Below are 144,179 nucleotides of genomic sequence, written 5' to 3'. Positions count from 1 at the left end.
GTTTCAGTTCAGTCAGCATTTAGGGAACCCTGGCTCCGTGCCAGTACAGTGGTTACCCTGGGGAGGTGCCAAGAGGAACAGGAGCATGATGCTGCTAGGATGCAATGGTTCCCTGGATCTCCAGTGTGCCACCTGTCAGCTGGGGGCTGAGGGCACAGGGAGGTTCTGGGGGCCAAGGCTTCCACGGGCTTGGGAGGGAATGGGGGAGAGTACAGAGGGTGGGGCAGGCAGGGCTGCAGCTCAGAGGGCGCAGGGCAGGGGTCTGAGCATTATGTACAAAGGGAGTCTCTCAGAAACATGCACCCCTATGTTCACTGCAACAGTGTTTACAATAGCCAGCACATGGAAGCAAGGAGCTGAAGGTGGGACTGCCTACTAGGGGGATTCACATGGCCCTTCTGAGTGGTGGAGTCAGTGTGGAGTCAGTGTGGAGTTGCATGAAGAGATCCAGGAAGGACAGTCAGCTTATAGAGAGGTAGGAATGCAGTCCCAGGCTTTCACGCTTGCTGGGTGAGGAATATAGCTGACACTCTAGAATGTGCTGCAGGGTAAACAGCCCAGGGGTCTTTGTGCTTAGGCCAGGTTTTCCAGAGCAAGAGAAATTCTGCAAAAAAGTCTGCTTGATTTGGGTCTTTTGCAAACAATCAATTCTATCTGGCTTTACACACAAAAGAGAGGAATTCAGAACAGGAAAGCAGCACTGGAGTTCTTAAGAGCCCGAGGACAGGGTGTGGTGGGCTCTGGACTGGGGTCTGGAGCATTATGTGGTACAGGGTCCCCTCACCCCTTCTGGGATCTCTTTGCAACGGTGTGGCCTGCCCACATCCTACCATGGAAAATGACCACCTTCATGTCTATATTTCTGCAGATCTTGCTGTGATCCCCCAAGGCCGGCTCTGTCCTCCCAAGGAGGGGGCTTTGGTGGTCCTGGCTTGGGTCCGGTGCCTGTCCCCAGGCCAATCAGCATGGCTGGTGTGGGGACAAAGGCACCCTGGGGACATTACTATATATTTTTTTTTTGTTCTAACTTTTTATTTTGTATTGGGGTATAGCCGATTAACAATGCTGTGATAGTTTCAGGTGGACAGCAAAGGGACTCAGCCATACATACACATGTATCCATTCTCCCCCCAACTTCCCTCCCATTCAGGCTACCACATAACATTGAGCATAGTTCCCTGTGCTATACAGTAAGGATGTTACTGTCTTCACCGCAGAACTATTTACATCCCTGAAACAAAATCCTAACCTGAAACTCTAAATATGCCAGGGGCATGCTTGGAAACAGCAGGCAGATGGCCTCTTGGAGTCCAGGCTCCACCATGCTCACCTCCTTCCCTCCATGAATCTTGAATAAACCTTCAGAGCCCGTTTGAGAAATAAACAGGTCTTCCTGTTCCCGTGAGAGCTTTTCCTCCCTCCTGTCCCAGCTGCCACCACCTCTTTTTCAACAACACATGTCTCCTGGGTCCCAGGAGGCACCCCAGCCTCCCTGGGGTCTGCAAGGATCTTAAGTATCAGGAGCAGGGGCTTGGAAATGGCAGCTCTGGGAGGCACATGGAGTGATGACTGGGGTCAAGGGCATGCATGCCCACCATGATAGCTCACAGCACCTCCAGTCCTGCCCCTGCCAGAAGCCTCCTTCAGCCTGGACCCATGCAGGTTGGGGGCCCAGAGCTCGCCCCTCCCTGGACCAGATGCATAGACCACAGTTCTCCTGGTTTCCCACCATCTCTGGCCCATGCAGGTCTTCTTAACGTTCCAGCAGTTTGACCGAGGAAACAATTTACAGAGAAGCAAAAGGAAAAGAAGGCAAATGGGACCAGTGTTTCTGGTATGTGTCAGCTCATTTACATTAACCAAAGAATCCCTATAATAATCAGCATCTTTATGAACCAAGAGTCCAAAGCCTGGAGCTGGTCAAGTCCCCAAGGTCACACAGCTGGTAGACTGCTGAGCAGGACATTTAAACCAGATGCCCAAGACTCTAACAGGTTTCCCTGGTGGCTCAGTGGTAGGGAATCCACCTACCAATGCAGGAGATGTAGGCTTGATCTCTAGGTTGGGAAGATACCCTAGGAGGAGGGCATGGCAACCGACTCTAGTATACTTACCTGGGAAATCCCATGGACAGGGCTATAGTCCATGGGGTCTCAAATGAGTCGGACACAACTTAGCGACTTAACAAAAAAGACTCTAATGCCCTCAGTTTCTGCACCACCCCGTCCAGAGCGGCATGAATTGTGGGTGGTCAGTGGAAGATCCAAGCCCTGGGTCTCATCCATGGTCTCTAGGCTCTCACAGTTGAGCAAGTCCTCCAGTTTAGCCAATTCTAACCATGTCTCTAGCTCCTGGGAATCCTACAATAGCCCTTGTGCTGTGCAAAAATGCCACATGCCTAGGCAGGGAGGCTGGGCTCCAGACGCCATGTCTGTGCTGCTTGTCGAGGGCCTACCTACTATCTTCACAGCTGTGTCAGTTCTGCACGGGACATGCCCTTAAACTGAGCTCATCCCTCCCCACCACCCCAAGATGAACTCCCCCTAAGACCCTAGTGCCTGGTCTCTCCTTTTCCCAGAAGACCCTTGCCCCTCTGCCACTCCCGCTGTGCCTACTTCCTCTGAGCTTGCCTGGTACCCAGGCTTGTTACAGGCTAAATGAGTTGTGCTGGGCTGAATTATGTGCCCTCCCAATTCATCTACTGAAGTTGAAGTCTCAACCCCCAGGACCTCAGGACATGATTGTGTTTGAGAATGGGGACTTTTAATAGGACTTGTGTGCTCAGTAACTCAGACGTGTCTGACTGCAATCCTATAGTCTATATAGCCCACCAGGCTCCTCCGTCCATGGGATTTCCTAGGCAAGAATACTGGAGTCAGTTGCCATTTCCTCCTCCAGGGGATCTTCCTGACCCAGGGAATTGAACTTGAGTCTCCTGCATCTCCTGCTCTGGCAGGCAGATCCTTAACCACTGAGCCATCAGCAGAAATTAAGGTTAAATAAGGTCACTGCAGTGGGGCTTATCCACTCTGACTAGTGTCCTTATGAGGAGGAGAGATTAAGACACAGACACATGCAGCGGGATGACCATGTGAAGACGCAGGGAGATGACAGGCCATCTCTGAGAAGCCAAGGATACCAACCCTGCTGACACTTTAACCTTAACTTCTGGCCTCCAAAATTGTGAGAAAATAAATTTCTGTTGGTGAATCCACCCAGCCTGTGGCACTTTGTTATGGCAGCCCTGGTGGACTTGTACACAGAAAGGTATTTAGAAAGTCTGTGTGCAGGACCCTGGGGCACAAAAGGTGGGGAAGGGCTCTGGGCCAAGGCTGAGAGAAGAGGGTGGAGCATGTTCCAACACCAGGGTCTTCGGGGTCCTTGGGAAGACTGAGTCACCCCTCTTGGCCTCAACACTGCTTGCCTCACAGAGCTGGGTGACAGCCAACCAGACAATGCCGAGGAAAGCCCTAAAAAGTCTATAAAAGAAATGTCTGTCTTTCAGTCGTGTCCGACTCTTTGCGACCCCATGGACTGTAGCCCGCCAAGTTCCTCTGTCCATGAGATTTCCCAGGCAAGAAACTGGAGTGGGTTGCCATGCCCCACTCCAGGGGATCTTCCCAACCCAGAGATGGAACCCAGGTCTCCTGAATTGCAGGCAGATTCTCTACCGCTGAGCCTAGTCTGCAGATAACCTTTCAAATAGTCATCCTACTCCCGCGTCCACCCTGTTAGAGCAGCCACTCAAGTTAGCAAAATGCAAGAACATGACAATGAAACCTGAGAGATGGATGGTGCCCAGCTTTGTGAGTCCTGCAAAGACATGTGTTATGGCTGCCACTTCTTGGGGTCACATCAGTGGGGGTTCACCCAACTCTTCAGAGCCTGTGGCTGAGCTGCTCTGCTGCAGTCTGGAGCCTGGGCGCCTTCACTGGGCCAGCTGAGGGGCACACAGAGACCACTGAGATCTGGTCCTACCCCTGGGGGACTCTGGCTTGGAAGGTGTCTGGGGTGACTGTCCATCTGGTCTGCTGGGACTGAGAGGATTCCTGGGGGTCATGACTTCTGAAAGAAAGTGCCAGGCAAATGCAGAGAAAACTCTGGAAGCTGCTGGCCAGGAAGAATGGTGACAGCCTTCCAAAGACATAGTTTTGGCACCAGCAGGAGCGCGTGTCTGTCCTGAGGTACCCTGCAACTGGTGTATTAATATAGTCCTGCTTCTCCACTGAGTCCAGGACTCAGAGTGGGAATGGGCATGGGAGGGGGGCTCCTCAAAGTGTAATGCCAGAAACACTCAACTTACGAAGTGTCTGCTGCCCACCCCTGCAATTTGGATCATCATTGGTTTGATAGTCTTGGTCCCTGGGGATGAGGGGACTCCCCCTCCAAGGTGGAGGACCAGAGTCCTCTTGAGTGGAAGTGGAGACTGACACTAACTACTGTGTTGGATTCCTCAGGCTCCTGAGACAATGGGAGGAAGAGGGGACTTGCTACTCTATGGGGTAGTCCACTCCCATCACCAAGGGGAGGCTGGGAGCTCTACACACAGAGGTGGGCAGGACTGGTTTGGGACAAGGGCACCTCTAAGGGCCTCCTGTCCAACCACAGAGTCAGGGAGAAGGTCCAACAACAACCATAGCAGGAGACAAGCCTTCCTGGGTAAAGGGCCCTGTCAGCTGCCATGTGGATCTGCGCGGCTTCAGAGCCCCGAGGGGTGGTCCTAATTGGCCACAGGTCTCAGGACTAGTTATAGCAATGAAAATCTACTAACATACTCTTTCTCATTAATATTTGCTGTATATACGCTATTTCCCCCCTTGCCTTCCCTATTTCAAAAATGTTGATAAACTTGTTATTGAATTATAACAGAAACACAGAAAAGTACACAAATGCAAAGTGTAGTCAGAGGCACACAGGTGAAGACGTCTGTGTATCCACACGCAGATCAAGACACAGAATATGTTAGGAAAGGATGAATTTGGAGCTTGGGACTAACAGATACACACTACTATATATAAAATGATCAAGGACCTATGGTATAGCACAGCGAACTACACTCAGTATTTCATAAAAACTTGTCAAAAGGGAAAAGAATCTGAGAAAATAGATCTATTTTAAATGTATTTGTATGTACGATTGAATTACTTTGCCATACACCTGAAACTAAAAACACTGTAAATCAACTTTACTTCAACAAAAATTAATTTTTTATAAAAGACACAGAACATGGCCAGCACCCCAGACACTTTGCCTAGGCCCACTCCCCCAAAAGTAACTACCGTTACTAAAGAACTTTGCCGATTTTGAATATGAGCATGGCCTAATGAAGGCCATACTCTAAGGTAGGAGCTTCACTCAACTCGATGGGATGGAGGAGAAGCTGAGGCTGGGGGAGAAGCTGGGGCTGGGGGAGAATATTTGCTGCCAGTCATTGCAGGAAAAGAGGGAAGTGAAGGCCATTATCTGGTGCTCACTTCTTGGTGTCCTCTAAGCTCTGTCTCTGGAGAAGGAAATGGCAACCCACTCCAGTATTCTTGCCTGGGAAAATCCCATGGACAGAGGAGCCTGGTGGGCTACAGTTTGTGGGGTTGCAAAGAGTCAGACATGACTAAGTGACTAAGCACAATCTCTGTCTCACTGGATGCACACCAGACCCATGAGTCCCACAGGTGCAGCGCTTGCTAGAACGAGAGGGAAAGAAGCACCGGTCCAAACAAGGCCCAATGGGTCCAGCATCCGGACCCCAGAACCCACACCCTGGGCTCTGCTGATTTTCACCACATCCCTTCAGCTGGTGGGCTGGCCACGCAAGATCCTCCAGCAGGGGGCAGTACAGCAAAGCCGAAAGGTCTTTGGACCAAATCCTCTTAAGATCAATTTAGGGCCAGGAAATTGCCAAGGGCTTGGGTTGCGGGGCGGGATGGTGCTGCTAGAGAAGTGATCACAGACGGGAAGGAGAGACAGGAGAGTGCCTGCCGGCCCCTGGAACTGGATCAAACACAGGGGCCCCGTTCAGAACTGGCAAAGCAGGCTTGGGGGGAGGGGGAGAGAAAGGGTGTGGGTGGTCCTGGGTTACTGACTGCCAGAGCCCGCACATGGGAGGGCAGGGACCCATGCCCAGTTAGAAGCCCAGCAGTAGCCGGGACTCTGCTTGGGAATCGCATTCCCTAATCTCCTACTGTCTCAGCTGGTAGATCACAGGGTAGACGCTGTCCTTGCTTCTTTGCTGCGTGGGGAGTTGGGCAGACCCCAACACGAATAGGGCAATTTGAGGGATCACCCCTGACCTGCCAAGAAATTGGGGGAAGATAGTTCTAGACAGCTTTGGTGGTTGTAACATTTATTTATCACCACATAATGAACCACCTCAAAACAGCTGCATAAAATTCAAAATATCAGTTACTCTTCTGATGAATCTGGGACTTCGGGGCTTCTGCCAGTGGCTGCCCGAGGGAACGCCAAATTTTCCAGTTTTTCTAGACAGCCTAGAAAGTCAATTTTCTTAAATATGGAAAAGTCTGATTTTTAGCTAATTTACAGACTATAGGGGCTACACAAGAGCAGCCCAGGTGCAGCCAGCCTGTGCCTCTGCCTGGCCATGCAAGGTCAGTTTGGAATGGTCAAGGGCAGGTGAGGATTCCAGAAGCTTCTCTACTCAGCACACTGGTGCTTTGTTTGGAGTACTCAGAGGAGGAGGGGCTTCCCAGGTGACACTAGTGGTAAATAGCCTGCCTGCCAATGCAGGAGACACAAAAGATGAGAGTTCGATCCCTGAGTCAGTAAGAGCCCCTGGAGGAGGGCATGGTAACCTGCTCCAGTATTCTTGCCTGGAGAATCCCATGGACAGAGGAGCCTGGCGAGCTGCAGTCCACAGGGTCACACAGTCAGACATGACTGAAGTGTCTGAGCACGCATGCTGGGGTGCTTGGGGTAGGACCAGGCCAGGGTAAGGAGGGGTAGTGATGAAGGAGTGGGGAGAAAGGCCTCCCTTAGAAGTCTGGCAGAGCAACTAAGCAGCAGATGAGGAGGGGACAGCTGGGGGTACCCCCAGGGCACAAAGGCCTCCTGCAGTCCACTCTTCATTTCTCCTGAAGACCTCACTTTGCCAACTTCTCCAGCAGAGCACACCCTCTGCCTCCCAGCTGCAGCCTTAGTCGGTGCCCCATACACTCACTGAACAAGCACACCTCTGGCTCCCACAAAACAAGCATCAGGCAGCCTTCTGGGCACCAGTCTACCATCTGCCAGCCTAGTGGTGCCATGTTCAGTCTCTTTATTAGGGAAAGGATGGAGAGGAAACCTGACCCAACCAGGTAAGGTTGTGCAGGAGCCCATCCATGGGTTCTCAGAGGAGGCCGTGTCACATGTCGTGGACGATCAAGTTCAGCAAGATCCCAACAGGCTTAGTGTGCTCCAGGCAGGATGTGTTGTTTGGATTATTAACGTAGTTACAAGTTTAAAGTAAATGTTGTTCAGTCACTCAGTCATGTCCAACTCTTTGTGACCCTATGGACTGCAGCGCGCCAGTCTTCCCTGTCTTCCACCATCTCCCAGAGTTTGCTCAAACTCATGTCCTTTGAATTGGTGACGCCAGCCAACCATACAAAGCACTGGACAGAGTGAAAGTCACCTTCTCCTTCTCAGCGTGGTGGGGTGGACACAGGCTCTGGAGGGAGTCAGAGGACGTGAGCTCTCAGCCTGTCTTCTCCTCAATGACTCTCTGAGAGAGCCTGGAGCAGCCTTAGTGCAGATCTGTCAGTTATGCAGGGAGGAGATTTCACAGACAGAATCCAGTGTTCCTCTAGGATGCAGGAACTGCCGCCCTGTTGATGCTTCCCCAGCAAAGCCCACAGTGCTGGGGATTGGTGGCGTCTTGAAGGCAGACACTCCTTCCCTAAATTTCAGTGGATGTTGCCACCTTCACTTTACTAACCTAGAGAAAAGTGTCTATCCACCCAGTATAGAGCTCCAGTCTCCAGCCTACTCTGTGCTGACACCTGGCTGATTTCGTCTGACACCAAAAGCAAAGGGGATGCATCCGGACACCCCACATAGAAGCGTTCTTGAACCCCCAGCTGCAGGAGCCCCCAAGGGCAGTGTGTGTCTGCTTACATCTAACCCAATAGCAAAGTGTCCAGAGGGACCAGCCTCGGGCTCAAAGAGGGTAAGGAGTCCCCACCTCCCCACTCTGCCACCAACTGTGGGGTGATTCCAGGTGCTGAGAAGAGTTTAGTGTTGTTGACTAAAATTGTATTCATGACTTAAAAGTAATGTATCATTTGGCAGACAAAACTGAGGATTTAAGCCTAGGACACAGCAACTCAGACAGCTCTGAGGGGATCGCTCCAGAGACGCCAGGGTGGGGTGGGGACAGAGCCAGGATATAGCAGAGTTTTTGCGACCAACATCAGGTAGTCAGGGTCCTCCCTGGTAGCACAGTGGATAAGAATCTGCCTGCCAATGCACAGGGCACATGTTTGATCCCTGGTCTAGGAAGATTCCACATTCCTGTGTGCTACAACTACTGAGCCTGTGTACCTACACTACTGAAGCCTGTGCTCCCTAGAAGACAGCCTGTACCCTACAACAAGAGAAGACACTGCAATGAGAAGCCCGTGCACTGACACGAAGAGTAGCCCCTGCTCGCTTCAACTAGAGAGAGCTCTCATATAGCAATGAAGACCCAACATAAACAAAAATAAAATAACAAATAAAAAATTTTTTAAAAGATCAGGTAGTCAGAACATCAAAAGATTCAGTCATTTCAGTTCAGTTGTTCAGTCCTGTCTGACTCTTTGCAACCCCATGGACTGCAGCATGCCAGGCTTCCCTGTCCATTACCAACTCCTGGAGCTTACTCAAATTCATGTCCATAGAGTCGGTGATGCCATTCAACCATCTCATCCTCTGTTGTCCCCTTCTTAGGCCTTCAATCTGTTCCCCACATCAGGGTCTTTTCAAATGAGTCAGTTTTCCACATCAGGTGGCCAAAGTATTGAGTTTCAGCATCAGTCCTTCCAATGAATATTCAGGACTGATTTCCTTTAGGATGGACTGGTTGGATCTCCTTGCAGTCCAAGGGACTCTCAAGAGTCTTCTCCAACACTACAGTTCAAAAGCATCAATTCTTCAGCACTCATATTTTCATTTTCTTTATCAAAAGAATACTGCTAATTAAAGATAGTTCAAGTAAGGAATTTATCGATTTTCTATGTATGGGAAGATGCATACACCTAACCTTTGGTAAGGGACATCTGTTCCTACCTAACCATGACCCAAATCTCCTGCCCTGGCAGGGAACCCCCATGGTGGGAGTTTGGTGAGAGATGGCTTTTGGAGCTAAAGTACCAAGACTGTCCTTCCTCAGCAGTCTACCCACCCAGCATGGGCCTGTGACCTGACGGATGTTCCTGGGCTCCCGTGAGAGGAGGCAGTGAGAAGGGATGGCTAGATTTCCCACCTGGGAGGGCGGTGGCTGCCCGGAACTTAGAGCAGCGGCAGCTCCCTGACTGGCCGGTGCTGGAGGTTCAGCCACACACATGTGCTTGCCCTGCGCTCTCTTGGCTCCTGGGTGGTTTCCAAGCTTGGCTCTGCTGCCTGGTGTCCTTCAAGTTAAGGCCCTTTCTGCTGAGTCATCCTAGTTGGTCTGTGTTGCCTGCTGCCAGGCTTTCTATTTGTCTGATGCCCAGGAGGGGAGATGGGGCTGGTCTCCAGGAAGCCAGCCTAATCTTAGAAGGCACTTGTGAGGTGCATGCAGTCTTCAAGCAGTGGATGGGGGCTCTGTCTTCAATGAGAGGGAGTGAAACCTGAGGGAGCCCTGGAGGGGCTCAGGGGTCCTGGGGCTCAAAGCTGTCAAGGCCCAATCTCCCCATCCTAGGCTGCCCTTCCTGATCTGGGTCTTGAGGTTTGCTGGCCTGCATGGGAAGGAGAGAAATTCCACACCCAAGTTGCTGTTGGACCTGCCTAGTACAGACCCGGGGCTCCAGCCAAAGGGGACAGATGTGTAGGCAAGTAAGAGAGACCTGTTGATATGTGGGTATTCTGTCCTCACACAGAACGCAGCATCCTGGAATGTGTCCTAGGAGGATTCCTTCTTGGGTGGCTCTTGGAAGCTTGAAAAAAAGCAGTGAATGGCCTAGTTTTTTAAGAGAAGGGCAATTGGAAAGGAATGCTGGAACTTGCAAAGCAGACTGTGGAGGAAAGATCAGTGCCTCAGAGAAGCAGCCTGTAGGACTCACAGACACAGAAAACAATCTTCCAGTCACCAAAGAGGCAGAGCGGGGCAGGGAGGGGGGTAGTTTTGGATTAACAGATATATGCAACTATATATAAAACAGATAAATGACAAGGATCTACTCTATAGCACAGGGAACTATATTCAGTATCTTCTAATAACCTATAATGAAAAATAATCTGAAAAACAATATCTATATATTTGCATGTGTGTGTAATGGAATCACTTTGCTGTACGCCTGAAACTAATACAACATTGTAAATCAATTATGCTTTAATAAAAAGAAAAAAGAACTGGTCTGCTCTACAAGACTGGAAAACCCAGCATATGACTCTGCTCCTCGGAAGGTCTGGAGGATACTTGCCAAGATGGTAAGGAATTCATGGCAAGAGAGGAGGCACTGGCCTACTTAAGAAGCTGGGTGGTGGCTGTCATCAGAAGGGCAGCCAGGGCTGGTGGTAGGAGGTATGATTGGACCGATCAGGAGCAAGGAGATCTGGGGAAGAGGCACAGAGACCTAGAAGGGAACCTCCCCATGGACAAGTGAATTGGTGTCTGACTTATATCCCTTGGGCTCTTACCTGGTGGCTCAGATGGTGAAGAGCTTGCTTGCAGTGCAGGAGACCTGAGTTCAATCCCTGGGTTGGGAAGATCTCCTGAAGGAGGGCATGACAACCCACTGCAGTATTCTTGCCTGAAGAACCCCATGGACAGAGGAGCTTGGCAGGATACAGTCCATGGGGTGGCAAAGAGTCAGACACGACTGAGCTACTTTCACTACTCACTATACTTGTAGCCCTTGAGTGTGTGTTTTGGGGGAGGAGGTCGGCCTCCCTGGACCCAGTAAGATTCCAGGAACTGAGGACTGGCCCTGGGCCCTGAAGCCCCTGCAGGCCCTCGGGAGATGAACCGGCTCCCTCCCGCCAAGTCCTCCTGCTATCCTAGGGTCTGAGTGACTCTCCCTTGCTGGTTGCGACCCAGTCTTAACTTCTGTCCACCCCATCCACCCCATAGTCAACTGCCCCAGTGGCCATGCCTGGGGCGAAAGCCAGCCAATCAAAGGACACTGCTGTCAGCGGCATCTCCTTTCCCTGGGCCCGGGCCCTTGGGGAGCAGTGGGCCGGCGGCGGTGATGGGAAAACACACACTGTTTGGGGGCGTTGCGGATACAGTACGGATTATTTTTAGCAAATTGTTCTGACTTAGTGAAAACCCTGAAAGATAGTGTTGATGATCGCCCCTATTTTGGTGCTGCAGAAGGCATTGCTATAATTAGACGCTTGTTTCTGGGTGATTCTGCACTTCCCAAGAGAAGACACCACGCCTGCTGCAGAAACGCAGCCCTGAGGGCTGTCTTTATTGTTCGACTGGGGGCTCCATTTTTTACTCTTTACCCTTAAGGATTCACAGCATTTCTGAGAAAAAGTAAATTATTTGCCTGTCTCTCAAGCTAATATTAGCTGAAGCATAAATGAGAGGGTTGGGCCCTCTTTTGTTCTGCGATCCTGCTGACAACCAGGAATTATTCCTCACAGCCCGCCCTCCTCCTCAGAGGTACTTCCTGGGCCCCAAGCCAAGCACGGCTCCTTACCTCCTTCCACCCCGAAGTCTCTCTCATATCAGTGTCTGTCATTTGTGACCTCGAATTTATCTCTGAGGCACTTGGACTAACATCTGTCTCTCTGCTGGACCATAAGCTCCACTTGGAAGGGATTGTAGCTCTCTGCCCTGTCCCCGGAGCCTATGATGGTGACATCAGTGAAATGTCACCATCAGAGTCAGGCGTGTGGGGAACCCACAGCCCCCAGCTCTGTTCACTGTCCCTCATCTAGAAGCTCACTGCATGGACTTCTCTGTGAGTGCATGTGTGTGTGCGCGTGCTAAGCCACTTCAGTCGTGTCTGACTCTTTGCAACCCTATGGACTATAACCCACCAGACTCCTCTGTCCATGGGATTCTCCAAGCACGAATACTGGAGTGGGTTGCCATGCTCTCCTCCAAGGGATCTACCTGATCTAGGGATCGAACCTGCATCTCTTATGTCTCCTGCATTGGCAGTTGTGTTCTTTACCACTAGCACCACCTGGGAAGTCCTCTCTGTGCAGTGACAAGCAATTTACAAATCCAACCAGCTTGGGCAGAAGCATCATGAGACTTTAGTATGGGATGTGAATGAGGTAAGCCTGAAAAGGGAGAAGGTGATATGAGCTAGTGATCCTACTATTGAAACTAGGGTTGGGGCAGGGAGAGAGGGAATCAGAAACTAAGAGTGTCAGTTTCGTGGGAGCTGGTGTCCCCTTCAAGACCTGGTGATAGCCACAACCCGAAGCTCAGGGTCTCCCGTACAGTAGGTGCTCATGACTGCCCATGGGAGCAGCCTCTGAGATGGCCCTCAGGATCCTTTCCCTGGTGGCCACAACCTCGTGTAGGATCCACTTGCACTGTGCCAGGACCAACAGAACACAGCAGAAGTGAGGGTATAACATTTCCAAGAAAAGGTCATAAAAAGCACTGTGCTAAATATCCACTGACAGAGGAATGGATAAAAAAGATGCAGCATATATGCAATACAACAGAATATTACCCGATCAAGAAAAAGATGAAATTGTACCATTTGCGGAGATATGGATGGACCTTGAGTCCATCACATAGAATACAGTAAGTCAGAAAGAGAAAAACAAATATTACATATTAATGTATATTGTTGAATATAGAAAAGTGGTATCAGTTCAGTTTGGTTCAGTCACTCAGTCGTGTCTGACTCTTTGCAACCCCATGGACTGCAGCATGCCAGACCTCGCTGTCCATCACCAACTCCCGGAGTTTACTCAAACTCATGTTCATTGAGGCAGTGATGCCATCCAACCATCTCATCCTCTGTCGTCCCCTCCTCCTCCTGCCTTCAATCTTTCCCAGCATCAGAGTCTTTTCAAATGAGTCAGCTCTTCACACTAGGTGGCCAAAGTATTGGAGTTTTAGCTTCAACATCAGTCCTTCCAATGAATATTCAGGACTGATTTCCTTTAGTATGGACTGATTGGATCTCCTTGCAGTCCAAGGGACTCTCAAGAGTCTTCTGCAACTCCATAGTTCAAAAGCATCAATTCTTTGGCACTCAGCTTTCTTTATAGTCCAACTCTCACATCCATACATGACTACTTGAAAAACCATAGCCTTAACTAGACAGACCTTTGTTGGTATAGATATGAAAAGAGGTATAGATATGAGCCTATTTTCAAAATGGAAATAGAGACCCAGATGTAGAGAACAAATGTATGGATACCAAGGTGGGTAGAGAGGTGGGACGAATTGGAAGATAGGGATTGACATATACACACTACTATGTATAAAACAGATAACTAATGAGAACCCGCTGTACAGCTCAGGGAACTCTACACAATGCTCTGTGGTGACCTAAATGGGAAAGAAATCCAAAAGAAAGGGGAAATATGTATACCTGTAGCTGATTCACTTTGCTGTACAGAAGAAACTAACACAACACTGTAAAGCAACTGCTGCTGCTGCTGCTGCTAAGTCGCTTCAGTCGTGTCCGACTCTGTGCGACCCCATAGACGGCAGCCCACTAGGCTCCTCTGTCCCTGGGATTCTCCAGGCAAAAATACTGGAGTGGGTTGCCATTTCCTTCTCCAACGCATGAAAATGAAAAGTGAAAGTGAAGTCGCTCAGTCATGTCCGACTCCTAGTGACCTCATGGACTGCATCCTACCAGGCTCCTCCGTCCATGGGATTTTCCAGGCAAGAGTACTGGAATGGGGTGCCATTGCCTTCTCTATTTCTTATCTTATTTCTTTGCAAATGAATCTCCTTTCTCTGTTCTCTCCTTTTGCAACTCCAAGAGTAGGATACTGAATTGTCTGGACCAACCTTCTAGTTGTCTTTTCTCTCTGTCATAGACATTTTCTCTCTGTCTAGACATTTCCTCCACCTTGCCTTCTACCTCATCTATTAGGAATCCAAGTGCTTGGATGACCTCTTCCTTGTCTCTTGGGTGCAATATCCTCTCTCACATCCCTGAGAATATTAATGACAGTTTCATTAAGAGCCTCTCTTCTGCTCCTTTCTCTCTAAGTCCTCTAATGCCTGTTTTCTGTTTGGTTCCACACTGGCACATCCATTCACATGGTCAGGGATTCTGGGCAATCTGTTCAGAGTCAAGAGAGTAGCACTAAAGTGCCCTCTGAAGATTTCTTGGTGGGAGGGGGCTTTATGCTAGTGGGAAGAGCAGATTTCTTATGGGGTAACCTCATAGGTGAGCGTTTCCAGGTCTCTTCTCTAGGGATGTGTGCTCTCCCTGAAGCATGGAGGTCCTGCTGCCATCTTCCTGGATGTAGAGCTGGGAAGGCGCTTTGTCAGTTCTCTTAGTGTGAAGTCTTTCTTCTTCTACCCTCGCCTTTCTCAGTCCAGAATCCCATACCCACCTCCTTCTGTCCCTGGAGTCCCTGAGACCAGAGTCACCCCTCTCCACTTTCTCCAAAGAGCAAAACTTCAGACTTGTCTGGAGACTGCAGAAGAGGAAACCTGGGGTCCCACCTGCTTCCTGGACAGAGTCTGAATCAACCCCTCCCTTTTTTTCTTGCCTTGACCACCCTTACATCATCTGCCTCTTGTGATGTCAGCTGCTACCCACTGTCCAGGCTCCTGGGTTCCAGAGTGGACAGACCTGATCCTTGGCAGTGGACTCCACTTCACCCCCACATATCCTTAGGTCCTGGCTTCCTCTTCTCCATCCTACCGTCTCATATCTTAGCCTACCTCCTCTCCATCCTACCCCCTCACATTTCAGCCTACTCATCGGGAAAGCAGAGGTAGCTGTGGATCCCTCCCCCATGCTCTCGCAAGGCAGAAATGAGGTCACCATGGTGCCATTGATAGGGGAAGCACACTGACTGAAATAGCCCACCCTGGCCAGGCACCATAGTAACTGCTTGCGTGAGTTATTTTACGAAAGGAGGTCCTGGTAAAGAATGAGGAACTAACAGGCCACCACCAACCGGAAGAATTTGCGGAAGTCAAAAGGAGACGCCACGTGTCCTGCCACCTCCCAGAATACTCCTTGCTGGCATCCATCTTGGCTGAGTGATGCACACAGCACCAGCAACGTCCGTGGGTCAGATGACTGGCTAGAGACAACCTGGAAACTCACCCCATCACCATAAAACTGAGACTGTGGGCCACATGGCAGAGCAGTCCTCCTGGGTTCTCTTACCCTGCTGCTCTCCACCCTTTCCAGTAAAGTCTCTTGCTTAGTCAGCATGTGTGTCTCCTTGGACAATTCATTTCTGAGTGAAAGCCAAGAGCCCCCTCTCAGACCTTGGAAGGGGTCTCCCTTCCTACAAACACCATGACCATGATGGCAGCCCCTCGGGTGAGCTCTGTCCCTGGCGCACACTCTGTTTCTCCCACACAGGCCCAGGAAAAGGAGTCACATGTAGGGACCATGGGAAGCACAGAGCCAGGAAAACTGTCTCTTCCACGTGCCCTCAACCCTACCCATCCATGCAGGACCGGCCCCCAGCCAAGTGTGCCACCCAGTGACGCCACGTTGGCTGTTTCACAGCCTCCCCAAAGTCTCCTTTCAGCCCCCTCCCTCCACACCCACAGACAGAAATGTGAAGAAGTGCAAAGTCACCATGACAAGAACATGAGCTGGCAGCTGAGACCTGCATGGCTAATGACGGTCTGAAAGAAGAATGAGCCAGCTCTGTGCCATCTGCCCACCTACTCCTCAAATTACCTTCACCCACCTTCGAAATGGTGTCTGACTTTAGGAAGAGTGATTGCCAGAGTGGGAAAGATGTGTGTCCCTCCCTTGCAGGGCGAAGCAAGCTTGCAGAGCAGTCCTAGTTCTGTTCTGTGGGGGTCTAACTTGTCTGTTGCAGCAGGCTCCTGGCAGAGCACGGGCACTAGGGGTTGGTGACACAGGTTGTTTCAGGTTGGGTCTGTTCCTGTGACTCAGGTTGGCCCACCTCCCATCCCTGACCAGGACTGTTGAGGCAGGAAGCCTTGCCTGGAGCCTTTGATGCCCTGAGGCCTGGCCAGACACATGGACAAGCTTGTCTTGTGCCCTAGTATGTGGTCACAGTGCACATGTGTATTTCAGGGAAGTCATTAGGGTTTGAGGTCATTCATTTGATGCCCTGGACATTTTCAGAGGCTAATTTAGGAAAATACAAACTTAACCTACATCAGCTGGTAGAAGAAAAGCATTTGTTAGTTGTAATGGCCTCCTTCTAAGGCAGGAGGGTCTCTGGTGGCTCAGTGGTAAAGAACCTGCCTGCCAGTGCAGGAGACTTGGGTTTGATCCCTGCGTCGGGAAGATTCCCTAGAGGACAGCATGGCAACCCACTCCAATATTCTTGCCTGGAAAATCCCCATGGACAGAGGAGCCTGGAGGGCTCCAATCCATGGGGTCACAAAGAGTTGGACACTACTGAGTGACTAACACTTTCACTTTCACACCTGTGAGTTAGGATTTCAGTATATGAATGGGAGAGTGGGGCAAAAACGATTAGCCCAAGACATCAGAGAAACCCATGATGCCAGTGTCCATGTTTTATGTATCCTGCCAAGAATTAATTTCTATGCTTCTACACACACACACACACACACACACACATGCGCGCGCGCGCGAAAGGATTCTACACACACTGTCTCTAGCTTCCTCTTTTTCATGAGTATACTTGTATATGCTTTGAAGACTGGTCCATATCACAGACCTATATATTTGCTGTTGTTTAGTCACCAAGTCATGTCTAACTTTGTGACCCCACAGACAGCAACATGCTAGGCTATATACACACCTTAAAAAAAAAAAAACAACCTGATAATTCCATACTATGGATGTGCCATAATTTCATTAATATTACTATTGCTAGTATTTAGGTTCTTTAAATGAGGAGGATGAGATGGTTAGATACCATCACCAACTCAATGGATATGAGTTTGAACAAACTCCGGGAAACAGTGAAGGACAGAGAAGCCTGGTGTGCTGCAGTCCATGGGGATGTAAGGAGTCGGACACGATTGAGCGGCTGAACCATAACAAGGTGTTTCCACCCTTTTACAATCATAAGCAATGCTTCCATGAGCCTGTGATCAACATTTTTGCAGAGGTACTTGAGAACACACACAGAACAAAGTCTGAAAGCGAGCTTGCTGGGCCGGTGGTTCTGACATAAAGGCCCAAACCTTCCAGGTCCTGTCCCTCTGGCATTGCAGTTATCAAAGTTTCTGGAGTTTGGCCAATCTGATTTAGGTCTACAGTAAGGTTCCCAGGTGTTTCAGTCTGCATCTCTTTTACCGTGAGATTAAGCCTCTTAAGCCTTTTCCCTTCCTGTGAGGGATTTCTGTCCATTTTTCAATTCCTTCCCTGTTTTTTTTTTTTTTTGGTATTGATTTATAGCAGTCCCGCACTTGTGACATAAATTGTGTATATTATTATGCAGATGATACTGTTTTCATATTACAGACATAAATATACTTTGTTCATTTAATGACTGCATGATAATTCCATTTTAGGATTGACCCATTATTTTATTCTTAGTTGAAAGTTGCCTTTCTACTTTAATCTCATGTTTTCTGCCAAGCAGAAATATCTGGCTCTTATCTGGTATCAGTGATGTGATTTATGGCCTAGGGTTTTGTAACATAAGCCTCCAAGCCCAGGAGCCCCTTTCAAGACATGGCGGTGGCCAATGTATCCCTATGAAGTGGTGTCCCTAAGATGGGAAAGTTGCCACATAAAAAAGTGTCTGATCCACATGGAAGCATTCCCACCGCCTCCCGTCATGGTGTGACTGTCTCAGAGCAGGGGCCCAGGCCAGCTTCAAGCACCCCTGCAGCTGAGGAAGAAAGGCCCAAGGCGGAGGGATAGGTGGGAGGCCAGGTGGGTGGGTCCCACACACTCCACCGAGGCTGGAAGTGTCCACAGCCACCCCAGCTGCCTGTCCCTGGCCTTTCCTGCCCAGCATTCTCCATCCTTCCCCACGGGACACTGCCAAACACTGTAGTGAGCCGCTTCTTCGTGTCAGGGCCTGCCCTGGGGGGCTGGGACGATTGCACTGTGGAGATTGGTGGTCTGCAGAGGGCAGGCTCCCAGCACCAGGTTAGGGCCCTGCTTAGCTGAGGGAAGCAGCGGCTTGCACTGAGCGCTGCCCAGAATCTGGGAGGGAAAGCTGACAGGAGGCAGGTGGCAGCAGATGAGGCCAGACCCGGGGACCAGAGCCCGGGCTGCTCCCCACCGTGAACACACTGCAGAGACCCCATGGGATCAACACCCCCCAGCCAAACCAAGCTGGAGGCACCCCACACCCCCAGGCGAGACTAGCAGGGATGCCCCACCACCTCGGAGGGCAGTGCCCATCCAGGACCTCAGCGACCCCAATGCCTTTGGGGACCAGCCAGGCTCTTTGGGCTGGCAGCTCAGCCTCTGGTTCTGACTTAGAGCTGATTATCAGTTTTCTCATCTATAAACATCGCGTAATGCTATGGCAACCCCTGAGATGGGTGAGGAGTGACCCATGTGAATCCTTGGATCTGTGAGCACTGCTCAGTGAGTGTAGATGGAGGGCGGAGCTGATCCCATTCACCAGCCCAGTGGTGCACACCCCTCCCACACACACTCATCCAGGATCACATTTTCTCTGCAAATGGAGAAACTCTCCATCACAGATTTCAGCACAGCTAACATCTATGCTGGGAAAGACTGAGGGCAAGAGGAGAAGGGGGCAATAGAGGATGAGATGGTTGGATGGCATCACCAACTCAATGGGCATGAGTTTGAGCAAACTCTGGGAAATGGTGAAGGACAGAGGAGCCTGGCATGCTGCAGTCCATGGGGGTCGCAAAGAGTTGGACACGACTGAAACTGAACAACAACTGAACCTCCACGATTTACCTGGGCCACCAGGAACCAAGCGCCCCCACTCCTGGAGGATGCTCTAGGTAGGACTAGGGGTAAAAGTCAAATTGCACCTGTTCACCACCAGAAAGGTGAGTCCCTTGCCCCTTTCCTAGAGGTGGTGACATGCACAAGTGTATCAGGTTCCTGACAAATGCTGGCTCCCTTGGGACTGAAACTGCTTGCCTGCAGGAAAGCCCAACTGCACGAGACACTCAGTGACCTCTGTGTTTGCTGAGGTGGGATGGGAGGGGGCTGGTGCCGCCCCTCTGGTGTCTTGCCCACCCCTCTGTGGTCCCTGCAAAGAGTCTGTATTTAGGAGATCAGGAAGTGGTCCTTTTCACAGGGCTGCCTCGAATTATTTCAGCTGCACCGAGGTATTTCAAAGTCAGACCAAATAAACATTTGCATCTAAAAGAGGCAAAACAAGGTCATTTGAAATAGAGAAGAAAGCCTTTCCCATATCCGGAGGGTGTGGCCAGACTCCCCCACGAAGCCTCACAGCGTTAGCTTTGGTTTTATGAGTTTGCCAAGGCACGGAGCTCTCTGGCTTCAGGAGGAAAGTGTTTTGTTTGAAATAAAACATGAGCTGATCTAAGGTTCCTTCCCTGATCTGCTCCGTGGCCACCCCGGCCCCCTGCAGCTGCCGGGACCACATCTTTAAAGGTTTGTTTTTCCTGAGGAGGCAGCCGGGACCCACTGGGTGTTAACAAGCAATCAGGCCCAGGGCGGGTGTGTGAGTGTGTATGTGTGTGAATATGTTGGGGGGGCGCTGCTCCCAGCCTCCACTCAGCATCCCCCGCATGTGGTCAGATGGGTCTCTGGCCTGCCCCCAGCTTTTTCTTTCCTCCCTCTTCATGTTGGGCCTGGTGCCCAAGAGACACAGCTGGACCTTTCCTGAAGAGTCTGGACCGAAACCAGGGTGTTCCTGCTCAGTCGCTCAGTCGTGTCCAACTCTTTGCCACCCTGTGGACTGTAGCATGCCAGGCTTCCCTGTCCCTCACCATCTCCTGTGGGAATCACCTTTTCTTTCCTTCTAGCGATTATTTCTGCCCTCCCCTGGCTTAAACACATCTTTTAAATTAAGCCCAAAGGAGGGGCTGATATCCCTGCCCCCCACCCCCACAGGGACCTGTAGCATTTCCACCAATCGCTGAGCTCCTGGATGACAACAGACAGGGTCAGGGAACACCCTGGCCTCACCTGAGGTACAGGTGCTCTTACACAGGTGGGACTTCCTATCCAAACTGCATGCCCTCTGACCCTCATGGCATCCCTGCCTCAGAGGAGTGTCTGCACAGACCCCGGCCCTCCTCGACACCCCCACTCCTCCAGGAGCCCTTGCTCATTCATTCATTCATGCATTGGGCTCAAGATGACTCATTCAACATCCAACTCTCCCTCGACCCCCCCACTCCTCCAGGAGCCCTTGCTCATTCATTCATTCATGCATTGGACTTAAGATGACTCATTCAACATCCAACTCTCTATTTCAGACCCTCTGAAATAGCAGGATAAATATAAAAACAAATCCTTTGTATAGACGATCTTATTTACAAAACAGAAATAGAGACACAGGGGTAGAGAACAAACATGGACACCAAAGGGGGAGAGGGGTGGGATGAACTGGGGGATTAGGATCGACATATATACACTATACTATGTGTAAAGTAGATAATTAAGGAGAACCTACAGCATAGCACAGGGAACTCTACTCACTGCTTTGTGGTGACCTGAATGGGAAGGAAATCCAAAAAAGAGATATATGTATGCATATAGCTGATTCATTCTAGTGTACAGCAGAAACTGATACAACATTGTAAAGCAACTGCACTTCAATAAAAATAAGAAAAAAAACACCCAGATGCCGTGGAAAACTAGAAAAAGTGCCACCAGTAGACCAGAACATGGGAGAATTAGCAGAAGAGGTCAGATTAGTGGTGAAACCTAACATCCCTGAGGACCCACAAGGCTGGACCACCTTCTGAAAGGGAGGAGGGGTGCATGGCCACAAACATCTATGGGGAGAGTTACCTGAAGGGCCACCCAGGCAGCCAAGCTGGTTTCCTGTTTGCCCAGGGGATAAAGTCAGAAGACAGTTTTAGAGGCTTCTCTAGAGGCATAAAATATGCATAAGTGGATAAGAATCTGCCTATCAGTAGGGGTGAACAGAGGCTTAACCCCTCATCTGGGAAGATTCCACAAGCTGCAAGGCGACTAAGCCTGTGAAAGTCAAAGTGAATTCGCTCAGTCGTGTCTGACTCTTTGCGACCACATGGACTGTAGCCTACCATGCTTCTCCATCCATGGGATTTTCCAGGAAAGAGTACCAGAATGGGTTGCCATTTCCTTCTCCAGGGGATCTTCCCGACCCAGGGATTGAACCCAGGTCCCTGCCTTACAGGGAGACACTTTACCCTCTGAGTCACCAGGAAAGATGTGCCATGACTATTGATTGAGCTTGCATGCTGCAACTACTGAAGCCCGTGCCTAGAGCCCATGCTCGGCAATAAGCCCTTCCCAACAAGACCAAGCATCACAACGAACAGTAGCCCCAGCTTGCCACAACTAGAGAAAAGCCCAAGCAGCAACGAAGACCTAATGCAGCCAAAAGTAAATAGTAATAAAAAAAAGAAAACAGCTTTACAACAGGACAGGGGGCTGCAAGGGGCATCCCAGAGAGGGAGCAGGGCCACTATCCCTTAACTGTAGCAAAATGAGAGGCAGAATGTCCCTGTGTCAGAGGCCTTCTCAGCGTGAGAACAAAAGGTTTGAGGCTTTGTCTCTTCAAAGTGGCCCCCTCCCAGCATTCTGCTCCCATGTGTTGGTCTGAGAGCGGGTTCTGTGGGAGATCCACAGCCTAGAGCCACCCCACCAGGCTACCTCAAGGCATGGCCCTTAGGGGTGGGGGATGCAGCCAGAAAGGAAGGATAGCTCCTCTGCTAGCCCTCCTCACCCCCGATAAAGACTCTATAGGTCTGCCCCTCCCCTCCAGAAAAAGAAAACACAGGATGCTGGCCCCAGGTAGCTAAGGTGGACATCAAAGGAATGATTTCAGTGGGCCCAGACTTTTGCATATCTTCCCATACACAGAAAAGTGCCAAATTCCTTAATTTGGGATATCTGGTTTTCTTTAATTAACAATCATCTTTTGATGTTCAGGGCTTCCCTGGTAGCTCAACTGGTAAAGAATCCATCTGCAATGCAGGAGACCCCAGTTCTTGATTCCTGGGTTGGGAAGATCCGCTGGAGAAGGGAAAGGCTATCCACTCCAGTATTCTGGCCTGGAGAATTCTATAGTCCATGGGGTCGAAAGACATCACTGAGCTACTTTCACTTTTGATGTTCAGACCACCTGCCCTTTTGTTGCAAAACTTCTATATAACCTGACTCCTCCCCCACTCACCTCCTGGAAGCAGTTCTCTCAGGGTCACTTGAAACACTGTCTCCCTGTCTTAAAGTCCTAAAGTGAAAGTGAAAGTGAAGTCACTCAGTTGTGTCCTACTCTTTGCGACCCCATGGACACCAGGCTCCTCCATCCATGGGATTTTCTAGGCAAGGGTACTGGAGTGGGTTGCCATTTCCTTCTCCAGGGAATCTTCCTGACCCAGGGATCGAACCCAGGTCTCCTGCATTGTAGACAGACGCTTTACCGTCTGAGCCACCAGGGAAAGTGAAAGTGAAGTCGCTCAGTCGTGCCCGACTCTTTGCGACCCCATGGACAGTGGCCTGCACCAAGCTCCTCCGTCCATGGGATTTTCTAGGCAAGGGTACTGGAGTGGGTTGCCATTTCCTTCTCCAGGGAATCTTCCCAACCCAGGGATCGAACCCAGGTCTCCCGCATTGTAGACAGACGCTTTACCGTCTGAGCCACCAGGGAAGTCCACCAGGGAAGTCAGTCCTAAAAATTCCCACCAAATAAAACATAACTGTCAAACTTTATGTTGTCACTATTTTTTAAGTCTACAGGAACAAATGAGTTACTGCATGCAAAACGCTCAGAGCTGCTTGGCTTTTGGGGACCAGTCACTGCCCAGTAGGTCTTATACTATCCTGATCTCATTTCTACACCAAGCACATTAAAACACATGAATGCCGATTGATCCAGCTGTACCTCCTTGGCCATGAACAGTGGCTACCTTGGAAGTGGGAGTGAGGAGGGAGAAAGGGGGTCAATATGTTGCAGGAAGGGGGACCCCTTCCAGGGCCCGAAACTGGGCTCTTGTCTAACACTCGGAAATGAATTGTCCAAGGAGACACATGTGCTGACATAGCAAGAGATTGTATTGAGAGCAGTAGGGTAAGGGAACTCAGGAGAACTGCTCTGCCATGTGACTCACAGTCTCGGGTTTTATGGTGATGGGATTAGTTTCCGGGTTGTCTTTGACCAATTATTGTAATTCAGAGTCTTTCCTGGTGGCACACGCATCACTCAGCCAAGATGGATGCTAGCCAGAGGGATTCTGGGAAGTGGACGGACTCGAGGTGTCTCCTTTTGACCTTTCCCGAACTCTTCCGGTTGGTGGTGGCTTATTAGTTCAGTATTCCTTACCAGGATCTCCTGTCATAAAACAACTCATGTGAATGGTTTAAAGGGCCTGACCAGAGTGGGCAGTTTCAGTCAGTGTGCTTCCCGTAACAAATACGGTGTCTATTGGTCATTGGTCTATGGATAAATCCTTTCAATTTCCTCTAAAAAGTACTAACTCCTGTAGGTAGGCAAGTAAGTATACAGGTGACAGGTACTCAAATGGATGTAACAGGACAACGCAGGCAGAGCCCTGGGACCTGAAGCCTCTTCAGGTCCCTGAGAGACACCCAGGAATGCGGTGGGGGGTGGAGCTGGGGGTGGACCCTGGAGAAGGGGCACTGCACAGAGCAGGGCCATGACATTCATCATCGCCACTCGCCTTTCTGTCCCGCTCTTCGATCCATGAGGTCCCAGGGCTCAAGTCCCCCCAGTGGACACAGTCAGTGAGTGGACAGTGATCTCATCGGAAAACGCACAGCCTTCTTGAAGGTCCAGGGTCCCAACTTAGTGGGAGGAGCGGTGTAGGAACTGTTCGGGACAGCTGCTGGCTGACCCCAGGCGGGGGACGGGGGTCAGGACACGAGGAGGGTGGTACAGCCTGTACCCTGCACCCCTTAGACCTGGAAGGCAGGTACACCGTTCATTCATTTCATACTTCCCTGCAGGGCTAGCCTAGGGCCCGGGGAAGAGGCAGGGGTGCGGCCTGCGACCTCCAGCTTCCTCCCGCTTCTCCCCTCCCCCTCCTGCCCTTCCCAACCCTCGCTCTCTCTCATTTCCCTTTAAGTTTCTTTCTTCTCCTCCCGCCTCTCCGCTCCTGTCCCCTTGCTTCTTCTCCCCTTTCTTGTCCCTCACAAACCTCCTCCCTCTCCTCTCCCCGACCCTCCTTCGCCTTTATCTTTTATCCTCCCCATCTCCGGTCCACCCCCCGCCCCCTCCCCCTACAAGCAGAGGCGGGCGTGCTGGGTGGCCCCGGGCTCGGGCCCCGCCCTGCGCTCGCACCTGCTCCGCTGCCGGTGGATTCCCCGCCCCCGGCTCCGCGGCTGCAGGGAATGTGGGTCAACGCGGAGCCGCTGCGCCTGTGCTTGGAAGCAGATGGAGGACCCGGGACCTCTGCCGGCGCGGGAGCGGCAAGCGGCCGCTTGCGTAGCCTAGGATGCGGGCCCGCTGGCCCCTCCTCGCCCCCTCAGCCCGCGGGAGGCTGCCTCCCTCCGTGATACCCCGGCCGCTGCGCCCGGCGCGCCCGCACTTCATCTGGCAGGTCGGAGGGTCTTCCCTCCAGGACGTGGTTCCCGCTACCCCTCGCTGCCCCCTAGTGTCATCCCCCGGACTGCGCAGGCTGGAGCCCAGCCCTGGAGCACGCCCCTGTGAGCATCTGTCTGACGCCCCCAGACTCCGGCCCTTCTGCCCAGGTGTGCGGGGCCCTGGGTCTGCTCTGTGAGGAAACCCCCAAGCGGCCTTCTCGCCTCTACTACAGGCGGTGCTCCCGCCTGTAGCCCGGCTGAGCGCTGTCTAGCCGCACCCTAGCCCAGCATCCCGAAAGTCCCGTTGCAGATCCGATCCAGGTCCCTGCCCTGCGGCGGGGACCAGCTATGGGACCATGGAGGTGACCTGGCCTCCCAGGCATCAGCCCTGGGGTCTGTCCGCGGCAATCTCCCACCCTGGGCCTCACTGCCTCCTGTACTGCCCTGAGACTTCTCCAGTGGGCATCGCAGCTCTACCACCTCCTAGTACACTCATTCTGAATTCTCTCCAGCCTAGGCCTTGGATTCCTCCTGGATTTAAGCCTGATCCTGGAAAGCCCTACTCCTTGTTCACCTGACCAGTGGGTCACCTTAACCCAGAACCGTTCCAAACCCTGTCGCCAGAATGCTGCTTCCTGCCCTGTTTCCCGGGATCCACAATTTGCATCTGTCAGTGACCAGGCTGAGCGCTGGCCTGTCAGGGAGGCTGGTGTCTGTGAACCCCAGCAAGATGAGCTTCTCATATAGGAAGCAGGAGGCCTGCCCGAGTCAGAGGCTGCCAGAGTCCATCCACCCCCACTCCACCCCCCACCCCACCCCACCACCCCTGCCCTCACAGGGCTCCAGGTTTGAAAGACTTTGCCTGGCGTCCTCAGTCATGTCAGACTCTTTTTGACCCCAAGGACTTTAGCCCGCCAGGCTCCTCTGTCCATGGGATTCTCCAAGCAAGAATCCTGGAGTGGGTTGCTATTTCCTTTTCCAGGGCATCTTCCAGACCCAGGGATGGAACCTCTGTCTGCTGCATTGTCAAGGCAGGTTCTTTACCACTGCACCACCTTCAGACAAATCATCTGTGGAGCCCTGCGGCTGTCTTGGTAAACAGCACTCAAGAAAAGCCAGGGTGGGCCCTGCCCACTCAGTTAGGAAACAGATTTGGATTCAGTTTAGTTTTGTTTTTATTTGAAGCTTTGGTCACGGGCAGGTTATCAGGGCAGGTTATCACCGTTGAGGATCTTCCTTCCCATCAACTCCTGCTGAGTTCTGAGGCTCTGAAATTCTCAGGGGAACAGACACTGGTTAATAAAACTTGGAAACGGCTTTTTTTTTTTTTTTTCATGAAGTAACCCTCCTTTCATGTCTGTTTACTGCTGGGCTCCACGTAGCAACGTCTGATTAAATGCCCAACATGTCCTGGGGCGAGAGACACATAATTGCAGTGCTTCGTTTTCCCATGTGATGATTAAGGAAGGCTTTGCTCATTTTGTACCTGTGGGAAAGAGACGATGTTAGTATTTGGATTTGAAAACTTGTTGGTGTTGCTGTCCTGAGAGTGTGATACAGTGTGGGTTGCCCCTGCAATGGTTACTATACATCTTTGAAAACAGAAAAGATTTTTGGTGCCAGACGGTACAATGGGGCATGGAGGGAGGTATTCCCAGCCTGCCTTATATGTAATGTTACACACAACAGCAGGACATATTTCTTCCTCAAACACTAGATAAACAACATACACCATAAATGAGGATCCTTTGTCATTAAAGATCTCAGTGTGACTAATGTTTTGGACCTGCCACAAGGCTTTTTTTCTCAAGTAAAAGGAGAAAATATGCCTACCTGTACTGCTTCTTCTATGGAACTTTCCTGCCTCTGACTCTATGGGGAGAATGGAAAGAGCCTGGCCGAGGAGTCAGGATGTTCAGTGATGAATTTGGCTGTGAGCTGTCTGTGTTATGTTGCAGAAATAGCTGTCCTTCTCTGGTCTCAATTGCATTATATGTTAATGGACAAGAGAGAAATCTACCTTCCTCCCTCTCTTTCTCCTTCCCTCCTTCACTTCCCTCCCCTTCCTTGTTTTCCATTTTTGGGGGGTTGATTTGTTTGTTTCTTGGGTTTTCTTGGCTGCACTGGGTCCTCCTCATTGTTGCACACACTTTCTCTAGTGAGTGGGGGCTGCTCTCTTGTTACAGTGCTTGGGCTTCTCATTGCGTTGGCTTCTCTTGTTGTGGAGCCCAGGTTCTAGGGCACGCAGGCTCGGTAGTTGAGGCACATGGGCTTAGTTGCCCCTCGGCATGTGGGATCTTCCCAGAACAAAAATTGAACCTGTATCCCTTTCACTGGAAGGAGGATTCCCAACCACTGGAGCATGGGGGAAGTCCTCCTGTGACTTTTTATTATGGAAACTTTCCATTTCAAAGATAACCAATTGTAGAGAGAACAGTGAAGAAATAATAAGCCGTCGTGTACCCCCTCACCAGCTTCAACAGTGACCATCATAGAACCCATCTTATTTCATCTTTGCTTCCACTCAACCCCCCACCCCCAACTTGTGCATGTGTGTTCAGTCACTCAGTCATGTCTGACTCTTTACCACTCCATGGATGGTAGCCTGCCAGGCTCTTCTGCCCATGGGATTCTCCAGACAAGAATACTGGAGTGGGTTGCCATTTCCTCTTCTAGGGGATCTTCCCCACCCAGGATTCGAGCCCTGCATTGATAGGCGGGTTCTTTACCTCTAAACCACTGGGGCTTCCATACCCTCCAGCTTATTGGGAAGCAAATCCCTAAACATCAGTAATTTCATCTATATACGTTTCAGGATTATCTGATTTATCGCTGCAATCTGGTTGCTTGAACCAGCACTACTCTATTAGATTAAGATGCTGTAGCTTGACAGTTTTGGCTGGGACCAACTGGACTGTTCTGTTGATGCTGCCTGGTTCTCTCATATTAAAAGTAGTTAGCTGGTGTATTGGTTGTGGCCACACAGTCTGTGATGGCTTTATGCGTCTGACAGCTGGCACCTAGGTGCCTCCATTGTCCACGTGGCTCCTCCAGTTAGGCTAGCTCGGGCTTGTTGTCATGGTTGCAGCGTTCCATGAGTTTCCAGCGGCAAGAGAAGGCAAACCTCAATGGGAAGTTACTTTCCAAGCCTGCTGTTTGTGTCATGTTTGCTAAAGTCCCATTTGGCAAAACAGGTCTTGTGTAGCCCTGCCCAGAATCAACACGGGAGAGGAAGAGAGATATACAAGGAAGGAGAAACAGGGGAAGTAATTTATTGGGGGCTGTTACTGCAGCAGTCTACCATAAGGGATCGAAACCATCCCCAGGAAACAGAAATGCAAAAAAGCAAAATGGCTGCCTGAGGAAGCCTTACAAATAGCTGTGAAAAGAAGACAAGTGAAAAGCAAAGGAGAAAAGGAAAGATATACCCATTTGAATGCAGAGTTCTAAAGAATAGCAAGGAGAGATAAGAAAGCCTTCTTTAGTGATCAATGCAAAGAAATAGAGGAAAACCATAAAATGGGGAAGACTAGAGATCTCTTCAAAAAAATTAGAGATACCAAGGGAACATTTCATGCAAAGACGGGCTCAATAAAGGACAGAAATGGTATGGACCTGACAGAAGCAGAAGATAATAAGAAGAGGTGGCAAGAATACACAGAACTGTACAAAAAAGATCTTCATGACCAAGATAATCACAATGGTATGATCACTCACCTAGAGCCAGACATCCTGGAATGTGAAGTCAAGTGGGCCTTAGGAAGCATCACTACGAACAAAGCCAGTGGAGGTGATAGAATTCCAGTTAAGCTATTTCAAATCCTAAAAGATAATGCTGTTAAAGTGTTGCACTCAATATGCCAGCAAATTTGGAAAACTCACCAGTGGCCACAGGACTGGAAAAGGTCAGTTTTCATTCCAATCCCAAAGAAAGGCAATGCCAAGGAATGCTCAAACTACCGCACAATTGCACTCATCTCACATGCTAGTAAAGTAATGCTCAAAACTCTCCAAGCCAGGCTTCAGCAATACGTGAACCATGAACTTCCTGATGTTCAAGCTGGTTTTAGAAAAGGCAGAGGAACCAGAGATCAAATTGCCAACATCCGCTGGATCATTGAAAAAGCAAGAGAGTTCCAGAAAAACATCTATTTGTGCTTTATTGACTATGCCAAAGCCTTTGACTGTGTGGATCACAATAAACTGTGGAAAATTCTGAAAGAGATGGGAATACCGGACCACCTGACCTGCCTCTTGAAAAACCTGTATGCAGGTCAGGAAACAACAGTTAGAACTGGACATGGAACAACAGACTGGTTCCAAATAGGAAAAGGAGTACATCAAGGCTGTATATTGTCACCCTGCTTATTTAACTTAGATGAAGAGTACATCATGAGAAACTCTGGGCTAGAGGAAGCACAGCTGGAATCAAGATTGCCAGGAGAAATATCAGTAACCTCAGATATGCAGATGACACCACCCTTATGGCAGAAAGTGAAGAGGAACTAAAGAGCCTCTTGATGAAAGTGAAAGAGGAGAGTGAAAAAGTTTGCTTAAAATTCAACATTCAGAAAACTAAGATCATGGCATCTTGTCCCATCACCTCATGGCAAACAGAAGAGGAAACGGTAGAAAGAGTGACTGACTTTATTTTTTTGGGCTCCAAAATCACTGCAGATGGTGATTGCAGCCATGAAGTTAAAAGACGCTTACTCCTTGGAAGGAAAGTTATGACCAACCTAGACAGTATATTAAAAAGCAGAGACATTACTTTGCCAACAAAGGTCCATCTAGTCAAGACTATGGTTTTTCCAGTGGTCATGTGTGGATGGGAGAGTTGGATTATAAAGAAAGCAGCGTGCCGAAGAATTGATGCTTTTGAACTGTGGTGTTGGAGAAGACTCTTGAGAGTCCCTTGGACTGCAAGGAGATCCAACCAGTCCATCCTAAAGGAGATCAGTCCTGTTGTTCATTGGAGGGTCTGATGTTGAAGCTAAAACTCCAATACTTTGGCCATCTGATGCAAAGAGTTGACTCATTGGAAAAGACCCTGATGCTGGGAAAGATTGAGGACAGGAGGAGAAGGGGACAACAGAAGATGAGATGGTTGGATGGCATCACCGACTCAATGGACATGAGTTTGGGTGGGCTCTGGGAGTTGGTGTTGGACAGGAGGCCTGGCGTACTGCAATTCATGGGGTCACAAAGAGTCGGACATGACTGAGCAACTGAACTGAACTAAACTGAACCATAAGGATATATTCCTAAAACCTAAGCCCTTTGCCTTTTTAATATAACCATAATTCTGTTATGAAAGCCTACCAAATTGACTACAAATCTTTGATATGGACGATATCCAGAGTTCCCCCATTTTCATATAAATGTGGAGAAATGGGAACTTTTGTACAGAACTGGTAAATAATATGGTGCAGCCACAGTGGAAAACAGAATAAAATGGAGTATTATTTGTGTGTAACTGCTTTTAAGTTTTTTATGACTGTGTGCACTCTTATAGCATAAAATATATCTCTGTTATTAAAAATGTTTTACAAACCCAAAGGTTGGTCATTTTGTCAGTAGCAGAGGGGACAGAGTTCTCAAGAAATAAAGAGCAGTTGTAATAGTTCTGAGGACTTTTTGCTTGGGTCTGAGCAGCTACACTATGGCTTTATTGTCATTCATTGTCACTTGAATAGCTACTTTCACATTTCACCAACTTTAAATCTCTCAGGTGCTGTCATTAGTGCAGTAATAAGACACTCAAGTCCTTGCAAGCAAGATCAGTTGAAATACACAATTTTCCCTGATGCAATATAGTTATTATTCTCTAAAATGTAACTGCATACTCTTAGGTCTTAAGAGCCATTTAGACAGGGTGGATCTGGATTCTGTGAGGTCTGAAGATTATAGACTTGTGAGACTCCTGTAAGAATTAGATGTTGCAAAAACCAAGTTAGGTATAAAAGTGAATATTTAGAATGAGAAAATAAATCACAACAAATCAGAAATTTTAAAGTGCTGAAAAATGCCCCAAACACTGTAAACCCAGAAATGTAACATAACATTAAAAAAATTAACTTCCTGACATAATTATATAGTATTTGTTTTTCTACATTTTTGGCTAGACTTTCTTATATGGCAGTTCTTTTGTCATATATTTGTATAAAGTTTAAAAGATGATTAGAAAGTGAAAGTGAAGTCGCTCAGTTGTGTCCGACTCTTTGCGACCCCATGGACTATAAGCCTGTCAGGCTCCTCTGTCCATGAGATTTCCCAGGCAAGAATACTGGAGTGGGTTGCCATTTCCTTTTCCAGGGGATCTTCCCAACCAGAGATCAAACCCGAGTCTCCCACACTGCAGGCAGACTCTTTACCATCTGAGCCACCAGGGAAGCCCTAAAAGACGATTAATCTCTGTTATATAGCACAGAGATCAGCTAACTTCTCCTGTAAAAGACCTATCAGTAAATACATCAGGCTTCATGGCCATAGAGTGTCTGTCACGACTACTCAACTCTGCCACTGCAGCATGGAAGCTGTCTTAGATGATGTGCAAATAAAGAAACATGACTATGTTCCAATAAAACTTTATTTGTGTAAACAGGTGCCAAACCAGGAAGTGACAGCAAGATGATGTAATAGGAAGACACAAATACAGAGATTAACAACAATAAATAGTTCAAAAAAGTGTTTCAGAGAACTCCATAAGCCAGTTAGGAAGTCATAACATCCTAGGAAGCTGAAAGCTAAGAAGAGCTGCATTGAAACAAGGAAGAGAAATCCATTTCATTTAAACCACATCAACCCTTTCCCCAAGCAGGCACAACTTGCTATCAGGAGAAAGTGCAACTCCCAGCTTCTCCTTTGAGAGGAAGAGAGCAGAACATACGTCCAGTGTTTCAACTTTTCAGGGGGCTGCCCAAGAGACTGGTTTCTGTCGTTGCTGACTCAGAGCAGTGATGGAACTAAGAGAGCTCAGATCCCCAGGGCCACAGAGAAAGCTCAGCAGCTTGACACTGCTCCAGAGAACGTGCAGTACTACAAGCAGACACCAGAGGGAGCAAGACTACACGCTCCTGAGAAAGAAATTAGCAGATCTCATCAGGAAGATCCTCTGGAGAAGGAAATGTCAACCCACTCCAGTATTCTTGCCTGGGAAATGCCATGGACAGAGGCGCCTGGTGGACTACAGTCCATGGGATCCCAAAGAGTTGGACATGACTTAGCGACTAAAACAACACAGCAGCAGCAACAACTTATCTCTTTAGACAAGAATATGTTGGTCCCTGTGAACTGGTAAACTTTTTCGAAGTTCAGTTCAGTTTAGTTGCTCAGTCGTGTCCAACTCTTTGCGACCCCATGGACTGCAGCACACCAGACTTCCCTGTCCATCACCAACTCCTGGAGCTTACTCATACTCTTGTCCATCAAGTCAGTGATGCCATCCAACCAACTCATCCTCTGTCATCCCCTTCTCCCACCTTTAATCTTTCCCAGCATCAGGGTCTTTTCCATTGAGTCAGTTCTTCCCATCAGATGGGCAAAGTATTGGAGCTCCAGCTTCAGCATCAGTCCTTTCAATGAATATTCAGGATTGATTTCCTTTAGGATTGACAATGAATCTCCTTGCAGTCCAAAGGACTCTCAAGAGTTTTCTCCAGCACCATAGTTTAAAAGCATCGATTCTTCAGTGCTCAGCTTTCTTTATAGTCCAACTCTCACATCCATACATGACTACTGGAAAAACCATAGCTTTGACTAGACAAACCTTTGTTGGCAAAGTAATGTCTCTGCTTTTTAATATGCTATCTAGTTTGGTCATAGCTTTTCTTCCAAGGAGCAAACATCTTTTAATTTCATGGCTGCAGTCACCATCTGCAGTGATTTTGGAGCCCAAAATAATAAAGTCTGACACTGTTTCCACTGTTTCCCCATCTATTTCCCATGAAGTGATGGGACCAGATGCCATGATCTTCGTTTTCTGAATGTTGAGTTTGAAGCCAATTTTTTCACTCTCCTCTTTCACTTTCATCAAGAGGCTTTTTAGTTGCTCTTCACTTTCTGCCATAAGGGTGGTGTCATCTGCATATCTGAGGTTATTGAGATTTCTCCTGGCAATCTTGATTCCAGCTTGTGCTTCATCCAGCCCAGCATTTCATATGATGTACTCTTCATCTAAGTTAAATAAGCAGGGTGACAATATACAGCCTTGATGTACTCCTTTCCTGATTTGGAACCAGTCTGTTGTTCCATGTCCAGTTCTAACTGTTGCTTCTTGACCTGCATACAGATTTCTCACAAGGCAGGTCAGGTGGTCTGGTAATCCCATCTATTTAAGAATTTTCTACAGTTTGTTGTGATCCACACAGTCAAAGGCTTTGGCATATTCAATAAAGCAGAAATAGATGTTTTTCTGGAACTCTCTTGCTTTTTCGATGATCCAGCAGATGTCGGCAATTTGATCTCAGGGTCTTCTGGCTTTTCTAAATCCAGCTTGAACAGCTGGAAGTTCGCGGTTCATGTAGCCAGGTGGTGTTGTAGCTTGGAGAATTTTGAGCATTACTTTGCTAGTGTGTGAGATGAGTGCAATAGTGCTGTAGTTTAAAGATTCTTTCAAAGAACACAATGAAAATGGCCACCAAAGTGTGAAAATTGCAACAATATCATTGCACATGTAATTAAAGAGAATTGCACAATTATGTTGATTGACAGGGTGAAGATGTCAGAACAATCTGGATAAGTGAAGAAAGCTGGCTTCACCTGGGAGCTCTTAATTCCGTCCAGGCAGCTCTACAAACAAGAAGCTTGCATAAGCGGCAAACATTCCCCGAAGGGTTCACTCCCAGATGGACATAGTGGGTGCCTCGGGGAAGGGGTCCTTTCCAATTTAAATCCTTCCTTGATGTTTGATCGTTTATCATGTTTATGAGTTGTTTTTACTTTAAAAAAACACACATTTATTGTAAACATTTAGAAGCATGCATGCATGTGTGCTAAGTCGCTTCAGTTGTGTCCAACTCTTTGGGACCCATGGACTGTAGCCCACCAGGCTCCTCTGTCCAAGGGATTCTCCAGGCAAGAAAACTGAAGTGGGATGCCATGCCCTCTTCCGGGGTATCATCCCAACCCAGCGATCGAACCCGAGTCTCCTGCACTGCAAGCAGATTCTTTACTGCTGAGCCCATGTAGAAGTATCAGTTCAGTTCAGTTCAGTTGCTCAGTCATGTCCGACTCTTTGCGACCCCATGAATGGCAGCATGCCAGGCCTCCCTGTCCATCACCAACTCCCAGAGTTTACCCAAACTCATGTCCATCGAGTTGGTGATGCCATCCAGTCATCTCATCCTCTGTCATCCCCTTCTCCTCTTGCCCCATCCCTCCCAGCATCAGGGTCTTTTCCAATGAGTCAACGCTTCGCATGAGGTGGCTGAAGTATATCAGGATACAAAAGAGAAAGTTCTACCAGCGACTCCACCTCCCAGAAATAAGTCCGACGATCGTCTTTGAATTTGTCAGTTAAGGAATTCATACAGACCTTGAACTCTGGATGTCTCTCCAGGCTGCTCAGCCTTTTCCCACAACCCTAAACTCGGCCATAGCAAATTATTCTAGTTCCTGGATGATCTTTTGACACGTTGGGCCATCCCCTACCCTGCCCTGCCCTGCCCCCCTCCCCTGGCCTGTAATTGAGGCCATCCAGGGGCCTCATCTGTTAGTTCTGCACCAATGGCCCCTTGGGCAGCATCCCCTTCTCAACAGAAAGATACATCACAGTAACCCCATGGGCCCAACAGAGGACTAGGACCCCAACGCAGAGTTCTGTCTGCAGCTTCACCTCTGCTGCTCCCAGGGGTTCCCCCAGATCCCTTGGCTGGTCCTTCCCTGTCTTGTTCATAAACGTCAGCCCTGTGCACACTATACTGTCATTGGCTTTGGGGACACTTTTAAATTCACCTTGTTCTTCCCCTCTGCTTTCTATTCATAACCAGCAAATGGCAAATGTGCTCAACCCTTTGCAGATTTCAGATGCTCAACAAATAGATGTTGAAAATGGCAGAGTGAAGGAGGCTGTGTTTATAGGTGATTGTGGTCCCCACTCGTCACCCTAAAAACTCCATCACAGCAGCCATAACTCAGGCCCTACATGGTGGAGCATTCTGCCATTTACAAGGGACTGGGAACTGCTGGGGCTTTTCATGCTGTGGGAAATAAACATTCCCAAAGGCTCACAGCTGCCAGGTCTTCTGTCGAGAAGTAGGCAGGCTTTGGCAGAGGGCAGGGCCACCTGTCTTCCCTGTGACACATGGACAGGAGGGTGACCAGATGGGCCACAGGGAGGACAAAAGTCACCCCGCTGTCCTGGGCTGCACTCTCAATACAGGTGATCATCCGGGCTTACGTTTAGGGTCTCAGCTTTGCCTGGCCCTGCACTTTTGCCTTTAATCCCGATTTAGGATGCACCCCAATGCAGGATGCTTAAGCCTGGTGAATGGGGCAGGAGTAATAACATTTGGGCTTAGAGGGAAGTTAATTCTTTCCACTCTTTGGGGTCTGGAGATTTTGGAAAGCACAGGTATCTCCCGGCACATGTAAGGACATGGGCTCTCCTAGGCTCTGTGTTAGCAGCAGGTTTCCCGGCCATTCTCAAGCTGCTCCCACCTGGGAAGAGCTGCCTTGCCAAACTTGCAGCCTTGACCATCCTTTGGGCGCTGCCATGAGGAGACATTTTCCCTCACTGGCCCCAAGCCAGTGAAGACTTTCTGAGTCCTGACAAGCCAAGGAACACACTGCTGACTTAAAAAATATTCAAAACCTAAAAGTTGGGACTTATGTTTTATTCAGCAGGAAGTTTTAAGACTTCAAACCCGGAAGGCAGCATTTCAAGTAACCCTGAGAGAACTGCTCCGAGAATCTTACTCAGGCATTTGCGTCCATGTGGACAAATGTGTCTTGAAGGTAGATGGCCAAGAAATGGATTTTGAATATTCATAGAAGCAGCCATTGGCTTTCTGTACCAAACAAATTTCTTTGCCTATGTAAAATTTTTTCCCCTCCAAAAATCTTTGAAAAAGAAAATAAATAGCACCTGAAATCTCAAGAATCTGAGATAATAAGCATTATCATTTTTTACACATACACACAGACACACATGTTTACATTGGTGGCGTCTCTTCAGCATTCATTATTATAAAAAACTCGAGTATCCTTTAAATGCAGTGTTTTTCTTCTGACTTTCTCTTTTCCAATTCCCCACTTCCCTAATCTCTTTTAATCTAATATGGACCTCTGGTTAAACATACTGAATTGAAAGTTGCATTAACCTCTGTTCCCTCCCCAAACTCAGCTAAAATGACAGTAAATGGATGACAAAGGCATTATCCCTAAGTGACAAAGAGCTCAGCAGAATATTGGACAGCCCTTGAGAAATGCCCAGGACATTTGGGAAGCAGGAAAACAGCTGGGCTGACTGCTGACCTTGATTCAGCAAGGCTGGGGAAGCTAAAACCTAGCTGCCTTCAGTGGGAAGCACACAGGCTGATTTTCCCCCAGTGACCCCAGGAATGTCAGTATTGGGGGGCATCTGAGATCCTTTGGGAAAATATGAAATCAGCAGCAGCTGCAAGTCAGCCTAAGAAGCAACTGAATCTCCAGGTTGTCTCCTTCACCCCTCAAGTGACTTCCCGTCCCTCTCCTGGTAGTAAAACCAGGAGGGAAGGGGGAGAGGGTACAACCTTTAAAATAATGACAGAGCCCAAGGGCACAACATAAACTGATTAGAAACAAACATCACCAACTCAATGGATATGAGTTTGAGCAAACTCCAGGAGATAGTGAAAGACAGGGAAACGTGGTGTGCTATAGTCCATGGGGTCGCAAAGAGTTGGACGTGTCCTGAGAGACTGAACAGCAACAACAAAGTCAAAGATGGCAAATGGGTCAACTCTACTAGACCTTAAGCCTCAGTATATGCTCACTGTAACACATTAGCTAAATGACACACACACAGATGCTGTGACATTCCCAAGGCCAACCATTAAGGTAAAAAAATGGGCAGTGGACCAATTTCTGGAAATCCCCACCCCTCCCCCAAATAGCTGGCATAGTCCTCCCACTCATTAGCCTGTGAAATTAACCACTCCTATAAAAACTGACAACCCAGTAACCAAGGGCTGTTCTCTTCAGAGATGGCCCACACTCTTTATGAGGAGTGTGTTTCTCTCTAAATAAATGCACTTATTACCTATCACTGTGTCTGTCACTCAATCCTCCAGAGACATCAAGGACCTGAGTTCCATTAAGTCTTGAGGCCAGGTGTGTGATCTCAGTTAAGAGACCAATTTGGGTTGCATGGTTTCAGCAGGAGGTGAAGTTGCTGTCTGGAGAGGTTGAATCCATGAGCCCCATGGATGTGGGAACCCCAGGCACAGCCCAGGGTACGAGATCCATTCTGGACCCAGGACACAGGGGATGTGAAGTACTCGGGACCTCTCCTCCCATGGCTCAGGGAACCTTAGGGGTCAAGCTCATCCACCCAAGTCAGAGGCTAGAGGGCTTCTCTCTGCAAAAATTACTTAATAGGAAAGATACACAGATGCTGGTGTTACCAGAATCATACCCCTGCCCCTCCCTCAAATTGAAACTAATTACTCTTAGCTAAGAGTCAGAATGAAGCTGCAAAAAAACCCCAAAAAACAAAAATAAAAGCTGGTTGGAACCAACTAGGTCCAAGTTGGCAACCTGCAGTAGAGCTTGAGCCTCATCATAGGCTCACTGTGACACATTCTCTAAAGGACACACCCACCAGTCCAAGAGGGTTGACAGTTGCCATGACAACAACCAGAAAAGCCCATACAAAGGTTGTTTTAATGATGGTATGCATATTGTACCATGATTTACTTATTTCTCCTTTGAATGACACTGATTTTGTTTCCAGTTTTTTTGCTACTACCAAAAATGCTGTAGTTAACATCTTTAAATACATATATATATATATATATATATATATATTTATATACACATGAAAGTGAAAGTGAAGTAGCTCAGTCATGTCCAACTGTTTGGGACCCTGTGGACCATAGCCTACCAGGCTCCTCATTCCATGTGATTCTCCAGGCAAGAATACTGGAGTAGGTTGCCATTTTGTTCCCCAAGGGATCTCCCCGACTCAGGGATCAAACCCAGGTCTCCCGCATTGCAGGCAGATGCTTTAACCTCTGAGCCACCAGGGAAGCCCCTTATATACACATAAATGTGTATTTAATATGTATACAGATATATACATATGTATACATATGTGTATGTATACATATATAAGAAAGTGTTATTTGCTCAGTCGTGTCTGACTCTTTGCGACCCCATAGACTGTAGCCCTCCAGGCTCCTCTGTTCATGGAGTTCTCCAGGCAAGAATACTGGAGTGGGTTGCCAAGCCCTCCTCCAGGAGATCTTCCCGATGCAGGGATTGAACCAGGGTCTCCTGCATTGCAGGCAGATTCTTTACTGTCTGAGCCACCAGGGAAGCCCATACATATACATATAGAAAAGATACATAGATGCTGGTGTTACCAGAATCATACCCTTGCTCCTCCCTTGAATGGAAACCGATTACTCTTAGCTAAGAGTCACAATGAAGCTGCAAAAAAAAAAAAAAATATATATATATATATATGTATATATATATATATATATATATCTTTACATTACATAGAGCTTCAATTTCTGTGAGAGAGAGCCCATAGAGGAGTTACTAGTCAACAAGTAAGTGTACTTTTAAAATAATATATTAAATGTATTTTATTTATTTATTTGAATAGTATAGCTAGTTTGACTTCCAAAAAGTACTGCAGCAATGAATGAGAATATACATTTTGTCAAAATCTCCTTTCATGTTCTTCAGTAAAATTCTATCATTTCCTCACACTGAACTTACAAACTTGTTGCTAGGTTTATTGATGGGTGTTTTGTTATTTCTTTAGCAATTTGATGGGGATTTTTTCTCACTGGGGCTTCCCATGTGGTGCTAGTGGTAAAGAACCCACCTGCCAATGCAGGAGACATAAGGGATGTGGGTTTGATCCCTGGGTTGGGACGATCCCCTGGAGAAGTAAATGGCAACCTACTCCAGTAGTCTTGCCTGGAGAATCCCATGGACAGAGGAGTCTGGTGGGCTGCAGTTCATAGGGTTGCAAAGAGTTGGACACGACTGAGCGACTTAGCACGCACACACGAGGCAGAACTCTTGGGCAATATGGGGATGTGGCACCCAATGCTTCTGCAAGACTAGGGAGAATTAGGACTGAAAATGCTATTGGGGGACTTCCCTGGTAGGTCCAGTGGTTAAGACTCTGTGCTTCCAGTGCAGGGGGTCTGGATTTGATCCCTGGTCAGAGAACTAAGATCCCACATGATGCAAGGCACAGCTGAAGAAAAAAAAAAAAGGGCTAGGGCTTAGCAACACCAAGTCCTGGATTGTCTCTCCAAAACCATTTCACCCACAGGCTTCTCTGTGTCACCCAGGGCAACTCCAGCCTTCCAATAGCTGTGGTCCTGAGCCTGCTACACATTGACTTTTCTCTACTCCGTCCCCACTCCCGCCCTGTCATCCCCAGGCCTGGTCCTTCACACAGCCCCTCAGCTCTGCTGTCACTGTATCTTCAGGGTCAGACCACCACTCACCACCCTACTCCTGCCTTCTAAATGACTGGGCTCCCCTTCTGCCCTGGCCCCCCCAGCTAGCCCTCCCAGGGACCACAGGGGTCCCTTTCAACTGCAAATCAGGCCATATGGTTCAGCGAACCCTATAGCTCCTTAGGAGGCTTCCAGGGCCTCCACGATCCCCACTGCACATTGACCCCACTTCCAGCCACCTATGCTTCCTGGCTCTTCCTCTTTCCAGACATCCCCCCCCACATACACCCCCCTTCCCCCCTTCACTCCCTCTTCCCGACTGCTCCCTTGGCCTGGAGCCTTCTCCCACATTCCTGTACGGCTTAGACCATCCCTTTCCTGGGAGCCTTGTCCACACTGAGAGAGTGGGGAGTGTATTGAAGAGATGCCAGAGTTGGGCCTCTCCAAGTTCCTAAGCCCCCTAAGAGGAAGAGGTCCTGTCTCCGAGGTCAAGCAGCCTCCTGGGGCAAGAAGGAGTGTGTGATACACCAGGAGTCTGACTCAACACACTGGCCTGTTCCTCATTCTCCCTACCCATCCCCTTTTTTCCTGCAGCCCCCCTCCTTGTCTCCCTTCTATCCTCTGGTATTTGGGGTGGTCCTGCTCCAGGATTCCTTCTCAAGGGGAAGCCAGAGAGGGGTCAGGATGAGTGAGTCTCAGATTTCAGCAGTGATTGCAGCAGTTCACAATTCACTAAAGGTTAACAAGGTTAGGGCTTCCCTGGTGGCTCAGATGATAAAGAATCCGCCTGCAATGCAGGATACATGGGTTTGATCCATGGGTCAGGAAGATCCCCGGAGAAGGGAATAGCTACCCATTTCAGTAGTCTTGTCTGGAAAATCCAATGGACAGAGGAGCCTGGCAGGCTATAGTCCATGGGGTAGCAAAGAATGGGACATGACTGAGCGACTAACACACACATGTTGAGGTTAATAGGAAAAGGAAATGCCAAAGCAGAGAGTCCAGCTTAGAGTGCTGTGCAGGCTCCAGCAGCTACCATTTATTTATTGAGCTAAAGCCTGTCTGTCCTTAAAAAATTCACCTATGACCTTGGGAATACGTCACTGTCCTCTGAGGCTCAGTCTTTGGGTTCAAGAGGACAGACTATCCACGTTTGCAGGGAGTGATGACACCTGTGCCCACAGAAGAGAGAGCTGGATGGGTGATGATGCTGACACAGAGCACCCCATGGGGAACACCCACCACGTGCCCACCTGGAGCTCTGGCCCAGAACTTACAACCCATCTCCCTTAAGAAACTGAGCCCTTTTGTGGGGGGCCAGACCGGCACTCCTGAAATAGCCATGACAGAGAGGCACTCACAGAACACTCTGAGCCCCAACCCAGACTGGATAGACCATCAACAAGGATGTCTGTAACAGGCCATGACGGCATTGTAACAGGCCATGACGGCATGTTAACAGCGGAGAGAGAGCGTGCCTGGAGCTGGGGGAAGGAGCTGTGACCCAAGGGGCCAGGCCTTGGTGCTGGTCTTACTTCCAGACTGGGGAATCTGGGTGCTGCCCTTGGTGGGGGTGGCCCACCCTGCAGCTGTGGGCTGTCTGCCCCCATCTGAGCCTTTCCGCTCTGCACACCCAAATCCCTCCCGTGTGACCACCCTTTGCAGCCACCACTTTCTCAAAGTGGATTTACTTTCAATCGCCATTTGCTAAATCTGCCCCCTCTAAACCTTAGGGGGATGGAGGGATTAAGCCTGATTACAGATGTTATAGAAGCGCCCCGGAGCTCCAAGGCAGGAGTCTGGAAAGAGGGCAGCTGGAATCCGCACCTGCTCCTCCTGGGCTGACCAGACTCTGGAACCCTTTGACCAGCCCTTCGGGGGCCCCCACAGGGACTGTGCCTCCACCCATCCCAGGACACAAGAAGCAGGCTCATGGGCTCCGTGAGGAAGATGAGCAGCTCCTTCAAGAGGGGTTCACTCAAGAGCTCCACTTCAGGGTCACAGAAGGTGAGTGGGCGGGCAGAGGGCCTGTGAGGAGGGGATGCTGGTCTCCCGCTGCCCTCTTTCAGAGTGCCTGGGGGGTGGAGGTGGGCATCCGAGACTAGAGCTCCTGTGTCAGGACTGCTCCTCACCCTTCATGCCAGTATATCTAACGCCCACCCCTCCCAGCTGCCCCCACCATGCAAATATCCCCCACGGCTCTCGAGGAGGCTACTAGGAGTGTGAGCCGTGCAGACAGTGTGGGTCTCACATTCCATTCCTCCACTGTAATGTCACCCCCTTAGCTCTTGGGGTCTTGCCTCAAAGTTCACCTTCGTTCCTCATCACATGTCTGCGGGATAACTGTGAGGACTTTGGGGAACCCTCAGTGAAGATCAGAGATGCCTCAGAGGGCCCCGGGAGGGCCAGGGGGCTCCTGAGACTCAAAGCAGACTGATGGAAAGAGGTTGTGATGCGCCTGCCCCTGGGCCCCGTCCAGTGCCTTGCAAAGAGGTGTGCTGACTTGAACCCTACCTGTGCTTTTCCCAGGCGACTGGACTGGGGGCCTGAGCACCCAGGGCCTTAAATGATTCTTTGAACTCAGGGGACCTGGACAGGCCAGCACTTAACCCTTACCATTCAGAGGGTGGTGAGATCCAGCCAGGAACCCAGCCTGGGCCATTCTGGGGGCCTCTGGACATCTCATCTCAGAGGCTCAGGGAGGGGGAAATCTCTGTTTTCCCTGGGGATGCCCACTGAGGGAAGGGAGTGGGGGAGGCAGCAGAGGTGCCACAGTGCACAAACAGGGGCCTGCCCTGTGTGGGCAGCGAGGACACCCCTTTCCCACGAGCCCTCAATAGCACCCACATGCAGGCGGGCTCCAGGGCCTGGGACTTGAGCCAGGAAAGGCCTTTCCCCTGGGCTGGAAGCAGAGGGGTCATCTTGGGGCTCCCCAGGCTTCAGGCTCCCAGCTGCAAACTGGGTGGGCAGGTATGGATCAGTCTCTCACATCCCATGAGCCTGAAGATTCAGATGAAACAAATGAAAGGCTTTCTCTTCTAAATAAAGAGTTAAAATTCACTTGTCTCAGAAATAGGAAAGACCCGTCCTTTGGGGGCTCTGCGGGGGCATCTCTCTGCTTTTATGCGTGTATGAGTCAGTGTTCTTTGCAGGGACAGTGAGCACCCATGTCTTGTGCAAAATCAATATCCAAAAACCCACCACAGCATTTGGCAGGAATGAGACTCATGTGCAACCTGGGACCACGTGACCCCTTCTCCCCAAACCAAGCGTCCACTCTGTTCTCACTGATAAACTCTGAAAAGGAACAGGCTTTTGTTGTTCTTGAACATGATATCTCTTCTTGACCTGTGCCTCATGCTGGAGAGGGAATGGGAGCAGGGAAGTCCCAAATGGTGATAGATGGGGTCTAGACTCAGGGAATTTGGCAAGAGGGGAGGAGGGGGAAGTGCTCATCTTTTGTTCAAGATTGAAAAGCACCTAACTAATATAGACACGCTCCCAACCTTCGCTGTAGGAGACATGCCATCGGTGACAAGTCCAAGAGCAAAGATCTCAGCCCCACTCCTCATTTCTGAGCAGACAGTGCCAAACTCCTAGAAAAGCCGCTTAAGGTGAAAAGTCTTAATGTCATCGTTTGCCCTATTTACAACCCTTGGGTCTGGAACTGAGAAGTACACTTGCTGACAGAAGAATGAACAACAACACCTCTGGCTTTTAAGGAAGCCACTCTTTAAAGCGGTGCTAGGAAACACCCCCAAAATCACACAGGCAGATAGTGGACTGTGCCCATTCTATTTTTTTACACACTTGGCCCTCCTTTGACATCACTAGCTCAGGGCCAGGTCCCTATTTCCTAACCCAAACCCACATTCTTCTGCCTGGTGTTCACTGAAACACACCAGGGGTCCCAAAGGGAAAAAGACAACACAAGGTACAGCATGCACAACCTCCCTGGGGTCATCTTGTCTGGACCTTCCATTGCCAAAGGCAAATTTGGCCTTTAGTCCTTGTCTGGCCAGCTCTTCTCACCTCTAAGGCTCTTCCTATGGTCTTAGACAGACAGAGATGGCCGGCATGCAGTCCTGGGCGATGACCCAAACTCGGTGGACTTTGGAGCCCCTGGAGCTCCATCCTCAGCTGCCTGGCAGAACGGTCTCTCTTCCTGAAAAAGCCTCAAGTGTTCACACGGGAAATAGAAAATGTTTCTGTGTGTAACTCCTTGTCTGTACTTTTGTCTCCGTCTACATTTATTTAGCTGAAAGATGCAGAGGACATTTAGAGTCCACGGCCAAGGTCTTAAACACAACTAAATAATAGTCTGGCCCAGTGATTATATCTTAGAGTCAACCTTGAAAAACTGTAGTCCATGTACTCAAGGGAAGGTACACAATGCTCGCGTCAGCATTGCGTGCTGTGGAAAATCAGAAAGAACCAAACAGTCCATCTAGGAGGGTAAGGATCAGCTTCTGTTTATTCACACAATGGAACACTCTAGAGCACTTGAATAACCAAGCCAGTTATCTCAGCATGGATGCACTGAATAAAAAAGCAAACCCTGAAAGCGTACTCTTTATTGAAATTCTAGAACACAGGAAAATTCCACATAAATACACATATTTCTTTAGTGTGGGGGTGGTTAGCTGTATCTGTAGTGTGCTCTCTCATCCCCTCCTTCCCTCTTTTTAAAGAGAATAAAAATATACGAAGCACATATGGAAATTCAAAACACCTGTAACAGCAGGACTGTGGGTCTATGCTTATCTGTTGTATTAGCTGTATCTCTGATATTGAAATCAGAACCATGTTTTCATGATTTTTTAAAAAATATGCTAATACTTGCTTTTTAATATCACAACTGCTGCTGCTGCTAAGTCACTTCAGTCGTGTCCGACTCTGTGCAACCCCATAGACGGCAGCCCACCAGGCTCCCCAGTCCATGGGATTTTCCAGGCAAGAGTATTGGAGTGGGGTGGCATTGCCTTCTCCGAATGTCACAACATAGGATTTTATTTCTTTAATTCATTCAAATGTTCATGGAAGCTTAGTCCATGCCAGACACAGTGTGAGGACTTGTGAATAGACAAAGACTTAGATTTTGTGAAGCTGATATTTCAGTGGAAGAGATGAAGTACAACAGAATGTGGTAGGAAGTAAACAGGGGTAGGAGAGAGAAAGATAGGGCTGGGTAGGTGGCCATCTAATTTATAGATAGTGTCTAAATAGCTGGCATTTATACTCATGCCTTCAGTTTCAGAAGGATTCAGCTATTCAGAGAGCTGAGAGAACACTCCAGACAAAAGGGAACCAAAAACTGTGCTAATACCTTTAAAGTAGGCCTCAGGGGCAGTGAGGGTAAACCCGGGTGTCCTGACCTGGGATTGTCCCAACTGCACGCATGGAGGATGAATTGTGAGTGAGGGCAAAGCACATTACAAAGCCAGGCTGAGAAGGGACTCCTTTAAAGCCGCCCCCAGGATTGTCTGAGCCTCCTTCTCGAGGTCACCATGCAGGCTGGGGTCACTGCCACCAGTCTCACCTCCTGCAATCCTGCCGCCCCTCACCTTGAGCAGCGGTGGCAGACCTTTGGCACTATGACCAGATCCAGTGCCCCACGGGTTTCTGCCTCCCCTACTTCTCAGAGGGCATTGCTAGAACCTAGGGTGTCATGCATACCCGCATAGCCTGCATTTGGAATTCACTTACAGAATTCCAAGTACGTGTGTCTTCAGTTGCTCAGTTGTGTTCGACTCTTTGCGACCCCATGGACTGTAGCTTGCCAGGCTCCTCTGTCCATGGGATTCTCCAGGCAAGAATACTGGAGTGGGTTGCCATTGGTTGCCATTTCTTCCTCCAGCAGAATTCCATATGTAAATCCAAACCATCCCCATCCCCAAGCAAGGAGGGGCCCAGCTCCCCACTCCTCTGTCATGAAGGCCATAGAGGTAACAGACTCCTACCATGACCCGTCTCTCCACGGTTGCCCCATCATCTGTGGGACAAAACCTGAAATCTGACTGTTGTGAATAGCCAATTGTTACATCTTCAACCCATTATAGACTGATACTTTCATAGAATGCAATACAAATGAACTATTAAGTGATGAAATTTTAAAAAGAGATACAAAATTCAAGCCTTAAGGTTTTAAAAAATTATTAACTGTAACAGACATCCATTGACTCCTTCAAATAGCTGCACTGGCGTGGCCCTCGTGGCAGCCCTTACGGTCTACAGCCCCGTGCTCAGGGCACACTTTGAATACAAGGGTCCAGGAGACTACACGACCCCTTTAATCCCTGCCACTACCCCAGGGAGCAGGTGCTGTGGTCCCCTTTGAGGCTGAGGAAGATTCTCAGAGCAGAGCTGAGCCAGGGGAGACTCAATCTGGGCCCTGTCTTTCCCCAGGCGCTGTGGTACCTGATTCTCTAGCATCTGAACGGGGCAGGGGAGTTCCCTTTTGTGTGAATATGGAGCTCTGGGGATCCCCAGGCCCAGGAACAGGCTCCATACCCCGTGTTCAAACCTGAGCAGAGTTCCCCAGGCAGCCACCCATGGGAGAAGGGCCTGGGTGATGTGGCAGAGAGCCCTTGAGTTTGGGAGAAGGTGCCACAGGGGCCCCCAGCCTGTGGACAGTCCAGTCACCCTTCACCTACATGACAACAGGTGTTCCCAGGGATGGGGGGTCCAGCCCCTCTCTGGGGCCTGTCAGGTAGCCCACTTGCCTGCAGGTCCTAGTTTCTGGTTCACTTGGACTCCTCACTGTTCGGTAGCCCTCACGTTTAGCCCAGACACAGAAAGGTCACAGGCCTGGTTCTTTCACTCTGAGAGGCCTGGGTGGGGGAGCTGTTATTCAGTCTCTAAGTAGTGTCTGACTTGGCAGCACCATGGACTGCAGCACGCCAGGCTTCCCAGAGTTTGCCCAAATTCATGTCCATTGAGTCAGTGATGCCATCCAACCCTGGGGGCGGGAGAGAAAGCAGGGAATGGGCTCGGAGTCACTTGCTCAAAGGACATTGCCCCTCCTTGCGCCTGCCACTCCCCCTCCCCAAAGTATCAGAGAAAGGGCCCCGGAAAGAAGCTGCCAGGGTGACAGGAGCCAAAGGGAGTTGGTTGGGCTGCAGGGTCTGTGTTTGAGGAAGTTGGAGGGGGAGTACGGGAGGGGCGAGCAAGTCTGACATTGCCCGATAACTCACAGGCCCCCAGGGCTGATGTTGGGTCCAGGCTGGGCTGAGGGGCACCCCTGGGCTGAGCAGGGGCTGAGACCTGGCGAGCCCACCAAGACTGCTGTGTTGTCCAACCAGCCTGCCGCCCTTGCTTTGGGCAAATACTCAAGGGGAGGTATGACTCTGGCAGGCCAACCCCCACCCCAGTGTAAAGGGGATGCCAAACAAGAGACCCTTGGAAGGCATTCCAAACAAGGCACCCCTGTACATTCCAGGAGGAGTCTGGCCGGGCCGGTGGGGAAACATTTGGTTGCTTTGTTGAGTTGGCCTGAGAATGAAGGAAAGCCATCACAAGGTTGAGTCAAAATCTCTGATGGGTTGGGAGGGGCTGTAGGCAACCAAGATGTCCTATTGCTTCATGACCCCCAAGAGGACCCTGTGAAGCCTAACATCAAGAACAGCCTGGAGAGAGCAGCCCCCAAACCAGAGGGAGCAAGGCGTCCCTTGTTAGAGATTCACAGTGCACACCGCCATGTTAAAGGTTCTGATAAGTCTTGCATGAAAGAAACTTCCGTTTAACTCAGAGCACCCCACCAAAACCCTTTTTATGTCACCATTTTTGGAGCAGTTCAAGGGGAAGGCTGGGGACGCAGTGGCAGCCCTGTGACCTCTGACCTCCCCTTACCCTTTGGCCTGTGCTTCAGTGCACACAGCAGATCAAGCCACAAACCAAGCCCTTCACCAGAACCCCCATCCCTAGAAAGCAGCTCAGATGACCCCCACCTCCCTGGAACCACGGCCCCTCTCCCCTGGCCCCTTTCAAAATTCCCTCCCCAGGAGATTTTCAGCTGCTAAGAAAAGTCATACTTTTCCCCACATCAGCCCTTCTGTGTCCTGAGACACATTTCCTCTTTTGAATGCAGGTAAGTGTCTGGAAAAGGCTCACGTGACCCTGAGCAGTAGGGCCACGCTGGCACACTTGACCTTCAGCTCTAGAGCAGCCTAGAATGCTAGAAAAGAGCCTGGAGCCAGGAAGGCCTCAGTGCAAATCCTAGTTCTGCTGTGTGGCCACAGGGAAGCCACTTAACCTCTCTGGGCCTTGGTTTCCTCATCAGAAAGATGAGCTGGTTTTGGATGGGACTTTTCTAGAAAATTTCTTACTTTCTATATGTTTTATGCCATTAAAAACAGCAACAACAACAATTTGTAACATGTCACAGGTTTAATTTTTAGAACACTGGCTGAAAGGCAAACAAAACACCATTATGATCAGCTAGGAAGTTGTTGGTGCAAGTATGTCATGATTCTTTGTTCTCTGCAAACCCACCCTGGTGTTTTAGTAAAGCCAGGTGCATGCCATCCTTCCCTAGCAAGGACATCTTAGCCCTGCTGCATGCTCCTGGGACCTCTTGGAGCTCAGGAGCCAGTGATGGCAAATCAGAACATCAGGGGCAGACATCCAGCAGGGTCACCCGAATAAGGTGCCAGCTAATGAAAGCACAACAGCAGCAGGAGGGGCAGAGCCTCAGGGCAGGGGCTCCTATTCTATGTTGGCCCCAGGGAAGGAGGCACTGAGCAAGGCCTGAAGGACAGGTGGCTCAGAAGGTAAAGAATCTGCCTGCAGTGCAGGAAATCTGAGTTCTATCCCTGGGTCGGGAAGATCCCCTAGAGTAGGAAACAGCAACCTACTCCAGTATTCTTGCCTGAGAAATCCTATGGACAGAGGAACCTGGTAGGCTACAGTCCATGGAGTCGCAAAGAGTCAGACACGACTGACTAAGTGCACATAAATGCACATAACTTTACTGCAGTCAGCTTTGACCTGTTATGAAGGTTTTTTTATTCAATAGTACAAGAAAGATGGTCCAGAAGACTGAGATTTGTGATTTGGGCAGGGGGGGAGGGGAGGGGAGGGGAATTGAGCTGCATTTCACCAGATTAGACTGGATTTCACATTCTTCCATGGGCCTGGAAGAACCCCTGGCTTGAACAATGCAGTGCTTCAGTGCCTTCAAATTTTACATGGTGCTGTGACATGTATTTCACACTGTCAGGTATGATAGTATGCTCCCCTGGCAGGCTAGGAGAACACATAGGGAAACAGAGCCAGTGTCGCAGTCACTGGGGCCGCCTGCTCCCCTGAACATCCTAGAGTCTGTCAGCACCCACAAGTCCCCTGCTGCCCATCCTCCCTTACCCCACATCCAGAGGAAGCAGTGTAAGCCCCTGCTCCCTCCCATCCTCTGGAGATAATTGGCAGGTGGTTGGTACCCCACTGGCTTCTACACACTCAGACTGGAATGTACACACACATGGAGGGGTTAGTAGATGGAATCATCCTTGTGTGTGTGTGTCTGCTCAGTCATGTCCAATTCTTTGCTACCCTTTGGACTGTAGCCCATCAGGTTCCTCTGTGCATGGGATTTTTCAGGCAAGAATACTGGATTTTTCAGGCATTTCCTTCCCCAGGGTATCTTCCCAACCCAGGGATCAAACCTGGGTCTCCTGCATTGCAGGCAGATTCTTTACTGTCTGAGCCACCAGGGAAGCCATCTTTACTCAAACAGAATCCCATAGTTCTCATCACTCACACCTTTAGCGGTCCATGTACTCTTTCAGCAGCATCCCTATAAGCCAGCAGATCTAGAGCTAAGTCTATCTTGCATTTCTGGGTGTTTCATCCATATATGTGTACCTGTAATGGGGTCTTTCATTTTTCTCCCCTCCTCTTCCCTGTCTACTCGCTATGCGTGTGTAACACGGCATCATGATCATTGTGCTCCAATGAACAGATAGTAGAGTCTGTGGATGCAGAACGAATACCCGTATCTCGGGGTTTTGTCAGTGTTTACTTCTAAAGATGGGATGAAAATGAATGTTTATTTGTGTTTGTGGACGTAGATGATTTAAAACTCTTGAAATCAGCCCAAATAATTTGAAAAAACCTAGGTTGCTAAGAGTCGGACATGACTGAGCAACTTCACTTTCACTTTTCACTTTCATGCATTGGAGGAGGAAATGGCAACCCACTCCAGTGTTCTTGCCTGGAGAATCCCAGGGACGGCGGGGCCTGGTGGGCTGCCGTCTATGGGGTCGCACAGAGTCGGACACGACTGAAGCGACTTAGCAGCAGCAGCAGCAGCAGGTCCAGAAAAGGTGACCTGCTGGACTTGGCTGGGGTTCCCTTGCCCGACAAGACCCAGCCCCACCCCATTCCCCTCAGCTCTCCAGCCACACACAGTGCTCCTCTCCTCCGGCCCACTGGTCCCGCCACCTGAGGGCTTTGCATTGGCTGTCCACTACCCTGGGCTGCCCTTCCCAGAAGCCTCACTCATTCATTCCCTCAGACACCCCATCTGTGGCAGCCACGCCCTTAATTTTCCCTCTTTACATGACGAATCTGCTGGTTCATTCACATTAAGTCTGACTAGAGTGACTGCTCCAGAGAGCAGGGCTCCATCCACCTAGGTGTCCTAGCTCTGCAAAACTGCAGCCTGAGTGGTGAGGGGTTCTCTCTGGGCCTGTAGTGGAAGACGAGCCCTTCATGGGGTCTGACTTTACACTGTACTCCTTGGTATTCTTTTCTTTCAGTGCCTTTTTTTTTTAAAGTTTTCTTTTTTTTAAAAATGTGGGCCATTTTAAAAAGTCTTTATTGAATTTGTTACAATATTGCTTCTGTTTTATGCTTTGGTTTTTTGGCTGCAAGTCATGTGAGATCTTAGCTCCCTGAGGAGGGATTGAACCTGCACCCCTGAACTAGAAGGTGAAGTCTTAACTTCTGGACCACCAGAGAAGTCCCCTCCTTGCCTCTTTTTGTAGCCAGATTCCCACCATCAGCCTTTCCAGTCCTTCTGTGGTTAAAGACACTCTGGGACCAAAAAGGAGCAAAACGTACCCGCATTTGAATCCCCTGGGCCACTGGGAGGAACCTGAGGAGCCAGAGATCTCTCCTGGAAAGCGATGCTACAACCAGTCATGCCTCCTTCCCCAGGGTCTCCTATCCCCTCAGGCCCATGGAAGAATATGTGCTTTTTAACACTGCTGGTCATGGTTAATAGCAAAGGAGGCAGAGGCTGTAGATTTGGGAGTGCTCATTTGCTGCCCAGTGGCCATTCTAATACTGTGTGAAGCCTCATTGGCCATGGGAGAAAGGGTGAGCGCGAAGGAGGCCACGCAGCTGTGGGTGGTGGGGGGTCGTGGACCCACCTGGGGGGCTGCAGGATCCCAGCAATCCCGAGATGGGGGCGAGGGTGCAGTTCAAGGGTAATCCAAGTAATGGCCTGGGAAGCAGGACGGCAGCTGGAGGGCTAATGCTCCTTAGTATCTGCTTTCGTGTGATTAATGGCTGTGGATAAACCCTTGAGCCCGGGAAAGTGGGTGCCACAGCTAAGCCTGGCCGCGAGCATCACTTTGGGTTATGCTGGGAGCAGGGAGTATTTCATCCACTTACATTTTAGCACAACTGTTTGAGGACAGTGGCCAAGCCATCATCTGAGAAATACTAAAAGCTGACTAATAACAGACGTGGGGCTCTGAACTCATGGAGAGAGCAGAAAGAAGGCCAGGAGGGAGCCTGGTGCTGGGGCCCCAAGTACACTCTCACTGCCTCTTGTCTGGGCTCACAGGTCTCCTGCCCCACCTGGATGGCTCCAGGCTGCACCAGTGGTAACACCAGGAGCATTCTGCCTTTGCATCATCTACATGTCTTTCCTCTGCATGTGATCGATTTGCATTTCACCAGGACCCGGTAAATAGCAGGATTGGTGCAGACAAATCAGATGCCAGGCAGGGCATTAGGCAGGTCCCTGCGGTCTCAGGTGTGCCCAGCATTAACCCTTCAGCTGCTGGGTCATAGAGAAGTACCCAGGGTCCCAGGAGAGGCACTTGGATGCCTGGGCAGCTCTGGACAATGGCTATTTCCTAACCTGTATAGAGGCATCCTGATGTTTTCCCATCTGAAAGTGCATTCCTGCTGAAGCCCAGCCCTGCCTGTGACCACCTGCCTGTGACCACCTGCCTGTGCAGGAGGCAGGTGCTTGGTTCCTAAAATCACAGGTGAGAACACTCAAGCTCAGAGGGCTCTGGACATTGGCACCATCCAGTGTTCCCACCAGACCAGGCACTGACTGCATTTGGCATATCCTTTCCCTTCTGCCAAATTGGCCCGCTGCAACCAAGGCTCGTTGCCCCAAGGCAGCTGTCACTCATCCTCCAATGTTGGTTAACCTCTGGGCCAGGCGAGGCGCCCCACCCAGATGTCAACTGTTCCCGCCCACCTGTCCTCACAGGAGGAGCCTGCTGATTCTCTCCCAAGAACAGTGAGTTGCCTGTCTTTGCCCAGGGGCGCCTGGCTGCTGCACTCACTGAGCACACCCTTCCTCTTCCCCCTTCCTGGTCTTCGGGGCAGGGGGATGGATGCTGTTCTCGCTGCACCCATTCATTCCCCACAGGCAGTCAGTTTCTATGCCAATGTCTGAACTGCCCCCAGAGCGACCACAGAGAGCTGACAAACTCCCGGCCCCTCCTGAGCAAGTGCTAAAGCTGTACTTCACGATTGTTCTGTTTTTGTTTTTGGGAGGGGAGATGTTCAAGATTTTTTTTGGAGTATAGTTGATTTACAACGTTGTGTTGGGTGTACAGCAAAGTGAATCAGTTATATACACATATACCCACTTTTTTTTAAAAGGCTCTTTCTCCATATAGGTCATTACAGAGTATTGAGCAGAGTTCCCAGTGCTGTACAGTAGCTTCTTATTAGTTATCTATTTTATACATTGTAGTGTGCATATGTCAGTTCTAATCTCTCAATTTATCCCTCCCCCCATCCCCTGTAGGATTGTTCATTATACTCATGTCTTTTACCCTACCCTTTTACCCATGTCCCTTCATTCCTTTTAGTAAGACTCTGCTAATCCATGGTATGAGGTTGGACCACTGAAAGTTTGCCATTTGTATGGGTCAAAATCAGCCAACTAGCGGCAATTTCATGTTGCTTCAGGGAGTCGGCAATTTAGAGCCACACAGACTCCGACTGTGTGGTCAGATGGGCTGTAGAGGCGGCCAGGAGGGGGCAGCAGAGAGCTGAGCCGGCACAGCTCCGGCCCACATGCGCGGCTGGGGCTGGTGCACGAAGCCAGCTGCCTCTGGCTTCTTCTTGAGCCCTAATCCTGTCCCAAGTGGGGTTTCTGGAGGGGGCAGCTGCCTTCCATATCCATCTCTGCGGTGGCTCCAAGGCTCTGGAAGCAGGGAACCACTGGCTCCGGCAGCCAGCTTTTGGTTTTATTTATTTTCTCTGTTGATTCTCTGTTTTTCATTTCATTGGTTTCCTTTCGAATTTTTATTATTTCTTTACTTGCAGTTGTATTAGGCTTAATTTGTTCTTTCTCTGGTTTCCTAAAGTGGAAGCTTAGACTATTCATTTTTTATATTCTTTCTTTTTAATTATAAATGCATCAAGGCTATATATTTCCACCTCGGCACTGCTTTTGCTACATCCCACAGATTTTGCCTTGTTTTGTCGTTGAGTCGTGTTTGAGTCTTTGTGACCCCATGAGTTGCAACACGCCAGGTTTCCCTGTCCTTCACCATGTCCCAGAGCTTGCTCAAACTCATGTCCATTGAGTCGGTGATGCCATCCAACCATCTCATCCTTTGTTGCCCACTTCTACTCCAGCAGTATACATTTACCTCTAATCTAGGTCCCTTTGAATAACATGCCAGTTCAGCCCATCTTCTGGGTGCCCACAGAAGCACAAACACCAGGCCTGTGGGATGATTGGAGACAATGCAAATCACAGGGACCCTACTGTGACCATGCAGAATGGATCACGGCTGGCTCTGCCCTGTTTCACATTCCCAAGGGGAAACAGAGCAGTGGACTGGACTCAGGCCATTACTGCAGAACCCACTCTAGACACAGTTCTCCTTCTGTGTGTTCAAGTGTTCTCCTTATCTTCCATCTGTAACTTTAAAAAAGATCTATTTATTTATTTTTATTTGGCTGCACTGGGTCTTAGTTTCAGCATGAAGGATCTTTAGTTGCTTTATGTGGGAACTTAGTTCCTGACCAGGAATTGAACCCAAAGCCCCTGCATTGGAAGGTAAAGTCTTAGCAACTGGACCGCTGGGGAATTCCCCACTGAAAGTTTCCTTTGACATCTCCAAAATCACTGAGTCTCCAGGGTCTAGTCTGCCAGTGAGCCCATCAAAGGCATTGTTCATTGCTATTATAGTGCGTTTGATTTGATTTCCTTTTTCTTTTTTAGAGCTTTCATCTCTTTGCATGTATTACCCCTCTATTTTTGCTTGTCATCTTTTTTCACATTAGACCCTTTAGTGTAAAATCATAATTGTTTAAAATTCCTGGTCTGATGATTCCAAAATCTCTGCTGAATCTGAGTCTGGTTCTGTTGTTTCTTTTGTCTCTTCAGACTGTTTTCCCTTGTCTTTCAGCACTCCGTGTAATTGTTGAAAGCGAGACATGTTATATTGGATAATGAGAACTGAGGTTCATATGACTTTAGTTGGAGGCTTTATATTTATTTGGCTAGCAGTTACACTGTGTTTGCTCTTTACTGTGGTTGTAGATGTCTGAGGCTTTACTTTCATCCAGTGTATTTTTTACTTTCGTCTAGTGTGTTTTTTTTTTTGGTCTTTGAGTTCCTTTGAGAGTCCTTAGCATCTGAGCCTTGTGATCCACCCAGCTGTAGCCCTTCTATTTCACAGGAGCTCTGTTGTGGTGCGTGGGAAGATATGAGGGCCAGTGGGTGTACAGGAGCATTCTGTTACCCTAAGATCAGGTCTCAGTCTTAGTGAGCCTGTGCCCTGGGCTCCAACCTTCACAAGTGCATCTCAGCTTTCTTCTCCCACTTACACAAGACAAGAAGACTGGAGGAGGTTAAAATTATAAATTTTATGTTATATATATATAGTTTAGGGCAGATGGAGAAGGGGGCAATAGAGGATGAGATGGTTGGATGACATCACCAACTCAATGTGTATGAGTCCGAGCAAACTGGGAGATAGTGAAGGACAGGGAAGTCTGACATGTTGCAGTACATGGGGTTGCAGAGTCTGCCATGACTTAGCAAATGAACAACAAATAAAAGTGATTTTATGTGTGTTCTTTAAAAACAACAAAGACATTAATTGGATGCCATTGACTCTGCATCTGGGGACTGGTGTCCTCAGTTGGTTTGGGTGTCTTCGGGCACCACAGATGAGGGGGAGAATGGGAAACACCCCAGGCTTTCTGCAGCTCCCCGGGGGGGCAGAGATGGGGACCCAGAGGCAGGTGAGGGTAGCCCCCAGTGGAGCAGAGGCAATGGAACCAGGCAGGGGCCTCAGAGGAGCTTTGGCACAAGGCTGCCAGGTGTGGCTAGAGACTCCAAGAGCACAACCAGAGCAGGGCCCTGGGGAGGGCACTCCAGGAAGGGCTGCAGCAGTGTGGGCACAGCAGAAAAGCAGAAGCCCAGAGCACAGCCATGGTGTAGAGCTGGTAGCCCCTGTGAGGGCCCGCAGGGCATTTAACACTCAGGAGAACTCCTATCAGGCCCACAGGGACTCCTGCGCTATGACAATGTCCCAAGCCAAGGAGTCATGTCTGGCAGGGAGCACTGGCCTGTGCACAGTCGCTCCCATCCCACTTGGGATGGAAGGTGCTAGGGAGCCAAGAAGAACACAGAGTCCCCAGGCTGGACCACCCAGGAAGGAGTTTGTCCCACTGGAGAAGTTGGCCCTTTGTGGAGCTTGGGACAGAAAGTGGGGCCTGTGCTCCACAAACGTGCTGGATAAAATGTCAAGGGCAAGAAAGAGAAGGAGGGAAGGAGGGCAAGCTTTAGAGCCCTGCAAAGAGAGGGCAGAGTTGCCTGGTCTAAAAGGGTGGGAGCAGGACCACAGAGCCAGGGTTGCACAGAATGCTGAGCGTGACAACTGGCCACAGGACAGTCACCAGACCACCCTCTGCCCCCGACTCTCCAGGTCCTGTCTGGCAGGGGGTTCAGGGGGCAGACCCTGGAGTCTGAGAGGGCAGGGGTCTGCCTCCATTTCCAGCTGGTTTAACTGGGACACTTTCATCAGGTACCATTCTTGTCACCCAACTGAAGGTGGGTGACAGTGGGAGTGATTCAGACAGAATCCACACTGGGAGATGATCCCATCTCACCAAAGCCAAGGAGGTTTCTATAGGGATCCTTAGCACCCCATCTCCAGACCTTCAGATGGACCTGGGCAGGGGGCAGTTTGCCTCAGAACAGTCATCAGCCCCCCAGATGGTTAAGCTCCTGGTACTTGGGGAGGGGGCTTCCCAAACCTTCCCTTGTGACTTTGGATTTGAGATACACTTGGAGGTACTTCAGAAGAAAAAGGGGGATTAAGGGCCAATGAGTTTGGAGAACACTGGGTTATGTAAAATTAAAGACATTTATTGGTTGTAGGACTTCTCAGAACCATTCTACATCCTAACATATGAATCTCTAAAAGGAAAATACAATCTGCAAAATGGTCTCAGTTAATTCATGTGGGACCATTTTTTGAGAATGTCCAGTCTCGGAGGGGCCCAGTTTAGAAGTTTAGGGAATGTTGTTCCTGGGCAGACTTGATTCTCTAAGGAGCAGCATCACTGAATTAGGAACTCCTCACAGCAGAGATATTCCTCTTCATCTCAGGGGCTTAAAAAAAGTTTAATTGGTACCTTGGGAGGAGGGAACTGGGTGTGATGGGGAGAGAAATCTCAGCTAGCAAAGTTTCCCAGCACTAGAGGGAATTCCGGACTCATTGCTAACAACCTCACAGCCAGCGTTGCTTGTTGTTTGCTTGCTTTCTGAATCAACTGGGAGAGAAATGGTGACCTGAAAAAAATAGAGTGATTCAGTCCTGAGAAGAAGGAAATCTCATGATTTCTCCCCTCCCCGGACCTGGAAGGAATTGCCCTAAGTGAAATAATTGAAATAAGTCAGATAAAGGAAGACAATGTATGATTTCCTTTATATGTGGAATTTTTAGACTCTCAGAGAAACCTAGTGGTGGTTACTACGGGCTGGGTGGTGGCAGGAATGGGGAGAAGCTATTGAAAGGTCGAAAGTTTCAGTTTAAGATGAACACATTTGAGTATCTCATGTACAGCGTGGTGATTAGAGGAATAATACTGAGTTACATGCCTGCCTATTGGGAAGAAAATAGACCTTAAGTGGTATCACCACAAAAAAAAAAAAAAAGAGAGAGAAGAAGAGGGTGGAGATGGTAGCTAATACTATTGTGGTAATCATTTTGCAATTTATAAATGTAACAGATCAACACTTACTTACACGATGTTGTGTGTTAATTATTTCAATAAAGTTGGAAAAAATAAACATAATATGAGACCTTGGAACAGAGAAAGGAATTAGATAAAAGAACCTAAGGTTAGTTTTTTAAGGAAACTCCATACTGTTCTCTATAGTTCAGTTCAGTTCAGTTGCTCAGTCGTGTCCGACTCTTTGTGACTCCATGAACCGCAGCACTCCAGGCCTCCCTGTCCATCACTAACTCCCGGAGTCTACCCAAACCCATTTCCATCAAGTCGGTGATGCCATCATCCCTTCATTGTTTCTGGAGTTATTTCTCCACTGATCTCCAGTAGCATATTGGGCACCTACTGACCTGGGGAGTTCATCTTTCAGTGTCCTATCTTTTTGCCTTTTCATACTGTTCATGGGGTTCTCAAGGCAAGAATACTGAAGTGGTTTGCCATTCCCTTCTCCAGTGGACCACATTCTGTCAGACCTCTCCACCACGACCCGTCCGGCCATCGTGGGTGGCCCCACACGGCCTGGCTGTATTCACACCCACGGTGTAGGAGGGTTCCCTTTTCTCCACATCCTCTCCAGCATTCATTGTTTGTAGATTTTTTGATAACGGCCATTCTGACTGGTGTGAGGTGATACCTCATTGTAGTTTTGATTTGCATCTCTCTCAGATCAGATCGGTCGCTCAGTCGCGTCCAACTCTTTGCGACCCCGTGAATCGCAGCATGCCAGGCCTCCCTGTCCATCACCAACTCCTGGAGTTCACCCAGACTCACGTCCAACGAGTCAGTGATGCCATCCAGCCATCTCATCCTCTGTCGTTCCCTTCTCCTCCTGCCCCCAATCCCTCCCTGCATCAGAGTCTTTTCCAATGAGTCAACTCTTCGCATGAGGTGGCCAAAGTACTGGAGTTTCAGCTTTAGCATCTCTCTAATATTCAGTTATATTGACCATCTTTTCATGTGCCTCTTGGCTATCTGTATGTCTTCTTTAGAGATATGTCTATTTAGGTCTTCTGCCCATTTTTTGATTGGGTTGTTTGGTTTTTTTGCACAGGGGACTCAGCTTGGTACTCTGTGATGACTAGAGGAGTGGGAGGAGGGAGTGGGGTGAGAGGGAGGATCACTAGGGAGGGGATATATGTATACATATGGCTGATTCACGCTGTTGTACAGCAGAAACTAACAACATTGTAAAGAAATTATATTCCAATAAAAATAAATTAAAATTAAAAAAACTAAGGAAATATGAATAAAGCATAATCTTTAGTTAGTGATAATATGTCGATATTGGCTCATTAACTGTAACAATATACCACAGTATATGGGGCTTTCCCAGGTGGTGCAGTTTTAAAGAATCCACCTGCCAATGCAGGAGACACAGCTTGGATCACTGGGTTGGGAAGAACCCCTGGAGAAGGAAATGGCAACCCATTCCAGTATTTTTGCCTGGAAAATCTCATGGACAGAGGAACATGGTGGGCTGCAGTCCATGGGGTCACAAAGAGTTGGACATAACTGAGTGACTGTGCACACACACAAACACCACAGTAGATGTTGTTGTTGTTCAGTCATTAAGTCGTATATATGCTACTAGAATAACGTATTGGAGAAGGAAATGGCAACCCACTCCAGTATGCTTGCCTGGGAAATCTCATGGACAGAGGAGCCTGGCGGGATACAGTCCAAGGGGTCACACAGAGCCAGACAGGACTTAGCAATTAAACAAACAACAACAACAACAGTGTATACAACATATATACATTTATATTCTAGTATAAATGGACCATAATAATATGTTAATATTATTAAAGAGTATAGGGGAGATGGAAACTATCTATACTGTCTTTTCTCTTTTTATTTCTATTTATTTTACATTTTATTTTCTTTAACACCAAAAACATTTTGTATTGGGGTATAGCCAATTAACAATGTTGTGATAGCTTCAGGTGAACAGTGAAGGGACTCAGTCATACATATACATGTATCCATTCTCCCCCAATCCCCCTCCCATCCAGGGTATGCTGCTGCTGCGGCTAAGTCACTTCAGTCGTGTCCAGGGTATACTGTCTTCTCAATTTTTCTATAAATCTAAAACTGTTTTTAAAATTAAAGTCTATTTAAAAATTTTTTAAAGTAAAATGCCAGAATCTTTCTTGCTGTTTCTAGAACCGAACCTTACCGACCATAAGCTCTGTGCTCTCACACTGGCCACTTTCCTCCAGACCATCCTGCCTGGGCCTGTTTTTCAGATACTTTTCAGGAGATTTTCATCAAACGATTAAAAATCAAAGAGTCACTGTTAATGGAAACATGATTCAAGTGACAATGAGTACTTGATTCCCAGAATGTTTTGTTTGAAGCCTTACTGAGATTTACAGGATGTGGCTAAATTTTTATTTGGGTGTATTTTTTTTCTTCATTGATTATTGCAACCAAATTGGGTGAAACCCAAATTTTAGTAGCTGTGAAGCATTGCTCAGAAGAGATGAGGCTGGTAGGAGATACGCTGATGAAGACCATTCTGAGCACTCCCTTTCCAACAAGGTGTGAGGTAGAAACAACCGAGGTGCCAGGTGGCCGGGGGAAGCCCCATGTGTAGAATGTGTCTGTGTTCCAAGACATCTTTCAGGGCCCAGCAGTGAGAAGATACAGCTGGCTTCCTGAGGCTGAAGTTCCTCCTTTTGTCTCCCAGCGAGTCTGTGCTGTTGCAGTCAGCTGCTATAAACAAAGTCAGACGGAGGCAAAACAACTTCTTGCATGGTTCCTGCCCAAACATCTCCTCTGAAACACAGACATCTCAAAAGAAGACAAGGTCACATTGACTTCCACATAATTGGACCCACATTTCGGGAGATGGGCCACTGTTCCAGAGTGAAGGCTGAAGAAGCATTAACCACCAGTGCTCAGAATTTGTAAGAAGGGCCCTCCTCAGTCCCACCAGAGAGCAGAAGATGACATCGTGGAATTAGACGTGTGGTGATTCCACCACTGAGACACGGTGGGTCTTCTTACATGTGGTTGATTAGTTTGCAGATTAACTAGATGTCAGGAATTTGATGAGAAGAAAAACCAGCTCAGAAAAATGTTCTCTCCTGGGGACTCCCAGAAGCTCCAGCCATGAGCAGGCCAGCCCCCAGAAGGACAAGGCACACACTCTCCTGTGCCCAGACTGGCCACCCCAGTTCCTGGAATTTATGGATGGTGACTGCAGCCGTGAAATTAGAAGGCACTTGCTCCTTGGAAGGAAAGCTATGACAAACCTAGACAGCATATCAAAAAGCAGAGACATCACTGCCAATAAGGTCCATATAGTCAAAGCAGTCACGTACAGATGTGAGAGTTGGTCCATAAAGAAGGCTGAGTACAAAGAATTGACACTTTCAAGAGTGTGCTGAGAAAAGGGAACCCTCTTACACTGTTGGTGGGAATGTAAACTAGTACAGCCACTATGGAGAACAGTGTGGAGATCCCTTAAAAAACTGGAAATAGAACTGCCATACGACCCAGCAATCCCACTGCTGGGCATACACACTGAGGAAGCCAGAAATGAAAGAGACATGTGTACCCCAATGTTCATCATAGCGCTGTTTACAATAGCTAGGACATGGAAGCAACCTAGATGTAATCTAGCCATTGGCAGACGAATGGATAAGAAAGCTGTGGTACATATACACAATGGAGTATTACTCAACTATTAAAAAGAATGCATTTGAATCAGTTCTAATGAGGTGGATGAAACTGGAGCCTATTATACAGAGTGAAGTAAGTCAGAAAGAAAAACACCAATACAGTATATTAACGTATATATATAGAATTTAGAAAGATGGTAACAATGACCCTATACGTGAGATAGAAAAAGAGACACAGATGTAAAGAGCAGACTTTTGGACTCTGTGGGAGAAGGCGAGGGTGGGATGATTTGGGAGAATAGCATTGAAACATGTATATTATCATATGTAAAATAGATTGCCAGTCCAGGTTTGATGCATGAGACAGGGTGCTCAGGGGTGGTGCACTGGGATGACCATGAGGGATGGGATGGGGAGAGAGATGGGAGGGGGGTTCAGGATGGGGAACACGTGTACACCCATGGCTGATTCATGTCAATGTATGGCAAAAACCACTACAATATTGTAAAGTAATTAGCCTCCAATTAAAAAAAAAAAGAATTGATGCTTTCAAATTGTGGTGCTGGAGAAGACTTTTGAGGGCCCGTTGGACTGCAAGGAGATCAAACTAGTCAATCCTAAAGGAAATCAACCCTGAATAGTCATTGGAAGGACTGATGATGAAGTTGAAGCTCCAATACTTTGGCCACCTGATGCGAAGCGCTGACGCATTGGAAAATATTGAAGGCAAAAGGAGAAGGGGGCGGTTGAAGATGAGATGGATTGATAACATCACCAACTCAATGAACATGAATTTGACCAAACTCCAGGTGATAGTGAAGGACAGGTAAGCCTGGCATGCTGCAGTCCCTGGGGTTGAAAAGAGTTGGACAGAACTTAGCAGCTGAACAACAACCACACCAGTGTGAGGCTCCTACAAAGCTCTGAGGCAGTTGGTCATTTCCACCACAAAATCACCAGCTTTCTTTTTACTGCAGAGATTATTCTGGAAACTAAAATACAGTCAATGTTTTTTTTTTTTTTTTTGCCCATGTGCTTGTGATTCCAGGACATATCATCTGCCAGCATTGCAACATAACCCATTGAGAAGCCAAAATAAATAAAGAGAAGAGAAAAAGGAGAAATGAAGAGAAAGCGCCCAGGATTAGATAGGAAGCTGTTGTCCATTTGGACCCTCTTGGCCTGTGTCCTCCACTGAAGAATGACCAAAGCTCTGTCTTCACTAGTCTAGAGCCATGTGAAGAGGAGGAGGGAATGTAAAAAAGCTGCTGCCAATATTCAACTATTGATCGGAGAAGCACCCTTTGGAGAATGACCTATGCATTTTGGTCTATGTGGCCCCTGAGATTCACCAGAAAGACCCTCTGCTTTTCAGATGGAGAGGGGTGAGCTTCCCAGGCTTGTGTCCCAGATGTTTGAGGATCTTCTTTCCCTAAAGTAGAAAAACCTTCCTTATTCTTCTGTCAGTTGGTGGAGGATTTCCAGAGCCATGGAGTCAGAGTTTATGGTGATCAAAGGTTTTGATGAACCTGTCAGTCTCTGCCTGATCAAGTTTTCCATTTATTTTTATGACTATCCTTGATCTCAGTATCAAAGGCCTTCAAGTCCACTCTGACCTTCCTCATGTATACAGGCATTGTTTGATGACATGTGAATTTTAATTTACAAAGCAAATATATTTGTTTGATAAATCTACCATTTCAGCTTTGTTTCAAAGATTCTGCCAATGGGGTCATAGGTCATAAGTCAACACTTGCTCTTGCTTGCTCTTGTTAAGTCACTTCAGTCGTGTCCGACTCTGTGTGACCCCATAGATGGCAGCCCACCAGGCTCCCCGATCCCTGGGATTCTCCAAGCAAGAACACTGGAGTGGGTTGCCATTTCCTTCTCCAATGCATGGAAGTGAGAAGTAAAAGTGAAGTCGCTCAGTCGTGTCCGACTCTTAGCGACCCCATGGACTGCAGCCCAACACTACCTGGTTTTAAAATGTATGTAAATAATTCAGAAATATTGAAAGTGGATGCTCCCTCCTGCAGCCATTTCCAGGAGCAGCATAGTCTGTCAAGCAGGTACAAGTCCTGCATCAAATGAGACTTTCAGAAGAAGGCCTTTGGGACAGACCTCTAGGTCAAGATTCACAAATGGCCAGTGCTGGCCCAAGCACTTGGCACTCCCCAGGGCTTTCTCATCCCTCCCTGGACACCTGTATTAATAATGAAAGACCTCAAGTCAATAATCTAATCTTCAGCCTTGGAAAACTAAAAAAAACAAAAAAACAAAAACAGAGCAAACTAAACCTGAATCAAGCAGAAGGAAGGAAATAAGATTAGAGTAGAAAGAAATATAATAGAGAATAGGAAAGCAATAGAAGAAATCAATGAAACCAAAAGCTGTTTTCTTGGAAAGATGAACACCATTGATAAGTTAGTTAACTAACAAAGAAAAAAAAAAAAGACTTAAGTTAGTAAAATCAAGAGTGAAAGACAGGATACCACCACTGATCTTCTGGAAATAAAAAGGATAATTTTAAGGGAAAACCATAAACAACTACATGCCAGTGTAGTTGTAGTGTATAACAACTAAAAACCCAGCTGTAATGAACAAATTCCTGAAAAGATACAAATTATTGGGACTGCCTCAAGAAGAAACAGAAAAGTCTGAGTAGATCTATGAAAAGCAAAGAGCTTGAACTATTAACTTTAAAGTTAATTTAAAACTATTAACTTTAAAACTTCCCACAAAGAAAACCCCAGGCTCAGATGGTTTCACTTGTAAATTCCATCAAACTTGTAAAGAAGAATTAATACTAATCTTTCACCAACTCATACAGAAAATAGAAGGTGAAACATTTCCCAGGTCATTCTGTGAAGCCAGGATTATCCTGATTAAAAAACAAGCAAACAAACAATAAAACTGGACAAGAGCATTGCAAGAAATGAAAACTATACTTATTAAGACACCATTTCTTAATAAGATGAACAAAAAATCCAAAAGTTTAATAACACATTATATAGACAAAGCTGCGGGGAAACAATTCTCATAAAATACTGGTGGAAATGCAAGATGGTGCAACCTCTATGGCAGAGAAGGCAATGGCAACCCACTCCAGCGTTCTTGTCTGGAGAATCCCAGGGATGGCGGAGCCTGGTGGGCTGCTATCTATGGGGTCACACAGAGTCAGACACGACTGAAGCAACTTAGCAGCAGCAACAGCAGCAACCTTTATGGAGGGAAACTTTGCAATGTTAGCAAAATTATGTGTGCATTTACCCTTAATTCCAATAATTTCACTTCTAGGAAACTAGCCTAGAGATGACTGGCAAAATACAAAAGGACACATGGCAAGGCTTTTTGCTGCTCGGTGATTTGTAAAGACCAAAACTCACCCAAGTGTCCATCTGGTTGAATCAATTTTCGTGCATTCACTGAAGGATTCAGAATACACAGCTACAAAAAAGAAATGAGACACGGCTAAGTAATGCCTCCCCAAAGTGGAGAATATAAATACAAAAAGCAAGGTGGGAAAAAGTGTATAAAGTCCTCTACCAGTTCCATGAAAAAAAAATACATGTGTCTATATAGACACAGAATTAATATTATGTACTAATATTCAAAAGGAGAAAGATTAAACAAAAAATATTTTAAAGTTTACTTTACACTTTAAAGTAAATAAACTTTAGGAGAAAATAGATATAGTAGCCAGACACAAAGAAAAAACCTTCTTTGCAGTTTTGAGTTTGCAATAATGTAATCATTTTCAGTTCAGTCGCTCAGTCATGTCTGACTCTTTGCGACCCCATGAATCGCAGTACACCAGGCCTCCCTGTCCATCACCAACTCCCAGAATTTGCCCAAACTCATGTCCATCGAGTCAGTGATGCCATCCAGCCATCTCATCCTCTGTCGTCCCCTTCTCCTCCTGCCCCCAATCCTATTTTATATAATTATAAAACAAAATTAAATTGAGAAGCCAATCTCTAAAAACCCAGGGGAAAATTCCATAAGTGAATCCAACTATGTATCATTTTTGCTGAGTAGCCACACAAGGCAGAATCATTTTAAGTAATGTGAAAACCCTGATGGGATATATGTGTGTGTGTACTAAGTGTCTTCAGTTGGGTTCAGCAGTTTGGGACCCCATAGACTGTAGCCAGCCAGGTTCCTCTGACCATGAGATTCTCTAGGCAAAATACTGGAGTGGGTTGCTAGGCCATCCTCCAGGGGATCTTCCTGACCCGGGATAGATCTGATATCTCTCTGTCTCCCACATTGGCAGGTGAGTTCTTTAGCACTTGAGCCACCTGGGAAGTCCTTGATGGGATATACCTCAGACCAAAAAGAAAAATAAAACAATATTTTAAACTGCTTTCGGTAATTTACGGGTCACAGTAATACTGTTGCTCTGAAACTTTACCTAAGTTAAAGCAAAAGAGAAACTGTGTCAATGACCTGAAGATAAGAGAGCATAAAGAAAGAGACATAGATATAAAATCAAGAACTTTAAAGAAAATCAGTTTCTAAATCTGAATGGGAAATTATCAGTATGAACTCATGATGAATTTTCTTTTATGTATATTATCTAAATTAATATATGTGATAAAAATCACATATGTTTTTATTAACATAACCTGTTAGCATATCATGTTCCTTTCTGGTCCTTTTTTCTCTAAGTATATTTTTATAGCTGGAATCAAACTGTACATAAAACTTACTCATATTTTCCTCCTAGTATTAATCATATTGAAAATTAAAATATTAAAATAGAATATATTAAAATATTAATAATATTTTAAAATAATGTTTTATTCAACTGCAAACATCCAAAATATCATTTCAACATGCAATCAGTAAAAAATACGATCACCAGTCTTGGCCATTTCATGTGTTTTATGCATAGATTTCATCTCAAATTGAACGGGCCATGTTTCATGTTCTCAGTGAGCAGGCAGATGGGGCTGGGGCCACTGTGTTGCATGTGGCAGTCCCAGGGGGCTGGGCTCAGCACACTGATCCCAGGGAGGATGGGCATTGGCTTGCAGAGGTCTGGGGATCGATCCCATTCTCTCCATCTTATCTGATCCTGAGAAGGGCCTAAATGACCAGTGACAGTCGTGTCCACTGACTGGAGAGCCACTTACTGGCTGGCTGGGATGGGGTTGGTCCTTGACACTGATCACCAGGTTTCACGTTCTGCAGCCATGGTGGGGCTGACCATAGAGGCAGCCACAGGGAAGGCGGGAGGGCTCCCTAGTTGCTCCAGTCTGATTCCTGATGCCCCAGAAGCGCCCAGCACCCATAATTTTGCCTCGAGCCATGCAGTCAGACCTACAGCCACCTGCAGCCCACCTTCTGCCCAAAAAGACTCCTGCTAAAAGCTGTGAGCCCATCAGGGATGTGGTCTACAGGGCATAGAACCCTGCTGCTAGGCCAGAGCTGCTTCAGGGCGGGCACTGCCGACTCACTCCAGGCTGTGTGCATGGGCAAAGCTTGGCAGGAGTCACACTTTACCCAACCCTGGCACCCACTCTGCTGGGACAAAGCTGTCAATCTTTAGTGGGGAGAGACCTGAGACAAGCTGCTGAAAGCAAAGGATAGACCTCCTCTCCCCAGGCCCCCTGCACAATCCTGCATCCATCTCCAAACTTCAGAGGCTCCCCAAGCCTCTGGGCATCCCCCAGGTGTGGGTATGTCCTCCTGCAGCTGGCAGTGGGGCTGGTCCCAGGCTTGGCCTGGTCCCAGGAGCTCTACAGGGTGGACCTGACAGCCTGGGCCAGTTAGGGTCCTGCCCGCCTCTTACAAAGTCTGGGCAAACAGCCTCTTGACTCACATGATCCTCAGTCTACTCATCTGTAAAGTGGGAACTCCCCTAATGCCCCTCGGTTCCAGTCTGCCTGCATCTCTGTTGGCTCCTCTGTGATGACAGATGGAACCCAGGCTGAGGAGACTTGCAGCCTTCTCTGTTGGGGAGGTGTTCCTTGTGTGGAAGGCCATGGGTGGGAGAATTTCAGGGCTCAGGTTTCTTCTTTCCTCAATTCATGTCCATTGAATCGGTGATGTTATTTAACTATCTCATCCTCTCCTGTCCCCTTCTCCTTTTGCCCTCAATCTTTCCCCCCATTAGGGTCTTTTCCAATGAGTCAGTTCTTCCCATCAGGTGGCCAAAGTATTGGAGCTTCAGCATCAGTCCTTCCAATGAATATTCAGGGTTTATTTCCTTGAAGACTGACCTGTTTGATCTCCTTGATCACTGGACTACTCATTACAGCAAACCTTAGAAGCTCTCATCAGGGTAGATGTCAGGTGACTGTGGACATAGGTCATTTGGGCTGTGGTTGGAGTGGGGACCTGGGGCTCAGAGGCACCAAGACAAGGCTGACAGTCACATGGGACTCACGTCCACCTCGACCTCTGGCCCAGCCTCAGATGATGTGAAAGGATTAGGGTAATTAGGGCACTGCCTTCAAGCCAAGAGTCTGCTGAAAGAGCCAGTTATGTCCAATTGTCTCAATTATTCAAATAGTGCTGACATTTTTAGCTGGGGGGAAGGGTCACTTCAAAGGGAAAGTTCTCGCTCCCCTCCTCCCGCCTCCCCAAACCCCAAGGCTGCTTTCGTGGCATCGACATTGAACAGCCTGGTGGGCTGGGCTTTGGCTTCCTTTTTGGGCCTGGAAGCGAGGTCACAAGCCTCATGGGGATCATGAGAGCTCAGTATGGGGGCTCACGTGCTCCTCATGTGGACGCCCCCTCTTAAAGGGTTGGCCCTCCTCTGCCAGCCTCCTGCCTGGCCAGAGGAGGAGGCGGAAAGAGGCCAGCTGCACCCTCTTGGCCCCGCGTTGGGGCAGGTAAGCTCAGGTGTGGGGAAGTGTTGGAGGTGTAGGACTCAGCTTCCTGGGGCCTCCAGCTCCTCTCCTGTGGACCCTGGCTGGACAAGGTCATGTGGGAAGAGCCAGTGAATCCATGTTCCCTGAAGGGACAAGCCTATGGAACTGGCCACCACCAGGCTCCAGTGTCTAAATGCAGATGCCAGGGTTCTGCTGAGAAGCTCCAGCTCCAGGGCTTGGCCTCCTGGCCTTTACTCCCTAGCATCTTACCTTGGTTTCCTGCTTCCTGCAGAATGTCCATCTGTGCGTCTTCCTCTTGGCTGGGATGTCCCTGTAACCCTTTATTAGCTGACATTTTAGCTGTTAGTTAAAACCTCGGTGGAAAGATTGATTGGCTGTGAAGGAAGATGGAGATTCCTTCTCACTGCTAGGGGGCGGGGGGTGGGAAATGGGAATTGGCTTCTAGAAGGCAGTTCACCTGCCAGTGCAGGAGATCCAGGAGACGTGGGTTTGATCCCTGGAGAAGGGCATGACCCCTGGAAGAGGGCATGGCAACCCACTCCAGTATTCTTGCCTGGGAAATCCCATGGACACAGGAGCCTGGCGGGCTACAGTCCATGAGGTCACAAAGAGTTGGACACAACTTAGCATGCACACACGCCCAAGTCCAACAACTGCACAACTAAGGATATGTCCTAAGGCAATAATCCCGATGGATTAATGTAGATGTAAGCCAACATTTATAGAGCGCTGTTTACTACAGTAAGACACAGGGAACAACAAACGCGGAAATAGAGGACTGGACACATAATCATGGTCTATCTACAAGGTGAAATGTAGTCTTTTTTTTTTTTTTTGATGTGGACCATTTTTAAAGTCTTTACTTAATTTGTTACAATACTGCTTCTGTTGTATGTTTTGGGTTTTTGGCCTTGAGCCATCAAGGATTTTAGCTCCCTGACCAGGGATAAAACTCTCCTCTCTAGCACTGGAAAGTGAAGTCTTAACCACTGGACAACCAGGGAAGTCTTTGTAATGTATTAACTTTTTAAACGACAGAGAAGAATGAATAACGACAAAGCAGGATAATCATAGTTTTCATTACACACATGTGCACACGCTCACACACACACACACACATCTTATCTATTCATAGGAAAAAGCCAAGGAATACATTGAAATGCTAGCCATTATTTTAAATGCAGTTAGTATGTGTGATGTTTATTTATTCCTTTGTACATTTCTTTTTCTTTTACTTTAACAAAATTCAATAACAAATACATTTTCCTTTTGTTACCAGAAAATTTGTAAACTTTAGCAAATATTAGCAAAAATAGTGGGAATGTGGGGAAGGTTGAAAATATTTACAGGATTTGTTCTCGGTTGACCAGGGGTAGGCGATGGGAATAAAAGAAGAGAGAGAGGTCAGGAGAAAAAAGACAAGACAGATTTGCTGAGTCTGAAGTAAGTATTTATGGAGGAATTAAGAGGGACGATCGGCCTCTATGGGAGAGGACCTTAGTAATACAGGTCTGATTTTGGGAAAGGGTTGTCTTTGGGAATGTTCACCAAATTACAAAAATGTAATTTTTAGTTTGCAAAAGCAAACTATTGAGCAAAAAAAGAATATATATATATATAATATATATAAATATATAATATATATTTAAATATAACTAAATATATAATTTTATATATTTAAATATATTTTATATGTTTAAATATATAAAATATATTTATATATTTATATATATTTTATATAAAATATTTATATATATATAATATATATAAATATATATAATTTGATTTGTTTATTTATGGCTGTGATAGCTCTTCATTGCTGTGTGGGCATCACTCTAGTTGTGGCCAGTGGGGGCTACTCTCTAGTTGCGGCGCTCAGGCTTCTCTTATTGCAGAGCACGGACTCTAGGGCACCCAGACTTCAGTAATTGTGGCTCCTGGGCTCTAGAGCACAAGCTTCGTTGCTCCACAGCATGTAAGATCTTTCCGAATCAGAGATCGAATCCATGTCTCCTTCATTGGCAGGAGGATTCTTTACCACTGAACCCCCAGGGAAGCCCCTCAAGCAGCAGTTTTGATTCATGGCATTTGCAGTGATATTTGTCCCATAAAGTGATCATTCCCTGCCATGTATTTTAGGCCCCAGAAAATGTAACTGGAAATGTCAACCAGTGCCGAGGGTATTTGCTGTCATGGTTTATGTTTTATTAGTTATTTTTCAGCAGAAGTCAGGGCTTGTGTTGGGTTTGGCTCCTTTGAAACTTCATTTATTTACTTTGCAAAGTTGATAAGTACAAGGCACAGAAAGATGTGCAGGCATTTAAGTGGTTGGTCTTCATTCTGAACTAAGTGAAAACAAAGCAGACTTTCTATTAACTTACAGTCCTCTTGACCTGGAGCACTAGGTATTCTTAGAAAATTCTCTCTTACTTTGTTTGAAAATGTTTTAAAGATGTCCTATAATTTTGTGTGCATGTGTGCACGTTTGTGTGTGTGTGTGTGTTAAAGTTCTAGATCTGGGAAAATAGAAGCCCTCATCCAGAGGACTAATGAGACCCAGTCCTTGTCCTAGACATTAATGGCAATCAACATTTAAACACCTCCGTTAAAAAGACAGTCACCAGGGATGTATTAATATGCAGAGAGATCTGTCCCCAGACATCATTGTACATTGTAGAGTAGCTATATCCAAACAAAAATGAGCCATGTTAAAAAAAATTAGTGAAATATAAAAACATATTTAACTCAATATATCCCCAATATGATCATTTCAAAATGTGGTCAACATAAAAAGTGTATTAGTGAGATACTTTTTGTCTGTTTTTGAATGCGTTTCTACCTAGTAGCTCAGTTGTGTCTGACTGTTGTGTAGAAACAACAGTCCAGTTGTGTTCACAGACACCATGGACTGTAGCCTGCAAGGCTCCTCTGTCCATGGGATTCTCTAGGCAAGAATACTGAAGTGGGTCGCCATTCCCTTCTCTAGGGGATCTTCTCAGGAATCAAACCCATTTCTCCTGCATCTCCTGCATTGGCAAGCAGATTCTTTACCACTGAGCCACCTGGAAAAAATCCTCCCAAACACTTTTTCTTTTCTTTCTTTCTTTCTTTTTTGGGGTGGGAGGAGTGGGGTGACAGTAATGCAAAGCACATAGGATCTTAGCTCCCCAAACAGGGATCAGATCCACATCCCTTCATTGGAAGGTGAAGTTTTAATCACTGGACCTTCAGGGAAGTCCCCACTTTTCTTTCTAAGGTCCATTGTTAGACATGGCAAATGATAACTTGCTGTTTTACACATAAATTCACAGCATATCCCAACTCAGACCAGCCAGATTTAAGATGTTCTATGACTGCCATGTTGAACTCAACATTTACACCTCAAGGTTGGTTCTTGCACAGCTAGATCGTGCCAGAAAAATCTTATTACAACTTTTTTTTGGATTCAAAATAGAGATAGTTCTGTTCTCTATCCTCCTTAAAGGGAGGACCTCAAAAGCATCTGCCCATTTTGGAGAAAAATTTTTGAATCTGCCAGAGAAGACAGATGTGGGACAGAGCCATGCAGGGGAGTCAGGCCGGCCACCTGGCCATGAGACTGACCAAGCTTGTGGCTTCACCATGTCATTGTGTCTTATGTCTCAATGCCCCCTAACTTCCCAGTTGTTCAGTCACTCAGTCGTGTCAAACTCTTTGTGACCCCATAAACTGCAGCATGCCAGGCTTCTCTGTCTACCACTATCTCTGAGTTTGCTCAAACTCATGTCCATTGAGTCATTGAGTCAGTCATCCAATCATCACCTCCCAGAGCCCCTACCAAAGTCCTAACTCCTCCACTGCCTGTTTCCTCATCTGTGAAACCACAGTGAGGGAGCCCATGGTCTCTGCATGGCCCCCACCCCAAATGCATCCAGGTTTGAGCGGGCATCACTGTGCCCATCACAGCAGAGAAGGGAGTCCTGGCATTCTTCCCTGTCCTGCTGTCCCCTCTTCAAGAGCACTTTCTTCATCTCTCCTGTGTCGGGGGACTCAACGCCTCTTGCAGCTGTGCGGGAGGTCTGTCAGCCTGAGGTCCCACATCCCCAGGGCAGTGCAGGGCAGCCAGAGGTCAAGGTTTTCACACGGGGACCTCTCTCGCAGTTAATAACAGCAGCGAATTCTCCTCCTGATACAAAGGTCAAACCAAGTCCACGTGTGGGCCCCATGCAGCCCTGGATGAGAGCGCAAGACGTCTGCTCTAAATAGACACATGAGACCAGCGGTTTCTTTTGGCTAAATTGGTCCACAAATCACCATTTCACTGTGGCCTTTGCTGTTAATTTTGGCCCAAGAAGCAGGGCCACTGAGTAAACAGAGACTCACCCAGCAGCAAACCAGCTCTTAGTTCTGAAGCCACTTCCTGAGGCCCAGACCAGGCTGCCCTGTCGCCCCAGCCCCACCCTCCCCACCTTCCCTGGGCACCCCCACTTCAGCTCTGCCTTCTCCAGGCTGTGCCCTGCCCTGCTCCTCCCACCTACACCTCCCCAGAGGCCCCTCCCCATCCACATGAACCCATTCCAGAAGGTCCTGATGCCACCCCTATTCTGGATGGGGGTGGGGGTGCAGGGTGAGGCTGGCTGTCTACAGCGCCTCAGGACTTGGCTCTAAATCCACATGAAAGTCCAGCAAATGTCCTGATCGTGAGATCTGGTGGCTACTCCCCAGGTTGTACAAACGTTACTTGGGGCTTTTTATTGTTAATAGCAGATACTTTTTTTTTTTTTCCTTTCTTTGAAAACAAAACAAAAAGACGAGCTGGCAGGGCCATCAACCCGCCCGCCTCTGACCTCCTTCCCGCAAACCTGGTTAGTCCATCAAGGACACATGATCCTCAGCAGGCCCCTGAGACACTGTGTCTGTCCTCCACCGCCCAGACCTTGTGTCCCCAGCCCTCTCCCCTGCTCCTGGGGACTCAATGCCAGACGCCTTCCTCTCTACTTCCTGTAGTCTCTCCATCAGCAATCTCTCTGATTCCCATTATCTAGAGTTATCTAGATATCACTATACCCTGGGTCTCATTCATGCAACCAGATGACCCCTTTCCCTCCCTGCAGGTCCAGTGGGTGCCTGGAGCCTGAGGTGTTCACTGCAGGGGGCTGGATTGTCTTCCTCAGACCTGGGCCTGCGTGGCCCCACCTCCATAAATTGCACCCCCAGCCACCCAGCTCCACCAGTCAGGAACTTAGGTTCGCGATTAGGCCCCTCCCCTTCCTCCATCCCCATTAACATCAGGTCCTTTCCCAGCCCCGCCAGCACCACCAAATATCCCATCTGCCTGCTACTGAACCTTCTTCCTCAAGTAAGAGAAATTGACTAGAGGACAGACCAGGCAAGGCTTTTTCTTCTACTATTAGGAATTGCTGTTCATTTGTGTTATTTTATTATTAGTTATTATTCTATTATTAGTTATTGTTAATCTCTTACTGTGCCTAATTTATAAATTAAACTTTATCATAGGTGTGTATGTATGGGAAAAGGCATAGTATATCCCGAATTTGGTCCTGTCTGGGTTTTGGGCATCAACTTGGGGTCCTAGCATGTAACCTCTGTAGATAAGGGAGGGGGGGCTATTGGAATGACCAGGATTTCCATTTATGTGTGTGTGTGTGCCCCTTTAGTTGCTTGGTCATGTGCGACTATTTCGTGACCCCATGAACTGTAGCCTACCAGGCTCCTCTGTCCATGGAATCCTCCAGGCAAGAATACTGTAATGGGTTGCCATTTCCTTCTCCAGGGGATCTTCCTGAACCAGGGATTGAACCTGCGTCTCCTGTAGGACTTCCCAAATACTGCACTAATATCATCCCAGTTGAAGCTCAGAACTATGCAAAGCAGTGTCCCTTTCAGAGACAGGAAAGTTGCAGCTCAGTGTGGTGGGCAGTGCTCCCACATTCCCCTACTCAGCTTCCTGCGCTCTTTCAGATGGGAGCCAATTCCCCAGGACAGGGGTTCCTATTACCCTGCTCCAAGGCATTTCAAATAACCACTTCTACCCTGAAAAAAAAAATGCTTCTCAATTTCTGTTAAAAAAATAAAATAAAATAACTATTTGTGATGGAAGAGACTACTTCAGATGAGTGAGCGGGATCTAGCCTAGGGGCTGGGGGGACTTGGAGGGTTTATGAATGAACCTCAGGAGGCTCTGCTTCCTTTCATCTCGGTCCACATGCCTTTCCTTAATCCCTTGGCCTGACTCAGCCTGGGGCATCCTCTGGAGGGCTGGGAGGACTGTTTACCGAGGGGCCCTCCACCCATCGCCTCTCACCTGAATTTGCCTCTGAGACTGAGCTCGGGCAACGTGAGCTGACCTGGGTGACTCCCTGCTCTGTGTGCCCAGCTGCCCTCAGGGGCCCAGGGATGGGCTGCTGCCCGCATCCCTGGCAACACTCCACCTGGGCTTCTGAATCACCCCTTAGTCACCAGGGGACAGTGAACACCACCCTTCCACCAGGCACTCCCACAGGAGACCAAGCAGGGCTGTGGCTTCTGAGATTCTTGTGGGAGGAAAAGGGTCAGATGAGAGAGGGAGGGTGTGTAGGAATAGGTTGCCAGAGGGGCTGGGGAGCAGGGAGCCAGAGAGCCTCCCTCCCGGGCCTCTTGACAGAAACTAGACCCTGTGAAGCATGACTGCCTGCATAGAGTGAGTGACTTCCGGGACCTCTTGTTCATCCTCAGAAGATTCTAGAACATTTCTGGAGACTAAGCAGTAACATAGCACCACAGACTTGATGGATATGAATCTCCCACAAAAATCACAGGAGCCACAGTCCTGCTCCGTCCCCTGCAGGAGTGCCTGCAGTAAACTCCAGGAGACAGTGAAGGACAGGGGAGCCTGGAATGCTGCAGTAGTCCATGGGGTGGTAAATAGTCGAACCCAACTGAGTGACTGAACAACAACAACAAGCAGCAACTGGAATTTTGGAACTGGATTCTTCCTAACTAAACTAAAAAAAGAACAGGAAAAATTCAGAGTTAATACTAAAGCAAAGCCTTTCTTTCCTCAGGGAAAGTATGGTAATCACATGCTAGCTTTTTCCTTAGAAAAAGAATGGATTTTTGGTGAAGCAGAGGGAAGTGGGTTGAGCTTGGAGCTGTGTGGATACCAGTTGCTACCCTCGCCCATGGCTACAAGCAGAGTCAGTGCTGGGCTGAAAAGCCCTGAAAAGCCCCCTCCTGAGTTGGGGGAGCAGATGCCAGGCTGATGCCCCTGGAGGCCCACAGATGCCCTGCACCTGCAGGAACGGTGCCTGGGGCACTGGGTGGTGGGGGCGTTTGAATACTGCCTGTGACAGAATAGATGTGACTATGTCTGAGGCATGTTACTGCCGGCCCAGTTCCTTACCCACCTCAGCATTTGAGACCCTGCAGGGCAGATGGCTCGTCCACCTTGTGATGACAGGGTCCTGAGCCTAGTTTTCCAAGGGGCTAGACCCTGGCTTTCTGATTTCCCACATGCATGCATGCATGTGTGCCCTGTCGCTAAGTTGTATCCATCTCTTTGCGACCCCATGGACTGTAGCCCACCAGTCTCCTCTGTCCATGGGATTTCCCAGGCAAGAACACTGGAGTGGGTTGCCATTTCCTCCTCCAGGGGATCTTCCCAACCCAGGGATCGAACCTGAGTCTTCTGCATTAGCAGGTGGATTCTTTATCACTGTGCCACCTGGGAAGCTCCCCTGATTTCCCATACCTGGTCATTAACAGTTTTCTGTGAAGGGCCCACTTGTTGGTTTCTTATGCAGAGGTGGGGTGGAGGCACTGGGAGGAAGGGTCAGTGAGCCATCAGAGGGAGTGGGGCCTGGACAGGGATCAGAGGGTGGGAGCCAGAAAGGGTGGGCGGGACTAGGGGGCAGGGCCGAAGATGAGGCAAAAGACTGAAGGGTGTTCCAAGGTCATGTCTCTATAGCTCCTGTGACCATTCCCCAGCCTTTACTTGTCTTTCATGACCTTTGGAGTTTTGAAGGTCAGTGATTTCAGTTATTTTCCAGGATGCTCCTCAATTTGGTTGTCTAAAGTTTCCTCCCTATGGATTCAGATTTTGCATTTTAGGCAATTTTTCTTCTCTGCATTTCATCTAGAGGCTCATGGTGAATATTCGTTTCATTGCTGGTAACAGCTCACTTTATTTTAGGTGGTATTCACCAGATTTCTCCAACCTGTCAGGTTATTCATTTCCCCAACCTGTCAGGTTATTCATTTCCCCTTTGTGATTAAGAAATATCTGTGGGAGATGCCTTGAGATTATGTAAGTGTACTGTTACTTTCCAGTCCTTTACCCATGGCATGTAGATTTCAACAAAGATTCTTGACAGTTGCCCAATGTTGGTTTTCTTTATTTTCTTTATTTTTTTTAAATATTTATTTACTTGACTGTGCCAGGTCTTAGTTGTGGCATGTGGAATCTAGTTCCCTGACCAGGGCTGGAACCCGGGCCCCCTGCATTGGGAGGGTGACTAAAAAATGCAAGAAACAGATTTCCCATCTCCCCTATACATTTATTTGTGTATAAATTTATGCCATTGTAAGTTCATGGATCGTTATTTCAGCCAAAGGGTTACAGTTCTTTATTGTGATCATTTAGTTTCATGCTCACATCCCAGATAAAGCCAGTGAGAACCCTTTCAAAGAGGGTTCTGTGTTTTCTGACAAGTTCCCAAGTGGAAAGTAAACACTTCCTTACTTTCTGGCACAAGATGTTCCAAGCTCTTCTTGTACTTTCTCTGCCCCAGATCTGGATTCAGTCACTTGTCCTAGGAGCCCTGGCTTTTTTTAGTGGAGAATGTTGTTTAGAAACAAATATTTGCACACTAAGTATATTCATTTCTGTCAGAGTGTTTTTAGGCCCTTTTGGTGGATGGAACCAGGAAATAAATATACATATATGTACATGTGTGGTCAGCCGATGATCCCCAGTGATCCCCAGTCTCCTGAACTCTGTGCTTTGTGTAACCATGTTGGTCTCAGCCTGTAGGCAATGAAGCCCGGCTAGACATGCCCAGGGCATTCACCCAGGCCTCACTGCAGGGAGCCCCACAGACATCACCCCTCTGGGACTAATGTGGCTGCCCTAGCCTTTGTGGTTCTTATTCTGATTGCAAAATACACTTCAGCCAAGACCAAGGGAACTTGGAGGAATAAGATTTATTAGTCACAGGTCCTGGAGGGTCTATGGCACACTTGAGGGATGGCCACACACCAAGGTCATACATTCCATCATTCAGAGTTTTAAACGGGAAAACTTAAACCTGCACAGAAAACCGCACACAGATGTTTATGGCATCTTTATTTGGAACTGACACAGTTTAGATGCAACCAACTTCAGAGGGTAGATGGGTAAATAAACTGTGGTACATCCAGACCATGGAATATTATTCAACACTAAAAAAAAGAGTTATTTGTCAGAAAGGCATGGTAGAAGCTTAAAGGAATACAACTAAGTGAAAGAAGGGGCTTCCAGGTGACACTGCTTGGTAAGGAACCTGCCTGCCAATGCAGGAGACATAAGAGACACAGGTTTGATCCTTGGGTCAGGAAGATCCCCTGGAGGAGGCATGGCAACCTACTCCAGTATTCTTGCCTGGAGAATCCCATGGATACAGGAGCTTGAAGGGCTATAGTCCATAGCATCGCACAGAGTCAGACACGACTGAAGCGACTTAGCACGCATGCAAGTGGAAGAAGCCAACCTAAAGGGACTTTAGAGTGGATGATGCCAACTATACAACGTCCTAGAAAAGGTGCAACTATGGAGAAAGTAAAAATTCAGTGGTTTCCAGAGATTAGGAAGAGGGAGGGATGAATAGGCAGAGGACAGAAGATTTTTGGGGCAGAAAATACTGTGTATGATACTATAATGGTGGATAGAAGTCATTTTAATTTGTCAAACCATAGACTGTACAATGCCAAGAGTGAAATAACACATATTATCCACTTCAGGTGGTGATGATTTGTCAATGTAGATTCGACTTTGGTAAAAAATACACTACCCTGGGGAGAAGGCAATGGCACCCCACTCCAGTACTTTTTGCCTGGAAAATCCCATGGACAGCGGAGCCTGGTAGACTGCAGTCTCGTGGGGTCGCTAGAGTTGGACACGACAGAGCGACCTCACTTTCACTTTTCACTTTCATGTATTGGAGAAGGAAATGGCAACCCACTCCAGTGTTCTTGCCTGGAGAATCCCAGGGACGGGGGAACCTGGTGGGCCGCCGTCTATGGGGTTGCACAGAGTCGGACATGACTGAAGCGACTTAGCAACAGCAGCAGCAGCAGCACACTACCCTGGTGGAGAACGTTGATAAGGATGGGGGGCAGGGAGTTTATGGGAAATCTCTGTACCACCCTTTCGATTTTGTTGTAAACCTAAAACGGCTCTAAAAAAAATAAAGTTTTAATTTTTAAATTTTTAAAATAGAAGTGTAGTTGATTTACAATGTTGTGTTAGTTTCAGGTGTACAGCAGAATGATTCAGTTATCTGTATCTATATCTATGTATCTTTGGCACATTGTGCAGTGTGTGGGATCTTAGTTCCCTGACCAGGAATTGAACCCAGGTCCCACGGTGACAGCACTGAGTCCTAACCACTGGACAACCAGGGAATTTCCACATATTCTTTTTCACATTCTTTTCCTTTATAGATTATTACAAGATATTGAGTATAGTTCCGTGTGCTATACAGTAGGTCCTTATCTTTTATCTGTTTTATATATAGTGGTATGCATCTGCTAATCCCAAGCTCCTAATTTATCCCTCCCTACCAACCTTTCCCCTTTGGTAACCATAAATTTGTTTTCTGTGTCTGTAAGTCCATTTCTGTCTTGTAAATAAGTTTGTTTGCATCACATTTTTAGATTCCACATAAAAGCAATATCATACGATATTTGTCTTTCTTTATGGCTTACTTCACTAAGCTTAACAAAAAATAAAATCTTAAAAAAAACTGAGCAGGGCACCAGGCTATGGGCGCCTCCTTTCCACCCAGGTCTCTGAGGCCTCTAGGTCTCCCTCTGGGGGAGCCACTGCCAGCTGCTCGTGAGGTATCATTCCCATACATGGTGTCTATTTTCTAGAAATTATCCTGTGGCTTGCTTTTTCACTTACCATAGCTCAGTGATTTTTCCCCTATCGATAGAACAAGAACATCCTATTCTCTTTCAAAAAATTTTTTTGTTTTCTCAAAGAATTGCATTGATGACTATTCTATGATTTGGGTAATAATCCCCTACTGATAAGCAGTAGGTGACTCCCAGCCTTTTGATATCACAGACAGTGATGCAGTAAATAGCCTTGGGCCTGTGTCAACTTGTTTAGGCACATTTGCAGAATAAAATCCTAAAAAATGGCGAGTGAAAACATATAAGCTTTGTAACTGCAACAAAGGATTGCCAAATTACCCTTGATGGTAAATGTACCAATTTTCAGCCCCAGCATCAATGTTACATGAGGCCCCAGTTCTTCACAATCTTCAATATTTTTAATTATAAAAATAACAGTTGGTGAATCTGAGCACCAGTTAGAAATATTACTTATAAAATGACTATAGTGCAATGGGGCCTGGGAGTCTAGAGAAGACCAGGTTCTTGACAGCAAGTCGAAGACCTGATCAGAATGACTTCCCTGATGGTCCAGTGGTTAAGACTTTGCTTCCCAATGCAACAGACATGGATTCCATCTCTGGTTCAGGGGCTAAGATCGCACATGCCTTGTGGCCAAAAAACCAAAACATGAATGGAAACAATATTGTAGCAAATTCAGTAAAGACTTTAAAAATGGTCCACACACAAACACACATCTTAAGGAAAAACAAAACAAAACAAAGACCTGATCAGAGACTGGACAATTTTGTCAGCTTTTCCAATAACTCAGGTCCCACCAGGCTCAGGGCACTGGCTGGCTCTAGGGGCACCATCATTCCCCTTCTGTAGACTCTGATTTTCATGCAAAGCACAGGTTTCCTAGCCCTACGGAAACCACAAAAGCATATTTCTGAGCCATTTCTCTTAAAAGGAACCAGAGGTAAGATCCTGAAAGGCTTGCATTCACCGTTCTTGGAGGTGTTTATTCAGATGTTTTGGGCAGACTCACCGTTACTATTCATTTTATAAAAGTAAAATAATGAATTCTGAGGTTGGTTTGGGAATATCTCAGTCTAATGTCCACTTTTTTCCTCTTCTAGGGACAGAAAGCTTGGATAGAAAAAACCTTTTGCAAACGAGAATGTATCTTTGTCATTCCCAGCACTAAAGACCCTAACAGGTAAATTGGAAGCCATAATTAAGACATTATTCAAAATATCCCTTGTCCACCAGCTGCCAGCAACTATTCTGGTGTTTGAGGGAAAGGGAGGAGGAGTCAAGGATGCCCAGAACTTATTCTCCATGTGAGTCATTAAGCAGAGAGTCACCTGGGCTATAAACTCCTGTCAGGATGCAGACAGCCAAAATGACCTACAGATTCAATGTAATCCCTATCAGAGTTCTGGCTGACTTCGTTATAGAAATCGACAAACTGATTGGCATGGAATTGCAAGGGATCCAGAATAGCCAAAACAATCTTATAAAAAAGAACAAAGTAGAAGGGCTCATGTTGCTGCTGCTGCTGCTGCTAAGTCACTTCAGTCGTGTCCGACTCTGTGTGACCCCATAGACGGCAGCCCACCAGGCTCCCCAGTCCCTGGGATTCTCCAGGCTCATGCTACCTGATTTCAAAACTTCCTACAGTTCTACACTAATCAAGGTAGTGTAGTACTAAAATAAGGGTAGACATAAAGACCAATGTAATAGAACTGAGAGTCCAGAAAGAAACCCACTTGTCTGTGACCTGTCTATGATTTTTTGGCAAGGTTATCTAACCTGATGGAGAAAGATTAGTCTCTTCATCAAATGATGCTGAAACAACTGGACATCGAGGTGCAAAGGAATGGCTTTAAGCCCCTACCTCACACCACATATAAAAATTAACTCCAAATCTATCACATATCAGATGTAAGGGCTAAAACTATAAAGTTCTTAGACAAAAACGTAGAAGTTAATCTTTATGACCTTGGATTTGGCAAATGATTCTTTGAATTGACACCGAAAGTATGAGCAGCAAAAGAAATAGACTTTCAATGTTAACTTGTGTAGAGAAATGTTTTACTAAAGCAATGGAAGAATTTAGCAATACTGAAACATCCTTGAGGGTCAACTCTCTATGGGGGGGGGTGGAGAGTGAGTGTCCTTTGTCACAGAATCTCAGTGATTGGTGGCGGTAATCGTGTTGTCAAGACACCAAAAAGAATTAAAGGACTTCCCTGGTGGTCCAGTGGTTAAGAATCTGCCTGCCAACTGCAGGGGACACAGGTTCAATCCCTGGTCTGGGAAGATCGCACATTCGTGGGGCAACTAAATCCCTGTGCTACAACTACTGAGCCTGTGCTCTAGAGCCCATGCTCCACAGCAAGAGAAGTCACTGCAATGAGAAGTCCTCAACTTAACTATAGAGTACTCCCGCTCACTGCAGCTAGAGAAAGCCCGGATGCAACAACAAAGACCCAATACGGCCAAAAATAAATAAATAAAAAATGTAAAATAAATACAACAATCCTTAAAAAAAAAAGAATTAAGATGTGTTCAGTAAGAAAGGGTGGTCATCCAATATGTTTAAAATAGATATGCAATGATTATCTGGAAAAGGACACCATAAGGGGTATTTCTGTCCCCATTTAAAGCTGGATGAGGAAGGTGTTAGCCTGCTTCTATTCAGGTTAACACATCATTAGGAGGAGAATGTTCTAGAAAGACCAAGCTTTGTCTTTGTTTTCAGGTGTTGCTGTGGCCAGCTCACCAACCAACACATCCCCCCTCTGCCAAGTGTAACAGCCAGCAAAAATGGAGAGGAAAACAAATTGGTGGAAGTTCATCCTGAAAAATGGTCTGTTGGCAAACACACCCAGAGCTACCCCACAGATTCCTATGGGATTCTTGAATTCCAGGGTGGCGGATACTCCAACAAAGCCATGGTAAGAGAAGCCTTGGGAAGGGGTGTCATTAAGCCACAGCCTCCATCAGAGGCCCAGCCTCCCAGACTCTGAGACCGAAGATACCTGGGTCTTCTTTCAAGAGTGTGATGCAATCTTCCTAGAGTTTTCATTGTAAAGACAAGAAATATATCTGCACACTCCACTTTTTAGCCATGAAATTTGGAAACTGGGCACTATGATAAAGAACACATGGTGTGCTGTGCTCAATTGTGTTTGACTCTTTGCAATCCCCTGGACTGTAGCCCTCCAGGCTCCTCTTTCCATGGTATTTGCCAAGCAAGAATACTGGAGTGGGTTGTCATTTCCTCCTCCAGGGACTGAACCCAGGTTTCCTGCACTGCAGGCAGATTCTTTATTGTCTGAGCCACGAGGGAAGTCCCAAGAGTACTGGAGTGGGTTGTCATTTCCTTCTCCAGGGCATCTTTCTGAATCAGGGATCGAACATGCATCTCCTGCATTGCCAGGCGGGTTCTTTATCACTGAACCACCAGGGAAACACAATATGCTTTAAATCTATACCAAGAATCACAGTCCAGCCGGACTCTACAAAGACACTGTTCCATCTCCAGGGATAAGAGACGAATTATGTCATTTGGTTTTTAGGGTTGTTTGGGGCTTTGTTTTGTCTTTTCTATTAAATAACTGCAGGCATTGAGCCACCCTTACATGGGTGAGGAGCGCCTGGAAATATTTCTCTCTGAAGTCCAAGCCCAGCCTCCCTTGGCAGGCATTCAGCTGGTCCGAAAAGACAAGAAGACGGCAGCCTTGCACATTTGCATGTAAACAGGGAGTGCCCTCTGCCTTTCTGAGGAGCCCTGCCAGAGAGGGGAGGCGGCAGCACTGGGATCCCTTTCAGCCCATTCTAAATAATACTCCCACGGTCCCTGTCAGGCCATTTTTGCTATTTTATTCTATTTCACTGGCCCAACATCATTGTTCAGATAAAATTCAGAAGTGTTCCAAGCAAATACCATAGCATTGGGTCCTCCAGAAGGGCGCCCTGCCTACTGGCCAGGACACAAAGAGGCGTTTCACAGGGGCCAGTGCATGGACTCATTAACCTCTTCTTCACCTTGAGGGAAAGGTCCAGCCCCGAGATCAGTTACAAGCCCCATTTCCAGCACCCATCCCCTCTAAGACATCCTGTCCCACATCTAGCTGAGCCAGCTTGGGACCTTTTTTAAAAAAAATTTTATCGGACTACAGTTGATTTTCAATGTTGTGTTAGTTTCTGGTGTACAGCAAAGTGAATCAGCTATACATATACGTATATCCAATCTTTTACAGTCTTTTCCCATACAGACCATGAGCAAGTTCCCTGTGCTATACAGGAGGTCCTTATTAGTTCTCTATTATATGTATAGTACTGTGTGTAAATGTCAACTGGAATTTCCCCATTTATCCCTCCCCCACACCTTGGATTCTATAGGCTTCCCTGGTGACTCAGTGGTAAAGGATCTGCCTGCAATGCAGGAGACTCAAGTTAGATTCCTGGGTTGGGAAGACCTCCTGGAGAAGGAAATGACAACACACTCCAATATTCTTGCCTAGGAAATCCCATGGACAGAGGAGCCTGGTGGGCTACAGTCCATGGGGTCGCAAAGAGTCGGACACGACTGAGTGACTGAGCACATAAGCATGCGCAGAACTTTACTGCAGTCAGCTTTGACCTGTTATAAATGTTTTTGATTCAATAGTAAAAGAGAGATGGTCCAGGAAGACTGAGATTTGGGATTTGGGTGGGGGGGAAGGGGAGGAGGATTGAGTTGACTATCACTGGATTAGACTGGATTTCACTTTCTTCCATGGGTTTGGAAGAATCCCTGGCTTGAACAATGCAATTTAGCAACTGATCACGAGCACATGGAATATAGCCCAATGATGACCAATTGTTAAAAAGCTTTACATAAAGTAGATAAATTCCTAAGTTGCTCTAAAATTTTTGTAAACCTAGCAGGCATATTTCCTAGAAGTTTCCAATGAACAAAAAGTATCCAGAAAAAAAATCAATCTGGAGTAATTTCTTGCTCCTATGAATGCTAGATACAGTGAAGAAGTATTTCAATTGTTGTTTAGAACTATACATGGTCTTTGCTTTGAAATTTTAGAATGTGTTTCCTTTGAACTTTGGTTTAATTTTCTACAAATTTGTTTCTACAAATTTTCTACAAATTTCTGACAAATTTGTTAATTTGCAGATATTTGTGCATGTGTGTGACAGTACTTAATTTTTTGGGGGTTATGTACTTTAAAAATATTTTTTATTGGAGTATAGTTGCTTTACAATATTGTGTTATTTTCTGCTATAAGTCAGAAACAGAAAAACAAATGTCATATATTAATGCATATATGTAGAATCTAGAAAAATGGTACAGATGAACCTATTTGCAATGCACATAATTTTTAACAAACTAGTTAAATAATTAAAATAAATCTTTGCTAATAGTAATATCTTTCAGTATTGGACAATTTCAGGATTCCTTTTACTCTCAGTATTAATTATTGTCATTACTGAAGTTCTGATACTAGGAAAATTGGCTGGGAACTTTGACAAAATAAATCATCCTAAGGCAATGAAAAATGCAATCCACTGCAGTATTCTTGCCTGGAGAATGCCATGGACAAAGGAGCCTGGTGGGCTACAGTCTAGGGGGTCACAAAGAGTCTGATGCTACTAACACTCACACAGCACAATGCAATGAAAAAATAAAAGATAAGGTTTGCCAGGTAAAATACAAGATTCCCAATTACATTTGAATTTCAGATAGATAACATGTAATTTTTAAGGATGCCCCAAATTTTGCAGGAAGCACACATATACTAAAACATGTTCCATTGTTCATGTAAAATTCAAGTTTAGCTGTGCATTCTATATTTCTACTTGCTGAATCTGGCAACCCTCCAGTGTTCCTTCCCATCGTGTGGCCACGGACTTGCATAGAGGGCCCCAGATCCCTGCCAGAGAGAAAGGCAGGAGGCTGTCACTTGAACCGGAGTGACAGTGACATGAGAGTCAGACCCAAGAAAGGGTGCTGAGGGCCACACCCTCTTTTGCAGTATATCCGGGTCTCCTACGACACCAAGCCAGACTCGCTGCTTCATCTCATGGTGAGAGACTGGCAGCTGGAGCTCCCCAAGCTCTTAATATCCGTGCATGGGGGCCTTCAGAACTTTGAGATGCAGCCCAAGCTGAAGCAGGTCTTCGGGAAAGGCCTGATCAAGGCTGCCATGACCACTGGGGCCTGGATCTTCACCGGAGGCGTCAGCACGGGTAAGTGTCGACCCTCTCCCTGGCTGTGAATGTGCAGACCCCGAGATCACTGTGGTTCCCTAGAAGCTTTGGGGTAATTAAGATCAAGAAACAAAACATGCTGCATCCTGAGATTGAGACAGGCTGGGTCCTGAGACCCTTCGCTGCAGTGCTGGCACCTGGACTCACCTCTCCTTTAGATACAAAATCAAAGGAACTAAAGAGAGAGTCTCATAAAGTTACTTTTATGGGACTAAAAAATATCTATGTGTATGCACAGTTGGGATGAATTCTGGATCCAAAAGATACAAAGAGACCGAAAATAAAAACAAAAACAGCTGCCACTTCGGAAGAGCATGGAGCAAGAGCAGTGGATCAGGAGCGAAAATAGAGTATTGTGCATGCCCCCTGCACACAGCACCACCTAATAGGTGGGCAAAACACCTAAGTCACCCCTCCAGCCTCACCCCTGGACACACTCCTGATCCTCACTCCATGTAAGGAACCAGCTCACCCCACCTTGGGAAGCAAGCAAGGGCACCTGTTGTTTGTTCTCACTATCCCCCCTGCTGCAGCAGGGACCCCAATAAAGTCTTGCCAGAATCTTGTCTGGCTTCTGCTGCTGCTGCTGCTGCTGAGTCACTTCAGTCGTGTCCGACTCTGTGTGACCCATAGACGGCAGCCCACCAGGCTCCCCTGTCCCTGGGATTCTCCAGGCAAGAACACTGGAGTGGGTTGCCATTTCCTTCTCCAATGCATGAGAGTGAAATGTGAAAGTGAAGTCGCTCAGTCGTGTCCCACTCTTAGCGACCCCATGGACTGCAGCCTACCAGGCTCCTCTGTCCATAGGATTTTCCAGGCAAGAGTACTGGAGTGGGCTGCCATTGTCTGGCCTCTAGTCAATCTCTATTGATGGGGGAAGGCCAAGAACCCGGGTTGGTAACAATAATATTTACGGCAGAAATGAAACTTTTATGTGGTATCTTGGTATTTATTTTGGTATGATCATGATAATGGTCAACATCTCTGGCACCTACTATGTGCCATTCTTTGACATGAGCACTGGACAATACCTCATTTTCACTGAGGCTTCTGACAATCCTTTTCCCATCACTGAGGCCCAGAGAGGTTGAGAAACACACCTGGCCATCTGACTCAGCTTTAGCTGAATGCAGACAAAGGGAGACCCTTACTTCATCCATCCTTAGGTCTTGGAAACTTGTGAAGAAAGTTCCTGTACTGTTGCTTTGGTTTTTATTTTCCCTTTCCTAGGAGCTAATGCAGGATGACTAATTTTTATGCGCTCAGACTTTCAGTGATTCAACCCTGTTCTGCAAGAAGTGGAGCATCTCAGAGCAGGGAGCCCTAAAGTTCCTGAAAAGTGATTTGATGGGAGGTAAAGGGCAATGGCACCCCACTCCAGTACTCTTGCCTGGAAAATCCCACGGACAGCGGAGCCTGGTGGGCTGCAGTCCATGGGGTCGCTAAGAGTCAGACACGACTGAGCGACTTCACTTTCACTTTTCACTTTCACGCATTGGAGAAGGAAATGGCAACCCACTCCAGTGTTCTTGCCTGGAGAATCCCAGGGACGGGGGAGCCTGGTGGGCTGCCGTTTATGGGGCCACACAGAGTTGGATACGACTGAAGCGACTTAGCAGCAGCAGCAGCAGCATGGGGCCTGCAAATATGACTTACGGCTGCTCACAGGTGTCATCAGCCATGTGGGGGATGCCTTGAAGGACCACTCCTCCAAGTCCAGAGGCCGGGTCTGTGCTATAGGAATCGCTCCCTGGGGCATTGTGGAGAACAAAGAAGACCTGGTTGGAAGGGATGTAAGTATTTTCCCAGAGATGTGCAATTTTAAAAAATCGAAGCCTTTATTTTGATGTCATCGTAGATTTCACCTGCAGTTGTAGGAAATAATAAAGAGAGGTCTCATGTAGCCTTTTCCCTTTCCCCAGCAGTAACATCTTACAAAATGATGATACAAGACTTCAAGCAGGATTCTGATCCCCTCAGTGCCTCAGCAGTAAAGAACCCACCTGCCAGTGCAGGAGATGAAGGTTCTGTCCCTGGGTCAGGAAGATCCCCTGAAGAAGGGCATGATCTAAAATGTTGGGATGTCGGGACTTCCCTGTTGCTTCAGTGGTTAACACTCCATGCTTCCATTGCAGGGGGTGTGGGTTCAATCTCCGGTCAGGAAACTAATCCCACATCCCATGAGGTGCGGCCAAAATATGAAAAAAAAATTTTTAATTGCAGAATTAAGATACTGGGTTGTCATGACTAAAGTATTTTTTCTAATTTAATATAAAAATTGCAAAAAAAAAAAACCACAAACTTTCAATAGAGAGGCTAGGGAAGGCAGAGCAGGTTGAAGTGTACGATTAGATGAAGCCGTAGCTCCACATCTGAGTGCTTTTGCTTCTCCTGTTAGTCTTACTGTCAAAGTTCTGCACCTCTGACCTGTGCTGTGCATTTAATCAGGTGACACGGGTGTACCAGACCATGTCCAATCCCCTGAGTAAGCTCTCCGTGCTCAACAACTCTCACACGCACTTCATCCTGGCCGACAATGGCACCCTGGGCAAGTACGGGGCCGAGGTGATGCTGAGACGGCAGCTAGAGAAGCACATTTCTTTGCAGAAGATCAACACGAGTAAGTTGTTCTGTGGGCTCAGGGCTGTCCTGCAAACCGGGCTGGAGAAGAGACTGTCTGCAGGCATTTACAGTCTTCCCCTGACTCCTCTTCGACCATAGCAAGACCCTTTTCCTTGGCCACCAACCAAATCCCACTCCTTGAACTGCACTAGGATGCTTTGCCCCAAGTTCACAAGGAGTGTGGACCTGATAAACAGCCCCGCAGCCGTTGTCACAGTGATGGCATTCCCCACTATGTTGTCAGTGGTTCTCATTTCTTGTAATGAGTTACTGTAGTTACTTTAATTTTGGGGGGAGTATATTTGATTTACAATGCTAAGTTAATTTCTTCTGTACAGCAAATTGACTGTTCAAACTCCAGTGATTCTTAATGTCAAACAATGATCAAATGATCTTAAAGGGTATTTTGTTGTAACCATTATTGGTAAGATTGCAAAAGACAGTCTAGACCTTAGAAATGGTCATTGTAAATCATAATTAAAGGGTCTGTAGGGCTGCAGTGTGGTTGGAATGAGACAGCGTGCTATGAAAAGTTGTGGATTTCCAAGGAGCAGCTGCCTGGCTGATGGCTGTCACATTTTTGCTGTTCTGGCCACGTGCATGTTCACACCGCCCAACCTCCCCTGGCTGTGTGACCTGTGGGCTTCCCTTTGTCATCCTTTGCCCAGGGTTCTGAGTGGGGCAGGGACGGCAAAGGGGTGCTCAGTTGTCACCTCCCACAGCATGGAACTTCAGTAGTCCAGCCTGAACCATGAAGAACCAGCTCTCCTCTGTTCTAGAAAAGAAGGTGATTGGGTCCCTGGAGTCCTGAAGATCTCGAATTTCAAGCCTTGCAGAGGCTGGAAATCTGAAGGGCAAGTCCACATAGTTTTAGTCCATTTCTTCAGCATCTCTTGGTTGATCCATTTCTCCAGCATCTCTTGGTTGGTCCATTTCTCCAGCATCTCTTGGCTGGAGAGCCTGCCTGGTACATACCAGACCCTCAACACATAGCTTCTGAAATGAATATAACTGAGGTTACTCTGGTAGAATACTGCAAAGCTGTTTACAATGGGACTTCCATGTCAGTCCAGCAGTTAGGACTCCGTGCTTCCACTGCAGGAGACATGGGTTCTAGCCCTGGTCAGGGAACTAGGATCCTGTATGTCTTGAGGTGCAGGCAAAAAAAAAAAAAGTTCAAAATATTTAAGAGTTACTGACTATAGAAATGCATTGTGGAAGCAAACCAGAAACACTCAATTCCCCTGCTTGAAGTTCTTAGACCTTTTCCCAACTGTGCTGGCAGTTCCTATCCAAAGTCCTTCAGAACCGTGAGACCAAGGACATATCTTCTATTCACTAACTTATTCACCAAGATCAGATAACTCCCATCACAACAAACAGACACTGGGGAAACATGCTCAGAACATAGTCTGTCCTGGCCAGTTTGAGGGTAAAATTGTGAAGTAGGAAAATGGGTCTCTGCTGCTCCTTCAGAGAAGGCAATGGCAACCCACTCCAGTACTCTTGCCTGGAAAATCCCATGGATGGAGGAACCTGGTAGGCTGCAGTCCATGGGGTTGCTACGAGTCGGATACGACTGAGCGACTTCACTTTCACTTTTCACTTTCATGCACTGGAGAAGGAAATGGCAATGCACTCCAGGGTTCTTGCCTGGAGAATCCCAGGGACAGAGGAGCCTAGTGGGCTGCCGTCTGTGGGGTCACACAGAGTCAGACATGACTGAAGCGACTTAGCAGCGGCAGCAGCAGCAGCTGCTCCTTCACTCCCACTATCTCCCCTCCCACCCAGAATCCTGGGTTCTTGAGGCCCTCCTGTTACCACCTGCTTCCCAGAGCCCACCTTCTGGTTCTGCCACCAGAGTCGGCTTGTCCTACCATGTTCAGAAGAGTCCTGTCATCTCATAGAGGCAGAGGGAGGACTCTGGGGGAAGTAATTATTTTTTTAATTAATTTTTTATGAGAGTGAAGTTGCTTTACAAGGTTGTGTTAGTTTCTTCTGTACAGCACAGTGAATCAGCTATATGTATACAGGTATCCCCTCTTTTTTTGGATTTCCTTCCCATTCAGATCACCACAGAGCACTGAGTAGTAGAGTCCCCTGTGCTATACAATAGGTTCTTGTTAGTTACCTATTTTATACCTAGTTGTATATATATGTCAACCCCAATCTGCCAATTCATCCTACTCCCCCGCCTCTTGGTTTTTCTCTAATCTGTGTCTCTATTTCTGCTTTGCAAATAAGATCATCTGTACCAATTTTCTAGATTCCACATATATATGATGTTTGTGAAAACACAATTTTAATCAGTATATTTTTATTGAAATATAGCTGATTCACAATGTTGTGTTAATTTCTGCTGTACAACAAAGTGTGTGTGTGTATACATATATATATATATACATACACACACACATATATATGATTCTTTATGGGAACAAGTTATTAACTGGGGAGCTAATGATGGTCCATGGCTTTGCCCTCCTAGATAACTCACTGCCTATTCCAGGCACTGGAGGCTAATCAACAGCTACTATACCTATTATAACAACACTGCACATCATGACACCACTTGAGGTTGACAGAACACCTTGATTTGACAGCCTCACAGTTTCTTATACTTTACATCCATTGCTCCTTCAGGAGATAGAGGAGGCCCTGGGGTGATTCACCTCTTACTGCAGTTCAGGGTGGCCTGGTGACCAGTCCCAGGTCATAAGGCTAATTCACGTGAGGCTGGTATTATAGAACAGAGCTCTCCTAGCACTGGTCCAGACACCGTCTGCAGTGTCATTCTTGAAGGGACACCCATTCAGAGTGGGAACATCACCCAGGACAGGGCAGTAGGGAAGTATTCTTTTAGCAAGAAGAATCTTCCATGTTTCTTGCATCTCACCTTGAAGCATCTTGTAAGCTATGTGGGTGATACATACAGTTGAACCACATACATGTTGTCAGGTTCGTCATTTTAAGGCTCTGTTTTTTCCAATAAGGCTATGATGTGGGCTTTGAATAAAAGAACATGAGCAGTCATCACATCCTGAGGGCCTTCAACTCTCTCAGTGAAAACTAACCCTCTGTAAGCGCACGTCCAGGCCTAAGGGTTTCCTTCTTCCCCATGTTTCAGGAGTCAGAGCAAGGGGTCAAATAGGGCCTTGACAGTGGTCTGAACTTGGATGTGGTATGTGTTTCAGGGCTGGGGCAGGGCGTGCCCCTCGTGGGCCTTGTGGTGGAAGGGGGCCCGAACGTGGTTTCCATCGTCCTGGAATATCTCCGAGAAGAGCCCCCGGTCCCCGTGGTGGTCTGCGATGGCAGTGGCCGGGCCTCAGACATCCTGTCCTTTGCTCACAAGTACTCGGAGGAAGGAGGGTAGGAGCTCTGACATGTTAGGAAGGGGAGTGGGGTTTGAACTGCCTCTTGTGAGGGCCAGAAGGAATCGTGGTATGTCTAGCCGGCCCAAAAACATAAGAGAAGGTAGTTTTTCTAGCTCTCCTGTCCCACTTCCCAGGGTCAGTAAGGGTGCTCTCAGAAGCAATGTTTCTTATGGATTCTTTCTTGGGTGGGGGGAGGGTATGCGTTCTCTCCCAACTTCATTTTCCCTTCTAAGGTTTTCAACCTAATAGCCTGAAATTTGGGGCTTCCCAGCTGGCTCAGTGGTAAAGAATCTGCCTGCCAATGCAGGAGACTCAGGTTCAATTCCTGGGTCAGGAAGATCCCCTGAGTAGGAAAAGGCAACCCACTCTGGTATTCTTGCTTGGGAAATCCCATGGACAGAGGAACCTGGTGGGCTAGAGTCCATGGGGTCACAAAGAGTCAGACACAACTTAGCGACTAAGCACTCACACAGCCTGAAATTTAGGACAAGTGTAAATGCAGCTGTTGACTGTGGTCCCTTTTGGTCTCCTATCCTGGTATCCTGGAATATCCTCCAATGGTTAATTTTCAAACCAAAGATACCAGACAGTATCACATTCAGCAGTCCTCAACCTTTTTAGCACCTGAGACCAGTTTTGTGGAAGACAGTTTTCCACGGACAGGGGACAGAGGGATGGTTTTGGGATAATTCAAGCACATCATGTTGATTGTTCCCTTTATTATTTATTACATCAGCTCCACCTCAGATCATTAGGCATTATTAGATCTTGGAAGCTGGGGACCCCTGACTCATACAGATTTATTCATGTGGATTTCACCTGTGTTTTCTTCTTTTTCCCATCCCCTTCAAACAGGATAATCAATGACTCCCTCAGGGATCAACTTATAGTCACCATCCAAAAAACGTTTAATTACAACAAGACACAATCACATCAGCTGTTTGCAATGATCATGGAGTGCATGAAGAAGAAAGAACTGGTAAGTGTCTTGAGTGGATTCTCTAGGCAGCTCCACAGAGAGAATTGTTTCCTTTCTGATGCTGCCTATGTGTGCAGGATGAAGTTGTTCCTATTTCCATTCAGGCTTTTCCAAGAGGCAGTTTACAGATCCTGACCCAGCTGGCAATTCTGTCCATGTGAGGGAAGCAGGCAAAGCACAGGCAGGTTCTCCTCAGAGTAGGGATACAGATGCATCAGATCTTGTGTGTGTCAGGGCACCTCAGGCCACATCCCACCAGTTCTGAGGCTGACGTCATCAATGAGATTTAAAGTGTTGGCGTCACAGGGACTTTCCTTGTGATCTCTATGCTTAAGACTTTATACTTCCACTGCAGGGGGCTTGGTTGGATTCGATCCCTAGTCAGGGAATTAAGATCCCACATGTTGTGTAGTGCAGCCAAAAAGCAAAATAAATAAATAAATAAATAAATGAAGCACTGAGGAGTGACACACACCATGCTTGCAGGTGTGCTTAGAAAATTCTACAAAATACCCTCATTATTTTCTACCCTTTGCCTCCTTCAAGGGGAAAGTGAAAGTGTTAGTCACTCAGCTGTGTCTGACTCTTTGTGACCCCATGACTGTAGCCCTCCAGGCTCCTGAGTCTGTGGGATTCTCCAGGCAAGAATACTGCAATAGGTTGCCGTTCCCTTCTCCAGGAGATCTTCCCATCCCAGGGATAGAACCTGGGTCTCCCACTTTGCAGGCAGATTCTTTACAGTCTGAGCCACCAGGGAAGATTTTTACCTCCTTAATTATTCTTATAAAGAAGAGGCACTCTTGTTAGACAGGCACTCTTCAAAATTCTAAATCTACAAATTTCCTACAAATGTATCAAATCTGAGTAGAGATGATTTTGTCACTTTCAGTAGCCATTTAGATATCAGCAGGCATGTCCTGCATGGGCTCCCTCAGCTCCAGGTGGGGTGAAGAATAAAATAAAGTCCAAGTGAGGATTCCAAATGCTGTCCCTTCTGGAAATCAGAAGGCCCTGATGGAAAATCCCCTTGCTCTAGGGATGGTTGTATTAGCATTGGCCTCTGAGGTTCCTTTTTTAAACAACACTCTAATTCTCCCTCTCAATTTCCACTTTGCTTTACTCAGTCTTTTCACGATTAATCTATTTTCAGGTCACTGTGTTTAGGATGGGTTCTGAGAGTCAGCAAGACATCGAGATGGCGATTTTAACTGCCCTGCTGAAAGGTGAGCTCTTAGAAATGGCCCCTCCTGTCCTTTCTGTGCTGGCCTCCCCAGGCCCCACTCTTGGCCAGGAAACCCTCCCCCTGCAACCTCCTTCCGCCAGGAAATGTGTCTGCTGGGGATGGAACCCTGAGCTGGCCAGGCTGCCTAGAGTTATTGTAGTCTAAAGCCATGGTAACATGATGAGGCTCCAAGTGGGTTCTCTGGAGGGGACTTTTCTGGGAGGAGGGAGCAATGGACCACTGGTTCTTGATGGCTAAGAACCAGTTTCCACTGGTAGCTAGCTCATGACAGGTTTCAGCTCAGAGAGGGTAAGCATGAAATGATTTTTCATTTGTGATCCCTGCGTCTCACAGCGCTCCATCAATTTTCGCAGACTCTCCTAATGATAGGCTGCCACCTGGCTGCTTGAGGGGTCACCTCCCTCCTCCACTGCGAAGTGGAGGGTGCTGGAGGAGTGAGGGCAGGGGTCCCCACTGGGTCAGCCTCCTGGTGGTACTGAGCTGGTCTCCCTGCAGTAGAGGCTGGTACTCTGGACTGTGCTCCCCTTTGATCTGGAGGAGCAGAGCCCCTTGACCTGGCCTGGCAGGTGTCTGGGTGGCCCCAGGGCTCCTGCCCTCTTGCAGAATAGGAAACTGGGGTCCTTGGCTTCCTCCTCTGTTCCTCCTGGGAACAGAAACCTCTTTCCTGACATGGAAAGAGGTTGCCTCCATCCTCCTCCCAGCCAGCTCTTTGAAAATACTGAGTCACTCAGGGACCAGAGAAAAGGGTGAGATGCTGAGCCAGCCTATGGAAGCCCCTGCCCCCCACCCAGGCCCTTCCCCCACAGCCCTCCACAGTCCAGGCGTGAGGTGAGAACTGCCCTGTCTCTTGCCTTCCAGGAACAAATGCATCGGCTCCGGACCAGCTGAGCTTGGCGCTGGCTTGGAACCGTGTGGACATAGCTCGGAGTCAGATCTTTGTCTTTGGGCCCTGCTGGCCGGTGAAACTAAGTGTTTTCAATCTATACTGTTTGTCATGACCTTGTACAGAGGGTGTATTAGTACAAGCTCCCTTGTGCTGTGGATCTCAGAAAATCTTCTGGGGTTTCTGATGACCCAATGTCTGGTCGCTTCCCTGGTGGTTCAGATGGTACTGAATCTGCCTGCGATGCACAAGATGTGTTTTGATCCCTGGATCAGGAAGATCCCCTGGAGGAGGGCACAGCAACCCACTCCAGTATTCTTGCCTGGAGAATCCCATGAACAGAGGAGCCTGGCAGGTTACAGTCCATGGTGTTGCAGAGTCGGACACAACTGAGCGACTAACACCAACAATGTCTAGTTGTTAGGATTATTAGGAGATGTTGCTGTGTCATTTCAAAGAACCAGCAAGAAATAAGAGCTCCTGGCACTAACTTCAGATTCAAACCAGTGCTCTTGAATAAAGAGCACTAAATATTTTATCATTGCTGGTGAACATGGGTTTTTACCCTTTTAAGAAGAAGAAAGAAGATTGCTCTTTAAAATGAAATACAATGATTGCATTGAAAGCATTGATTTTTAAACTATGTTCCATGAAACCCCAGAGGGCTAGGGGACTGTGTGTGTGACCTTTGTGTGTAGACTTTGGGGTGTGGTATGTGTGGATGTGGTTTGGTGTATTGTATATGTGTATCTATGTGCAGTATGTGTGTAGGGTGTGAAATGTATGTGTGGATGTGTGGTGTGTGGTTTACCGTGCATACGGTGTATGTCTGTGGGATCTGTGTATGTGTGTGGTTGTACCTGGGTGTGGTGTGGGGGTGTGTGTGTGCAGATATGAACAAGCATGATGAACAGCTCTCAGCAACCTCCTGCTCCTTCAATCAAAGCAGCTTCTTTACAACTTGTGGTTACCAAGTGGGAGAGGAGTAGGGGAAGGATGGACTGGGAGTTTGGGATTAGCAGATGCAAACTGTTATATCTAGGATGGATAAACAGCAAGGTCCTACTGTACAGCACAGGGAATTCTATTCAATCTCCTGGGATAAATCATAATGGAAAAGAATTTTTAAAATGTAATATATGTGTATATTTATAACTGAATCACTTTGCTGTATAGCAGAATCCCAGGGATGGAGGAGCCTGGCGGGCTGCCATCTATGGGGTCACACAGAGCCGGACACAACCGAATCGACTTAGCAGCAGCAGCAGAAATTAGCAGAACATTGTAAATCAACTATACTTATATTTTTTAAAATTATTTTTTTTGAAAAAAGCAGCTTCTTTGATAGGTTTTGTGTATTGGGACTTGGGGAAATTTTTTGTTTGCAAAATTAGGGCTCTGCTGCTTCAAAAGGGGGTTTGGAATATCTAGAGGATTCATGTCGAACTTTAAAAACCTTATTTCTCAAAACAGGTCTGGCACGTACCTTAAAAGTACATTTCATTTTCACAGTTATCTTTTATCCAATTAGTGTGAAGAATTTAAGCAATCAGTGTGTGCATGTGTGCTCAGTGGCTTCAGTCATGTCCAACTTTCTGCAACCCCATGGACTGTAGCCCATCAGGCTCCTCTGTCCATGGAATTTTTTAGGCCAGAATACTGGGGTGGGTTGCCATTTCTTCCTCCAGGGAATTTTCCTGCCCCAGCAATTGAACCCATATCTCCTGCATTGGCAGGCAGGTTCTTTACTGCTGAGCCACCAGGGAAGATTTAATGCATATTACAAGACATTGAATATAGTTCCCTGTGCTATATATTAGGTCCTTGTTTATATTTTGTTTTTAATTGAGATAAATTGACATATGACATATTAGTTTTAGGTATACAATATAATGATTCAATATGTGTATATTATAAAATCACTACAATCTAATTACCATCTGTCACCACACACAGTTACAATTTTTTTCTTGTGATGAGAACTCTTAAGATCTACTGTCTTAGCAACTTTCAAATATACAACACAGAATTATCAACTGTAGTCACCATGTTGTACATGACATCCCATGGCATTTATTTTATAACTGGGAGTTTGTACCTTTCGATAATCTTTATTCATTTCGCCCTCCTCCATCCTCCATACTAGGTCTTTATGTTAATTCTAAAAATGGAAAAACCAGCAGATTTTACTGTGATTCTGTACAGATTGTTCACAGCTGAGCCTAACATTACAGCTGAACTCAAAGAGAAAGAAAGGTAGCCCTGGGTGAGTCACCAGGGCCCTACAAAGGAAAACACAACAAGCATGAAGGTTCTTACAGTCCATCCATTGTTTAAATTATGCGAAATTTAAATTAAATTTGGACCTTGCCTTATTTGAATAGATAGATGTTTGCTTTCCCTTGCATTTCTTTTTTAAAGAATAATTTTTTTTATTTATGGCTTGTTGAGTGTGTTGGGTCTTCACTGCTGCACGTGGACTTTGTCTAGTTGCAGCGTGTGGGGGCTACTCTCTAGCTGTGGTGCACAGGCTTCTCATTACAGTGCTTTCTCTTGTTGTGGAGGACGGGCTGTGAGCACAGGCTCAGTAGTTGGGGCACATGGGGTTAGTTGCTCTGCGGCATGTGGGATCTTCCTGGACGAGGGATCAAACCTGTATCTCCTACATTGGCAGGCAGATTCTTTATCACAGAGCCACCTGGGAAGCCCCTCCCTTGCATTTCTAACTGATTCTCTCTTTTCTTCTTAGCATATTCCTTTCATCATCAAGACTATCTATTCTTTTATTACTGTTCATTGAGTGAATTCCCTTTTTTGTAGTATCTTTCAAAGGCCCTTGTTTCTCTGGAAACATGTGCCTGTCAGTTACACCCAGGAGACCTCAGCCCAGGCTTCTCTCCACACAAGCATCTGTGGTTTCACCTGTCATCTCTGGCCCCTCACAATTGTTTTCTCTCGTTTCCATCACTTTCCACAGACACTTCTTTTTGGTGCCTTTGAATTTACCTCTCAGCACCCTTTCCTTTGACAAAAACACACACCAACTGAAACAGCCACTTAAAGTACATGAATGTACTTCAAGCATTTAAGTAATAGAGGGTCACGAGATCAGGGTCTTTGCCACCAGACAACCTGGCCTGTGACAGCTAAGTGTGTGTGTGTGCGTGTGTGCTCACAAGTATGTGTGCCTGTGTTGCCTGTGTGCATGTCTGAGTCTGTGTGCTCATGCTTGCACCTGTATGTGCCTGTGTATCTGTGCATGCATGTGTGCACTCCTGTGTACCTGGACGTGTGTGTGTGTGTGTGCACACATGTGCATGCAGAGGGGAGGCACTGGTCCTGGGACAAGAGGAAGCTTTAATCCCTTTCCCAACCCTGCCTGCTTGAACTGCAGCCCCTGGGAAGCCTGGCACCCCCAACGGATAGCAAGGCCACGGAGAAGGAGAAGAAGCCGCCCGCTGCGACCACCAAGGGGGGAAGAGGAAAAGGAAAAGGCAAGAAGAAAGGGAAGGTGAAGGAGGAGGTAGAGGAAGAAACTGACCCCCGGAAGCTTGAGCTGCTGAACTGGGTAGGTGGGATGGCTCTGGTCCCTTTCTTGGGCTCACAGGTCCTTGGAGCCAGTCATCCTCCTCGAGGGGAAGGTCCAGTTCTCACTGCCTCCTCAGCTGCCCTGTGAACTTGCCCCTACCCAGCACCCCCTAGGTACTCATGCCCCTCTCCTGGGCTCATGCAGGTGAATGCTCTGGAGCAGGCCATGCTGGACGCACTGGTCTTAGACCGTGTGGACTTTGTGAAGCTCCTGATTGAAAATGGAGTCAACATGCAACACTTTCTCACCATCCCGAGGCTGGAAGAGCTTTATAACACAGTGAGTGATTGTGAAGGAGGGAGAGTGGAGGGGAGCTGGCCCCATCAGAACACGGCTTTAGTGGAAGAGAGAGGGAAATGGCAACCCACTTGGCTATTCTTGCCTGAAGAATCCCAGGGACAGAGGAGCCTGGTGGGCTACAGTCCTAGGGGTTGCAAAGAGTCGGACATGATGGAGTGTCTAAGCATGAATCATTTAAGGGCCGGTGTTCTCGCCTGACCAGTGGGCTCGGCGAGGGTCCCATTCTCACCCACCTCTGCCAGGCTACCCAGCCCCCCACCCCATCTGTACCATTAACTCAGGGATGGTGCATGAGGACAAGTTTCTACAAAGGAAGAGTCCAGTTCCTGGAGTCATTAGCAGAGTGAAAAGTTCCCAGGGTAAGCAGTCATTTGTTTCTGGGGACTACCACTTTTTATGAGGCTTTGATAAAAATGGAAAACTGAGTTTGCACAACAAGGAGCGCCTGACATGAGAATCACAGTGTTTGGATGAAATCCTCTTGGCTTGTATTCTTACCATATGAATTTTGAGATGTACATTCTCTCTCCTGTTCTAAAATTTTAAGACGTAGAAGTGGTCCTGAGAGGTTACTTGCTAAATTTTGGTGAACTTTTAAGACGATATGGTGCCCTGTGAGATTCTCTTTAAAATAATTTGATAAACAGTATTCAACATATTTTTGAACGTGCGGGATACTTCTTACCCACGACCAGTCCTGTGTTGTAAAGACACAGGCTGATAGTGGATGACATCCCAGCTTTCACAAATTCATTAATTCTATAGAGTCGGATTTTGCTCTAAGAGTTGAAGAGAAAAACATATTTAATATGGCTGAATGCTTCTCTTTCAGAGACTGGGTCCACCCAATACACTTCATTTGCTGGTGAGGGATGTAAAAAAGGTCAGTATTCTCTTTTTGTCTTTGCTTTTGTTTATATATATATATGTATATATATATTTTGAATGAGCTATTTCAAACGTTACTTGTTTTATTTATTTAATTTTTGGCTGCATGCCAGGCAGCACGTGGGGTCTAATTCCCTGATGGGGGATTGAACCTGTGCCCCCTGCATTGGGAGTTTGGTGTCATAACCCTTGGACCACCAGGCAAGTCTCAGTCTGCTGTTCTCTAGTCCTTTACCTGTTGACTTCTTTCAATAAGACATTTTCTAAAGCAATTTTAAAATTTCTAAATGTGGTGTCATTTTATTGGAGGCATAAGAAATCATGAATTCCTCTCTCCATAAAAAGAATTTACTTTTTTCAAATGTCATCTTCTTCAAGTGTGGTGTTCATCCCACACACAATTGGCTTGCGCTAAATGACTGTTTGGTGGTAGGTTGGCCCCAGCCAGGGGTGGAGGTGGGGGAGGATAGCAAGTTCCTCTCTGCTGCCCAGGGCCCCCATGCTCTACAGGTTTCAGATTTGCCCTCACTCCTTCCCTGTGCCTCTTTCCAGAAGTCCTAGCAGGACAGGCCTCATGTCATTCTGCGTGTCCCATGCAACAGTTCTTGGCCCTGTTTCCTCATTAGACAGTGATAGACACCTCCACTTCACGGCCCCATCGTCCTTTCCAGCACTAAACCCCTTACAGTCTTGTAGGATCCCATCTACTCCCTGTTCTGTCGTGGAGTTTCTGGGGTCCTGTTGTCTGCCACAGGCTGGAGGATCAGACCAGGTTAACATAGAATGATTCATGAGGCCAGAACGCAATGCCTGGCATGAGGAGTGCAGGATGGGTGTTCATGTTCTGAGCAGGAGGGAACAACTCAAACGGGAGAAAAGGGCCCTCAGTCAGAGTCCCAGAAAGACTGGTCAGACTTCAAACAGGTATCTGATTCTACTGATGTGAGAATGTGGCTTTTACTACAAATGTTACCAACCTGGCTTCTTGAACTTCCCCAATCAATAGAGATTGACTAGAGGCCAGACAAGGAATTCAGGTGAGGCTTTATTGGGGTTCTTGCTGCAGCAATGGGGAGTGAGAACAAACAACAGTTTCCCTTGCTTGCTCCCTGAGGAAGGGCAAGCTGGTTCCTTAAGCAGTGGAGTGAGAGTAGGTGTGTGTCCAGGGTTGGGCTGGAAGGGTGACTTAGGTGGTTTGCTCACCTCTTCAGTTCAGTTCAGTTCAGTAGCTCAGTCGTGTCCGACTCTTTGCGACCCCATGAAATGCAGCACGCCAGGCCTCCCTGTCCATCACCATCTCCCGGAGTTCACTCAAACTCACATCCATCGAGTCGGTAATGCCATCCAGACATTTCATCCTCTGTCATCCCCTTTTCCTCCTACCCCCAATCCCTCCCAGCATCAGAGTCTTTTCCAATGAGTCAACTCTTCGCATGAGGTGGCCAAAGTACTGGAGTTTCAGCTTTAGCATCATTCCTTCCAAAGAACACTCAGGGCTGATCTCCTTTAGAATGGACTGGTTGGATCTCCTTGCAGTCCAAGGGACTCTCAAGAGTCTTATCCAACACCACAGTTCAAAAGCATCAATTCTTTGGCGCTCAGCTTTCTTTACAGTCCAACTCTTACATCCATACATGACCACTGGAAAAACCATGGTGCTATATGAAGAGGGCAGTATCCTGATTTTGCCCCAGGCTTCTCAAAAGAGGCAGTTGCAATTTTTGGTCTCTTTGTATCTTTTGGGTCCAGAATTTGCCCCAACTGCACATGCATGCGATTATGTTTAGTCCCATACAGTTCCTTTGTATTTTGTTGTTCAAGGAGAGGTGTGTCCAGGTGCAAGGATTGCAGCGAAGGGTCCCTGGTCCCAGCGTATCTCACAAATGCTCATTGGATCAGAGCAGAATCACTGGGTCTGGGAACCAAGAGGGACCAGGGACTGCCATGCCCTTGTTTCCCACTTTCCCAGATTTCTTAATTTTGGAAGCGCTGAGAGTCAAAAGCCACTGCTACTCAAGTGTAGACCCAACCACCTGGGTCTCACCTAAGTGGTTTCAATCATTCTCCTCCCGCCCTCCCCAGACACAGGATGCCCCCACTTGAAAGCCTCCCACATCTCATGAAGTTAAGGCTCCAATCTAAGACACTTGCATCCACTGGGCCCATTAGATGCCCACCATACGGTCCACCACACGCTCATGTGTTCTGTCTTGGGGCCGAGCATGGTCATATCTGCAGTGCTTTCTGCCCTCAGCTGCAGCAGCCCCTGCTCTGCCTCAGTGTCACCCTCCCCAGGAAGCCCTTTCTCACCTGCCCACACAGGCAGAGTGGGGGTCTGAACATGCTGCTGTGTTGAGATTTGGTGGCTTGGCCATTAACCCCCTCCCCTGCCACAAACAACAAGCTCACAGAGGCAGAGCTGTATCTTGTCCCCTCATGTGAAATCCCTGACTTGATCAAGTATCACTATGAGGGCTGAACAAACTTGCAAAGGCTGAGTGAAGGATGAGGTCCCTGTGCAAAAGGAGGACATTCAAAAAGTGTAGTCTCCGTGAGTGGAGAAGGAAATGGCAACCACTCCAGGATTCTTGCCTGGAGAATCCTATGGACAGAGAAGCCTGGTGGGCTGCAGTCCATGGAGTCGCAAAGAGTCAAACATGACTAGTGACTAAATAACAACAACAGAGTCTCCATGGGATGGATCCCAGGTTTCCGCCATCATTTCAGCTGCAGGAAGTTAACTAAGCCAGAAATAGCACATAGCATAGCATCCTTATAATGGATGGGTCAGCTCTGCCTCCTGGATCAGCCAGCTGCCCAGGGGCATGAGTGACTGGCTTACAGGTGCATGGATGCCCTCAGTCCCTCTCCCTTCTGCCCACACCCTGCCTTCATCTTAACACAGCCTCATCCATTCTGCAGCAGAACTCTGCCCCTTCACCAACTCCCAGCCACCTCAGGGAGATTGTGTTCTTACTGAAAACTTCAGAGTCCCTCAGAAAATCCTGGGGCACCATGTGGAGGTTTCTCCAGGAAGGCCCCAGTCCCAGGAGTGTCCCGTCCTCCCCCTACCTTTCACAGAGTCCTCCTGCCCATCATATGCTCACGCCCACCTTCTGTAGAAAATCTGGACACCAGCCCCTGAAGACACCTTCTCCCCTACAAGCAGCTGTCAAAGCACCTTCTCAACAGGGCAAATCTACTCACATCAAGGAAGGCTTGTACCAGCTACACCATCTGTCCTCAATGGTTTTTTCCCTTAATCAATTTTTTGTTGAAGTATAGTTGATTTACAATGTTGTGTTATTTTCTGCTGTACAGCAAAATGATGCAGTTATACATACATATATATTCTTTATATATATATATGTATATATATTCTTTGTTTTTATTTTTTGGCCTCACTCTGTTGCATGTGGGACCTCAGTTTCCAGATCAGGGACTAAACTGGCGCCTCCTGCGGTGGAAGGCAGAGTCTCAACCTCTGGACCACTGGGAAGGTCCCTCTTTCCTTTATGTTTAAATGCACATTACTGGTCATTCTGTCCAAGCCCACAGACAAGCCCAGGCCTCTCCCCTATAGCCCTGTGGGTTTCTAACTAATCTCATGGGGAAGTTTAACCCATTTTCTGGAACATGGTTCACCCTCTTATCTCCCTCCATCCTGTGGTAACAGATAGAAGATTGTTTAATGCCCCATTGCTTCCGTTAACACCCACATCACCAACAGGGATGGTCACGACGCCAATGTGTGTGATGCAGTCCAGGCTGCAGGTACCTTCTCGCAGGGCCTGAGACATGGCTCCTTTCCTTACAGGGTAACCTTCCTCCTGACTACCACATCAGCCTCATAGACATTGGGCTCGTACTGGAGTACCTCATGGGTGGTGCCTACCGCTGCAACTACACGCGCAAGAGCTTCCGGACCCTCTACAACAACCTGTTTGGACCCAAGAGGGTAGAGCTCAGTGGACACACAGTCTTCTGTGGTTCCCGGGGTCACACATGGTTCTTTGCTCACCTCCACAGTAACTCAGCCTGTTCAAACCCAAGCTCATCACTCCATCCCCCCACACATCTTCCAATCCTCCTGCAGTGCCTCTCGGTGTGAAGCATCATTTCTTCCCTCCACACATCGGGCCCACAGCCCAGCACTTGAGCCTTCCCCATCCTTTGTCCACAACTGTCTTCCTCCTGGGATCCTTTGTCTCTGCTTTCTTCCATGCATCCTACCACTGGAACCACCCTGATCCTCCAAAATGAGGAACCTGATGGGGCATTCCTTGCTCACAAACTCCCAAGGCTCCCCAGTGCCTGAGGAATCACTGTCAAGCTCATGATTGAAGCGTCTAAGGCTCTCCCTCATTATCCACACCCTGTTGTGGGTGACCATGTACCACTTTCAGAACAAACTCTACTAATGTGTCAGCCACGTCTCCCCACTTCAAAACCCCATGTGTATCTCATGCCCGGCTCATGTGTGAGACCTCCCATAAAGACCTCCTCTCGCCCCACTCAGAGCCCCATAGCTCTGTGTCTGCGTTTCTGTGGGTGAACTTCTCTGGTTCTCCCTGGGGTGGGGGGTCCCATGTCTGCATGTCTCTCTCCTCACCTGACCTGGACTGACAGAAGCAGAGGAAAGGAAAATAGATTTTAATAGATAAAAGAGTACTTTATATCATTAACTGTGAAGGACAAATGCTTTCCTTAGGTTTGTCCTTCATTATTAATTATACAAAGTACTTTTAAAATTTTATTTTTAATTGGAGGATAATTACTTTATAATATTGTGTTGTACAGTATTAATTGCTTTACAATATTACAATACAATGTTTCTGCCATATATCAACACTAATCCACCAAAGGTATATGTATATGTTCCTTTCCTCTTGAACCTCCCTACCCAAAGTACTACTTAATCTATTATCAATCTACTAGCGATATCAATAATGTACAACTCACAGTATTGTAACTTCAGTTATCTGATTCCACTGAATTTTTTTCCCTCCCTTTTCATTATGCAGCCAAAAGCTCTCAAACTTCTGGGAATGGAAGTAAGTAGGACTTGTTCTAGTGGTTTCATGGTATCATGGAGCCTCTTCATTTTGTATTTAACATAAAATTGATTGAATTTGTTTTCCATGAATAAATCCACTTCACCACACACCAAGATTTACTTGGATGATTTAGTCAGATTATATTCAAAGGTCATAGACATTTTTTTAAAAGATAAAGCCACCCAACTGACTTTTATTAAAATCAAGAATAAATCAGGCTCACCCATTATTGTTGGCATCATTATTCCCTCTGGTTTTTAAAAGTGTTCTGGAAATTTTATGACATGAAAACATAAATAAAGGAAGAATATGTAAAAGGAGGAGGAAATTATTATTGGCAGAAAAATATTTTGTGTCTAGAAAGTCCAGGAAAATCAACAAAGTTTCCTCATAATGGGACAAAAATATGCAGAAATAACCTAACAAGGGAACTTAAGAACAAATCACTAGACATTAAAATACATAAATGAGTAGAAGAAGCACCATAACACAATATTAAGACTGAGTATTGTAAAGATTCTTCTCAAATAAACTCATGAGTTAAGTAGCATTCCAATTTCTGTATGGATTCAGGGTAGAAGGTTTTGATTCTTGTTCACAGTTGACACTGACCTTCAGCATAACTAGAAGGGTTATGAAAGTCAGTGTTGCATAATCCCTTAGTCTCTCAGATTGGTTGTATCACATAGGGTTTATCTGCTGAGTGAAGCCTTGGTGGAACTCTCCCATATAATAGCCTGTCCAGTCTTGCTGTGAGAGGCCCATTTTTCACCACCTTAATAATAACTTTAATAGTAGGAGTTCATCGAGGCTTTCTATTTTCTGGAGTCAGCTTTGGTCAGTTATATTTTCATAGAAAACAATTTACTTCGTCTAGACTTTCAGGTTCACTGGTGTAAATCTTTGTTGTTGTTTAGTCTCTCAGTTGGGTCCTACTCTTTGTGATCCCATGGACTGTAGCCCGCCAGGCTCCTCTGTCCATGAGATTTCCTGGACAAGAATACTGGAGTGGGTTGCCATTTTCTTCTCCAGGGTGTCTTCCTGACCCAGGGATTGAAACCATGTCTCCTGCATTGGCAGGGGAATTCTTTACTACTGAGTCACCTGGGAAGCCCCATAAACCTTTACAGAATATTTTAATTTTTTCAATCTACTCAGTATCTTTAGTTGTGTGCCATTTCTTGTTCCAGTTTTTTTTTTTTTTATATCTTCTCCCTTTCTTCTTAACCATACCTGTCTTTGGATTTCATTGGTATTTTTGCTTAATTCAGCAACTTTCTTTTTTTCTGTTTTATATTTTATTGATATATTTTAATTTGCATTCATTCCTTCCATACACTTTGTATGGGGTTATTGTGTTATTTTTATTGACTCAATTTGAAAGTGTTTGCCCATTTTCAATCTTCCTTGTATTTCAATAAATTCATGAAGAGTATACGTTTTTCTCTGAGCATTGTTTTTCATGGTATCCTACAGGTTTTGGTAAGTAGAACTTTTATTGATATTCATTTCTAAACAGTTTATAATTTCCTCCTTAATCCAAGAGTTATTTATAAGCATATTTTAAGTTGCCTAGATACAGACTTTTGTTATTGTGGTTATCTTAGTCTCATTGATTTCTAGTATTACTCTTTGGGTGTAGACTATATGATTTCCAATATCTAGAACTTGTTGAGATTGAAAATCTCAAAAGAATTGGGGAATAATGCCAGGTGGAATTTTGTTAATGATTCATATGTGTGGAAACAAATGTATTTTCTCAGTTTGTTGGGCACAATTATGTACTTCTCTGCAGGAGACCTGGGCGCGATCCCTGGGTTGGGAAAATCCCCTGGAGAAGGGAAAGACTACCCACTCCAGAATTCTGGCCTGGAGAATTCCCTGGACTGTATAGTCCATGGGGTCACAAAGAGTCAGACAGGACTGAATGACTTTCGCTTTCAGCATGCTGTCAGATCAAATTTAGTAATTTTATTATTCAATTTGCTTCTATATGTACTAATATTTTCAAGTTAATTTCTCACTGAGCTGTGTTTAGAGGCTCTTACTGTGATTTGTGATTGTGGATGGATTCATTTCTTCTTAACTTCCAGTTCATATCTTTTGTTATTTTATTGGGTTGCTTCTCTTTTATTTGTTGCTTTGTGTCTGTTCATGCACTTTAGGGAAATGAACCCTTTGTTGGTTATTTTCTGTCTATAGCAATATTAAAATTATTTTATGAGAAGTTGCATACAATTCATATTTTAATAACATACTATGGAAAGGTAGGATTAATGGGGTTTCTGTTCAGGACCTCCCTGGCAGACTCCAGTGGTTAGGACTGCGCTTCCACTGCAGGGGGCATAGGTTTGATCCCTGGTCAGGGAACTAAGGTCCTGAATGTTTTGTAGTGTAGCAAAAAAAAAAAAAGCTTTCTGTTTTACAATATTTCATTAGTCCTTAGTGGATTTTTATTTGACTTGATATAATCTTGAAAATAAAGCTACGTTTCTTTTTTAATTTCAATATTCCCTAAATGACTGAAACTGCAGTTTTACTGGGACAAATTAGAACAAAAACATTTAAATTCAAGGCAAGATATGATAGTTTCAATAAAAATATCAGAACACCTCATAATGAAGTTATAAAACTTGGTTTAGTCATGAACTACTTGCCACAAGAATTGAAGACTCAGGCTCCACCCCCTTTTCCACCCCATGCCCAGCCTCATGTGAATGTGGGCAAATTATTCAGACTTTAAGCCACAACTTCCTCATCTGACTGACTAGAAGACATTAACAACCCCTCAGGATCTGTGAGAATAAAAGAAGGTCACTGATGAGAAAGCTATTTGCAAAAAAGCAGAGATCCATTTCTGTTATCCTATTGGGTACTGGGTCCTCAGCCTGGAATAGTCTGTTCAGTTCAGTTTAGTCACTCAGTCGTGTCCAACTCTTCGCGATCCCATGGACTGCAGCACACCAGACTTCCCTGTCCGTCACCAACTCCTGGAGGTTACTCAAACTCATGTCCATCAAGTCGGTGATGCCATCCAACCATTTCATCCTCTGTCATTTTCTTCTCCTCCTGCCCTCAATCTTTTCCAGCATCAGGGTCTTTTCAAATGAGTCAGGTGGCCAAAGTTCTGGAGTTTCAGCTTCAGCATCAGTCTTTCCAATGAATATTCAGGACTGATTTCCTTTAAGATTGACTGGTTGGATCTCCTTGCAGACCAAGGGACTCCCAAGAGTCTTCTCCAACACCACAGTTCAAAAGCATCAATTCTTCCACACTCAGCTTTCTTTATAGGTCAACTCTCACATCCACACATGACTACTGGAAAAACCATAGCTTTGACTAGATGAACCTTTGTTGGCAAAGAAATATCTCTGCTTTTTAATAGGCTGTCTAGGTTGGTCATAGCTTTTCTTCCAAGGAGCAAGTGTCTTTTAATTTCATGGCTGCAGTCACCATCGTCAGTGATTTTGGAACCCCCCAAAATAAAGTCTGTCACTGTTTCCATTGTTTCCCCATCTATTTACCATGAAGTGATGGGACCAGATGCCATGATCTTAGTTTTCTGAATGATTACATGCCACATGTATGTTTCACCACCAGTTCTTCCAGTCATGAATGCCTTCCTTTAGGATTCTGCTCTATTATTAGGATGACCCCTCATAATCCCATGGAAATGGAAAGCATTGGCCTTCCATTTATAACACATACATGAGAAGACAAATCTCTTTCAAAATAGAACTCCTGCTTCCTTAAACTATTGGTAGACGTGTGTGCATACTCAGTCGTGTCCGATTCTTTGAGATCACATGGACTGTAGGCCTTCAGGCTCCTCTGTCCATGGGATTCTTCAACCAAGAATACTGGAGTGAGTTGCCATTTCCTCCTCCAGGGGATCTTCCCAATCCAAAGATCAAACCCCTGTCTCCTGCATCTCCTGCATTGGCAGGTGGATTCTTTACCACTGAGCCACCTGGAAAGCCCAAACCATTGGTAGAAAACCAAGATAATTTTCCTCCACCTCCTTCTACATCTTTCCTATTAATCTCTGGTTCAGAGTGTTGGTATTTAAAGACATCCCTCAGGAAATCACTTTTGCGCTTTATCTCTCCCATGGGGTGATTTGGATTGAAGTGTTTTCTTTGTGTTCAGTTTTGCAGCTTCTCTTCAATTTTTAGAGGCTTATGGAAACAAACAAACAAACAAACCTGCCAACCCAGGAGTATAAGCTTCAAACAGTAGTATGCCTTTTCAGCTCATTTGATTTTCAATGGTTTACTTCTCATAATAAACATGTGCACCTTTTCAAAAGAATTCATAAGATGGGTGGACACATAGATGTACTTAAGAAGTCTCTCTGTTCCTGCAGACAGCGAGGTTTCCCTTCTTCCAGTTGGTCCTGAAACCCTTTACTGGCAGGACCACGGTAAGGGTGTTTATCTCCCCTCAGGATGACGAGCCGCCAGCCAAAGGGAAGAAAAAGAAGAAAAAGAAAAAGGAGGAGGAGTTGGACATTGATGTGGACGACCCGGCCGTGAGTCGATTCCAGTACCCCTTCCACGAGCTGATGGTGTGGGCTGTGCTGATGAAACGCCAAAAGATGGCGGTCTTCCTCTGGCAGCGGGGGGAGGAGAGCATGGCCAAGGCCCTGGTGGCATGCAAGCTCTACAAGTCCATGGCCCATGAGTCCTCCGAGAGTGAGCTGGTGGACGACATCTCCCAGGACCTGGACAACAACTCAAAGTGAGTGTCTGGAGGGAATGTAGAGCTCAGGGAGACCTGGTTGTCCTGAGAACCACCCCTTTTCCAGGAAGGGTGGCAAATGTGGTTCTCACTTAAGTATCATCACATTTAAAGCTTATTCATCTCTGCTTTGTCCATTGTGTCAATATATTTCCTTCTGTCTTTCTGAGGCATTTCTGGACTGTCATTGTTTTTGTTGACTGTCTTCTTGTGCAAACTATGGAAATGCAATTTTTCATTAATTAATTTTTATGGGAGTATAATTGCTTCACAATGTCGTGTTACTTTCTGCTTTATAGCAAAGAGAATCAGTTACACTTATACGTGTATCCCCTCTTTTTTGGATTTACTTCCCATTCAGGTCACCATAGAGCACTGAGTAGAGTTCCCTGTGCTGTACAGTAGGTTCTCATTAGTTATCTATTTTATACCTATTTGTGTATATATGTCAATCCCAATCTCCTGATTCATCTCACCCTCCCTTCCTCCTTGGCATCCATACATTTTTTCTCTATATCTGTATCTCTATTTCTACTTTGCAAATGAGATCAACTATACCATTTTTCTAGATTCCACATATATGCATTAATATATGATATTTGTGGAAAAACAATTTTAGACAGTATATCTTTATTGAAATATAGCTGATTTACAATGTTGTGTTAATTTCTGCTGTACAAGAAAGTGTATACATATATATGTGATTCTTTTTTATATTCTTTTCTATTATAGTTTATCATAGGATACTGAATATAGTTCCCTGTGCTATATAGTAGGACCTTGTTATTTATCCATCCTATATAAAAAAGCTTACATCTGCTAACTTCAACTACCCACCCCCTCCCTTCCTCAGTTCCAGTTGGTAATCACTGCTGTGTTCTCTATGTCCATGATTCTTTTTCTGGGAAATACAATTTAAATGCAAAGACAACAAAACTGATTTTCATAAGGCAACACATTCAGAGGAGTACAGCCTTAGTGAATCTATGCCCCTGGACTTGATCTTCCCAAGGACAGTTGGATAGGATGGCTACAGGGGGCTGGAGCTAGGTATTTCCCTACCCTCAGCTCAGTCAGGCTCTGATAAAACATCAATAGGTTGAACTCTGGTTAACTAGTTTTCCCCAGGGCAGGCTTTGTTAGGAAGAACAGAGTGCTATGGGCATAGTTCAGAATGGATCCTCCCCAGGCTGGCAGCATAAGGGGATTCTCCTCCTGTCTTCCCTGTGAGAACTCGGTGGGGCACCTGAAGGTAACACTCATGAAAGCGTGGACACACTTCTTTCTCTAAGCCAGGGCTCCCCAGACTTATTAATCTGCCGACTTGTCCTCATGGGGCCTCTGGAAGTCAGCCTCCGACATGGCTGAGCATGGACCCTGGCCCCTGGCTGTCCCCTTGGGGACGTCCCGGGAGCTCCCTGCTGGGAGAGGACAGGGAGTCACGGACTCTGTGTCCTGTGGCTCCGTGATGTCCCCATGGACACGGCTCTCTAACAAAGTGTGTGGCTGCCATTGCCTCACCCGCTCCCATCTGTATCTCGGCAGAGACTTTGGCCAGCTGGCTGTGGAGCTCCTGGACCAGTCCTACAAGCACGATGAGCAGATCGCCATGAAACTACTGACGTATGAGCTGAAAAACTGGAGCAATTCGACCTGCCTCAAACTGGCTGTGGCAGCCAAACACCGGGACTTCATCGCCCACACCTGCAGCCAGATGCTACTGACGGACATGTGGATGGGGAGGCTGCGGATGAGGAAGAACCCTGGCCTGAAGGTATCTGTGACGTGGCTATGTAGTGTCAAGTGACACCTGTGGGCTCTGACTCTCTGCCTGGCTGAGCTAAACACTTTCTGTGGATTATTTCATCCATGACTCTGAACAACCCCAGGAGGGAGACCCTGTGGCAATCCTTGCCTTACAGATGGAGAACCTGAACCTTTGAGATGAACGGACTCACCTAGGATCCCAGCTGTAAGGTGAAGGGCAGCACCTAAACACGGGTGGTCTAACACCAGAGCCCAATCTGCAGCAAGACTAGCTTGTGGGCATGGAGTCCACTCTAACGAGTTGTGCACCCCTGGCCATCCACTCACCACTAAGGCAGGCACCTGAGCTCTGTGTCTATAGATTGCCTTATGACTCTGAAAGTACTTGCTATCATTTTATTATTATTTTCATTGAAATATAGTTGATTTACAATGTTGTGTTAGTTTCAGGTATACAGCGAAGTGAATCAGTTATATATATATATGTTTCAGGTATACAGCGAAGTGAATCAGTTATATATATATATATATATGTTAGTTTCAGGTATACAGTGAAGTGAATCAGTTTTTTATATATATATATATATATGTTAGTTTCAGGTATACAACAAGTGATTCACTTCATTGTATACCTGAAACTAATATAACTGATTCACTTCGCTGTATACCTGAAACTAACACAACATTGTAAATCAACTATATTTCAATGAAAAATAATAATAAAATGATAGCAAGTACTTTGGCAGCCCACTCCAGTGTTCTTGCCTGGAGAATCCCAGGGACGGGGGAGCCTGGTGGCCTGCCGTCTCTGGGGTCGCAGAGTCGGACACCACTGAAACGACTTAGCAGCAGCAGCAGCATATTCCTTTTTTATGTCCTCTTCCATTATAGGTTTTTGAGCATAGTTCCCTGTAGCTGTAGCTGTAGCTACAGCTGTAGCTCACCAGGTTTCTCTGTCCATAGGATTTCCCAGGCAAGAATATTGGAGCAGGTTGCCATTTCCTTCACCATTGGATTTTCCCAACCCAGGGATAGAACCCACGTTTCCTGTGTTGCAGGCAGATTCTTTACTGATGAGACACCAGAGCAGCCCATGTAATCTCTAGGTTCATTCATGTTGCTGTAAATGGCATTATTTCATTCTTTTTTATGGCTGAATAGTATTCCATTGTATATATGTACTACATCTTCTTTATCCATTTTTTTGTTGATGGATATTTATGTTGCTTCCATGTCCTGGCTATTGTTAATAGTGCTGCAATGAACAAACATTGGGGTGCATGTATCTTTTTGAATTATAGTTTTGTTCAGATATATGGCCAGGAGTGGGCCTGCTGAATCATTTGGCAACTTTATTTTTAGTTTATTGAAGAACCTCTATGCTGAACATATCTATGAACCAGAAACAGACTCACAGACATAGAGAACAGACTTGTGGTTGCCAAGGGGGATGGGCTGGTGGGTGAGGGAAGGATTGGGAGTTTGGAATTAGGAGATGCAAACTAGTTTATATAGTATGTATAAGCAACAAGGTCCCACTGTATAGCTCAGGGGACTATATTCAATATTCTGTAATAAATCATGACGGAAAAGAATATGAAAAAGAATATATGTATAACAGAGTCAATTTGTTGTACAGCAAAAATTAAACCCAATATTGTAAATCAACTATACTTCAATAAAATTAAAAAAAAAAAACCCAACCAAGGTCTGGTCCAGCCTCAGCATGCAGCTGCCAACTGGCAGAAGATAAGAAAGGCAGAGGAGCACCCCAAGTCCACTCTGTGATCAAGTCTGCAGGTCCATATGTTCCAGCTCTTCAACCCATAAACAAACAGGGTACATATGTTCCCTGGCAGTCCAGTGGTTAAGACTTTAGGTTCCCAATGCAGAGGGCACTGGTTCAATCCCCGGTCGGGATCTAAGATCCCACATGCTACCTGGCACAGCTGAAAAAACAAAAAGTAGTTGAATATATATACTAAAAAGTAATTTTTAAACATGCCAGAATTTAAAGAGTGAGATTAAACTGTATTGTCTTCAGCAGCACTGTCCAACAGAAATAAAGCACATATGTGCTTTAAATTTAAACTTTAAATATTCTCATTACAAAAAGATTTTTAATAGCTATAAAAAGTTTTTCAAGTACATTGTAAAAAGTAAAAAAGAAACAGCTGAAGTTAACTTTTAAAACTTATTTGTTTATTTGGCAGCACCGGGTCTTAGCTCAGCATGCAGGATCTTCAGTCTTCACTGAGGCATGTGGGACCTTTCAGTTGCAGCATGTGGAATCTAGTTCCCTGACCAGGGAGAAAACCTGAGCCTCCTGCATTGGGAGCATGGATTTTTAGCCACTGGACCACCTGGGAAGTCCTGAAGTTAATTTTAATAATATGTTGATTTAAACCAGTAGGTACAAAATGTTTTGAAAAGGAAAAATATCATTAATGAGATAGTCTATATTCTTTTTCTGTACTAAGTTGAGATTTGGTGGGTGTTTTGCAATCTCTTCCTTTTTGTTTTTTAATCTAATACTTTTTTTTTTGGATATAATGTCTATCCATAGGTATAAATATTTGTAAGCATCAAATTTCCTTCAAAGCATTTTTAATTTGCAACATAAATATGTAATTATTGTAAAGCCAGGATTTTTTTTTAAATTTAATTCTTTGACTTGTTCATATCATATGCACATATTAAAAAATTAAAACTGTTTATGGGACTTCCCTGGCAGTCCAGTGGTTAAGACTTCACCTTTCAAGTGTGGGTTCAATCCCTGGTTCCATCCCTGGTTAAGGAGCTAAGATTCCACATGCCTCTGGGCCCAAAAACCAAAACATAATACAAAAGCAATATTGTAACACATTCAATAAAGACTTTGAAAATGGTGCACGTCAAAAAAATAAAAATAAAAGTGTTTAAAAATGTGACAAGTCTCTCTGCTAACTCCTGTCCCTCATGTGGCCTATTCCACCCAGTGGCAACCACCGATATTTGTTTCTTGGGTATATTTCCATATGTAAAGCTAATATGAATACTGTCTTTTCTTTTCATGGTGAATTAAATATACTTACTGTTTTTCTTTTTCACAAAGGTTGACATAGTCGTTGTTATGTACCTTTTTTCCACTTCTCTGGGAACTCTTTCTGTATTACGACAGAGAACATTCCTACATTCTTACCTGCTTCCCCTGTTTTCCTTTACAGTGACTGTCACAGCTCAGGCCAGTCTCGAGTGCAAGTCACTCACCCCTGGGGGTGCTACCCTCATGGCCACCATGGCTGCTTTTGGACACACATTGTGCCTCACATGTCTGCTAGGTGAACATTCAGAAGGGGAGCTGTTGGCCCCATGGGGATATGGACTTGTGATCTTGATAGCCTTTCCTTCTGTGGAAGTGTCCCCCCCTGCCATTGTGCAGAGAGTTTTCCCACAATCCCACCAATATGGTGTGTGAACACACACTGGAATTTTTACAATCTAATGGTAAAAAATGAGATCTTTGCATAGTTTCTTTGAATGTCTCCCCCCCCGCCCCCGCCTTTTTTAAAGATGCTATCAGTTTCTTTATTGTTATTTTATTTTTGGCCACGCTGCACGTGGGATCTTAGTTCCCTGACCAGGATCAAACCACTGGACCACCCAAAAAGTCCCTGAATATCTCTTATGAGTGAAAATGAACCCATTTGCTCTAAATACAAATGTCCCTAAGTTTACTGCTTTTGCCCATTTTTTTGCTGGGTTGTTAGAAGTTTCCTTCTGGATGTCTAGGAGATCTTTTCTAATTAGAAAGATTCGTCCTTTGCCTGTGTCAAGAACTGCAAATATATTTCCCATGAGTTGTTTTTTACTGTGGTGGTGATGTGTTTTTGCTGTGCAGAAGTTTGTGATTTAAGTACAAAATCTATTGATCTTTGATTTGATTGTGTTTTGATTCGGGAGCATCATTAGAAAGGCTTTGTCCTCCATTTATGAAAGAATTCTCATGTGATGATTCTTAGTTGTTTAATCGTCTCTCTATGCATCCCCCTCCCCTATTTTCTTTCATGAAATTATTGAGCTAGACAAAGTTATTCTAGTGATTGTGTGAGATATGGATTCAAAGTAATTATTTTATAGATGATCACACAGATTCTCAATACCATGCATTAAATAGTCATCTTTACTCCTCCCATTGGATGTGGTGTTTGTCTCACAAGTAATGACCTTTGTGAATTTGAATCTTTTTCTGGATTCTTCCATTCTGCTCCATTGTTTGGTCTCTTCATATACCTGTACTACACTGTTTTAAGTATTAGTGTTTTATAATATAATTTTTAGTATATGATCGAAATAGCCCCTTTGTGTTGTTCTTAATAATGGATGGCTGAGGAGAAATTTTTTTAAAAAATTAGGACTTAACATTGGAAACAGCTCAGTATTGGAGACACACAGCATAGCACTGATAAAAATGGCAAGAGTGGGACTTCCCTGTAGAATGAGTGGTCCAGTGGTCAAAACTCCACAATTCCAATACAGGGGCTGGGGATTCGATCCCTGGCCAGAGAACTAAAATCCCACATGCTGCCCAGCATGGCTAAAAAATTAAAAAATAAAAACGGAAAAGTGTTTTTAAAAAAAATGACAGAGGTCTCCATCTATAGGTTAGGCGATGCTTTTGCTGTCTAGGCTGAGCCCATGTTAAGTTCTTCTTTCTTATTTTCCCAGAAGAACAGAACCAATTTGTTTATTTTATAGAATCAACACACATGATTGAGAATGAGGACTGGTAAATCAGAATCTGTAATACAGAAATCAGGATTTCTATATTACATTCTTGAGGCAGAATTCCTACTTCTTCAGAAAACCTTTGGTTTTTTTGTTTTTAATGTTTTTTATTATTGTGATAAAAGTCACATAATATAAAACATACTATTTTAGCCTTATCTAACTATACAGCTCAATGGCACTAAGTACATTCACAAATCCTTCTTTCAGGAGTCACATTCATCTTCCAACTCTTGGCCCATATATTCACATTTACATCTAAGTTATTTCTATTTAAAATATTTTGGTCTAATTAATTAATTTTTACTTACTATATTTTACTTTAAAAAATTACCTGCTTTGAAACTCAATATAAGATCTTCACTTTTTAAGTTAGGATTCCACACCATCCTGCTTGCTGTTCATCTTGAACAATGTGTGGTTGTTCACATTTCTCAGTGTCTGCAGTTCTATCCATGTACCAAACCGAATAAGCCACAGACCATCAGAGCAGAGACAGGGCTGCTAGCTTACTGAGGAATGCTGAAGCTCATCATTTAAAATTTTACCTATACTGGGAAAAATTTCACGAGTTCTCATAGCTTAAAAATCCACTTTTCTCATCATACCTAGGTTATCATGGGGATTCTTCTCCCCCCAACCATCTTGTTTTTGGACTTTCGCACCTATGATGACTTCTATCAGACATCCAAGGAAAATGAGGACGGCAAAGAAAAAGAAGAGGAGAATATGGTCAGTGATACCCCCGACCATCAACCCTCATCTTCAAAATGGTTGCTATTTCTCTTGCCGTGAATTTAGACACTGAAGGAATACAGAACATTTGAGGTTGAACATCGTTAATGTATTTATTTGTTTTCCTTATACCTTCATTGGTGAAATGTCTATTCAAATCTTTTACGTCTTTTCTCTTTTTTTAATTTATTTTTTATTGAAGGATAATTGCTTTACAGAATTTTGTTGTTTTCTGTCATTAGCCATTGGAAAAATTCAATTATTAATAAATCACAATAATATGTCAAAGGAAAAAGAATATAGAACATTTTTATAATCCTTGATTTGGGAAGGTGCCTGTCTGTTGATTGTGGGGCTAGGGTCCCGGGAGTTTCCCATCTGGCAGCCTGCTTGCCATGTGCTCTGCTCTGTTTTCAGGATGCGAATGCAGATGCCAGCTCCAGAAAGGGGGACGAAGAGAACGAACACAAAAAGCAACGAAGTGTCCCCATTGGGACCAAGATCTGTGAATTCTACAACGCCCCCATCGTCAAGTTCTGGTTTTACACAGTAAGACCTCCCTTAGCATGTTTTAGATGTGTGAGAATCAAGAATAATGATTCTTCTTCTTCAAAAAAGTCCTCTTAAAAAAATCAATGGATTAAGATGAATTATGCAAATACAAGTGAGACTAAGATCCTCAATTAAATTGTATAACATCCCTAATATGCAGAATCTAAAAAGAAATGATACAAATGACCTTACTTACAAAACAGAAAGAGATCCACAGACTTAAAAAACAGACTTGTGGTTACCAGAGGGGAAGGATCGGGGGAAGGGATAGTTAGGGAGTTTGGGATGGACATATACACACTGCTATATTTAAAATGAATAACCAAAAAAGACCTACCATATAGCACAGGGAAAATTCTGCTCAATTTTACGTGGCAGCCTGGATAGGAGGGGAGTTTGGAGGAGCATGGATACATGTATATGTATGGCCAAGTCCCTTTGATGTTTACCTGAAACTATCACAACATTATTAATCAGCTACACTCCAATGTAAAATAAAAAGTTAAAAAAATCAGTGGATTAAAATGAATTATGCACATGAAGTGGGACTAAGTCAGATCTTCAACTAAAATTGGACCTAGATGGATAATGTTTATATACAGGAATGTGATCATTCTAGACCAAATATACCATTTCATAAAGCCAAATAATCATATTCTATTTCCTTAAGAAGAAGGACTTTTCAAATGTCTTATAGTAATACACACTTAGGAAAATACAGTTCTAGTCCAACAATGAACAAAGATGACTCATGTTGAGACAGCAAGCTCACAAATGCCATTTTTCAGAAGACTGATGGGATCACTCAAAGTGGAGTTGAATCCAAAGCATGAAATCCTGGATTTGAGGAATGAATCAAGGTCTCTGAACTGTGGCCACATACTCTCATCCAGCCCTATCTGTGGCCACTGTCTGGACGACTCTAGGAGGGCACTGTGCCTGGAGCAAGAATGGTCCAGTCTTACACGTGCAGATGGGCAGGAGAAGTGGGGCAAAGAGACTGGAGCAATTTGGAAGGTTCTGAAGGAAACTGGGCTGGTTGTGGGTGGTCCTAGCAGGGGTGGTGGGCACACTGTGCCTCCCGAAATCACTGCAGTCTTCGGGAGGGTCAAGACTACTCATGAAGTCCCAGGTACCAGGGCACAGCCCATCTCAGGCAGATCCTGGCCATTAGTGGTTCCATTAGTGACTGGGTGTGAGCAGGTGATGGAAACTGAGGAGCCAGGTCCGAGGCCATGGACAGGGCGATGGATGTGGGTAGGCAGAAGGTGGAGGCAGAGTTCTGGGGCACAGCACCCCCGGGGCTACATGGGGACCCAGGCCAGTGAGAGCCTGGACACCCAACCTCTTGGTAGCCACACCTGAAGCCACAGCTGTCCATCTGTTCTGGTCAGAACCAGCTGAGGCCCAGGTGGTTCTGAGCCCAGGCCCAGAACCTGAGGTCAAGTGGATAAAGAGGGTGGGGCCAGGAGGATGACAAGCCTTGGGTGTCTCCCCAGGGCCTCTAAATGTAGCCTGCAGATGTAGGAGAGGGGGTCGCATGCTTTTACAGCTCAGGAGACGCAGGTTCAATCCCTGGGCTGGGAAGATCCTCTGGAAAAGGAAATGGCAACCCACTTCAGTATTCTTTTCCTGGAGAATCTCATGGGCAGAGGAGCCTGGAAGGCTAGAGTCCATGGGGTTGTAAAGAGTTGAACATAACTGACGTGACTGAGTACAAGGGGTTCCCAATGCAACTCAACTTTGAGAACTCTTGCTCTAATCCTCCTGCAAAGACTAGAAATGGGATGCTGCCTGTATCCTGGTAAAAAACCAATCAGGAAGGAGCCATCAAAAAAAAAAAAAAAAAAGACTAGGAATCACAAATGATCAATTGCTAGCACACACCTTACCCACACCACCAAAACTTCAGAAGGGGCCTAGACCAGAGGGGTAAGGGCTAAAGCTGAAGATTCTTCATCTTTGGAGTGAATCAACCTCACTCATCTTCAGATCACCTTCCTCAACCTCGTACCTCACTCCTGTATCACTCAACTCTACGTGCCTCAAAGATAGGGACCCTGTTGTGGGTGCAGCACACCACAGACAAATGGATGCTAATTAAGGGGCCTCAGGACCACCCGCTGGGTGTGCTGGGCAGATTCCCCATCGTCACCCTCCCCCTTTTTGAAACTCCCCTGTCCATAAGCAGTAGGAAGATTCAAGAAGGAAATTAGCAATGCAGGGAGGAGTCAGTAACATTTTCCAATTTCCAGGAATGTAGAAGGCATACCAGTATACTACTCAAAGTTTCTCTATTTATCATAATTTTGTGCAACTTCATAATTTCCCCATGAAGCTGATGTGCGTGCATGCGTATGTGTATGACTCTTTGCAACCCTTTGGATGGTAGCCCACCAGGCTCCTCTGTCCATGGGATTTCCTACAGAAGAATACTGGAGTGGGTTGCCATTTCCTCTTCCAGCAGATCTTCCTGACCCAGGGATCAAACATGAGTCTCCTGCATCTCTTGCATTGGCAAGCAGATTCTTTACTGCTGAGCCATAAGGGAAGCCCCATGAAGCTAACAGTAGCAACAAATATACTTTCATTTAGAGAATGGACTTTCAGCGTGCATGTTATGCTAAAGTACAAAATGCCTCCCAACCTGCCTCAAGGTTCTCTGACTGCACCTGTGATGTGAGTGGAAGGTTTCCTCTAATAGAGTCAGTGCACCTAAAAGTGAAAATTTGTTTTAGAAGATGTGTCCCCCTGTAAACAGGGTTTCAGAGCTTTTCCGGGCTGTCGATCTCTGTCTTTCAGATATCCTACCTGGGGTACCTACTGCTGTTCAACTACGTCATCCTGGTGCGGATGGAGCGCTGGCCTTGCCTCCAGGAGTGGATCGTCATCTCCTACATCCTGAGCCTGGCCTTGGAGAAAATTCGCGAGGTGATGCTCTGAAGACCTGTCCCAGCCCCACCCACCAATGACTTCAATTCAGATGTAGATTCTTTATTTATTTATTTGAATTCTTTTTGGCCACAAGGCATGCAGGATTTTAGTTACCCAACAGGGATTGAACTTGTGCCCCCTACAATGGGAATACAGTGTCCTAACTGCTGGATCACCAGAGAAGTCCTCAGATATTGCTTATTATTGCAAAAATGAGTCATGTAAATCCCAAGTGCCCTGGATGTTTTCTTTCTGGGTGTCACAATCCCAAGTTGATTCTGTTCCCTTGCAGATTTATATGCCTTCTGTTTCAAACTGAAACTGAACTTGGAAATCAGAACACAAAGCAGAGTAGATGGTGTTTAGTGATAAAAACAAGTCTGAGGGCCTGTAAAAGCAGCAGGAATTCTGCCAGGTACCTGAGATAAACACCTGACTCCAACTGGGTACAAATTGGGGCTCCATTTTCTGGGAGTTGAACGTAGACAGGGAGATGTAGGAGATGACATTTTTCTTGTAACTTAGGACTTTGAACCACCCTGTCCTAGCTGGGTCTCCCTCCATCTGAGGTGGGGATTCTTGTGCAAGTGGTTTATTAAAGGAGAGCTTTCAGGAGAGAGGGGAGAAGGAGCAGGGTGGTCAGGCCGGAGAGGGGACAGGGCTGAGGGAGGTGTGGCTTCAGTGGAATCTGTCCCTGGCCTCATTGGCAGGGGACTCTGAGTGTATTCAGTACTGTAGAGTCTGTTCCATCTTGACCAAAGGGACCTGAGTTTCATACCCACATGAGTCAGCCAGCGGGGCCTCTGGGTAAGGGCTCCCATTGCCCAAGGGGGCAGGTGGGAGGGAACAGTGGCCCTTGCAGCAGGTGGGGGCTGGGCACCTCCACCCAGAGGAAGCCTCCAGCACCTCTGGGTAGGCTTCCAGCACATCTGCTGCAAACCCAGGAAACAGGGTTTTCAACTAAGTGTTGAAAAAGGACAGACACCAGTTCATGCACGACTCATATCACGGGGACTTGAAACTCATGTATCTGAGAGGGCAGCCTTTGCAGGTGGCAGAAAAAGTGTGGGCCAGGTCCTTTTCTTTCTAATATCACCTACAGGTTTCAGCTCATTATATCAGCTTATAAAGGGAAAGCTTACATCCAAGGAAATGGCAACCCACTCCAGTATTCTTGCCTGGGAAATTCCATGGACAGAGGAGCCTGGCAGGCTACAGTCCATGGGGTTGCAAGGAGTTGGGCACAACTGCACGACTAAATAGCAACAATACACCCAAGAAGAAATGAACTTGAGGTAACACACAGCAGATTTCGTATTCTTTCTCCCACTGATAGAGAAACAGTATTATTTATTTTGCAATATATTTTTTTGTATTGACCCTTTCACTGAACTGAAAAATTATTACTGGCAACTTCTTCCCAGGAGAGCTAATTAGATGCTGTCAGTCTGATGACAGCCCCAAATGAAAAGTGCCAGGTCTAAAATGTTACAACTTCTTTTTTTTTCTGGCTGGGCTTCATTCAAACTCTGCGCATGCTACAACAGGGATTTCCCAAGTGGCCTGCGTGCCATCTCTAGTGCCACTGTGAGCTCACTGAGCACCAGCCCTATGCTAAGACACTGTTCTTTACTGCAAAGAGCCCACTGTCCTTGCCCCCCACCCACAGTTATAGGAAAGAGAGCAGCAGGCATAAGTCAGAGCACATGAGTTTTTAAATTAGTGAATGCCTTCTGAGTTGGCTTATGAATAGCCACCACCCCATTCCACCCCTGGGGTCCCCAGGACCTACCAAGAAACTCCATAACTAAAGGGGCGCCACCTTTAAAGACCCCACCCTGCTGCACACCGCAGCTGCACCTATGTTTGCTTTGTGTGTGCCCCTGCATGCTGCTTGTTAAATATTTTCAGTTTTACTAGAGGAGAGACATCACTTTGCTGACAAAGGTGTGTGTGTGTTAGTCACTCAGTCATGTCCAACTCTTTATGACCCCATGGACTGTAGCCTACCAGGCTCCCCTGTCCATGGAATTCTCCAGGCAAGCATACTAGAGTGGGTTGCCATTCCTTTCTCCAGGGGATCTTCCCAACCGAGGGATTGAACCTGGGTCTCCTGCATTGCAGGCATATTCTTTACCCTTTGGGCCACTAGGAAAGCCTCTGAGAAAGTGTTCTTTTAAGCTGCGGTAACTTTGAAAGGGTAAGATCTCAAGCAGGAGAAAATGAAGCTCAGCTTTCCCCTGACTTCTCATCTCCGAGTTACAAAGGAATCTGGGCTGAGTTACCCATTCTATCCCAGTCCCTCCATCTCCTGTGGGTGGACGCCCCTCTGTGGGACCACATAGGTTTATCTCTGCTCTAGGGTTTTCCTCCTGGACTAACTCTGGAACACGGGCTCACCGGCACATGTCCAGAGAATTGGAAAAGGGGTCAAAAGGCAGCTGCTTTCATTACGACCAGAGGGACATAACTCAGAAGGCATTTCCTGAGAGTTTGTGAAACTAGGAATCCAAAGGAGTCTTGTGGAATTTCCCTTTCTAGATATTTTATCTGCCTAAGAAGATGAGTACTTAGAAATCTCGAGCAGGAAAGGGGACCAGATGCCCTGGAATGCTGCTGTGCTGTGCTTAGGTGCTCAGTCATGTTTGACTCTTTGTGACCCCATGGACTGTAGCCCACCAGGCTCTTCTGTCTGTGGGATTCTCCAGGCAAGAATACTGGAGCGGATTTCCATGCCCTCCTCCAGGGGATCTTCCCAACCCAGGGATCGAACCCAGTTCACCCACATTGCAGGCAGATTCTTTACTGTCTGAGCCACTACGGTTCAGGGGAAGCCCCTGGAATGCTGCTCCAGCCCTCCATACCCAGGATTCTAAGGTGAAGCTTCTAAAACCACTCTCCCTGCTTTTTTTGTTGTTGTTGTTTTTGTCGTTGTTTGGCATTTCTTTTCAGATCCTCATGTCAGAACCGGGTAAACTAAGCCAGAAAATAAAAGTTTGGCTGCAGGAGTATTGGAACATCACAGACCTTGTGGCCATTTCCATGTTCATGATCGGAGCCATCCTTCGCCTCCAGAAGCAGCCTTACATGGGCTACGGCCGTGTGATCTACTGCGTGGACATCATCTTCTGGTACATCCGTGTCCTGGACATCTTTGGTGTCAACAAGTACCTGGGACCCTACGTGATGATGATCGGAAAGATGGTTAGTGCTGATGGCTCATGACGAAATGCAAGCACAGAGGCTGTTGGTTAGGACCTGGGGCCAGGCCTCAGGCATGACTCTGTGATGTTTCATTTGATCTTTCCCCAGCAATTGGTTTCTTACAGGAAATGTTCTTTGCTTTAAGCTCTTCTACATATTGATCACTTAATTAAATCCAGTTGACAAACAAGAGTTAAGGGCCTACTGTATGTATATATATTTCTGTCAATAACCCAGTGGTTAATCTCCTAACATGTTGTAGAAGCCAGAGACAAACAAGTGGGTCCAGTCACTCCCCCACCGCAGCTCCAGACAGTTTTCAGATCACACACTCTAGACTGGAGTAACCTATAACTTGCTCAGTGCTCAGTCCTGGTTGACTGAAATACCATGGACTGTAGCCCACCAGGCTCCTCTGTCTGTGGAATTTTCCAGGCAAGAATACTGGAGTGGGTGGCCATTTCCTTCTCCAGGGTATCTTCTCAACCCAGGGATTGAATCTGCATCTCCTGCATTCCGCATCTCCTGCATTGTAGGCAGATTCTTCATTGAGTGGACACAGGCAATGCAGGTGATGAGGTCAAGACAAATCCATGGTAACATTTATCCAGAAGAGGCTATAAAATATGAAACTAAGAATGAACCATCCTTACATCACTTAAAATAGTCTCAGTGTTAGGACTGGTCCTAAAAGACAGGACATCTTTCAAGCTTAGGAATAACTCTGTATGGCAAGTGGTTTTGAGGGAAGGGACATATAGTCTAGGCAGTCCCAGTCAGGGCTCTCATCTTCAGGGATGTTCAAAATTAAGAATTACACAAAGCCAGTATCCATAGTAACCAGAGCATTACTCACTGTAACGACTCACCATTTGTATAATGAATGAACATTAGTACACACTCTCAACTCACCATCTTGTTATCCCCTTAGACATCTCCTCTTCTTACCGCTGAATTTCTCTTACAAATTCCTGTTTTCCCATAATGGTTCCCTTTCTCTACTTGCAGTTGTAGTTACTAGAGGAATTTGTTTATGGGTAACAAGAGAGGAGGGGCTTCACTGGTGGCTCAGATGGTAGAGAAGCCGCCTGCAATGCTAAAGATCTGAGTTCGATCCCTGTGTGTTGGGAAGATCCTCTGGAGAAGGGAATGGCTACCCATTCAAGTATTCTTGCCTGAAGAATTCCATGGACAGAAAAGGCTGGTGGGGTCCAGTCTGTGGGGTCGCAAACAGTCAGAAATGACTGAGCAACTAACACACACACAAGAGAGGAGAAGAAAGATTGAGAGCAGGAGATGGGAATTGCAATATTCTAGAATAAGGTGTATGTGTTGCATGGAATACAAGAACTAGTAGCCCATGGAGGGGAGGGAGAGGGGGAAAGAAGCTTCCTCCATCCTAATTAAGCACTCATGAAGTCTCTGAGGGGAGCACACAGTAATGAACCAGGTGGACCTGGCCCATTTCCTCTCTCCTCAGATGATTGACATGCTGTATTTCGTGGTCATCATGCTAGTGGTGCTGATGAGTTTTGGAGTAGCCCGTCAAGCCATCTTGCATCCAGACGAGGAGCCTTCTTGGAAACTGGCCCGGAACATCTTCTACATGCCCTACTGGATGATCTACGGGGAGGTGTTTGCAGACCAGATAGACCGTAAGAATAGAATTCATAGTAAGATTCTCTTCCCTGCTTCCCAAGGCAGATGATCAGTTCCAAATTAATGGAAGAGCCTATGTTAATTTGGGAGTAAAGTATTTTTTATTCTGTCATAGGCATTCAATTATTTTATGAAGAAATCAGTGCAGATTATGAAATACAAATTTTTTGAGATGCCAATCTTCTACTCTGAGAACCATTCCCTGGAATTCTGAGACTCACATCCCTTGAGCACATTCTACACATGAATGTGGTCCCAATGCCAACATTCTAATTTTTCTTCAACCTAAATCTCTTTCTGCCCTGAGATAGAGCTTGTGGTGTTATTTCAGCCAAATGAGACAGTGAGCATGAAGGTGACTAGTGCCTTGTGTCATCCCGTTCTTCAGGCTTCACAACTCCTTGTCCATGTAGCTGTGCATCTCCTCCTCACTCCTGAGCTGCTATTTTTGTATTATCAACAGTAATATGGATGTTAGCAGAGGAGATGAGCTGCAATCTTACATGGATTTCTGGGGAATGCAGGCCCCAGCTCTGCCCAAGCTGAGTTGGTAGGTCACAGTGTCTCTTGTGTTGTAGGGAAGTGAAGTTCAAATGAGCTTACATGATTTCACCTGGACAGTTACTGCATTACCAGTGAACAAGTATCTTCAGACCCATATTCATATTCGCACCACATATTTCGATTTGCATATTGTGTTCTGTCAAAAAGTGCCAGGTACAGTACCATGGCTACTACTTCCAGTAGAAGCAGAAGCTTCTTTAGAATAGAAGGTTTTGAACATCTTTGCATTGTAGGAGATGCAGGGTGGTTCAGTGTATCTTCACTAGGTGAGACTGATAACCAGTTCACACAAATGCCTTCCATCTACTGCATCTTGTCATGTGATTCAGACCACATTTTTATCACGATTATCTCAGAGTCAATTAGTGGATGTGTTTGTAGCTTGGTAAACCAGAACATGAAAATCTAATTTGGTTTCAAAAGAATATTAGCTTCAATAAACATACATAAATGTGGAAAAAGTCCCTGGATCTAGACATAAGTTGTAATATTTTTTAATTAAATTGGGTAGAAACAGAAAATGAAGAGGCAAACTTGAGGTTATTTTCAGTAACAGTGGGAAATGTAGATTTTCAATTCTTGATCTCATTACTTCATAGTAATTTTGCATTTATTTGTGCTGACAAGGTATTTGGGTTGGCATACAGGGGATGTTTGATTGGTCAACCTATACGTTAAAATGATCATCTGTCAGTAGCCTCATGTCTTTTTCAAAGTCTTTTTAACTAGTGAGCTTATCTATTGCTTATGACATCATAAAATAAATATTCATGAAATATATATACATATATTTCCTAGAACTAATAATGTGCACAATTCTCCTAAGTAGATCACTGTTTCCAAGTGTAAATGTGTAATTCCCTTGAATACTTTGCATTTCTTGACAGCAAAACAATTCTTATATTACTCATCATTTGTTTGACATTTCTCTCAACTGTCTTATTTTCTTTTCTTCCTTCCTGTCAAAACTAAAAAAATAAAATGCTGCTATCCAATGACTCTATAGTCTACGCCATGGAAATTAATCGTAAGTTTACACATAATTGATGACTCTAGTCTATGGAATGTGTGTATTAATTAATCTCTTCCTCAGCTAATTACCCGGAGTTGTATGCTGGTTTCAAATACTTGTTTCCTGGTATCAGTGTTTTTTTTTTTAAATAGGAAGTGAAAAATAAGTAGACTGTGAATTCATGGATATTACTTCATTGACTATTAGGATCATCCTATCTTTTTCTTCGGAGAAGGCAGTGGCACCCCACTCCAGTACTCTTGCCTGGAAAATCCCATGGACAGAGGAGCCTGGAAGGCTGCAGTCCATGGAGTCGCAAAGAGTCGGACACGACTGAGCGACTTCACTTTCACTTTTCACTTTCATGCATTGGAGAAGGAAATGGCAACCCACTCCAGTGTTCTTGCCTGGAGAATCCCAGGGACGGGGGAGCCTGATGGGCTGCCGTCTATGGGGTAGCACAGAGTCGGACACGACTGAAGTGACTTAGCAGCAGTAGCAGTATCTTTTTCTTCAGAAAATAAGTCCCATAGGATCAAAGTAGCATTTCAAATGAGCAGAGAGAAAAAAGATTCTTTTTCAAACAGAGCACAGAATAGTCAATTAATGAACTTGAGCCTAGAGAGGATACTTACCTCCTACCTCATAATAAAATCATTTTCAAAGTTCATGATCAAGAAGACAACATAAGTTAATATTACATAATTAGAAGACCCAATCACTTTCTAATGGTTAACAGTAAAAAAAAAAAAAAAAATAAAGACAGATGTGTCTGCTTAAAGATGAAGAACACATTTTTTCATTATACATTTTCACTGTAGATTGAAAAACATAATGCAGAAATGAGAAAATATTTATAAATATGACAGGTTAAGAATGACTCACTCTGAGTGCAGAAATGAGTTTCTTATCTCCTTTGTATGAGTTGATATCTTTCACATGGAAAATTACTGCTTAGGAAATCAGAAAAAAATAATCACAGTAAAAAAGAAATAGGTCCTTTAATAGCATAGGTCAGTTATTAATCTTTCCATTCTATGTGAAAATCAAGCACAAAAAGACAAACTCTCATTTCAGCTCCTTGTGGTGACAACCAGTACGATGAGGAAGGCAAGCGGCTCCCCCCTTGCATCCCGGGTGCCTGGCTCACGCCTGCCATCATGGCCTGCTACCTGCTGGTGGCCAACATCCTGCTTGTGAACCTGCTCATCGCCGTTTTCAAGTGCGTGTCACAGCTGATGACATGTGCTTACTATTTACTACTTTACAGATTTTCAGTCTAATCTCAGAAACCTCTGAGGCTGCCTGGCGTTTACATGGAATCCACTAGGGCTTTCAAATGCATACAAATTTTTTTTTTGCAGTCTTTTTTGTTCAACCACAATCAGACTTCATGCATTCCTAAATAAAGAGTTGACACCTAAATATATTTAAATTCAATCTTAGTTTGTATTTTAACACTTTGGCATGAATTTTAATCTAATGAAAGTATTTCCTCAGATGAAAGTCTCTTGAGATAGAAAGATTTATCAAGTTGAGTCTTGAATTCATGATCAGAGGCACAAAAGCAAAGCTAATTTTATAGGCTGTGGCAATCATTGGATACTAACCTGAGCAAACTCCAGAAGATAGTGGAGGACAGGGAAACCTGGCATGCTGCAGTCCATGGGGTCACAAAGAGTCAGACATGACTTAGCCAATGAACAACCATGACAATTATTGTACAATTTTTTTACATGAAATATTTTTCTTATCATTTACTGAATAGAAGATAAAGTGACCTAGGAAAGAAATGGCTTAAAATTCACAGTCCAGTTTCTTGTAAAACTTGCCCCTGTTGGCATGATGCATTAAGGATGTGACCATGTTTAATAAATGTTGAAAAAAACTATTTTAGCTTCTAAGATGAAAAATATGAGACAAAAATCCCTCAAAGAAATAGAGACTCTCAGAGCTGACCAAGGCACTGGAGAGAACATGGTTACACTCCTGACTTGACAGATGAGAAAATGAAGGTTGACAGAGGTTAACTGGGTTTTCTAAGGACCCCGTGTAGACCACACACTTGATCAGGATTCCAACAATTCTAGGCTTACTGCCTTCTGCTGGAAGCTAAAAGAAGACAAAGATTGTACCAACCTAATATCCAAAATAATGCACCTTCAATCAAAATGTTCAATAATTAATGAACTCAGTTCCAAAAAACTGTAGTCAACTAGTTTTATGACTGAATTGAAAGTTTAAATACTTCAAAATGCTTAGTTGAATGGCTCATATCTTTAACTATATGAAATAAAATGTCCTGAGCAGTCAGTAGACTATGGTGTGGTTTTTCAACAGAGTAGGAGATAACAATTTCAATACCCTTCATTCTTAATTATTTATACAAGTAAAATGCCCTTCAATGTAGACAAGCCACACTGATAGATAAACCAAAAGGCAGGTCATCTAGAAGTCAGCCTTAATTCCTAGAATGGAACCAAAAGGCCATTTTATTGCATATTTTCAATTCAGTGTGAGTAACTCTAATTGTTCTGAGAAATCACAATCAAAAGTAATACAACTGCTTTACAACTTTGTGTTATTTTCCGCTAGACAGCAATGTGAATCAGCTACATGTATACATCACATTGTAAAGCAATTATACTCCAATTTTTAAAATTAAAATAATTATTCTAGTGCTAAAAAAAGTAATACAACTTTTGCAAATAGGTTCCTCTGTACCATTTTTTCTAGATTCTACATATATGCATAAATACACAGTATTTGTTTTTCTTCCTGACTTATTTCATTCTGTATGACACACTCTAGGTCCAATATGATTATATTATATGACTTTTGTCATGATAAAATTTTTTTTTAAGTAATATAGCTAACTAAACCTGTATTCTTTTTAAAGCAATACCTTCTTTGAAGTGAAGTCAATATCTAACCAAGTGTGGAAATTCCAGCGTTATCAGCTAATTATGACATTTCATGACCGGCCTGTCCTGCCTCCACCAATGATCATTTTAAGCCACATCTATATTATCATCATGCGTCTCAGCCGTCGCTGCAGGAAGAAACGAGAAGGGGACCAAGACGAACAGGATCGTGGATTGAGTATGTGCAGCATTCTTCTGTTTCTATCCTGGGCGAGTTTCTAAAGAGAGTTACAGTTGGATACCTGTTAGTTTATTACTAATTAATATCACTGAAAGTCCACTCCTGAGGGGATGAAAAATTGAGAGAGTTCTTGAAAATAACTTTTCTCTATAAACCCATTGTTCCTTTCCAAATGTTTTACTGTGTTACACTTAAGGAGAATGGGAAAATATTCCTGCCACCTTGCCTCTATCCATAAAATATATGGAAAACATTTCTCAGAAAATCATGCTTGGTTTCACGTTCCAAATAGCAGCAATTTGAGTTGTGTTAAAAAGTGAGCTGTTTAGGTGTCATGCAACCCAGCAGACCCAGCCAGACACTCTGTGCTTGAAATTTGAACTTCCAGTGAAAGGAACCAGTTGGGAGCTTGGGATTAGCAGATGCAAACTGGTATATATAGGATAGAAAAAACAATAAGATCCTACTGTAGAGCACAGGAAACTATATTTAATACCCTGTGATAAACCATAATAGAAAAGAATATGAAAAAAAATGTGTGTATAACTGAGTTACTCTGCTGTACAGCAGAAATTAACACAGTATTATGAATCAACTATACCTCAATACGCTGGAGGAGGGCATGGCAACCCACTCCAATATTCTTGCCGGGAGAATTCCCCGGACAGAGGAACCTGGCAGGTTACAGTCCATAGGATCGCAAAGAGTCAGACACGACTAAAGTGACTTAGCATGCATACCTCAATAAAAATTTTTATTAAAAGTGAGCCATTCATCTCCAATGGAAAGATGATCACTGATATTACAAAGAGTCTTTGTGTGATAACCAGTCCAGGAGGTAGGGTGCTGCCTGCAAGGGATAGGGAAATGAGCTTGATTAAAGGTGGCCTGTGAAATTCACAAGGATGCACCTACCTGGCTGATGTCTCACGTGGTAACCTCTTCTGCTTATGCTAGAGCTGTTTCTCAGCGACGAGGAGCTGAAGAGGCTGCACGAGTTTGAGGAGCAGTGCGTCCGGGAGCACTTCCAGGAGAAGGAGGACGAGCAGCAGTCTTCCAGCGAGGAACGCATCCGTGTAACCTGCGAGAGGTGCACCTGGGGTGTGGCCACCGGGGGAGCGGGGCATCAGGGCAGAGGGGGACATCAAGTTCAATTTAACATTGACTTGCAGTTCTCCTGTTGACCCAACTTTGGCTTTTGAATGCGTTTCCCTCCCTGAAATAGTGTGAATGTTTCAAATGATGCTTATACATTGTATAAGAAGTGAACGATGACATTTATCGCAAATATCCCAGGCCAAAACCAAACCAAAACAAACAAAACTGTGACAGTTCCCCAACCTCAAAGTGGGTGCCTTTACAATGCAATACATGGGGAGAACCATCAGCTGCAGTGCCGTGCAACTGCTGGGGACGTTTCTCCCCGCCCTTGACATATGTGCCAAGGGTGGTCTGTCCCCAGCTTGACCTCCTCATCCTGACTAGTGCCCTCCTTGCTCCTTCCCATCACCTTTCCACCCTCAGGGAACAGAGGTACAGGAAGGGCAAAGTCATCTGTCCTGGCTACCCATCGAGATCACCATCATTGCTTACAAGCTACATGAACTGATTGCCTGTGCTTGGGAGTCAGTCAATTAGCAGAGGAAGGCAGGTCTGGGAGGGACAGAGAGGGACTTGTTCCATGCTTTGTAGCATTGCGTTTCCTGCAGCTGCACACCACAGAGCAACTAGCAAAGGTGGACAAGAACAATCAACCCACACTATGGACTTTTTTTTTTTTTTTCGCATTTTATAGTCTTTGAGAACCTTGATCACTTCATAAAAGCAACTGAAGCTTGTTAAAGTGCATGAGAATTGATAAGACATTGTTCCAAAGACTTTAATGGACAATGTCCGTAGAAGGATGAGCATAGCAAGGGAGCCATGCCTAAGGGGATTCTGGAGCATCATTCTTTTTAAATTTTATTTATTTATTTTATTTTGGCTGTAACAGGTCTTAGTTGCAGCACTGGGGAGCTTCGATCTTCATTGCAGCATGCAGGATCTTTAGCTGCAGCACGAGAACTCTTAATCAAGGCACGTGGGATCTAGTTCCCTGACGAGGGATCAAACCTGGGCCCCTTTCATTGTGAGTGCAGAGTTTTAGCCACTGGACCACTGGGGAAGTCCCCTTCTACCCTGGAGTCTTGAGCATTTAAGTTTTCTGAAACCATGTATTTCATGTCTGATATACATGTGTATAGCAAGAAACTTAAAAACATGGTACAATGTCAAAAGAATATGTCAGCACATAGTTCCCAATCAGGGGCCCTAGCAATTACAAGAGAATACATGATACACAATGAAGTCTTCCTGGTGTGTGTTTAGGCCACCGACTCTGCCCCAGGCCACAGGAGGGATGGTGCCCCAGGCAGCTGCAGGGCTCTGTCCCCTCCCGACTCATACACCTAGTCACCTTGTATTAATAATTCTACCAGCCAAACTCAAGGGTTATCTACACCAACTTTTGGCCTTAATACTTTTCAATAAAACTTTGAGACACTTCTTTGCTGTTTTACTGGTAATTACTAACCTTTCAAGATTATAAAAAATGGTTTCTGTATGAGAAGGATAAGGTGCCTCATCTTATAACCTAATTTCCACGTTTTAGTTATACGTTAACTTGACTGTAATCACAGGCAGTGATTTACCATGGAAACAGTGCTCTTTCACTCTGCCTGGCCCCCTCTCCCTTTCCCAGCATTGTTTGGATTTTTACCATTCTTGGATCAAGGCTCCAGGAATGTGATTATCAGGTTGCTGCCAAATTGCGTTTTCCTCCTGGGGCTCCTCGCACACGTAAGAGGAATGAAAGTGTGCTGGGGCTGGTGGCAGGGGGTGGGGAGATAGTAAAAACACAATGCTTTCCATTTCCCTTGGCTGTGTTCTCAGGGTGACGGGAGCACATTCCTGCCCCTCCACTTCCCTTTGTTGACGCTTTCTTGGCTGAATCACAGGTAGACGCCAGAGACAGAAAGAGGAGGGGGTCCAGGAGAAAGTGGCTTTCCTTCACCCTTAACCAGGACTGGGGAGCATTGGGTGGGGAGAGGATCTCTGTGAAGGTCTTGGGTTTCCTGTCGGCTTAACGGGAAATTAGCAATTGATCTTTTGGTATCCTCTTCCCAAGTACCAGGAAAAGAAGATGCTGGTAAGAAAGATGCTTCTAATAAAGACATAACAGAGAAACAAGACAGTAACTGCAAAAAGACCTGAAAGAATGATCAGTCTTAGAAAAGAGGTGGTGATTCCTCTGATGGAGAGTATGCTGTCCACATAGGAGTGGGGAAGGTGGGGGAAGAGCTTACCTGAAAGTCTTAATCTTATAAATTCATAAGAGTCAAGGATGCTTAGATGATAGAAGAGGGGTGAGATGAAGTGGTGGAGTTTCAGTGTGCCTGGTAAATGACAATCTCACTCCTTATGTGACTTTGAAAGCCAAATCAGAGGTCATTGTAGACATTGGACTGAGATTAAAAACATCAGCTTTATTAGTAATACATTTTGTGCTAGAGGATGTGGATCAGGTCTTGCCAAATACACACTCCTGTCCCCACCCAGGCACAGGCAGCTCCAGGAGCCCATAGCCCCCGCTGCCTTCTCCCCTGCTAAGCTTATTCCATGACCCTGACAAAATGAGAACCCACACTCCCGCAGGCAGCGGGCTCCCAAAGAGAGAGAGAGAGAAAGAAGCACACTCATGTCCTTGTCCCCACTCCAGAAAATCAGTTTTTGTCAAGAGTAAATGAAAGGCTAGAGAGAGGCCAAGAGTTTTATATGAATGGAAAATTCAGACATGTAAGAAAGCAGCAGTAGGAATGGGGAGAAAGAATGACCCAGCAACATTAAAGACTTGAAGCCAGAGGGAAGATCCGAGTTCATCTTGAGGGGAAATACGGTAGGAATGCCATATTCCTGCCAATAAAACCAAGAGATTTCCTGGTGGCAATAATGACAACCCAGTTGTGACTCTTTATTGTGTCAAGTCAGTGTGGCTCCATGCCTCTCAACCTGATGGCAAGGATGCAGAAAGTGAATGATGCTTGAGGTACAGCAAAAGGGAGGCCGATGGGGGCCTGGGCTGCTGAGAACCAGTCAGTGCGGGTACCATGGTGATGTCAGGGTTCACAAATGGCAGCAAAACATATTACATCACCTCCAGCCCTGTTTATCCCTGCCCAGCCCTGGAGTCCTGGTCATGATGGATGAAGGCTTAGGGACTGTCACTGCTATGTTGGAAGTAAGGGAGAGACAATCTAGGATATCAATAAGAGCTTCAATGAGGGCCTGACCAGAGTCTGGCCAGAGCAGAGAACAGAGTCAGGAAAGGTTAATGATTTAGATGACCTGAATTCTAGAATCCAAGGAGCTTTGAGGTCTGCCTGGCCAAGTTGCTGTGTATAAATGATGTGGCATGGAGGCAGAATCCCAGAGAACTTAATATTCTTCAGCAATTACTAAGTCTTTTGCTGACTGAAAAGAATGAATACAGAAGATTGAAGACTCAAGTATTGTTCTTTGTTTAGTCTTTCACATATAAAAACTCCATAAGTAAGCACAACCAGGTGCCACCCTGGGTGTTCTCCCTACAATTACTAAACTTAAAAGGCAGCCCCATACGAAGAAGCAGATGGGAATTAAAATAGCTGAATTTCGCCTGGATGAGACAACTCTATGATCTATAGACCTGGAATGAAATGACAGTGTAGGAATAGTCTTAGAACTCAACATAGATGACCATGCAATCTTGAAACATGGGTCTTGTCAAGTAGGAACCGGACCTGGTTGCTCCACTAACATTATATTTTTATGTTACCTTTTAACTCTATCATTAAGGAAACATACCCATATAATTTGTGAGATGCCTTGCAGGTAAAGGGTGATTGTTTCACATAAAAAAATGACTGTACAGAAAATGAGTTTTAATAACTGGCTTACTACAGAGCTCCCAATGTCTGTGTTCTGTCCTTTGCAAAGACACACAGGACTCTTACCATGAGAACATGAATTTGGACCTCATATTTTTTTATTTATTTTTATTTTTAATTGGAGGATAATTGCTTTACAATGTTGTGCTGGTTTCTGCTGTAGAGCAAAGTGAATCAGTTATAAGTAAACATATATCCCCTCCCTCTTGAGCCTCCCTCCCACCTCCCATCCCACCCCACTAGGCCATCACAGAGCACCAGGCTGAACTCCCTGTGCTATACAGCTGCTTCTCACTAGCCTGGACATTATATTTAATAGATAAGAGTCTATGAAAGTCAATAGTTATGCCCTACTTAGGTATATATTCTGTTGGTGCATGCTAAGTCGTTTCAGTCAAGTCTGACTCTTTTTGACCCCATGGACTGTAGCCCTCCAGGCTCCTCTGTCCATGGGATTCTCCAGGCATGAATACTGGAATGGGTTGCCGTTTCCTTCTCCAGGGGATCTTGACCCAGGGATTGAACCTGCATCTCTTATGTCTCTTGCATTGGCAGGTGGATTCTTTACCACTAGTGCCACCTGGGAAGCCCAAGTTACTACAAAAGTTCCACTGATTTATAGATTGTTGTGCCTATTATGTGAATGGAATGGAAAACATTATTCACAGAACCTTAACAAAAATGCATTTTGGTTAAACTGCTTTCAGGTTTAGTGGTATAAGATTCAAATTTAAATCCTCTAGGTATTAGATATACTGAGATACGGACAAAAATATTTGAAGATCTGTAACCATTATGACCAACCTAGATAGCATATTTAAAAGCAGAGACATTACTTTGCCAACAAAGGTCCGTCTACTCAAGGCTATGGTTTTTCCAGTAGTCATGTATGGATGTGAGAGTTGGACGGTGAAGAAAGCTGAGCACCGAAGAATTGATGCTTTTGAACTGTGGTGTTGGAGAAGACTCTTGAGAGTCCCTTGGACTGCAAGGAGATCCAATCAATCCATCCTAAAGGAGATCAGTCCTGGGTGTTCACTGGAAGGACTGATGTTGAAGCTGAAACTCCAATACTTTGGCCACCTGATGTGAAGAGCTGACTCATTGGAAAAGACCCTAATGCTGGGAAGGATTGGGGGCAGGAGGAGAAGGGGACAACAGAGGATGAGATGGCTGGATGGCATCACCGAATAGATGGATGTGAATTTGAGTGAACTCCGGGAGTTGGTGATGGATTGGGAGGCCTGGAGTGCTGCGATTCATGGGGTTGCAAAGAGTCGGACACGACTGAGCGACTGAACTGAACTGAACTGAACTGAACCACCTCTACCCATATGGTCATGTCATTCTATACCTGTTCAGCACCTAGAGTTCAGGGAATCCTTTCACTGAAAGTTTTTAAAACTAAACTGAAAGTACAACTCACAGAAAGCATCTATAAAAGAAAAGAAAAAGTGATAGACTGGATTTCATCAAAAGAAAAAACTTTTGCTCTACAAAGACACTGCTATGACAATGAAAAACGAGGCACAGACTGGGAGAAAACACATGCAAATCACATATCTGCTGTAGGGCTAGTGTACAGGATATCTAAAGAACTCTCAAAACTCAATAATAAGGGGGAAATGATCCAGTGAAAAATGGGTCAGCAACTTCCCTGGTAGTCCAGTGGTTAAGAAATCGCAATTCTAATGCAGGGGGTGCAGGGATCTTGCATGCCACAAACAAGACCTGGTGCAGCCAAATAAATAAATAAACATTAAAAAAAAAAAGAACTGTACACCAAAAGAAAAAGTAATCAACTAACTGTATGATAGCTTTAAACAGAAAACATGACCTTAGAAATATGACATTATTGGAAATATGTCTTCGAGAGGAAATCGACTTTATTTCATGGGTAGGCCACGGACCTAGAACAGTTTTTTGTTCTGTGCTGAAAAGAAAACAGAATTAAGATGTCAAAAGTCAGGAAAGTCCGTATCTCACTGTGAGTTCTGTTATAAACGATGGATTTTTCTTATATGTTTTCCTGCCATTCAGTGTGTAGAGATGGGACCCTTTCCCAGTGATTTCCTCCATCCCTTCTCTTTCCCCTCCTGAAATGGAAACCCCTCCCTTGATTTCCATATATGGATGTCAAGATTTGTGAAACACACTTAAGTCATCATGTTACAAAAGTTACAAGTCAAGGCTGGAAGGGGAAATAGTTTTCCAAGTGTCCTTTCTGTTAAATCATTTCAGAGAGAAGTGAATGTCACCTGGTTCTTTCTTCCTTCTTTCACACATGCTCTAAAAACTCAATACAACTTCCCTTGATTTGGCATAAAATGTGCCATCTCCATACTGTAGCTATTTAAAAATGAGCTTGAAATAACATTCTATTTAGTTACTTTTTTATTGGAGTATAGTTGCTATACAACGTTGCATTAGTTTCTGCTGTACAGAAAAGTGCATCAGCTATATGTATACACATATCACCTCTTTTCTGGATTTCCTTCCCATTTAGGTCACTGCAGAGCCTGAGTAGAGTGCCCTGAGCTGTACAGTAGGTTCTTGACAGTTATCTATTTTGAAATAATATTCTTAAATCACATCTTGAAGCTTTGTTTCCTCCACAGCTTCAGTTAAGGGAGTGGCTACAGTAGGGATGGGGCATTTCTGAGACACCTAAAGAGGCGTCCTACACACAGCGGGGTTATCTATTCATCACAGGGGAGGAGGGATGGTTAGGGAGATGTCAGGTGACAGAATCAGATGAGTCTGAGGTCTCCTTTTTCTGAGTGGCTGATGATGCTGTCTTCTGGATTAGGTCACACAAGGGATAAGTCAGGCAGAGAATTAGAAAAGATTTGAGAAGATACTTATCTCTATTTTACCGGCTTATTTATTTTTAAAAGTTTGCACAGCTGCTTTATCTCAAAACTCTGTGTTTGTTCAAGGATCTCAAGTCTGTTCCAGAAGCAATATGGTTTCTAACACAAAAAGAATGAATCCTCGTGGCAATGGATTTGAAGGGCGTGAGAAGACATGACATTTAACAGAGACAATTAAGTTGGACTTGAAGTCATGGAAAATTAGGAGTGAAAAGTTCTTATTGGTCCCTGAAATGCAGGAGGAGAGAGAACCCTTAGAAACTGTAGTTGGGTTCCCTATGGTTGTTGTAGTCGTTTAGTCACTAAGTTGTGTCCAACTCTTTGCCACCTCATGGATTGTAGCCCACCAGGCTCCTCTGTCCATGGGATTTCCCAGGCAAGAATACTGAAGTGAGTAGCCATTTTCTTCTCTAGGGGATCTTTCTGACCCAGGGATGGAACCCACGTCTCCTGCTTGGCAGGTGGGTTCTTTACCACTGAGTCACCAGGGAAGCCCAATGGTAGGGAAGCTTGGTTTTTTTTTTTTAATATTTATTTGTTGATTTATTTATTTATTGAACCATAGTTGATTCACAATGTTGTGTTAGTTTCAAGTGTACAGCAAAACGATTCAGCTATATATGTGTGTATATATATATATATATATATTCAGATTCTTTTCCTATAGAGATTATTACAAAGTATTGAGTAGAGTTCCTGGTGTTACACAGTAGGTCTATCTTGATCATCTATTTCATATACACTAGTGTGTGTATGTTAATCCCCGTAGGGAAGCTTCTAAAGGAGGAAGTCACATCTCCTCATACATGGTGAATTTGGTGAAATTGGTCCTCCTGGTGGCAAACTTCCAGGAAGCCAGATCCTTCCTGTTCAAACGATGTGGTTTCCTAAGGGGCATAAAAATAGTCCTCTCCCTATGAAAAGAATTAAGAATAGAATCCAAGGACCCTCCCACACATGAGAGCACAGCTGTTCAATGCAGCCAACAGAAGTAGAACCATAGCAGGTTTTAGTTCAGGCAACATTATGAACTAAACACAGGCTATTGCCTGATCATTTAAGAATTAAAAGAAAATTCAAAAGCAGATATTTATAATCTGCCATGATCTTCCTTACAATCCCATAAGGGAATACCAATTATTAAATATAGTTAACAATTTAAGTTCATTGGTATTTCTCAGATAGCTAAATGACTACTTGTCCCTGAAGTAAAATATCTGATAATCTGAACTTAATTATTTTTGCATTAAAAAATTATTTCATTGAAGTATAACTGATTTATAATATTGTATTAATTTCTGCTTCAAAGTGATTTACTTATATACATATATATATTATTTTTCATATTCTTTTCCATTATGGCTTACCCAGGATATTGAATATAATTCTCCGTGCTATACAGTAGGACCTTAATTATACATTCTACATATACTAGTTTGCATCTGTTAATCAGAAACTCCCAAACCTTCCCTCCCACTCTCCTTCCCCCTTGGCATCCACGAGATCTGCTAAGTCTATGAGTCTGTTTCCATTTCATAGATAGGTTCATTTGTGTCATATTTTAGATGACACATATAAGTGATATCATTTGGTATTTGTCTTTCTCCATATGACTCAGTTCACTTAGTCTGATATTCTCTAAGTCCATCCACGTTGCTGCAAATGCCATTATTTCATTCTCTTTTATGGCTGAGTAATTCATCTTCTTTATCCATTCATCTGTTGATGGACACTTAGGTTGCTTTCATGTCCTGGCTATTTTAGTGCTGCTATAAACACAGGAGTTCCTGTATATTTTCGAATTATGGTTTTCTCTGGATATATGCCCAGGAGTGGGATTGCGAGGTTATATTGCAACTCTAGTTTTAGTTTCTTAAGGAACCTCCATACTCTTTTCCATAGTGGCTGCACCAACTTACATTCCCATTGACAGTGTAGGAAGTTTCCTTTTCTCCACACCCCTCTACAGCATTTGTTATTTGTATACTTTTTGATGAGGGATATTCTGTCTGGTGTAAGGTGATAGATAGCTCATTGTAGTTTTGATTTGCATTCCTCTAATACTTTGTGATGAACCTAAACTTAACTATTAACAATGTATTTTCTGAATCCCCTGAATTTCAAATAAGGATTTGAATGTATTTATTTTGTCATTGTAACCATTCCTTGCTGACAGCTATACTCAAATCTCACGAACCTAAGTGCTAGTGTCTTCCTTTATCATCAGAGGCAGTGTGATGTGCCAGCTTAGACAGCAGAGCTGGAGCTCATGCTGGAGCCCCAGTGTTTGCCTGCTGTGCATCCTTAGGCAGATTACTTACCCTCTCCTTGACTCTATTTCCTCATGGGTAAAATGTTGTTGTTCTTCAGTCACTAACACTTCAGTGACCCAATGGACTGCAGCTGCTAGACTCCTCTGTCCATGGGATTTCCCAGATAAGAATACTAGTGTGGGTTGCCATTTCCTTCTCCATGGAATCTTCCCAACCCAAAGATCCAATCTGTGTCTTTCTACACTGTCAGGCAGGTTCTTTACCACTGAGCCACCTGGGAAGCCCCATCAATAAAATGGGGGTGTTGAAAAGACTGCCTGCCTCATAGGGCTGCTGTGAGATTAAACAAGCCTAGAGTAGGACCTTGGTGAGTATGTATTAATACATATATAAGGTACTTGGTGTGATGAATGGTAAAGAGCACCGTATGTGTTAACTGTACTTCTGTTGTTTCCTGATATTCCTCAGGGTAATTTTAGGTGGTTATATTAGGAGTGTGTGACGTTTAAAAATATGCCTGAGTCCCATGATTCCCCAAAGCCTGAAAAAATCATACAACAACAATAACGTTAATTTTTGGTTTTAATCTTTAGTTCATCTCGGTGTAATACACCTTTCCCTTTGTATTCACTAGAGTTGAAAACATGTCAATGAGGTTGGAGGAAATCAACGAAAGAGAAAACTTTATGAAAACTTCCCTACAGACTGTGGACCTTCGCCTCTCCCAACTGGAAGAACTATCTAACAGAATGGTGAATGCGCTGGAAAACCTGGCGGAATCGACAAGTCTGACCTGATACAGACGCGGTCCCGGGCCTCCTCGGAGTGTGATGCCACGTTCCTTCTCAGGCGGAGCAGCATCAGCAGCGCCGATGGCTACAGCCTGTATAGGTACCATTTTAACGGGGACGAGCTGTTGTATGAGGATACTTCCTTCTGCATGCCGCCGGGGGCAGCGTCCAGGAAAAAAGCCGGTTCCTTCCGTGGGAAGGAAGAGAAGGACCAAAGGACGTACCTGGCCCCAGAGCGCCAGGGCAGCCTTCGCTTGCCACCCAGTACTGGTGCGCCAGCATCCCCAGACCGAGGTCAGCTTGCCTCCGACAACTGCAAGAGCAGCTCGGAACCGAAGTCAGGTCCAGATACTGGGATTTCAGCTGAAAATGATGAAAGGCAGGTAGACACTAAAAAAGAAGAAATGACTTCCCCAAGTTTAAGTCAAACAGATGCTATACATGGAGAAGACAAGTCGGATTTTCAAAAAAGCACTCAGCTGACAGTGGAAACCACAAAGGTAGAAAGCACCATTTCTTATCCCTTGGAAGAAACAAAGACAAGCCACTATTACCCTGATGAGACGTTCAGCGCTTGTGAAACTCTAAAGTCCAGAAGCTTTGTGTATTCCCGGGGAAGAAAGGTGGTTGGTGGGGCTAACAACTGGGGTACAGCCGGGGACCCAACATGCCCCTCAACTGTTCAGCAGTGGACCACGGAATGGAAGTATGAAGTTCAAAAGATTATGCGATCTCGGAGCACGGAAATACCTTCCTTTGCATCCGAAGCTGCACTGCAGGCTGAGCATTGTGGACATTTCACAGATAAGGAAGATGAAAACTGTGTTTTTAAAACAGCCCCTCAGATCTCTCGCTTGTCTGTTACTGACAGAACTGACAAGGAAAACTTACTGTCTGTGAAAACACACCAAACTTTGGGATTCCCATCTTCAAGGTCAAAAAGTTTACATGGCCGTCCTAGGAGTGTGAAAGCCCTCCAGGGCAACTTACACAGACCTGGACATGCCAGCAGTGTAAGTAACTTAGTAGTTGTGTCCGGAATTACAATGGAAGACCCCAAGGTTCAGCAAGAGAAGACTTCCTCAGAAACAGAGTGCTAATGTGTTTTGTTTCTTTGGTTTTTACATCAGAACCACAGATGAGTTCCATCTTGGTCATCTAAACATCATCAGTTTCTGAAAACATTTTCATTAGAGATCTTTGACCATTAATTTAATTTACATTTTGATTAATTTAAAATGTAAAGGCACTAAACTTTAAGTAATAGTTTGGTAGCATATGTTAGTAAACTTTGTTCTTTTTTAAGTTGGAGTAGGGTCAAGAAAAGTGAAGACTCCAATTGCTTAATCAATAGGCAAGAGCCTATGATCTCTTTGGGGCTTCCCAGGTGGCTCAGAGGTAAAGAATCCACCTGCCACTGTAGGAGACCCAGGTTCAATCCATGGGCCGGGAAGATCCCCTGGAGAAGGAAATGACAACCCACTCCTGTATTCCTGCCTGGGAAATCCCATGGACAGAGGAGCCTGGGGGCTGCAGTCCTCGGGGGTCACAAAAGAGTCCGACATGACATAGCGCCTAAACAGCAATTACAACAATCTCTGTTTCTGAGGACCAAAAACAGCCAAAGACATGCTTTTGGGTGTCACCAATAGTTTATTTAAGGGAGTAAGCAGCTATGTGAGAAAGGGAAATGAAAGAAAAAGCAAACATGAGAAAAGGAGGGGTGGAAGAGAAAACAAACTAAGAGGTGCAAGAAGGGAGGACTGGAAAGGGGACTTAAGTATCATATCTTCTTTATGGGTTTTTGTTTTATGTTTTCATGTTTTAAAATTACACAATAAGAAAAAAAGGCCACGATTATATCAGAGGTCACACTGTAATAGGGTAAGGTGACCAATAGTTTTGTTAATGTGTAAAAATTGTGTCCCATATGAATCTTCTTGTTGTCATATAGTCCTGGATGCCAAATACAAATTAATTGTACTTCTGTCTATTGCAATGGTCTGTGTAAAGCTGTGGCTAAAATCTAAAGGATCCATGTTCGAGGTGGGAGTTCTCAAGAGTGTCAAAGATGAGTCACAGCTAAAAACAAAAGGTGAGGCTCAATTTGGAATTTCAGACATAACATTGCCATAAAGTGGCAAAGAGTTGGGGAGAGAGGTAGAGAGAGAGACACAGTGCCGTTGTGCTAAAAATACTGATCAGAGAGACTCTGGAGGCTAAAGAGGTTCATGTGCAGATCAGAATCCCTGAACTGGGCTGGATTTACCAGAAAGCACTGCTACACCATTGCATGGATGATGGGACTTTGACATTTAATAAATGATAACATTTATTTGATAAATGATAACATTTATTTAATAAATAAAACAACTGCTTATCTATTGCTACATCAAGACTGTTCAATCAATCCTGTTCCCTGTGTTATTTGACCCAAGGATAAACCCATTCTATTTGGCCTCATTCCTAATTCTTTGCTTTGGATGCCCAGAAAACTTTCAGCCCTTTCAGTTCAGTTCAGTTCAGTTCAGTCTCCAGTGTTGGAGTTTCAGCTTCAGCATCAGTCCTTCAAATGAATATTCAGGACTGATTTCCTTTAGTATGGATTGGTTGGATCTCCTTGCAGTCCAAGGGACTCTCAAGAGTCTTCTCCAACACCATAGTTCAAAAGCATCAATTCTTAAGCCCTTTGCCACACCCTAAAAAAAAGTATTTCTCAGAATAAGCTGGAGAACCTCTGACAGCACTAGAGAACAGGTTTGAAGAAGGCAAAGCTTCTCATCAGAATTCTCCACCTGTCCACTCATTACACAGCCCCCCTTTCTTGGTCCCTCCTACCTTGCTTCAGATGAGGGGCCTGAATCTATCCCCAGGAGTCTCACTGAGTCTCCTGTTGACATACTGGAATGGGTAGCTATTCCCTTCTCTAAGGATCTTCCTGACCCAGGGATTGAACCCAGGTCTCCCACATTACAGGTGGATTCTTTACCATCTGAGCCACCTGGAAAGCAATATGTCTAATTCTGGTTTACCTAATTTATTCATGTTTCCTATGATCTTCTTTGTGTCTTTTAGCTCCATGAAATGCTGGGTGTTGTTTTTGATCTGTATGGAGGGTGTGTCTTCCTGGTGTGCTTTTACTGTCTGTAGGAATGCTATTCTGATCTTCTTTTTTATTACAATAGTTGTCTATGGGATTTAACTTCCATGCTTTCCCTTGATTATTGTTATGTGAAATAGGTTTTCTCAAACTTTTTGAAGACAGCAGTTGTCAGGATAGCTTTTCTAACTTCACAAGAGAACCTTCTTTATTTTTACAGTCTGGCATTAAAATTTTGTAAAAGCCAGGGGACTTCCCCCTTGGGCCAGTGGTTAAGAGTCCATGCTTCCACCGCACAGGGCACAGGTTCAGTCCTTGGTCAGGGAACTAAGATTCCCACATGCCCTGCAAACAACATAAAAATTGTAAAGTCAGCTTATTTTCAGAAATTCTTGGTCCTCCATCTTTATTTGGACCTTCCCTTTCTTTTGTCTTGACTTGGCTCATTTTGTTTCCATGCCCAGCAGTCTGTCCTTGGTGTGGCTCCCTTTCTTTAAAGGAAGCCCAGGTAGGTCAGTTTCAAGAGTTCCTCTAGCAGTTTCAAAAGTTCTACCCCTCAGACCACCAGGAGCCCCTGCACTCCCAAACACCATTCTCTACTTCACTTGCTCTTCTCCACTTGACTGGCCAGGCCAGTAAATACCTTCTGGCTATTTGGGAATTCTCCAGATGCCTCATTGATTCCCTTTGCTGATATCACAAAAATCTTCTAAGTGCTGTGGTTTACTCCTACTTACCTATATTTTGGAAATCTTGGGGAAACCAGTTCACTTAGATTTGTGGTGAATGTTGTCCATGGGGCTTCGGTTTTGCTTTATAGTTCCTTTGTCTGTTTTCCTGGGGAAACTGAAAAATTATGCTGCTGTTGTCATCTTCCCAGAATTCCCCCTCAGGAAAAAGATGTTTTAAATGACTTAATAGTTATCTTCAAGGGCCATATACTCAGGTAATGGCATAGTTTTGTAGACGTTGTTTAGTTGCTCAGTCGTTTTTCGACTCTTTGCGACCCCATGGACTATAGCCCACCAGGCTCCTCTGCCCATGGGATTTCCCAGGCAAGAATACTGGGGTGTGTTGTCATTTCCTTGTACATAACCACCATACACTATCTCTCCCCGACTGCTTCCACCATCACTTTCTGTTATCTGGACTCTTTTAACAGTCCCCAACTAGCATTGTTACTGAAAGTGGGGTCTGGCTGCTGGCTGCTCTAAAGTCAGTAAAGGGGCAAGGTTGGTGGGAAGTTTGCTTTATTTCAGAAGCTGGCAACATTGCAGGGGGTCAGGGGGAGAGGAGACTCCTGTTCAATGGCTGACTCCCACCACTGACAATCAGTAGGCAAGGGCTTTTCTAGGCAGAAGGAGGGAGCTTCATGCAGAA

At 45.8% G+C, this 144,179-nt stretch overlaps 1 protein-coding gene and 1 long non-coding RNA gene across 2 annotated transcripts; one reads left to right on the top strand and one right to left on the bottom strand.

Annotated features, from left to right (window-relative positions):
- Positions 1-23,433: 23,433 nt before the first annotated feature.
- LOC138984404 (uncharacterized) lies at positions 23,434-25,034 on the bottom strand. The gene is made up of 3 exons (XR_011461669.1): positions 24,685-25,034; positions 24,065-24,305; positions 23,434-23,715 (listed from the first exon to the last, which is right to left on the bottom strand). It is a non-coding gene; the product is annotated as an uncharacterized lncRNA (long non-coding RNA).
- Positions 25,035-67,340: 42,306 nt separating this feature from the next.
- On the top strand, positions 67,341-140,817 carry TRPM1 (transient receptor potential cation channel subfamily M member 1). Its single transcript, XM_014478406.2, is given in 28 exon segments — positions 67,341-67,472; positions 79,688-79,767; positions 81,316-81,511; positions 84,590-84,803; positions 86,493-86,617; positions 87,273-87,444; positions 90,641-90,815; positions 91,676-91,799; positions 92,950-93,022; positions 93,901-94,001; positions 97,320-97,493; positions 97,659-97,793; positions 98,647-98,697; positions 102,520-102,660; positions 103,727-103,756; positions 108,207-108,499; positions 110,045-110,273; positions 115,646-115,765; positions 116,186-116,317; positions 119,123-119,251; positions 122,207-122,458; positions 123,939-124,113; positions 125,688-125,708; positions 126,771-126,915; positions 128,593-128,795; positions 129,756-129,888; positions 139,543-139,679; positions 139,682-140,817. Coding segments are annotated over 28 exon segments (5,010 nt in total). The 3' UTR covers positions 140,800-140,817.
- Positions 140,818-144,179: the final 3,362 nt, after the last annotated feature.

Source organism: Bos mutus, chromosome 21 (genome assembly GCF_027580195.1).
Source record: "Bos mutus isolate GX-2022 chromosome 21, NWIPB_WYAK_1.1, whole genome shotgun sequence".
In the NCBI taxonomy this organism is placed as follows: domain Eukaryota; kingdom Metazoa; phylum Chordata; class Mammalia; order Artiodactyla; family Bovidae; genus Bos; species Bos mutus.
The sequence above is the reverse complement of the archived record's forward strand: the minus strand, read 5'-3'. Positions and strand labels throughout refer to the sequence as shown.